General features: G+C 40.6%; 2 protein-coding genes across 3 annotated transcripts; both read left to right on the top strand.

The window, feature by feature from the left end:
- Positions 1-34932: 34932 nt before the first annotated feature.
- Positions 34933-96058, top strand: HIF1A (hypoxia inducible factor 1 subunit alpha). Its single transcript, XM_070418812.1, has 15 exons — positions 34933-35228; positions 69395-69585; positions 70234-70379; positions 70464-70548; positions 75168-75280; positions 75888-76090; positions 80281-80387; positions 81456-81603; positions 85699-85919; positions 86589-86875; positions 88138-88260; positions 88392-88816; positions 92975-93083; positions 94156-94282; positions 94774-96058. The coding sequence occupies exons 1-15, from the start codon at positions 35194-35196 to the stop codon at positions 94923-94925; spliced, it is 2472 nt and encodes an 823-aa protein (XP_070274913.1). The 5' UTR covers positions 34933-35193; the 3' UTR covers positions 94926-96058.
- Positions 96059-104513: 8455 nt separating this feature from the next.
- On the top strand, positions 104514-131213 carry SNAPC1 (small nuclear RNA activating complex polypeptide 1). Of its 2 annotated transcripts, none has more exons than XM_070418802.1 (10): positions 104514-104711; positions 107756-107915; positions 108078-108218; positions 108877-108981; positions 111445-111603; positions 113466-113534; positions 114508-114570; positions 116548-116686; positions 125337-125435; positions 128504-131213. In XM_070418802.1, the coding sequence occupies exons 1-10, from the start codon at positions 104584-104586 to the stop codon at positions 128554-128556; spliced, it is 1116 nt and encodes a 371-aa protein (XP_070274903.1). In that variant the 5' UTR covers positions 104514-104583; the 3' UTR covers positions 128557-131213. The 2 variants fall into 2 exon arrangements, with proteins under 2 accessions (XP_070274903.1, XP_070274895.1); XM_070418794.1 differs by having other exon boundaries at positions 125337-125441.
- The last annotated feature ends 12966 nt before the right edge of the window (positions 131214-144179 follow it).

The following is a 144179-nucleotide window of genomic DNA, read 5'->3' as shown; positions in this document are numbered from 1 at the left end:
GTTTTGCTTTGTTTTGTCTTTTTGTGGGAATAAAAGTATCTATTTTTCAATTTTATTACCAGGTCTTTGTAGAATAGATGATCATGTTAACAGTTCTCATATTGATTCTAAGAAACCCAGTTCAGCTGCCTAATAAATGAGTGTCCTAAGGAATAAATGCATTTTCTTCCCCATCTTTACCAGCCTCTCACAACCACTGCCTTGAAATTATGAATTTATGCTATTTTCTTCACAAAAGAATTATTGCAAGCCTCAAATATAATTACTGATTCCAGAGCATGAATTCTGAATCAATGTAATTCAATAGACTGGTACTGAGTTCCTTCTATGTTCTGGACACTCAGAATACTAAGATGAGTTTTAAATGCCTGGTCTTCAAGGAAAGGGACACATAAAAAAGGATTAGAGTATAGCACAGTAAGTAAAATGAGATTTATATTTTATAGGAAGTAAGGTCACTGCATACAAGAGAGAATGATCAAAACTTTTGTGGGCATACAAAGGCTTTCTAGAGTAAATGGCTTTTGAACTTGGCTTTAAAAGATGAATAGGAGTTAGGAGGTGGTGGCTAAGTGTGGAAGAGCATTACAAGCAAAGGGAAGCGTGTGTGCAAAGGCAAAGAGAGCAAGTTGTGTCCTAGGACCTGGAAGCCAGTTGGCACTCTGAAGCATAACACACTCGGGGGAGAAGTCTGAAGTGGGGGGTGGACACCAGGCGATGCCAGGCAGTCAGCAAAGTGTGATCAGCAGGGGTGCGTTCCAAGTAATCTACTGGCCTGCAGTAGTTTGAAAATCGTTTTCTTTTCTGCTTTTGTTTTCATCACTCAATTAGAGCATCTATCCCTATAAAAGTTTCACCTCACTCAGTTCCATTCTGATAGGAATTCTTGAGTGAGAGGGTAAGTAGCATTAACTCCATTGAGCATCATCTGTGTACCCCTGGGGAGTGTGTCACTCAAGTGAACACTGGAAAGGAAGTGCTGCTACAGGCTGCAAAGAGACATCAAAGGGTTGAGGCAGGAGTGTGAGATGGTTACATTTGCATTTAACAAGATCCCCCTGACAGCTCTGTGAAGAGTTGTTTGTGTTGGATGGTGGGAAGCATAATGCATTAGTTTCCTAGGGCTGCAGTAACAAATACCGCCAACTGGGTGGCTCAAAACAACAGAAATTTATTTTTTCCAAGTTCTGGAAGCCAGAAGTCCAAAATCAAGGTGTTAGGAAAAAGCATTCCTTACTCTTCCAGCCTCCCGTGGCTGTCAGCCATCCCTGTCTCCCTTTGGCTTATGGCCATAGCACTTCAGAGTCTGCCTCGGGCTTCAGTCACCCTCTCTTCTGTATGGTTTCCTCTTTTGTCTCCTGTAAGGACACTTGTCATTACATTTAGAGCCCACCTGGGGAATACAGGATGATCTGATCTCAAAATTCATCACTCAATTATGTCTGCAAGGACTTTTCCCAAATAAGGTAGCATTCATATGTTCCAGGGACTTGGGTGTAGACATCTTTTGGGGAGCCATCATTCAGCCCACTACACAAAAGAATCTTGTTTCTCAACCTGTGACAAGCAGACCAGCTGCATTAGGACTTCCTGGAATGCATTTTATCATTAAAATAAAATGATATGTTCTGCAAATATAATTGCAAGGGAGTATAATTGCACTGTCATTTGTACATTGCTGGACTAGAGATGTGAACCCAGTTGGGGGTGTCAGCAGCCATGGGGATGACTTTGTGATATGGGTGTGGGAACTAGACTTAAAGTGGTAAAGACCCAGTGGCGACTTAGAGTGGAGGTGAGGGGAATGAAGATGGGAATTCAGGGAGAAAATGTAGAATATCAGGAATCCCTACCTTGGATTTAGTCCTTACATGTGATTCAGAATTTCCCTTTTTGCTATCCTTAACAAATGAACATGCAGTTCCTGTTTAAGCAATTCACTTGCAGTGTATGATTTCATTTTTGTCTGTTTCCTTCACTAGCTTATAAACTAAAGGAAGGAAGAGGTCGTGTTTCTTGGGTTCACTCTTGTTTCCCCAGCACCTAATAGAGTGCCTGGTATATCGAAAGTGCTCAATATGTACTTTTGAATGAATAGATGAATAAATGAGCGACTCCAGGGACAAGAAGATGGGGCAACTAATTAAGAATTAGAATGGTCGAGAGTTATCAATAGTTATTACAGTGGTTACTCTTCCATTTGGGGCAGCTGTAACTCTAAATTCTTCTTTATGCAGTCACTTCTTTTGTTCCCTAGATTGAGTCTAAAAGTCTTCTTCTACATGAAAATTTCTTTCAAATACTCTGAAGAGAACTACTGGGTCCACTGAGTCTCCTCCTCCCTGGCTGAATATCTTCATTTCTTCAACCACATGGCCCGTTTTCAAAACCACAGTTCTAGGTGCTCTCCTCTCATTCACTCAAGTATTTCTGAGTGTCCACTGAGTGCTCTGCACCAGGACGGTGATTCAGTGGGGAACACAACAATCATACTCTCACCCTAGCTTGTCTGTGTCACTCTTAAGTTATTAAAGACTAGAGGCCCTGTGCAGGAATTCGTGCATGGGTGGGGTCAGCCAGCCCACCCCAGTCAGGGCCAATAGGGATGGACTGGCCAGAGGAAAGGGCCACAGGTGGTTAGCCGGCCAGCCCCGGCCCCTGGTCGAACTTCTGGTCAAGGGGACAATTTGCATATTAGCCTTTTATTATATAGGATAACAATCCCCAGAACTAAGAGGAGCAGATGCCCCTTCTATAGTATTGGATATAAGCTTTTCACAATATCTAAGTAAGAGTTTATTATTTCCTTTCACTCACTTGTTGGTGGTACTGGACACAGTGTTTGTACAACCATGGGCCATGAATTAAGTGTGACTTTTCTTTTGGGTACAAGAATGTCTTAGTCTGCTTGGGTTACTACAACAAAATACCATAGACTGGGTGACTTAAACAGAAATTTATTTCTCATCCCTTTGGAAGAAGTTTGAGATCAGGGTGCCAGCATGGCTGGCTTCTGGTGAGGGCCACCTTCTTGCTTTACAGATGGCCACCTTCTTGCTGTGTCCTCACATGGCAGAGACAGAGATCATCTCTCCCCTGTCTATTCTTATAATGGCACTAATCCCCTTCATGAGGGCTACACCCTCGTGGCCTAATTACCTCCCAAAAGCCCCACCTACAAATATCATCATATGGGAGATTAGGATGTCAATATTTGAATTTGGGGGGACCCAAACATTCAGTCCATAGCATTGAGCATACATTGAATTTGAAGTCTATTCAGCACGATCACCAACAGCCTTCCAACTCTAACAAAGAGAATAAGTGTAATCACAATAGTGCAATGAGCAGAAATGGACCTCAGCCATCCAGAGAGGCTGGCTATCCTTTCAGACATCTGTGAGAAACAGATGCTCTGTCAAGCCAGGGAGAGGAACAGGTTTCTTGGGGACTCGGGTTATATCTTGTGTTCAGTGAAGCACATCAGAATCCTTTACATAGTGGAGCCTATTTAGCTATTTTTTCTTATTTTTCTATAATTTTATGTGTTTGTTCCTATTTTTATAGTGATGAAATAATCCTGCAATAAACCAAAAAGAATTCAACCAAGCCAATGGGAATTTCCTTTCATTGCAAATGTATGTTTAACTGATTTGTTGACTAATAGAAGTTCCTAAGCTTCAGAAGTGATATTCTCCTTTAAGGGGACACAGATGTTTAACTTAAAACTTCATATTTATGACATTTCAATATTGGTATTCTCATTTTTTTACTAATTAAATTGTAAGAAAACAAAATCTGCTTGTCCTACAGCAATTTGGCTGCAGTTCAAAAACGTTTTCATTAAAATAAAATGATATGTTCTGCAAATATAATTGCAAGGGAATGAAATACACTTACCAAATAGTTGTCTGTGATACAGAAAAAGAAATAAATTATAGGAAAACAGTGCCAAGAAATGGACAGTAGAAAGAGGTTCTAAGGAATGTTCCCCACCTCTGTTAGAGTCATTTGGGGGTTCATTTTGTGTTTTTTTAAGTGAAAATTTAAAACCTCATGCCTCATTTTATGGTATGAAATGGCACATTTGTGTGACTCTCATTGCACTTAGAGAAGTTGATGTGAATAGATTAAAGGTTGTTTGCAGTTACAAGTCACTGAGTTTTTTCAACTATAGCCAATAGACTCAGAGTTACAGACACGACTAGCCAATGGTTAGAAAGCAGGCAAGAGAGATTTAGTGGAAGGTGGCTATGGTCATATTGGGTATACACAGGTAAAACTGGTCAAAACTTTTGGCCATTGTAATTCACCTAAGTCTTCAACTTCACATAAAAACATTTAGTCAATCAAATCACTTGGTTCTATAACTGTTTCAATTCCCCAAACACTATTGGATTGTCTGTTCTCTAGTGTGAAGACCAATGCCAGGTACATAGTAAGTGCTGCATATTTGTAGAATGATGAGGTAAGTGAATTAATGAGCAAAAATTCCACACCTTCTGCTTTCCTGATAAACATATATAGGTCAGTAAATACTTCTGAATTCTGATACCAATATTCAAGGTGCAAACATTTGATGCCCCCCAATGGAGAGCTATCCTTCACATTATCATTGTAAACAGAACCCTGGATGATTTGGTCAGAATTCTTCTCTGAAAAAGAACTAAGATATAATTAGCATTTAGCTGAAAAATTAATATCTTTATAAAGATGTCTACATATTTAAATTTTTCTGTTATGTCTGGAATTTTTATCTATAGATGGTTTCCAAACTAGATTGTGACCCTGATTAATTGGATAATTCAAGCATTTTTAACTGATGTAAATTATTGCAAGTGATTTGGAAGCCCGGTGATCCTTTTTGATAGTTCCAGTCATGTGCTACACATACATCTAGTCCAAGCCAAACAGATTGCAACAAAAATATGCTTGTGCATGCATGTGTGAATACACGTATATGCATATATGTGTGCATGTGTGTACATGTGTGAAAGCATTTGTGAATTTTTTATTTGCTTATTTTGATTACATAATATTAATCTCTGCATTTCAGTCCTTGATAATTTTTGCACATTCACCTTTTACATAATCAACTAAATAATCATAAGAAGTCAACTTGACCATATAGGGGAAACCCTAGTGTATCTATCTTGAAATAACATACTTATTAAATTTTTCCTAGTAACTGCCAGCATACTCAGTCACAACATTTGTACGATGCACTTGAAAATACAGAAGCAGCCTTGGCCCAGTGGCTCAGTTGATTGGAGCATCATCCCATACACTAAATGGTTTCAAGGTCAATTCCTGGTCAAGGCATATAACTTGGTTATGGGTTCGATCCCCAGTCGGGGCAAGTACAGAAGGCAATGAATCAATGTTTCTCTCTCACATTGATGTTTCTCTCTCTCTTTCCCTCCCTCTCTCTCTCTTTATCTTTCCTCCTCTTTCTAAAAATCAATAAAAACATATCCTTGGGTGCTATTTAAAAAATACAGGAGCAAAGAAATGATATCACAGGGACAAAAACTCTGCAGGTAAAAACTAGCATAAAACAGATAAGCATTCTCTGGCTGGAATACAGAGCTCTCAAACCTCTTAAAATAATTAAACCTTACTCTGAAAACACTACGTACCAGATGTGAACTGCCCAAACTTGTTTCTAAACAGATCCATGTGTGTCCATAGAGTTTAATGCACAATTCATGTTCATACAGTTTAATTCATGGATCATTAAACTACTTCAGTGCTTAGCCCATTCATTGATCTGAGCGCCTTTACCTTAAAATGAAATCTATTGATCTTACCCTTTCGTTTAAAGAAGATAAAAGACAATTTCTGCCAATGACTTCAATTCTACTATATAACTAAAAACAGATCCTTTGCCTACCACACCTATACACAAAAATTACCATAAGCTTTCCTAAATTGAATAGTTACATCAATTGCTTTGGTGTTATTGAGATCCACATATTGGCAAGGTAGCAGGAAAATAAATTGGGTGTTATCACCCAGCCTGTGTGGCTCAGTGGTTGAGAGTCACCTATGAACCAAGAGGTCACCAGTTCTATTCCCTGTCAGGTCACATGCCCAGCTTGCAGGCTCAGTCCCCAGTACGGCATGTGCAGGAGGCAGATGTTTCTCTCTCAGCAATGTTTCTATCTCTCTATCCCGGTCCCTTCTTCTCTCTCTAAAAATCAATAAAAAATCAATAAAAAGTATTTAAAGTTGGGTGTTATCTCCTCTGTAGTGGAAGAAGCATAGAAATAGAAACAAGCAGATTTGCATTCTAATCTCGGCTGAGCCTCCAAACAGCAGTGGGGCTTGGTGAAAGAAGGGCACTGCTCTAAGCACATGAAATCCTCACAACACACTGAGCAAGGTTTATATAGGTGCTATTAGTATCCCCCCTTTTTGTTTTCTTTTTTTGTTGTTCTTAATCCTCACCTGGGGATATTTTCCATTGATTTTTTAGAGAGAGTCGAAGAGAGGGGGTGAGACAGAGAGAAACATCGATGTGAGAGAGACACATTGATTAGTTGCCTCCCTCACATGCCTCTACTGGCACCAGCCAGGGATTGAGCCTGCAACTCTTTAATCCATGGGCTGATGCTCAATCCACTGAGCCAAACCAGCCAGACTAGGGCTGCATCCCCTTTTACAGGTAAAAGGATTAAGATACTTTCTCAGGGTTAGGGCATGGTTTAAGGACAGAGTCAGGATTCTCCCTTGAACAGACTGACTACTATACTGCTACTGTGATTGTGTAGGTTAAAGGACTTTAAGAAGTATAACGAATAATTATTCTGACACAGGAAAGAAGCTCAGTAACAATATTCATGTGCTGAAAATTGGAATGGGGATAGAAGAATGAGATAACTAATGGTGATGGCTGTCGATGGTTATAGGGGTGATTTTGAGTAGTGGCAAAAGTTATTAAATAGGGTAGCTATTTAAATATAGTCTTAGCATGTAATTCAGCGATTGCACTCCTAGGTACTACCCAACTGATTTGAGAATTTACGTCCACAAAAACCTACACATGAATGTTTATAGCAGCTCTTTTTATAATCACCAAAAATTGGAAGCTATCAAAATATCCTTCAATAGGTAAATGAATAAACTTTGGCACATCCACACATCTCATGGAATATTATTCAGAGGTAAAAATAAGTAATCTATCAAGTCACAAGAAGGCATGGCTGAATCTTAAATGCTTAGTGCTAAATGAAAGAAGGCAGTCTGAAAAAGCTATATATTGTTGGTTCCAATTATATGACATTTTGGAGAGACAGTTTAAAGATCAGTAATTTCCAGGGGTGGAAGAGTTAAATAGTTTAAGCACAGGCAATTTCTCCAGGTGGTGAAACTATTCTGTATGATACTGTAATTATGGATACGTGACACTATGCATGCGTCAAAACCCACAGAACTTTACAGCACAAAGAGTAAACCTTAATGTATGCAAACTTGAGATTGAGGGATTCCAGAATAGAATGCAGGAAGTAACAGATACAATCTAACTTTTTAAAAATATATATAAACAACTTCACTGGAGGAGGTAGGTGGAAAAGGTGCCGATCTAAGTGATTTTGGAAATAGGTGGAATCTATATGACTAAAGGCAAAAGAAAATGTTCATCTAACTGTATTATAGTTGAGTAAAGTTGTTTCCCATGAAGCTGAGTGCTGAATGCAACCTATAATCAAAAAATAAAATCATAAAAAATAATTTTAAAAAATGTTAAAGAGAGAATGGAGAAATTGGAAGTAGTGAACAAATACCATATGATATCACTTATATGCAGAATCTAAAGAACAAAGTAAATGAACAAAGTCAAAACAGACTTATATATACAGGGAACAAACTGACAAAGGCCAGAGTGAAGGGGGTATTGGGGAACATGGTGAAATAAGGCGATGGAATTAAGAAGTACCAAATGGTAGGTATAAAATAGCCATGGGGATGTAAGGTAAAGCATAGAGAATATAGTTAACAATATTGTATTAACAATCTATGGTGCCAGGTGGGCACTTGAATTATCAGAGGGGATACTTTGTAACCTATATGAATGTCTATCTACTGTGCTGTACATGTGAAACTAATACAAAATAGTGTTAAATCCATTCTCTCTTGAATCTGCTCTAGAAAGGCTTTTGCCCTAAACTCCATATAGCTGCTGTTATGAAGATCAATGATAACTTGTATATGGATAAATCTAATCATCAACTTATTTTACTTAACAGCAGCATTCCATACAGATAGATGGTCACTCTCATCATGGCTGATATTGCTCAGTGGTTAGAGTGTTGGCCTAACTACCAAAGGGTCACGAGTTTGATTCCCAGTCAAAAGCATGTACCTAGGTTGCAGGTTTGATCCTGGGCCCCTGTAGGGATGCGTGCAAGAGGCAACCAATCAATATGTCTCTCACATCAATGTTTCTCTTCCTCTCCCTCCCTCACTCACTCTTTTCCACTCTCCCTAAAAAATCAATGGAAAAAATATCCTCAGGTGAGGATTACAAAACCAAAACCAAAAAAGAAACATTCATTCTCTCCATACTCACTTATTCTCATTCTCTCTAGGTGAACTCATTAAGCCTTGTGGCTTTAAATACCATGTATATCCCTATGACTTCCAAATGTTTTTCTTTAACCCAAATCTCTCCTTGACACATCAGACTTATACATCCCACTGATCACTCAACATCTCTACTGGATGTCCAATAGACATCTCAAACAATATCTCTCAGACTGAACTACTAATATCCTCCAAACCTATTCCTCTCTCCCACATTCTTCTCCTTTTCACTAAGCTTCTAAGTTCTACTCCATCTTCCAGCCACATAGCCCAAAACCTTGACATGATCCTAGAGTCCTCTCTTTATCGTACACACTGCTGCACCTAATCCATGAACCAGAACTGTTGGCTCTACTTTCAAAATACAGCCAGGCTTTGCCCACTTCCCACCACCTCTACTGCTGCCTCAAACCACCACTGTCCCTTACCTCATTCTCTCTCAATAACCTCCTACCCTCACCTTTTAGCTCTGTCCTTACTACCCTATAGTATATTTCCTACAAAGAGTGATCCTGTTAAATAATAATTTAACACCATATGTTTTGTCTGCTCAAACCCTCCTCATGGTTTCCATAACACTGAGAATAAAAGGTAGATTCCAAACTACGATCTTTAAAACTCCATGTGATCTGACCTCACATTATCTCTCAAATCTCATCTTGCTCGACCCTCCCCTGGTGTACTCTGCTTCAACCACATTGGACTTTTTGTGGTTCCTTGGACTCCAGGTCTCCCCTGACTCCAAGCAATTGCACTTGCTGTTCCCTCTCTCTAAAATGCTTTCCCCCATACACAAGATTTGCACTCTCATTCCCTTCAGATCTTTACTCCAGTCATCTTTTTAAAAGAGGACGGTCTGATCGATGCTTCTCTGTCTCTGGGTCTGTTTTTGTTTATCAGTTTATGTTGTTCATTATATTCCACAAATGAGTGAGATCATGTGGGGATAAGGACACATATGTAATAACTTAATCAATAAAAAAATTTTAAAAAAATTTAAAAAAGAAAAAAGAAAGGAATTAGAAGGAAAAAAGAAAAAGAAAAAGAAAAGAGGACTTCTGTGGCCACCCTATTTAAATTTCCTACAAACCTCTTCTTAAGCCTTTTCTCTGGATCATTCTTTTCCTTGACATTTAACACTGTCGTGTGTTTGTTTGTTCATTTGTTGTTTGATTGTTTGATTGCTTGATTGCTTGTCTTTCTCCCCCACTGAATTGCAAGCTCTGTGAAGATGGGGATTTTTAGCCATTTTGCCCCCTTGTGCTCCAAGCCCAAGGCACAATTAGAATACAGTCAGCTCAACATCCATTTGCCTGTGACATTTCAACTATTACCAAACCGAATTCTCTCTTCTGGTATAACATTCCCTGAGAGACTTTGCTCCCACAGGAGAGATTTGTTTATTTTTACGATTCAACCAAATTTACCACTAGTTTGTCCAGGACTATGTGTACCTGTTTCACGATCCTGAGGAATTTGCTCCTGGGCCGTGAACATGGGAAGTTGAGCCAGAGTTTAGTTAATGTTATCCCACGCGTGTCTGCTTGCTCAGAGGATCTGCCTGCTTGTTCACTGCACGGCTCCAGACCCGGCTCCTCAGCGTCTCTTGTGACTGCAGCCTGACATGTCAAAGCCATGCGTATGCCATCTGTTCAGGTTACATAACTTGAGATCTGGAACAATTTTCAATGTAGGATTTGCTGCCCAAATAGAATCATTTTCAGAAAGGAGATTAAGGTTTCTTTCCTGGGAAAAGGAGAAACGACCAAAAAAGCTTTTATTTCACTGAGTATAAATAAACCTCGCTCCAATATACATAAATGAAGAAGACAAATTTGCTTCACTGGAATTTCCCTGCATTAAAAAGAAACATGAGGCTATAGTTCAATTTCATAAGTGCAAAACAAATTCTTAATTGGGGAAAATGGAGTTATTAATTTAACAGATCTTAACTTTGAAGCATTAGCCTGCTTTGTAATGTTCCACATAGAATTGGCCAGGGGTGGGTGAGTCTGAAGACTTGACAAGCTTATTGGCATCACAGGGCAGCCTTTCTTCCCGGGAGAGAAAGATAACTAATCACCACCAGCGCCACTGAAGCCCTGATTTGTTTTTCTAACATCACCTCATGTGACCCACGGTCACCTTTTATGACCAAAGAAACCCATTATGAAATGGCTGCCTGGAGTTAGGATTTAAATTGAGCTCTGTAGAATAGATTGTCACTCAATTTATTCACCAAAATGAAGCTTGATTTTGTGCTGGCTCCCTAGTTGAATGCTCTGTGGACTTAACGTTTAACATCCTTCCTTTTTCCACATGGAACTAGCACTATTGTTTTTTTCTGATTGCAAAACCAGAAATTGTGTCATCTCTGATTGATTTTTTACTGGGAATTCAATCAGCCATGAATAAAAATATAACAAAGGAAACGAAAGTCACTATAACTTGCATTATCTGGAGATTAAATGCCGAAGAGGTTTTGCACACTCTGGTACTCTTTGCATTTGCGTATTTCTTTTCTTATAAAATTAATCCTACTGTACATGACATATAATATTATTTAGCTAACAAGAGGAGAATAAATTACTTTTATTGCTTGGTTGGTGTACATTAAAGAGAACCCAGCCATTCAGGGAGGAACAGAGTCAGATAGGAAAGGAAGCAGGATAGATGGACTGCAATGGAAGTTAATGCAGAATGAATGAATGAATGAATGAATGAATGAATGAACAAACGAACGAGAGAATGGCAGGATCAATAGCTGGGTAATAAATGAGAAGCTATTTTAATGAGTGTAGTCAGTCAGGGAAAACCTCTCTGGAAAAGCAGAGTCGAGGCCAGTTAGAGAGGGAGCTGGTAAGGATGTAGGGAGAATCCACCGAGTGGGAGGAACAGCGTGTGAAGGGGCTGAGGCCAGCGTGAGGCCTGGGCGGAATAGCGGGGAGGCCGCGGGAACTGGTGTGGGTGCTCAGGAGACAGAGTGGCAGGAAAGTACATTGCAAAGGCAGGCTTCTCCCTTTCTGATTTTCTTGCAGTTCTTCCAATTGTCTCAAGAGAAAGCTCTCAGTTTGAAGCAAGTGTGTGCTTAACAGTCTTCTGATGTTCACTATTCTACCTTTTAACAAAAGGATGGCAGATTTGGGGATCACAGCCTTTGGAGGAGACAGTATTTAATTAAAATATAACATCATTGTTTGGTTTTCATTTTATTTTCACAGTTACTATCTATTATGACAAGTAATGCTGGTTTCCTGTTTATAGGAGGGATAAGGTTTTATTTTTAAATAAACATTTAACTTTTAAATTAAACCAACTTAAAGAAAAATATGACAGGCCCTGGCCGGGTAGCTCAGTTGGTTAGAGTGTCAGCCCGATATGCCAAGATTTCGGGTTCAGTCTCTGGTCAGAACACATATAAGAATCAACCAACGAATGCATCAATAAGTGGAACAACAAATCAATGTTTCTCTCTCTCTGATTATGTAAGTGGTAAAAAAATCACAAGTGGCAAACATTATGAAAGTGATTGGCAAGTGACTTATGGTTGGAGATTATGGTTCTAACTCATCCCACCTGCATCTGAACTTTCTAAAAATGGATCCAAATCCAGAAAAGCCCTATTTCTGCTTCTGAGATGATTACTATGTAGTGAACGTCAGTATAAATTAATCCACATGCATTAGTCAGTGATACTCCCACACTAAATAAAGAGCCTTAATTAATTCTCTTTGGAAGAAATATCAGGTACCATGGCTAGTGCAAAGGTCGGGCAGAAGGTCCTGTTCAGAACCAAATAGGTTAGGAAAGTGATTTTCCATTTACATTATCTAGATTTTGTTTATTGTATCCCCTAGTTGTTTCTGGATTTGTATGCTAGTTTGGTTTTAGATGTGAGACTAGTTTACAAAAGATCTTTCATAAATGAAGTACTTTCATACACAAAAAGGTACATTTTTGGAGCAATAGTTTGAAAGTGTATGTTCTACCTACCTTGCTGATACAGTTTGAATTTCTCAGCACCATGTATTTGAATTTTTTTCTAAAATTCTTCCTAGTGAGATTTAAGCAAGTAAATGGGAGTGGCTTTGTATTCTTGGCACTCTCTGGAAGGACAACGTAAAATGTGAATAAAGCTATTCCAAGTATGGGTCCAGGCAGATTACTTGCAAGTTAAATGGTGCAACACCATATACAACCAAGTGTAAATATTTTGCTTATTTTTCAGTAGCCCCCAGAAGAGGGAGGATGAAAAATGCTGTCCCTACTTTCAAGTGAGAGAAAGCCCCACTTGCCCTAAATTTTCAATCATTTAAGAACTATTGATATAATCTTAATAATCAGCAAAAATTAGCCACTCATTTAAACAATCAGTAGGATTTTTGAAATCTCTATGGTAAAATACATTAGGTGATGAACCCCACCAGACTCCCCCACAAAAAAAAAAAACACAAACAGAAAGAAAACCCTGGACTAGAAATCACAAGGCTCTAGGTTCTAGTGTCAGCTGTCAACTACCCCCAAGTCTGTTAACTTTAGAGAGTTCACTTCGTTTTTTCAACCCTGAAATAAGAGGAATAGATTAAATAGATTTCCTTTAGGATAAAAAAAAATCAATGCTTTTTATGACAACAAAAACAAATATTGCCCTCATCAGTTTGCCTCAGTGGGTAGAGCTTTGACCTGTGGACTGATTCCAGTCAAGGGCATATGCCCGGGTTGGGGGCGCAATCCCCAGTAGAGGGCGTGCAGGAGGCAGCCAATCAATGATTCTCATCATTGATGTTTCTCTCTCTTCTCTCTTTCTCCCTTTCTCTCTGAAGTCAATAAAACTATATTAAAACACACACACACACACACACACACACACACACACACACAATATTGCCAAAGTGAATAAATTGGCCCGAAATAAATAGGATTCTGGGTTAAAAGTGAAAAAGTTGTTCTTTGACTGACCAAGCAAACACATTATAGAAAACAACAAGCACAAACAGTCTGTTGGCGGCATGCTAAATTTCATCTGGACATTGAAAAGTGGTGGAAGGATTCAAGCATGCAGGAAGAAACTGCATGAGATAAGCACACAGCGTTGGGAGATAGCCATAGGTAGGCCTGCCCAACTTGTTGGGCCAGAGAAGGAACAAATTTGCTATATATTACATGACCTGTCTTTTTCCTTCTTAAAACACGCCTAGCACCTGGGTCATTTTGACAAGGATCAAATGTCAGGTCACTCCTCAACTGCAATCAACACTCAGCTGTTAGAAGGATGCAGTGAAAGCTCTCCTTCTGATCCAATGGAGACAGCACAGCCAGGCTATTAGAACCTTTAGGAAGCAGTTTTAGGGCCACACTTAGAGCATTTCAGAATAATGTGCATGTTCTTGTCTGCTTGTGTGTTGTGCGGTCTGCGACCAATGTCCAAATTAAAATATGGTGTTTGCTCCCGTTAAGTTTGTTCTGGCAAGTTTTTCTCTTTTCCACTCTTTTAGGTGGGACCTGTCATTGGCCAAATACTCTGAACCAGATATATTCAACTGAGAGAGAAAAAAAACAACAACCCACAAATAAAGCAAAATGGTAAAGGCCATGAGGAGCTTTAGCAGTATTTGTGGAAGACTAACATAATGCTAGCTGGTCTGTCCAGATGTCTGGGAATGGATTAAATTACTTTCTGAGGCTCATTTTAGATCAACAGTCCATTGAAAGCTTTAGTAATTGACACATTTAAAGGGAGAAAAGGCTGAATTTACTTATTTCTCAATACTATGTCTTTGTGCTAGGTGAGTACTTGTGGGTATATTTTAAATTAGATTCTGTGTAACAATTTTCAGAGCTATCATTTACTTAGAAGACAACTGGGTAATATCATGAACTGCCGTGGGTGGAGGTGAACTGTCATAACTTACAGGAAGTAATTTATCTTCCTGGCGAGTTATCGGGATATGATGACTAAACTTGTTAGTCAAATCATTTCCTAGCAACAACCTCAAAGGAAATGATGTTGAATTTGAAAGCAGCTACCATTTGAAAGCCTGCATGGGTTTTAACTCAACTTCTCAAAGACCACATTTTCGAAGTGGTCAGAAAGCAACATATACATATATAGAATTTCAGATATTACCTACCACCAGGGCAAGACTCTGAGGTCTAAACATGTCACAGGACAAGCTGCTGGGCAGTTCGTTTAAGGAAAATCAAGTGGGAGAGGGTAGGAAGGCAAAACATCTCTCAGCTACAGAGGAGAGTGAATTTGTGCAGAAGACTTTCCAAAACATTCACCAAGTTTTCAGGGGGGTGGTGGCGGGGCAGAGAGAAGAGACAGAAATATAAATGTAGAGTCCAGGGGATACCTAAAGCCCAAGGGAGCAGATATTCGAGATTTTAGAGCTGAATACAAAAATTCCAAGAAGCAAAAGGGGGTAAAATTTACCAAGTGGTAAAATCCTTCCCACATCCAAACCCACAAATGCAGATGAGTAATATCATGCACATTATAAATCTCCTACACAAACCCAACAAACACCTCATACTCCAGAATCGCTGTAGCAGTTGCAGATGTGTTTGTTTGTTTGCTTGTGTTTAACGAGGTCATAACATCTTTGAAACACAAAGCTGAGTCATAAAAAGTACAAATTGACCACATATGTTCATTTTCTCGAATCCTCTATCAGAATCGGCCAATTTTCAGACTTTTGACGTGAGTGAAGAAACTATGCATCATTCAGACACAAAATGTCCTTCCACCCTGCACTGTAGCAATTAAACAATATAACATGTTTTTTAAAAACATGCAAATATAAAACCAAAAAGTCAACAAGATGCGGTACCCCCGACATGGTGTTAAAGTATTTCATCAGCAGCCTCTGTGTTAGACTAGAATGAAGCAACAGCTTACATGTGTGTGTTGTATTTCATTTTCCTTTTCCCCCAGAAGAACTCAGAAGTACGTTTTTCACAGCAATTAAATTGGCATTGCACCCACTAAACAAACAGGATGTGTGAACAGTGCGTAAAAGATTTCAGAATGACAAGGCAAGCAAATCACACATATGGTGCTTACACTTTCAGAGGGAAAATGCTAGGTGAGTACTAAATTACGTAGTTACTATCCAAAATTGATGAGGTAGTAAATGTAGTTGATGAAGGTGGGGTGTGGAGCTTTTTTTTTCCACTTAAAATACTTTGGACTCACTTGTCCTTCATGGAACAGAGAAAAGCCACAAATACGAACAGAATAAAAGTCCTTTCCAAATGGAAGATACAAATCAGAATCTTTGTCTGAGGAGGTGTGCCTCAGCCCCCCTGTGCAGGTGGTTGGCACACACTCGGTTGACACAAGATAACATAATACAAAGAGATTGTGACGAGGATCCACAGTGGTCTATGCCACCCTCAGCCTGCACTACTCCTCAGATTGTGGCTCAGGAACACGGCTGATTTGAAGAAGGGGTTCAGCTAACTCAGTCTGATTTGTATCCCTGTTCTCCAAGGTCTTGTGGTTGGCCATGCTCTGTATACTCCTGGGGTGGGATGACATAAGTGACTAACCTTGCTGGGTCATGCTAAACTTGTTGGGCATGTAGCATTAGTGCTTTAATTAAAGTGTCCTTAGGAGCTTTTGGAAGCAACGACCCCACCCTTTCTTTTTTGCTCAGTGTATGTCAGTGACACAGGACAGAGGTCTACTGAGCCCATCTTGAGTAGATTTACTTTTCTAATAGAAGAAGAGAAATCTGACAAAGGACTAGGCACTTTCCTAATGTTTCTGTCCATGTAAAAGATCACACTGGGAGAGAGCAAAGGGCAAGGTTATTTGTGAACAGATTTCCCCATCCCAGCCCCTAGGTGTGGTAAAGTAGCAAAACTTTCTGAGTTTGATAAGATTTGGCCAATGCCAGGGTCTAATGAGGTCCAATCATTAAAAAGACATTGCACTTGTACTGACGTTTTGAGTTTGCAAAACACTTCCGCCTAAATAATTTCATCAGTGCCTCACATCTTCCTATGAGATGTCAGAATTGTTCTCTTTACATAAGTTAACTTTTTTAAAACTTTTAATGCACTGGAACATGTGTCTAAGTGATGTTCATTGTACAAGTGCTTGTCTTTGTTCCTTACAAGAGAATACAGTATAGGAAGTTTGCTAATAGAGGCCTTCTGTCAACCCCCACATGTACACACCCAAAATATACAGAAGAATGATTTTCAAGAGAAAGTGGCTGCTCACACCTAATTTTAATTTCTCTAAAACAGGAAGCACTATACCACAGTAGAGGGAAGGGGAAGCTAACTCCTTCTTCTTTTGTTTTCGCTGGTGCTGTGATGCTAAGCAATGATGCGAAAATATGTTCACCCCAATCAATCACCATAAGAGAAAATATAATTAACAGTATCAGAGACAAGAGTTTAAAAAAGCTATGTTTTTGAATGACAACGCTCAACACATGATATGCATACATGTGTGGGTGTGTGAATTAAGGAAGTAGAATGAGATTTCCTAATTATTATTTTTCTTTTGTTTCAGAGTTTTAAAAAGTTTACTCTGTATCTACCCTGATGACCAAAAAAGTCCCCCTCAGATTTAGTGCAATTTATCCCCCTTATCATTCATTCAATGATATATCAGCACTTGAATGTCCAAAACTATTTTATTTGGCAATCATCACAAATCCTCTCTCTCTCTCTTTTTAGCAGCCTTAATAATAATTTGATTCTATCTGTGTTCAAGAGTTTCAGTTGTATATCCCACATATGAGTGAAATCATATAGTTCCTAGCTTTTCTGACTGACTTATTTCCCTTAGCATAATGTTCTCAAGGTCCATGCCAATGGCACTATTTCATCCTTTCTAATGGCTGAGTAGTATCCCATTGAGAATATGTACCACATCTTCTTTATCCAGTCCTCTATCACAGGATACTTTGGCTGCTTCCATGTACCAGACCAATTTCAACATGGGGTGGGGAACAGGAGTGCTATGGGTGGGAGTGGAGTACCCCTTTCCCCTCTGAGTGCTGGGAGTGCAGTCCTTATGATATCTTGAGAGAAAGAATTTTCTGAGACTCGCATGGGAGGATGAATGATTTTTTTTTTTTTTTTTTTTTTTTTTTTTTTTTTTTTTGGCGTGGAATACATCCCTGGGTTTCCAAAGTCCCATTTCCCTTAATCCAGTCTTGGATGAAGTACAGTTCAGGCTTCGGTAGAGCTAGAAACAAAGCCAGTGTCCAGAGTTTCCATTCCATGTTTCAGTCGGGTCCAGTTCAGCATCAGGCTAGCATCAGCATTAGTCCATTGTGTGCGGGGTCCATATGGCCGCCGTGGGCCGTGTGGATGAATGCAGGGGAGCCAAGAGAGTGCACTCCCTGTAACAAGAGTCCCAAGGGCCGCCAAGAGGAACCAAGAGAGACCAAGAGAGGGAACTTTTTTTTTAGGGGAGTAAATACCTCAAATCTCCCCACACCTATTCTGAACAATGACCTCTATTCCCAGGTATCACTGACAGCAAGCACCTTTTCTAGTTCCCCCCAACTTTACTGGGCATGCCTATAATATTTGGCCTTCCCTTTGCTCCTTTCCTATTATTAATAACTTGGTTAACTACAACAGTATCAGGGGAATTCCCCCATACCAACAAAGAATGCTCAGACACCAGCGGTGTATCTGAGAATTTAACTCAATTCTGACACTATCTACCCAGAGATAGCATCCAAATCCACAGATTAAGGGTTCAGTCCTACAAAACTGACCCCGCCCCCCCACACACACACCAGATGCCAGGCTCAAGCCCAGGCTACCTGCGCTTCTGACTGACTGGCCACATTTTTGGAGGTTGCAACCATTCCTTCCAACTCAAAATGCCAGTTGCAAGTCCACATTGTCACCTGCACTTCTGACCAAGCAAAGCCTCCCACAACCCCCTCCTTGGTTTTGATTAATTTGCTGGAATGGCTCACAGAACTCAGAGAAATGTGTTACTTACTAGATCACTGCCTCATTGAAGAAGGATATAACTCAGGAACAGCCAGATGGAAGAACACACTGGGCAAGATATGGGGAACGGCTGTAGAGCTTTTTTGCCATTTCCAGGAACACCCCTCTCTCCACATCTCCACGTGTTCACCAACCTGGAAGCTCTCCAAACCCTGTCCTTTTATGGAGATTTCATTACATAGGCATGATTGCTGAAATCACTTGCCATTGGCGATTTATTCAATCTCCAGCCCCTCTGCCCTTTCCAGAAATGAAAGAGCAGGCCTGAACATTCCAACCCTCTATTCCAAGGTTGGCTCCCCTGGCAAACAATTCCCACTCTTAGGTGCCTTCCAAGTCACTTCATTAACATAGCAAAAGACACTTAGAAAAAACCAACACCCTCTCAACACTTAGGAAATTCCAAGAATTCTGGAAGCTATGAGCTAGGAATTATGGACAAAGACCAAATATATATATATAATCTGAGTGACCAAATATGTATTTCTTATCAATCATAATGTCACAATGTAAGTAGAAAGAAAAAATATTTCTGATGGGTTCTCAACCACCAGGAGACAGAGAACACACTGAAGCTGTCACTGGCCTCGTTCCTTCCCTCCCAGCGACAGATCTAGCAGCATGCAAGTATGCACAGCCCCTAGAGCCCAGCATGGACCTGCCCACTGGGGACAGAAGCAAAGATCTCTGGGACCTACCTGATTCTCCTATGGGCCAAAGTCAACACCTACGTTTCGTAATGCCCTGTTTGTAACATCCGGTTTACTCAGCTACAATTCAGCATTGGTAATGTGGAGCCCGCCTAAGGTTACTTCTGCAGATCATTTCCAGGGAAATTGATTGTGTTCCCAAGATTAAAGGATTCAGGGGAATGTTTAACCCACTTGAACAAACTTGCTATCTTCAGTGTACACAACTGCAATGATTTCTAATTATTCTTATCTGCTCGGTAGATGACTTAACACCTGGGGTACCTTATTGCTGCTCATTTATTTGTATCATGGCAATCCTGAGGGCAGTCAGACTGCATATGCTAACAAATATTCAGGGATTCCTATTTCTTTTTTTAAAATATATATTTTATTGATTTCAGAGGAAGGGAGAGGGAGAGATAGAAACATCAATGATAAGAGAGAATCATTGATTAGCTGCCTCCTGCACTCCCCACACAGGGGAGCCCGCAACCCGGGCATGTGCCCTGTCCAGGAAGTGAACCGAAACCTCCTGGTTCATAGGTCAATCAATACTCAACCATTGAGCCATGCGGGCCAGGCCAATTCCAATTCCTTAATTCAGATTATTATAAAAATGTTATTATAAAAATGCATTATTATAAAAATGTATCCACCAATTAATAGCACCTAAAAATAATGCAAAGGATTTGTGCCTTCTCTTCTTCATTCAATAAACAAACATTATTGAATCCCTATTCTGTGTCAGGTGTTGAGTTGGCCCTGGGAATATGGACAGAGATAAGATAGTCTTTCTGCATTTAAGGATCTTTCAGGCTGGTGCCAGACAGTCAAGTAAGGAGACAATTAGCCCCTAGGGAAGTAAGTGATATGATAGAAACTCATTATCTATGTGTTGATGACTCTTGGCCCATTCTCCTATCCACATGCTCATCTGCCTTCTGAGATATCTTCATTAGGATGTCCTTAGAAAAACAGAACCCACTGCGTATTTAAAACAGAGTTTAATGCTACACAGGTGAGAGAAAAGCTGAGAGGACCAACAGGAGACTCTGAGGGAACCCCGAGTCTGGCAATAACAGGGAGCCACTACCACCCCTAGGCTGGAGGGACAAAGGAAGGTGATTGTGTCACCCCAAAATGCTGGCCATGGAGCTACTAGAGGAGACTGAGACAAGCCTGTCAGCAGGGAGCTGGTGCCACAGAGCAGACACAGCTGCTGCAGGAGACACTGCTGAGGTAGAAAGGAAAGGGGAATCATATCCTGGCTTTTCCCTCCTCTCGTTTTCTAATCCCTTGCCAGTGCCTCCTTTTGCTCAAAACAAGCCAGAAGTCAGTTGACATGGGAGCCTGGGACTCATAGCCAGAAAGTCAGCTCCTGGTGAAACACAACAAACAGGGACTGATCTAGGAAAATGACATGTGGGCAAACAGGCCCAAGACCAACATATGTCCCAGACTCACTCAAAATGTCCAAAACTAAGCTCTTCATCTCTCTCGCAGCCCAACATTATCCCCAGAAACCTCTTCACCCTCCTCTGTTCCCTGCCGTAATGATTGCTGCCAACAATTGCCCCAACCAAAAACTTGAATATTATCTTTCATTGCTTTCTCATCCTCACTGTGACAATCACCATGTTGTTTGATCTCTGTCCCCTTAATCTCTCAAAACAGTTGTTCTCCATCCCAACCGCACATCCTTCATCAGGTCACCATCATCTCTGACATCAATTACCACACTAGCCTCCTCACTGATCTCCTACTGATAGACTTGCCTCTTGCTCTCCTTCCAATTTATTTTATAAAGTACAAATCTGATTATGACAACCTCTTGCTTAAAATCTTTCTTCTAGAACCTATGGTGGGTCCTCAGAATAAAATCTAAACTCTTTTTCATATGTGGTCCTTCTAATTTGACCCCTTGTTCTTCAGCCTCATTCATTCACTCGCTCATTCATTCATGCATTTATTCGTTTAGTGTATGTTCTTTGAGTGCCTGCTGTGTCAAGCACTGGGGCACGGACAGGGAAACTCCCTTCCCTGAACGAGCCAGGCTCTCACTAACTAGCACCCTGAACCACGTTTCCTCTCTCCTTCCTCTTCCCCAGCCACACCCTCCCTCCCTCTTCCCTTCCCCAAGCTTATTCCCATTCTTCCTTCATACCTTAGATGAATCTTTCTCCAAGAAGCTGTAACTCATTCTCTATGTCTGGACTTGTGTCCCTTCTAAGCATCCCTAGAGTGTCTTTCATTAGCTTCTTATACCTACTTCATCAAAAGTTCTTTTACAGATCTAAATCTTCAAATAGTGTGTAAATTCCTTTAAAGTGGGAGCTCTATTTCATTCACTGCTTTATTCTCGTTACCTAACACAGTGTTCAGTACACTGTAGGACTTCAAATCTTTATTAAATTATTCAATTAACTAATAAACACAAAATGCTGTAAGAAGGTCTTCTATCCGAAGCATCTTGCCTAGACCTGGGGGTGGTAGAATGGTAGGAAGGGACAATTGAGCAAGTATTATCTTGGGGAAGGTAGTATAGAAACTGTATTTTGCAGAACAACTTGGAAAAGTTGCTAGAAGTTAGGAGGACAAAAATTAGGTAAAAAAGAAAAAGCATGTCAGTGAGGAAAGTTAGCATGGTATGAATAGAGAGGCTTATTCCAGGAATTTAAGGTTGCTTCATAAAGCCTGATTCATAAAGTTTGAGAGGAAAGATAGTGAACTATGAGGCTAACTAGGTATAATCACCATGCTAGAGGGTTAAAAGCTTAAACTGAAATTACTGAAAGATGTTAAACAAGAAAATCATGTGATCACACTTGCATTTATAAAAGACACTCTGGCCATTGTGAGGTGAATAAGTTAAAGATGAGCAAGGCTGGTTGCAAGAAGCACAGTTGAGAAAAGAAATGATTAAGGCCAGAGCTTGGCAGGGTGAATAGATATAAAAGAATTGACTGAACTTGATGACTGACTTATAAGGTAAAGGGAAAAATAAAGAGTGAATCTAGAATTATGAGTTCAATTTCACTATGTTGGGTTTGAGATATCTCTTGGCCACCAAGGAGAAATCTCTGTTTGGATTGGATAGGTCTGATCTCAGAAATGGTTTAAACTGGGTATATGGGATAGGAGTGTCTATTGGAGTAAGAAAGGGATGGGCATGGGGATGTTCACTGAACAATTCTTCCCACTTTTCTCCAACTCAAAATTCTTTGTAATAAAATGTCAAGGGGGGAACGTAAGAAGAGGATGAAGAAAATAATGAAAAATAGAACAGAATGAAAAATAGAACAGAATAAAAAATAATAAAATAAAATAAAATAAAGAAGATGCCACTCAAGAGGAAGATGGGAAAACAACAAAAGGTAGTATTCTAGAAACCAAGGGAAGTTATCTGCTACTTCTTAGGAAGAAGCAATTAACAGTGTCAAATTCTGCAGAGCAGTAAAGTGAGATGAGAATGCTACATCATGTGAGCTAAGCAATTTAAAACCTAGGTAAAACGGTTCCTGGATTAGTGAGAATAGAAGGCAGTGGGAATAAACAGTGAGCAGGAAGTGAAAAGTGGAGACAATGAGTGTTGACTAATCTTTTAAGAAAATTTGGATATGAAGAGAAAGCACTATCAGGTGACAGCTGGAAGGGCTATTGAAAGAATCTCTTTTTTAGTTGGGAGGCATCTGAGCCTATTTGTACTCAGTGGGAAAGAATGAGAGTAGAGATTGCAGGTGAGAGAGGAGGTAAATGGCATTTCCAGGTTCCTGAAGAAAGGGCAGGTGATGAAGAGCAGAGATTAGCTGCTGGAAGCAGGAGAAAGATCTCTTCCTAGAGACAAAGAGGTAAGGATAGGAGTAGATATAGGTAAATTTAAGAGGATGTAACAAGTAGAGTGAATTCTTGTCCGTCTGCCTCTAGTTTCTCTGTGAAATGTTGACAAGGATGTTTGCCAACAGGGATGGGAGGAAACAACCCAAAGAGCAAGGTGATAGAATAGAACCATCTGCTTAATAGAGCTTCCATGTACCTGTGCGTGTTTACCAATTTAGAGAACTGTTGGGGAGAATGTAATCAATACTATACTAAACGATCCATACATGATTTAATCTTTTCTTAAGGTTTTCATTTGTACAAACATCAAGCATAATTGCAGTACAATCTGCTTAAAGAAGCGCTGGTTAAAATGAAATCCCTATGCCTCACAGTGCTCTGTAAACCAAAGCACTAGGGCACCATCAATTCTTATGGTTAATACATGCAAGGGGGGTTCAGTGTGCCTATGCAATGTGCTGGATACTTTAGTCTCAGGGCAGTATTTTTTATTATGTTTTCTTGAGAAGTATTTTTTAAAAATGCCTTAATAGCTTCCACTTAGCATAAAATTGCTCTAGGCTAAGAATCCATTTCATTGCAAGTTACCTCAGTATTCTCCCTCCTAAACAGCACAGAATGTATTTGAAGTCAGACTGGGTTTAGGTCAATCCTTCTATAAGTGCATTTTGTAAATGATGGATAATTATCAGGTGGAAAGTTGAAGAGCTCATTTTTAAAAGAATAAATACTAAACCAAAAACCTTAAATTTAAAAGTGTTTAATGATAAGACACTGTCTTAAGACTACTGTAAGTCTAGAGGGAATCTCCTCCCCCCTTTTTTAAAATGTGACTTAAACAAGGAGCACTTTTTTCTTAGCCATTAGAACAAAAGTCATTATTTTAAAAACAACATTCATGAAATAAGTACATGAAAGAACAGGTCCTTTCTGCCCTTTATCTCTACCACCTCACTGTATTTCCCCTTAAAAATCAATCAACTTTCTACTTAGTGATAAACACAGTCATGCCGCATAACAACTTTTTTTTATCAACAATGAATAGCATATATGACAATGACAGTGGTCCCATAAGATTACAATAGAGCTGAAAATTTCCTACTGCCTAGTGATGTCGTAGCTGTTGTATAATCACAGCCATCATAATGTTATAGCCGTCGAAACATCATAGCTGTCGCAACATTGTAGTGCAATGGATTACTCACAGCTATTAATGTAGAATAAGGACATAAAAAAAGAAATATTTTTGTACAGCTGTACAATGTGTTTGTGTTTTAAACTAAGTGTTATTATAAAAATGTCAAAAAGTTTTTAAAAATTAAGTTTATAAAGTAAAAATGTTTTAGTAGGCTAAGGTTAATTTATTATCGAAGGACGAAAATTTTTCTTATAAATCTAGTGTAGCCGAAGCATACAGTGTTTATAAAGTCCATGATAGTGTGCATTAACTTCCTACACCTTCACATTCACTCACTGACTCACCCAGAGCAACTTCCAGTCTTGCAAGCTTCATTCATGGAAATCACCCTATACTATTTTTAAATCTTTTATGTTGTGTTTGTATTGTACCTTTTCTATGTTTAGGTATGTTTAGATACACAAATACCACAAATACTGTACGGTCTTTAATACAATAACATGCTGTACAGGTTTCGAGCCTAAGAGTAATAGGTGATACCATATAGCCTAGATGTGTAGGCTGTATCACTGGCTTTGTGTAAGTGCACTCTATGATGTTCACACACTGATAAAATTGCACAACCGTAAATTTCTTAGAATGTATCCCCGCTGTTAAATGACATGTAACTGTATACCTTTCCACAAAGCTCTGCTACTGTTCTACCAATATTTGTTGTGCTTGTTCAGGTGAACTATACTAGTGTGTGTGTGTGTGTGTGTGTGTGTGTGTGTGCTAATAAACATTTACCATTTACTTTATCTGAAGTCAACATCAATAATAATCATGTTGCCGAAGCCGGTTTGGCTCAGTGGATAGAGCGTCGGCCTGCGGACTGAGGGGTCCCGGGTTCGATTCCGGTCAGGGGCATGTACCTGGGTTGCGGGCACGTCTCCAGTGGGAGATGTGCAGGAGGCAGCTGGTCGATGTTTCTCTCTCATCGATGTTTCTAACTCTCTGTCTCTCTCCCTTCCTCTCTGTAAAAATTCAATAAAATATATTTAAAAAAAAAAAAAAAAAAAATAATAATAATCATGTTATAAGCAAAGTTTGCTTAAGGAGATGTACATAGAAAGAAGAGAGGAAAGTAGAACAGGGTGGAGGAAGAAGCCAGGCCACAGTGTGTTTGCAATTGAGACTTCAACTAATCCAACAGTGAGCTCTAAAGCTGAGATGAACTTTCAGAGTTGACTTGAATGGGGCAATTGGGCTGTGCCTTTGTACACCCGCATCAGCCAGGGGGAGTGAGAGCAAGCTCGGCGGACACCCTGCATTACCACCGCACCTCAGTCCCTGTCACCCCTGCCCCCAGATAGCCAGGGGTTGCAGCCTCCTGCCCAGGCGTCTCAGGAGGTTGGTCACCGCCACCCACCCCCAGTTCCCTGTCCCAGCCCGGGCTGACCCAACTGGGCAATCAGGGCCTGCCAGCTGCTGGACACCATCTGTGGGGTCATCAGTTGGGGCCAGGCCCCCTGCCTGGCTCCCTCCGTGCCTGGCGGTAGCCCCCATCCCCCACTGCTGCTGTTCTCCATCTGCAGGGTGATCAGTGGGGTGATCAGGCCCCCGCTGGCACCTGCCTTGGCCTGGGGCTGCCCGCTCACCTGCTACACCATCCAGCTGTGGTCCCGCTCTCATCATGGCCCATGGGTCGTGCAGTGCCTCCACTGCTGCCTGCTGCCAGTGTGCACCATAACGCCCATCATGTTCCAGCCACCCCTGGTGGTCAGCGCATGTCATAGCTAGTGGTCAAACTCCTGGTGGAAGGGACAATTTGCATAGTAGGCTTTTATAATATAGGGCACTTTCCCAAGGTGGCTTTGCATATCAAATGGGGTGGTAGGTGTGAAAGTACTTTGAAAATATTAAACGTACTATTCAAATATGAAGGATTGTTATTTTTACAATGTTTTGTTAAAATGTTGGGTTTTGACTTTAATTGACCACCTACTAAGTTATGACATTCATTCTGTTTCTCAGTCTTATTCCTTTAAAGCAGTGGTTCTCAACCTTCCTAATGCTGCGACCCTTTAATACAGTTCCTCATGTTGTGGTGACCCCCAGCCATAAAATTATTTTCGTGGCTACTTCATAACTGTAATTTTGCTACTGTTATGAATTGTAATGTAAATATCTGATATGCAGGAGGTATTTTCATTGTTACAAATTGAACATAATTACAGCATAGTGATTCATCACAAAAACAATGTGTAATTATATATGTGTTTTCCGATGGTCTTAGATGACCCCTGTGAAGGGGTCGTTCGACCCCCAAAGGGGTCTCGACCCACAGGTTGAGAGCCGCTGCTTTAAAGGCTATGTGTGATAAATTATTTTAGAGTTTTTGTCATAAAATTTCAGAGCTAGAAGGGACTTTGGAGATTACATATTTCAAATCCCTTGTTTTTTCCAGATGAGGAAATTGAGTCCCAAAGAAGGGTAGGTTATCAAGACTGTGGAAGGTGTCACTGTAAAAGGTCAAGAACCCAAGATCTTGGTCGGTACATAGTACTCATTCCACCACATCATGGAAGAGTCCTCTCAAGGATTTACACCTTCCCTTTTAGAGGTTATTCAACAGGAACAGTGGCCCACCATGCTTTCACTGGGCCTCCAAGTAAGTTATGTGATATTTATTCACACTATTCCTTATTTCCAGAGCTTTTATACACTAGTGCTCATAGAACCCAGTTTTTAGGAGACCAACAAAATTGTATTTATTGAGTTGCTTGTCTGTGCTAGGCACTATTCAAAGCACTGAAGATATAGCATTTAACAAGGCAGCTGCATCACTGCCATAATAGAGGTTATATTCTACTGAATATTAGGCATAAAGGCAAAATATGTATTAAAAGGAAACTAACTTCTCATAGGGAATGCAGCTGGGTGGAGGGGAAGAGAAAGGAAGAGATTAACCAAAGAACTTATATTCATGGACATAGACAATAGGGTGGTGAAGGCCTGGGGCAGAGCAGGAACCTGGCGAAGGGGGACATGGAGGGAAATGGGGAGGGGACATCTGTAATACTCTCAATCATAAAGATAAATCAAAAAAATAAAAGAAAAGTTACCTGTTCTCTTGTAGGACACACAGCTAATGCTCTCCTTGGCAGTATAATTCTTTAGTTGGGAGGCTCTATTGGAACATTTCTTCTCTACATTAGACCCTTGTTCAAGTTTCAGACTTCTTTGAGGTGGTTTCCAAGTTCTTGGGCCATTTACCAATATGGAAGCCCACATGCAATATCGGAACTACCTTGTGTCTCATCTATCTGCCTTGTTGTCAGTAATACACATATCTTGCTAATACCCTGGGTTGCTTTCATTTTCTAAACATGAAGCACCTCTTGATTGAGCAGGAAGGAGCAAAGAGCCAGCTTTTAACATCTGTGTCTAGTCATTATATTGCCCCTCCACCTTTTGGAGCAGAGGGAATTCATTCAGCTATCCTATCCTCCTGAATTATTCTCCTTTACGCCAGCTGACAATTAGCTACTATACATATTCTTCTAGTTGAAGTAGTGAGAATGGTGTGTGTAAAGCTCTGAAAAATGAAGCTTGGATCCAGGAGCCAATGGGCCAGAGACAGAGCCAAGATGAACAACCAAAGGCTAGGCTGTTGACTATATAGGTAGTTGAAATGTAGCCTGGTGGGGATGATACCAAGGAAAAGGTCAGAAATCAGAAGGTGGTCAGCCTCCTTATGAGAGTGTCATTTCTAATGAACTTTTTTGAAGTATAATTTACATACAATAAAATAAACCCGTCTTATGTAAGTTCAATGTGTACTTTTTGAAATATGTATATACCTGTGTATCTACCACCACACCAAATCAAAGTGTTTTGGATTGGATGCCTGTTTTCACACCACATAATCTTCTCAGCTATTCCCTTCTGAAAGTCCTAGGATAGCCAAGCGCTGGGATTTGTCTTTGCTCCAATAGAAAGTATCAGTGAAGTGCGAGTAGCAATAAGACCTTGAGATAAACTCTTGTCCCTGAACCTAATTGCCACAGGTCTTACTAACAGGATCTGCAAAGGATAGAACATCCATGTAGCAAGGATCACAGATGTTCTGCTGCCTGTCCACAAGGGGAGCATAGAGGGAACAGTTCATAGATCCAGACGCTTACCTATCCACACGCAAAACTTTAAAAAATATATATATTTTTGTTGATTTCAGAAAGGATGGGAGAGGGAGAGAGAGAGAGAGAAAAATGTCAATGACAGAGAATCATTCATCGGTTGCCTCCTGCACGCCCCCTACTGGAGATCCAGTCTGCAACCTGGGTATGTGTCCTGACTGGGAATCAAACCATGACCTGGTTCATAGGTGACACTCAACCACTGAGCCACACTGGCCGGGCCACACACAAAAACTTTCAACAACTCACTGAATTGTCTTTCTTTTATCCCTCACAATCCCAGAAGAGTGGACAGGAAGTGGGGACTGAAGGTGAGGGTCAAGACTAGAAGGTGTTGGTTGAAGTAATGATAGACAATGTCTGTAATACCCAAGATTTACCCTAACCCTTGGCACCTGGTAGATGTTTAATATCACAAGCCCTGATAATGAGATAATGCAGTGAAGCTTTGGCTTGCTTGGCATTGCCATGTAATTTACACTCACACAGGAGAGTAGCTAACTTGTCTTTGCAAGTCCAGGTATAAATTAATCAACTTCTTGTGACTGCCTCTGGTTCTTCGTAGACAAGTTCTGACATACTGAACCAAAAGAGCCTTTATAAGTTTTCCAATAGAAGAGCCAAACAGCTAATGTTTTTGCATTACCCACAAAAAAATCAAAGGGAAAACATTACCCACCCAAAATTTGGAAATTGTGAGTTGCTAGTGGCTTGGTGCACATGGAAAGAAAACCAGGCTAGGATAAATGTTAAGCAATATAAGAGGCTTCGTTTCTTTCTGCTTTAATTTTTCTAACACAGTTTTTATTTAAAACAGTTATTTTAAAGTCCTTGAATTAAAAAAGGCACAACTTGTGGTGAATATTAACATCTAGGTTCTAGAGGAAGGTACCTTTTAAATACCAGAGTCCCTGGCACTTTTAATACTTTGGTAGAGTGTTTTTTTACTGATAGAAACCACAGTTGTTTTGGAGAGAATGACTGTATCACACAAACAGTTTATAGAAATAAGCACTTCCATCCTCAGATTTACTTTGAGATTCTCTCACCTACCCTCCATCATCCGGCTGCCTGTATTATTATATGAAAAAAAAGTTTTCCTTGTAGCAGAGAAACACAGCTGGATGGAGATGCACAGAAATTCTGGAAGAGCAAGAGCTTATCCTTTAGCAGCGTTTTGGCAGAATGTCAGCAGACTGTATGTAAAACTTGAAGATGTTTCTCTTCTACAGATATATGAACAACTCTGAATTTTGGCCCTAAATAAAGAATAATTACATAATATCAACTCATCTAGCCAGAGAAGTCTTAAACTCCTGCTATCAAATTCTTAGATTCATACTGTACTTTTCACTCTTCACTTTCACAAAAATCAGATGAAGCTAAGCTGGTTGAACTACATTTTGAAAGTGTTAGTTATTTACAACAAAGAGGTTTTGTGTCCTTGCAGCCAAAAAAAAGTTGTGTATGCTATGCAAAATTAGAATAGTTGTTCTAAAGGTAGTAAGGACATAGGAAAGAAAAATAAATTTTAACTGGTTAGAATAGTGAATACAGGTAGAAAGCAATACTCTCTATTTGTAATTCATTTAATGTTGGTAGCTTTCACAAATAGATAAGAAAATTAACATGGTAGGGGTTTCCCTAAGCAAACTATAATATAAAAGTTTGTCTTTCTAGCTGTTAAATGTCTCTCTGGTAAACTGCCTACAGAAACACAATTTTACATATAATCAAACTTAAAAGATCTTTGTTCATAAATATTAACATATTTTATTTTATAATTCTATGATTGTGCATTCTACTTCATAGTAAATCTGTTTATTATAAATATTAAAATATTAGACATATATGAACTGATAAGAGATCATCTCCAAACAATATTGTTGCATCAGATAAATTCAGCACCTAGACAAAGTAAAGTGTGTACTAGCCTATCATTTGTACAAAACAGAATACTTTCATGCCTTAAAAATCCCTTGTGCCTCACCTATGTATCTCTCCCTTCCTCCCACTAACCTTTGGCAACCACTGATCTTTTTACTGTCCCCACAGTTTTGCCTTTTCTAGAATGTCATATAGTTAGACGCATACAATACAAAGCCTTTAAAATTTTTTAAATTGATTTTACCTTCATTTATTCTTCTGTAGCACTTTTCCTTTTATTGTGTAGGTTCCAGATTTTATAGTATTCTATATTCCATATTTCACCTATAGTATTTTTCTTCTCTCTGAAAAACTCCTTTTAACATTTCACAAGCCAACAAATTTCGTCAATTTTAGTTTTTTTTCACTTTTGAAGAATAATTTTGCTGCTTGATACAGAATTCTAAGTTGGTTTGCTATTTTTTCTTCCAACACTTTAAATATTTCACTCTTTTTTGCTTGCCTGATCCCTGAAGAGGAGTTCAGTGTAATTCTTGTCTTTCTCCCTCTCTAGATAAGGTGTTTTCACCATCCCCCTTACCCCACACCCCAATCAAGCTTCTTTCAAGATTTTATTTTTGTCTCTTATTTTCTGCAGTTTTTTTTCTCTCTCTCTCTGTTTCTCTCTCTCTGTCTCTCTCTCTCTCTTTAATTTATCTTTATTGTTAAGTATTATATATCCCCACCACCACCACCACCACCCCACCCCCTAGGCCAGTCGTCGGCAAACTGCAGCTGGCGAGCCACATGCGGTTCTTTGGACCCTTGAGTGTGGCTCTTCCACAAAATACTGACTTCTGCGCACGGGCCACGAAGTTTCAATCGCACTGTACGTGCGCGCCCGCACGTGGTATTTTGTGGAAGAGCCACACTCAAGGGGCCAAAGAGCCGCATGTGGCTCACGAGCCACAGTTTGCCAACCACTGCTCTAGGCCTACTGCACTATTGTCTGTGTCCATGGGTTACACATATATGCATATAAGTTCTTTGATTAATCTCTTCCTGCCCCCCCACCCCCACCGCTTTCTCTCTGAGTCATGGAAATCTGTTCCATGCTTCTATGTCTCTGGATCTATTTTGTTCATCAGTTTATTTTCTTCATTATATTCCGCATATAAGTAAGATCATGTGATAATTGTCTTTCTCCAATTGGCTTATTTCACTTAGCATAATACCTTCCAGGTCCCTCCATGCTGTCTCAAAGGGTAAGAGATCCCTTTTTTATAGCTGCATAGTATTACATTGTGTACATGTATCACAGTTGTTTTTTATCCATTCGTCTACTGATGGGCACTTGAGCTGTTTCTAGATCTTACTATTATACATAATGAAGCTATGACCATAGAGGTATATATATTCTTTATGATTTGTTTTTTAGGATTCTTAGGATATATTCAGATGGCAGGTCCATTTTTAATTTTTTGAGGAAATTCCCTACTGTTTTCCATAGTGGTTGTACCAGTCTGCATTCCCACCAGCAGTGTACTAGGGTTCCTTTTCTCCACATTCTCACCAGCACTTTGTTGATTTATTGATGCTAGCCATTCTGGCAGGTTTGAGGTGGCACCTCATTGTTGTTTTAATTTGCATGTCTCTGATGATTAGTGATGTTGAGCATTTTTTCATATGTCTCTTAGCCATTAGTATGTACTCTTTGGAGAAGTGTCACATTGTGTCCTCTACCCATTTATCTCTTCACACTGTGATTTTTTTTTTTTAGTATGTCTTGTAATTTTTTTGTTGAAAGGCAAACATATTGTATCAGGTAAAAGAAACTTAGGACAATAGGCCTTTACTGTAAAGTTTTATGTGTATCTGGCTAGGAGTTAGGCTGTGTTTTCATTTGCTGTAGCTATGGTGTCTGAGGCTAAAATTTGCTCTGGGGTTCTTGTTTTTGTTTCTTTTGTTGTCGTTGGATGTCCCTATTGACTCTTTAAATAGGGTCTGAGGCTTGCAGTTCTTTTAGTTAGAATCCCCTGTTATTGCACAAAACCCCTACTATTGTGATATGGTAAGGTGTGGGAGGAGGGAAAGCATCCTATAATAGTCCTATGATTAGGTCTCAGTCTTCCAGTGAGCCAGAGTTGAGTATTCCCCTCCTCCCATGTTGGAGGCTAGAGAGGGCTGGAATTGGGTGAATCCTTCCCCAACATTGGCTAGGCTCTGGTAAAATAGTTTCCCTTGAGGGCAAGGGGAGGTTTTCTCAGATCTTCACAGTGAGAATCTGTTAGGGTTTCTGGAGGTAAAACTCAGAAAACCTGGGGGGCCCCTTGGAGTTTTTAACTCAAACTAGTCCACACAAAGTCTCCAGCAATTCCTCAATTACAGTTTAAACTTGCGGGGGTGGGGAAGATCTGGCCCAACAGACATATAAGGCCCAGGAAATCATTTGGTCTGGCTCTGCCAAGGTATTAGGGGTGAATTAATTAAATGTTTGACCAAATAACAAGCTAATTTTTTTTTTATTTTAACAAGCTAATTTTTAAGTTGATAATTTTGTATGGCCAGCATATCCTATATAATAAAGAGCTAATATGCTAATTAGACCAACAACGGAATAACCTTCTGGAATGACCTGCTGGGATGACCAGTAGGTGGGGGGCAGGGCCAGCGAGTCTGTGCCGCCAGGCCAGCCATGGCGGTCCCGGCACCCCCCTTCCACAGAGGTGGCGGGAGAGGCGGCAACACAGGCCCAGTCCCGGTCCCAGCACCGAGCCTTCCACAGAGGTGGCCACAGGGGAGCGGTCCTAATCTGCACTCGGACATCGCCCGAGGGTTCCCGGGCTGCCAGTGGGATGTCAGACTGCCAGCTTAGGCCCGATCCCCCAGGGAGTGAGCCTAAGCTGGCAGGTGGACATCCCCCAAGGGGTCCCAGACTGCAAGAGGGCACAGGGCGGGCTGAGGGATCCCCGAATGCACGAATTTTTGTGCACCAGGCCTCTAGTCCTACATAATGAAGCGGTAGTATGCAAATTGACCATCATGCCCTCACAAGATGGCTGCCTACAACCAGGCTGGCAGGGGGTTAGTGAGGGATGACCAAACGATTGAGCAAGCAGGCTGCGTGGGGCGAGCAGGCTCGCAGGGGGACTGTGAGGAGTGACCAGGCCAGCGGGGGGGCAGTTGGGGGTGACCAGGCCAGCAGGGGTGGCAGTTGGGGGCAACCAGGCCAGTAGGGGGGGCAGTTAGGGACGACCAGGCCAGCAGAGGGAGGTATTTGGGGGTGACCAGGCTAGCAGGGGGTGGCAGTTGGGAGGGACAAGTCAGCAGGGGGGTGCTATTGAGTCCGCAGGCTGATGCTCTACTCACTGAGCCAAACCGGCTAGGGCTACAATGCTTCTTTACTGAGCTCAAAATACATTCTTTTTTTCCGTTTAGAAGACTGACAGACTTGAAATGTGTGCTCCCAAAGTAAAAAAGTGATTAAGCCTTATTCAGTAATTTGCAAAGTCGTGTTAAGCAAACAGGCAATACTGGCCGCTAGCTTATTCAGTTAACTCTGGTTCAGAGGTCCCCTGCCAGGATTTGATGGGGGTGTGGAGAATCCTTCCTCTTCCCAGTCTACACAGTTAACTCAATTCCAGGTGGTAAGTCTCAAACTGTCTCCCCCACCCCTCCTTTTTTTCCCAATCCATCTAAGATTATCTTTTGGCTCGTTTTCAAGAAAGTAGAAATCTACCTAAAGCCATTTTTCCTACTCTGATATTCGGGTTTATGCTCTTTAAGTAAAGCCATTTATATCTATTTGTAAGTACTTACAATAATTTCAGATTTTAAGATTTCCTACCACCTTAACCTACTTCCTTTGAGAGGTTTGCAGCAAACGGAACTTGTTTTATATTTTTGTTTGCCATTTACTCGGTAATCAAACTTCATCACAAAAACTTAGTGGACAAGGAGAGTAGTTACCCGTGTGTTCTCTGGCAGAGTGTGTGGTCAGTGGCATGGCCCGAGGTGAGGTAACCTGACAAGCAAGACCTCACTGTAACACATCTGAACAAAGGGACCCAAGGGTTTGCTTCCACGAGTTGAAAATTCTGCTTTTTGAACTGGGACTCAGTAGAGCTTGGCGGCAAACCTACAGAGCACAGCCGCTGAGGAGAAAGGGAGCGGGAGACTTGTACCGAGAGCAGGAAATGTGCTGCAGACCTGAAACCCACAAACCGAAATCCCTTTTCAGCAGCGCCTCCCAAAGTCAGCCCCTGTCTTCCCCGGTTTTGAAAAAGCGCAGGTTCCCAGACCAGGCTGGCCGCAGCCCAGATCCTCTCTCTTTCCTCCGCAGCTGCACACAGACGAGCACGTGAGCGCTGCCCAGCTGTGCCTCAGCTGACCGGCTCCTGATTGGCTGAAACAGACGTGGGCGGGGGTGGGGCCTGGCCGCCTGCGTCGCTCGCCATTGGCTCTCAGGGAACCCGCCTCCCCCTCAGGTGAGGCGGGTTTGCGGGAGCGCGCGCCGGGCTCCGCGGGCGGCCGCGTCCCCGACTCTCTCCTGCCCGCCCCGCCCCCGCGCGCGCCTCCGCCCTTGCCCGCCCCCTGCCGCTGCCTCAGCGCCACAGAGCACAGAGCCGCCTCGTCCGAGGGGACGCGAGCATCGCCCTCGTCGTCGCTGCAGTCAGTCGCCCGGCCGGGCCTTGACAAGCTGCCGGAGGGGAGGCTCCTCTGAGCCCGTCCCGGAGTCCCGCGGCTGCCGCCGGTTCCTCCAGCGTCTGGTCTCACGAGGGGCTGCGCACCGCTGGACGCGCCTCTCCTTCTTTCCCGGCGCGCGGAGAGAGCGAGCTTAGGCCGGAGCGAGCCTGGGGGGCGCCGGCCGTGAAGGCATCGCGGCGACCGATTCGCCATGGAGAGCGCCGGCGGCGCGAACGACAAGAAAAAGTAAGCCCGTGCCCTCCGCCTGCCGCGTCCGCCGCCGGCGCCCCCGCCCGCCGCCGCCCGGGCTCGCGGGCCGGCCTCGGCGTTCAGGGGGCCGCCTTTTTGTTTCTGCCTTTCCTCTCCTCCCCTCCCCTCGCTCCCCCAACCTCGCGGGCCGGGCTCCCCCTCTGTCCACGTCGCCATCTTGGCGAGGGGGGCGGGAGCCGCACGAAAGTGCTTCCCGGGGTCGGGGGCTGGGCCCAGCTCGCCCGCCCTTGGCGCCCGCCGGGGCCTCGCGCCGCCCTCCTGGCCCGGCTCAAAGAGCCAGCCGGCCCCGGGCCCCTTTCGGGTGGACGGCCCCTCGCCGGGGACCCGGGGGAGGGAGCCGCAGCTGGGTCGCCGCCGTTTGTCCCCGAGCTTCCGCTCCTTCCCGCCCCCCGTCCTCTCTGTTTCCATTGAGGACTCGGCCCCGGGCGGACCCTGCTCGCGGGGCCCGGGTCCCCTCCGAGGGGCGCGCGGGGTCGGGCGCGCTCCGGCCCGGCTGCCCGCGGCGGCGGGGTCGCTGCCTTTGTGCCGGCGGGATCTGCCGCGGTGGCCCGGGGACGCCAACTTTCTCAGTTGGCACGTGCGGGTTTTGTTTTGTGTTCACCGCCTTGAAGAAGTTGCCCAGACTGAGGTTTGGAGTGACGGGGGTTTAGAGAAATGTCAACATTTTAAAGAACATCGGCGTTGGACACTCGGTCTTCTGTCTGTCGAGAGAGCCCAGACATTAGGAATGGATATGTGCAATTCTTGGAAGTGTTTTAGTGAGCATGTAGCGGCTGTCTGTATTTAGGCCAACATTTTTAATGAGATTGGGGGGAAAAAAAGGAATGTGACCAGAGCAAATGAAATGCATCACTAAAAGTGTTAGAACGGTCCCATTTTCCCGAATGAAGTAAAGGAAAATCTTCAAAAATATCCGAAGTAAATAATCATTCTGTTGGAACTTCGTGCAAGTTTTAACAAAACCTTGAAGTTTGAGTCTAGGTGGTGGTATGTTACAGGATTAAGAATTGTTAGGGGAACTGGTGGGATTAAGAGGGACACCCCCTACCCCCAGCGCGCACTCGAACACACACACAGGCACACACATACACACACACATACACATACACACGCCGTTTGATCCAATTTGTTATTTTAGCCTTTGAGGAAATCATTTTAAGGAATTGAAGGCTTATAGTAAGAGTTATGGTTAGTAGATTGGCTTTACTGTTCAGTCCTTCCACTCTTCAAGGAGAGATTAATTTCCCTAATCAGTATCAGCAGAAGATAAACTTGTTTATGTTCTTGCTATTTTGTAGGTCCCTTTGTGTTCCTTATTCAATAAGACCAAAATTCAAGATCAATTATTGACCAAATTCAAGATAAATTCTCATTTTGTATACACGAGAGAAAGCACTTATAAAATTTAAAAAGTGATTAAACAGGTCTAGACTTACTTCCAAGAGTTACCAAAAATAAATTGCAATTAATTTTGCAGAAGTGATCACAGTGCTTTTGATGAAATGATGCGGCTATTATATTGTAAACCTAAGGCAGATTACCTTTGTGTAGTGCCAATTTTCAGTCCGTTTTATATGCTGAATCATACTAAATACTGTGCATCAAGTTATGCACCAATCACTTCCTTTTCATAGGCAATATTGTACTTATTTGTCCTTTGTAATTCATCAGTTGAGAATTTTCTAAGTGGTTTTAACATAAGAGAATTAATTAGCTATTATGCATCACCCCAACTCTTAACTTAGTTCTTAGATTTTCCTCAGTCCCATCTATTATTTCAAACTTTTTCTCATTTGAAAATTTAGCAAATATTTGGATCAGATTGAATCATATTTCTTAATACAGAGGTTCTTAAAACTGAGAAATTGAGTTAAACACCTAATAAATGTTGGCTACTTAACAATTTTAGATGCTGTTTGTTAAAGATCTCATTTTTGTCCTTTTCTAACTAATAATTTTTAGACTTTTGAAAAGGTAACAGAGATTGAGGAGCAGGGGTTTTACTCCTTACAATTTTTCCATTTTAAATGAGCCTCCAGTATCTGGGTGAGGGAGACAAATTTGTCTTTTTAAAAGAAGGTCTAGGAAAATCATAGTTGAAGAATTAGAAGAAATCAAAACAGAGGATGGGTATGGTTATAATAGATATAATATACAGCCTTTGATGTTGCTTCCTTAGGGGTAGGGACTGGCTTTATTTAATAGCACATTGATATAGATTTTTAGATTTCAAAGCAATGTCAAAAGGCTCATCGTTAGGTTTCAGGTTTCAGACCAGACTCCTTCGAAGTTTTTCAAAACAGTTATTGGGTCATTAAAGTAAAATCTCTGAGAATGAACATTCCTTAACTTCCTCTTTAATTTAGGTCATTAAAAAATCAAGGACCTCTCTAGTTTATTAATAACTTTTTTCTTGTTTCAATTTTACTTTGATTTCCACTTGTTTGAAGACTTGTCTGATGGTTAAGAGCATAGAATCTTGAGCCAAACACCTCTGAGTTAGAATCCACCCTTTTCACTTGGTTAGCTTTGTGAGCTTGGGCAAATTACTAAATGCTTCTGAGTATATGTCCCCGTTTTGAGATGATGGCAATAATGGCTAAATTAGCAGTTATTGGGAAGATTGAATGAGATAATGCCCAGTGCCTAGTTTAGGAGTCTCGGTAACACTGAGTACTTGGAAAAAAAAAAAAAAAGCATTTAAACCAGAACCTTTACACTTCCATGCACTTAAAAGCTCTCGCAAGTTCTTCCAAATATCTGTTCTAGTTCCTCTTCTCATCACCTCATACGTCTTTTCTATGCCTCCTAAAATGAAAAGACAAACATTGGATTCACAGCTTTAAAAGGGGTTCTTTCTGGTTAAAACAGTACATTCCTAGGTTATGTTGGCATCTAGCATCAATTATTTTTTGAGCATCTGATTTGTCTATTCTAGTTTCCCTTCACAATTTATAACCCATTGTTTTCTCCCCAAATAGGTTACTTTTAATTTACTCTGGACTTTAGAAACTAGAGTCATGAACACATTCTAGTCACACCGATCTTTTCAACAAGGTATTGTGCAAGACAAGGCTGTGTTAGGACTGGCAGTTACTTAAAACACTTTTGATGCTACGGTTTAGATAATTTTATAAATAGTTAATTTTTGCTAAACATGAGTTGATAAAGTGCTTCCAGTAAAGTATATGAACCTTCACTTATGAATTTCCATAGGGTTAAGACCATTGGCTTCCATCTCAGGGCAAAGCTTCAAGCCTGTATTATTAGTCTAATTTTTGTGGCTCCATTTGTATGAAATCAATATTAGTGCACTCTTCCACATGTATGTGTTACTGATGTATGTTGTTTTAGACTGATAAAGTGTGGTGGTTCGTGTGTTCCACTGTAAAGCATTTTGTGCAGTTTGGAGAATGCCCAATCTTCCAATCTTTCTACATGCTGACTTCCATCATCTTTGCAGCTCATTGGTATTTAGACTCAAGGTTAAGATTTTTATGGTTACATTTTTGTTGTATATTAAGAATAGTGTGTAAGAAAGTGCAGGAGGATTACTTTCACTTATTTTTAAAAGAAATTGCAATAATGTGTTTGGTGGTGAAATTAAAAACTGTTATGCATACATGTTAGAGTTGGGTTTGCCTGGCCAGTGTGGCTCAGTGGTTGATCATCGACCTATGAACCAGGAGATCACGCTTTGATTCCCCAGTAAGGGCACATGCCCTGGTTGCTGGCTGGATCCCCACTGTGGTGTGTGCAGGAGGCAGCCAATCAATGACTCTCTCATTATTGGTTTCTATCTTTCTCTCATTCTCCCTTCCTCTCTGAAATCAATTTTAAAAAAAAGTTGGGTTAGATTACTGTGCTTGTTCATAGATGTGTCTTAAAATATAATTTTTAAAATTTTAGGTATTTCTTTTAAAAGATTAAAATCTTATCTAATTGTTAACATGCCTGTTTCTCAATTAGAAGAAATAATCTAATTTGAATGTGTTGTTGGATTCGTTTTCTATTAAGAAACTGATCTTAACTCATAAAAAGAACATTTTCTTTTTTGTTTGTTTCTTTTATTTATTTATTTTTTAGTGTTGGAACTAATTATTCAGTTGATGGATTTTACTCGGCCTTCTGCTACTTGTGGAAGTGCTGCGTATGTTTTCTGCTTAACTAGAGGATTAGAAAAAGAATTTGAAACTAAGATAAGCCAATCTTCTTGTTGCTCAGTATTTTTGGTAAAAGTATGATGAGACTTTTTAAGTTAACTATAGGTCTTGGAATTTTAAAAATAATTGTATCCTTTTGTGTCCTGGAGCATGAAGAATTAACTGTTTTTGTAAGTCCACTGAGTTTTATATAGAAATTTGTGGTTTTTGCACTAAAAAATAAATAAGGCCATATCAGTTTGCCAGACCTGACCTTTTTTAGAAAAACATAATATGTAAAATATAAATTTAATTGTGTGTGTGTGTTTTAAAAAGACCCATAAAATTTCCCATCTTAATCACTTCTTAGTGTACAATTCAATAGAGTTAAATATATTCACATTTAAATGTAACCAATCTCCAGAATTCTTTCATCTTGTAAAATTGAAATTCTATAACCACTGAACAACTACTATCAATTTTCCCCTCTTCATCGTCCCTGGCAGCCATCATTCAGCTTTTCTTTCCTATGGATTTGACTACTAAATACTGCCTATAAGTGGAATCATACAGTTGACTGGTTTATTTCATTAAATGTAATGTCCTCAAGGTTTATCTTTGTTGTAGCAAGTGTGAGAATTTCCTTCCTTTATAAGACTGAATAATATTCTGTTGTATACCACATTTTGTTAACCATTCATCTTTCCATGAACACTTCAGATGCTCCCACCTGTTGGTTATTGTGAATAGTGCTGCTGTGAACATGAGTTTATAAGCATCTCTTCAAGATCTTAATTTCAGCTGTGATTCTATTTCCAGAAGTGGGATTGCTGGATCATGTGGTAACTCTATTTTTTAATTTTGGAAGGAACCACCATACTGTTTTATTTCCAGTAGTGGCGGCACCATTTTATTTTTCCACCAACAGTGCACAAGGGTTTTGTCCACTTCCTCCTCAATACTTGTTATTGTTATTTTCTGAGAAGTTTTTTTTTTTTCATTGTAGCCATTTTAATGGATGTGTTGAAGTGATTGTATTTTTAAGGGTTTGTTTGTTGACCAACTTAAAGTTAACAACAGAGAACAGTTGCTAGTGGAAGCTTTATCAGAAGTAAGGTTAAGCACCTCTAAAATAGGAATTAAGTTTTCCTAGTGACTTAGAAAAATTTGGTTTGCCAGCGTTTTTTTGCTTTTGTTTTTTTTCTGGAAAAATGCTTACTGTTTAAAATATTCTATACCTATTCTATTGTCGGTAAGTCCCATTTAACTAACTAGTAACTTTGTTTTAAAAGATTTATACAATACTTGAAATGACTTGTTTTTATAAGAAAACGGTCCCCAGGATGTGATCTCAACTGTCATGTTAGAACCAGGCTAGTAAACATTTTGTTAATAAATACTGCTGGGTAACATATACTTGCTCTTGAAAGTAACTCAGTATCCTACTTTAAGGTATGTTAAAAGTTAGTGGCTGCTGGAGAGCATTATGTTAAGTGAAATAAGCCAGTCAGAAAAAGGTAAATATCACATGATCTCATTCATTTATGGAATATAATGAACAACATAAACTGATGAACAAAAACAGATCCAGAGACAGAGAAACATCGATCAGACTGTCAAATCTTCGAGGGAAGGTAGGGGAGGGTGAGGGTAAGGGGGGAGAGATCAACCAAAGGACTTGTATGCATGTGTATAAGCCTAACCAATGGACACAGACACTAGGGTGGTGAGGGCATGTGCTGGGGGGTGGGAGTGGCCGGGGAGAGGTCAATGGGGGGAAAAGGAGACATATGTAATATTATATGTACTACTTTAACAATAAAGAATCAAAAAGAAAATATATAGCTCTTATAATATGAATCTTATTTCTATGTTCTTTCCAATAAAACAAAATTATTGTTAACTGTCTATTCAGAAAGAAAAAAAAAGTGGCTGCCAATCTATATATCATAAAAAAAGGTTTGCTAAAAGAGGTATATGACTATGCAGAAAATCAGCTTGGTAAATGTGTGGAAAGTATCTTTACCCTTATTTTATCTTTAGCAAATATTTCTTAAGTCTACTGTAAACTTCCAGAAAGTTTGGACCCGTTTATACTCTAGCAGTATATGAGAATGCCATTTTCTTATACTTTATCATCATTAAAGTTTAGCAGTTTGATAAATTACTATTCTTTTTATTTCAAGTGATGAAACACAACTCAAACTAGTTTAAGGGGGAAATAAGGCAGTTGTTGGCTCACAATCTAGCTTTGGTTTAAGGGACAGTTAGATACTGAGTCTCAGGTGCTGTCCTCAGAGTAACATCCCTGACTTTCTCTTGAGTATTACTTGGTTTATATGCCTTTGCTCTGTTTGCATGTTGGCCTGGTTCTGTCACTAATAGACTATCTTATGATATGAAAGATGGCCATTAGCCTTCTGTGCCAGTATCCACAGTTTGTGATAGTAAAAATCAAAAGAAACTTTCATTTCTAGTATCCATGTGTCAGTTTTCTACATGAATGCCAGTTTGCCCTGTGTGGGCTATTAATTTTTGATCATGCTAATGGGGTTCCATGATTACATGAGTCAAATGTCTTATTGTAGATTATTTAACTTGATGTAGATTAATTGTCTCCTCATACCAGTGATGGTGAACCTATGACACACGTCAGAGGTGACACGCGAACTCATTTTTTTGGTTGATTTTTCTTTGTTAAATGGCATTTAAATATATAAAATAAATATCAAAAATATAAATCTTTGTTTTACTATGGTTGCAAATATCAAAAAATTTCTATATGTGACACGGCACCAGAGTTAAGTTAGGGTTTTTCAAAATGCTGACACGCCAAGCTCAAAAGGTTCGCCATCACTGCCTTATACAGTACTTTGAATCAGTACTGGCATTGTAATGAATGGGGTATAGGTTTTTGTTGCAAATCACTTGAATTCATATCCTATAGAGTTTTCTACCAAGAATAGTCATTCTGCAAATGTTCTGGCTTTGCCTTGTGGGAAGCTTAAGTCTCTTCTACCATGGATGATTAGGGTTTTCATTTTAGTTCCTTAAGAAAGAGGTAGTAATGAATGGCTAAAAGATTAGGCTCTAGAGATGGCTGCTTAGTTTGCCTTATACTAACTGTGATTTTTCACCAATTGCTTTTTCCTCTTTCTACATCTCACTTTCTTCATCTGTAAATTACAGTAAGAATAATTGCCTTATTATAAGCATTGTCATGAGGATAAAAGAGACATTAACCCATATGAAACAGTCAGAACATTTCTTGGCACAGAGTAAGGACTTAATTAATTAGGAGCTATTATCACATTAATATTATTGTAATTGTTTAGTTGTTTTCAGAAGAGTTTCACTTTCTTGAAATCTGTAGATACTGCTCAGTCAGACTCATTCAAGCCTTCTTTGGGACAATCTGACAAAGGCTGATGTGTAGTCCCTTTAGTTCAAACTATTGTGAACTTATAATAGTTGTAGAATAGTTAGTGCTGCTTTTCCTCTATGTTGATACTTTTTCCCATGAATATCTGGTTTTTGCAGATTAAATGAAGGGGTTATTTGTTTTCTGTTTGTTTTTGGTATGTACATGTTATCCTAAAATAATCATTTTTCCATATTGTAATAGTAAAGGAAGAAATATATTCTCAAGGGTGTTTAATTGGCTGTCAAAGGTTGGGAAATTAAGAAAGCCTACTTTTCTTGTGGTATCAATTCATTAAATGTCTTTTATTTAACATGTTGGCAGAAAAGAGTTGGAAATTGCCTGCCTTTGCAGAGAATGTAGCTAAAATGTTTAAAAGGGTTATATGTCAAACCAGTAGTCAAAGCATTCACTGTGAATGGAAGAAGGGGTATTTTTTGGATAATTTAAATAAGGTGATTTATTTCAATGGTTCAGATTTTTTTTTTCAACCCTTGACCACTACTCTAGCATCTAACCACTCTAATCTATAACAGATTGTTGTACATTCATTTATTCTGTGCATCTAACTTGCCAAGCAAACATTGAATTCTTGATGGCTCAAGCCACAGTTGAATATTCAGTTTTAAGTGTTAATTGATTCATCTATAACATGTACCTTTTTTTAAAACAATTTTTTTAGTACAAGGTGGTTTCAACTTAGAGGTTCTTACAAAATATTGACTTTAGGATTTAACTTTCATTACTTTAATATAAACCATCCCAGGAGCATCTTCTATAGTCGTGTTTACTAATTTGGCCAGTCTGCCTTAAGAATTTTCTTAAGACACTCAAAAAACACTCTCACAAGATAGTCTATCTAGCTTAAAATGTTAGAAAGTTTTTTATTCCAGTATTTCTCAATCCTAACTAATGTTTAGATGTCTTTCAGGGGAAAGTAATCTCTGTATTCTTCTGAGATGTGCCCAGTGACCTCAATCTAAGTGTACCACAAAAAATGTAACCCTGTTCATTTGGTACTAATTTGATCATAATTAAATGCAACCTTAAACGCAGAAGGCTTGTAGTAAGAATATAGACCTATATAGAGATAATTTAGATGATCCAGAATATGCTTTTTCTTCTTAGATGGCCAACTAAATAAGTTTTAAAATTCTGATAGAGTTTACCTTTAACACTGCTTTAACTCTGTTGAGCAAAGCCCTACCATGTCGTAACTCCCACTTACTAATCGCTGAGTTGCATAAATCGCTAAATCTGTCTTCCGTATAACATCCTTATAAAATATCTGAAGGTAGTTATCATGTCTCTTCTATACCTAAGTAAAAACAATTTACTTTAATTTTAAAATTTAATAATTATATATATGATTTGTGGAACAGCATAAGTTATATTACATACTAGAGGCCCGATGTACGAAGATTTGTGCAAGCATGGGCCTCCTTCCCCTGGCTGCCGGCACCGCCTTCGTTCTGACCAGAGCCGTCTTTCCGTCTTCCCACGCTACCCAGAGGCCAGGAGCAGCTGGGGCAGTGCTGAACGCCCCCTGCTGCTCAGCGTCTGCATATGCAAATTAGCCCACCATCTTTGTTGGGTTAATTTGCATACTCCTGATTGGTTAGTAGGCGTCATGAAGGTACGGTCAATTTGCATCTTTCTAGTTTATTAGTGTAGACTAGTGGCCCGGTGCATGAAATTCGTGCACATTGAAAGGGAATTAATTAGAGGATGTGAGCGTGAGGCAGTCCGCATTTCTGAAATTCAATGACATGAATTTTAGCTATGACTTTGCCAAATAAATGGAATTTACGGATATCGTTTAAAAGAGCATTCAGCTTAATATTAAAAACTCTGGCTACCAAGTCAGTTTATTTTCAACTTTTTGCCAGCATTGTAAATTGTTTGCAATATCTGCCCATTTGGGGTTGCATGTCATGGTTATGAATAAATCGGTCTTGCCATACTTTGTTACAATTGCCATAGCATCCTGATATCACTGCTGCATATTTCTGGGACTACCCTCAAAAGATGATGGAAGTATTATCATTTTATCAATCGGCACATTGTCATTTTCAGATCTAGATTTGTGATAATCCATCAAGCCACTGTATTTTTCAACGCTCAACTTAGATGGGTTTGCTTTGATGAAATTTATCCAGTTGGCCTCCATTTTTGAATACGAATCCACGATAAACTGTTGAGTTAATTTTCCTGCATTTAAAATAGGATTGAACGTATCCCGCACAGAGAGATGAAATTCATAGTACTGCATTTGTGTGACTCGTGTCCTTACATTTTGTCTAGTATTATTGTCGATTACACTGTTTTCTCTGAGTCTTAATGCAATATCTGTTCCCCAGCCTTTTTCACCATGTGGAAAAAGAATAGGATATGTCATTGCATCTAATGTAGAACACAGGATATTGGTTTGTTTCATTTTAGTGGCATTTGGATTATTGGGATCTGGTTTACAATGAATGAGCAAGTCCCTTTCAAAAGGAGGTTCTCCATCTTCGTTTCTGAATATGACAGCAACCTCGGTTACACAGGGAGAATTATATCTACCTGGGTCACTGTTACGATCGTATTTAATTGCCATTGTTACTTCTGTGGGAGCAATACCTTTTGCTGCTGCTTTAGATTGGGCTTCCTTTTCTACCTCATGTAGCATCTTGTACGATTTTGTTAATTCATTTATTTCATGCATGTGGTTGTTGATGTTGATCATGAGTCTTTCTGTGCAGCCCTGGTTTTCTGGCATTGCTAATCTTTTACTTGTAGCTTTGGCTGTATCCCAAATATAGAGTTGAGCAAACTTCCGAGAAACACCAACCGAAGGATGTAAAGTTCCAGTTTCCCTTTGAAGCAAAAGGAAAGTCTGTCCAAATGATATACATTTTCCAGATTACCCGGCATATTTAAAAAGATTAATGACAAATGAAGATTCTGACGGTAAAAATTTCATGGAAAATATTCGTTCCATAAATAGTTCATCATCAATAAATTTATCATCAATAAATAGGTGATAAATTTGTCCATGTATTCTAAAACAGTATGGACCATATCCTGATGGCGATGCAATATTTGCACCCATGGAAGCAAAAGCAAAAGAACTATTTATGGAACGAATATTTTCCATGAAATTTTTACTGTCAGAATCTTCATTTGTCATTAATCTTTTTAAATATGCCAGGTAATCTGGAAAATGTATATCATTTGGACAGACTTTCCCTTTGCTTCAACCTTGAGTTAGTTTCCCATCGGATGGTTTTTCATCAGAGAAATTTAGTGAAAGGCAAAATTCACACCTAACAGTCATTCCACCACAACCATGTTTGAGAATTGCATCCTCATGTACTCCATTTTCACTGAGAAGGCAGTTCCTACCAGTATTGGTAGTACTTGTTGATGACTGTTCTCTAGACATATTTTGTCTTCGCCACTGCCATCTTTCAACTTCAAAGGCACTTTGGTCTTTAGACATTTTCTGTCGATGATCCCCATGTTTTTCGGCATCAGAGCGATGTTTTTTCCAATAGCTGGTCTTCAGATACATTCTGTCACAGGCACTGCTTTCTTTCAAGATCAGATGCAGATTGCTCTTCAGACATTTTCTGTCGATAACGTTGGCATCTTTTGGCTGCAGAGCTACGTTGTATCAACAATTGTTCTTTAAACATAGTCCCACCTCTCTACTGTCATGGTCTGAGATGCAGGTGAATGAGAGTCCTGGCTGTCAGGCCGCTGAGAACTGTCTGACCAACGGCTGATTCTGGCTGATTCTATGGGGGTGGGACTTCCTCCTCCCTGCTGTCAGTTTCCACAGCTGTGATGAGGAAGCTGGGGTGACAGAGGGAGCCACGCCCTCCAAGCCGCCCTCTCTCTCTCGCTCTGCTCTATGTCCAGGGGTCTCCTGCTCTGCCAAGTCCTCCAAACCTCTCGCTCACCGCCCACTGTACCGCTCTCCTCTCCACCAGGAGCCTGCAGGTGTGGCTAGGCACGGCTAGCCTTGCCTCCCGGGGCGGCGATGGTCCCGGGAGCCCGTGGCTGCCATTGCCTCCCAGGGCGCTTGACACCCGAGTACGCAAATTAACCCGCCATCTTTGTTGGGTTAATTTGCATACTCACTCCTGATTGGTTGGTGGGGCATGGCTTGTGGGCATCATGGAGGGATAGTCAATTTGCATCTTTCTCTTTTATTAGCATAGACTAGAGGCCTGGTGCACAAATATTTGTGCACTCGGGGGGGGGGGTCCCCCATCCCGGCCTGTGCCCTCTCACAGTCTGGGACCCCTCGGGAGATAACAACCTGCTGGCTTAGGCCTGCTCCTGGGTGGCAGAGGGCAGGCCCAATCCCTAGGTGCAGCCCCTGGTCAGGCTCAGAGCAGGGCCGATTGGGGAGTTAGGGCGCCGCCCCGTCATGCACAGAGCAGGGCAGATCGGGAGGTTGCAATGCCACCCTCAGTCACGCTCAGGATAGACTGATTGGGGGTTGGGGCACTGTCCCCTGTTACACTCAAGGCAGGGTCAATGGGGAAGTTGCAGCACCACCCCCTGTCACGCACAGAGCAGGATTGATCAGGGGGTTGGGGCGCTGCCCCCTGTCACAGAGCAGGGCCAATCAGGGGGTTGGGGCGCTGCCCCCTGTCACTAACAGAGCAGGGTCCATCAGGGGGGTTGGGGCGCTGCCCCCTGTCACTCACAGAGCAGGGCCCATCAGGGGGTTGAGGAGCTCCTCGCTGTCACTCATAGAGTAGGGCCGATAGGGGAGCTGGGACACCGCACCCTGTCACACACAGAGCAGGGCCGATCAGGGGGTTGGTGCGCTGCACCCTGTCACACACAGAGCCGCAGGGCAATCGGGGGATTGGGGAGCTCCCCCCCTATCAGGCACAGAGCAGGGCTGATCAGGAGGTTTGGGCGCTGCCCCCTGTCACGCTGATCCCGGTGCCGGGACCCTCGCTGCTCCGTTGATCCCGGTGCCGGGAGTCATATTACCCTTTTACTGTATAGAATAGAGGCCTGGTGCACGGGTAGGGGCTGGCTGGTTTGCCCTGAAGGGTGTCCTGGATCAGGGTGGGGGTCCCCACTGGGGTGCCTGGCCAGGCTGGCTGAGGGGCTGAGGGCTGTTTTCCCGCTGGCAGTTGACTAAAAGCTCCCAACTGCTCCTTGTTTTCTTTTTTTTTTTTTTTTATTCTGGGCCAGCTTTAGCTCTGAGGCCTCGCTGCTGAAAACATGGATACAATGTTGCGGTCCGGGGCTGACTGAAAGCCCGTTTTGTTTAGCTTCTTATTTGCAACATAGTAATAGTTGCTTAGAGTTGCAGTTGAGAGGCCGGCAAGTGAGGCGGGGAACGTTGGAATCTGCAGTTCCTGGAGGAAGCAAACCTCCCTGCTCGCTTCAGTGCATGGCTGCCGGCCGCCATCTTGGCTGACAGTTAATTTGCATAAGGATATGCTGATTAGCCAATGGGAAGGGTAGCGGTCGTACGCCAATTACCATGTTTCTCTTTTATTAGTGTAGACTAGAGGCCCGGTGCACAAAAATTTGTGCACTCGGGGGGAAAGGGGGTTCCTCAGCCCATCCTGTGACCTCTCCCAGTCTGGGACCCCTCGAGAGATAATGACCTGCTGGCTTAGGCCTGCTCCCGGGTGGCAGAGGGCAGGCCCAATCCCTGGATGCAGCCCCTGGTTGGGAGTTGGGGCGCCGCCCCCTGACACGCACAGAGCAGGGCCCATCATGGGGGTTGGGGCTCCATACCCTGTCACACACAGAGCAGGGCCCAACAGGGGGTTGAGGAGCTCCCCCCTCTCACTCACAGAGTAGGGCCAATAGGGGAGTTGGGGCACCGCCCCCTGTCACACACAGAGCAGGGCGGATCAGAGGGTTGGGGCGCTGCCCCCTGTCATGCACAGAGCAGGGCCCATCAGGGGGGTTGGGGCTCCGTACCCTATCACCCACAGAGCAGGGACCATCAGGGGGTTGAGGAGCTCCCCTCTGTCACTCACAGAGTAGGGCCGATAGGGGAGTTGGGGCACCGCCCCCTGTCACACACACAGCAGGACAGATCAGGGGGTTGGGACGCCGCCCTCTATCACCCACAGAGCAGGGCCGATCAGGGGGTTGGGGCGCCGCCACTGTCACACTCAGGGCAGGGCCGATGGGGAGGTTATGGTTCTACCCTGTCACACACGGAGCAGGGCCCGTGGGGGGGTGGGAGTTGGGGCGCCGCACCCTGTCACACACAGAGTAGGGCCGATCAGGGGGTTTGGGCGCTGCCCCCCGTCACGGTGATCTGGTGCCAGGAGGCCTCGCGGCTCCGCTGATCCCGGTGCTGGGAGGCATATTACCCTTTTACTATATAGGATAGAGGCCTGGAGGCCAGCTGGTTTGCCCTGAAGGGTGTCCTGGATCAGGGTGGGGGTCCCCACAGGGGTGCCTGGCCAGCCTGGATGAGGGGATGATGGTTGTTTGCAGCTGGTCACACACCCTTCAGGGTGGGGGTCCCCACTGGGGTGCCTGGCCAGTCTGGGTGAGGGGCTGAGGGCTGCTTTCAGGCTGACGGTTGTTGATTGAAGCTCCCAACGGCTCCTTTTTTTTTATTTTAGTCTGGGCCAGCTTTAGCTCTGGCTCTAGGTCTGAGAGCAGGTATCTGGTTTGTTTCGGTTCTATAATCGAAACAATGTATAACTCCAGCTCTGAGATCCCGGCCTATATTTGTTAGAATGTTTCAAACTGCCAGCTCAGAGGCCAGGCAGCAGCAGGCGGGGAACGTTGGAGTCTGCAGTCACGGGAGCAAGCAAGCCTCATGTTCGCTTCCAGCTGCCTGGCTGCCGGCCGCCATCTTGGCTGACAGTTAATTTGCATAAGGATATGCTGATTAGCCAATGGGAAGGGTAGCGGTCGTACGCTAATTACCATGTTTCTCTTTTATTAGTGTAGATGGGGACTTCAGACTCAGGTGGACTCTGAGATCTGCCACTTACTAACCACATTACTTAACCCCTTTTTATAGACAAGTAAACAGGATCAGAGTTTTTTTGGGAAAATTTATTTGGTAGCCTTGGATAGGATGAGTTAGTATAGAAAACCAAGCCATTTGCTTTAGCACTTTTCCTTTGTCATTGTTTCCAGAATCTTTATCATGCTCAGGGTTTTAAACTAAATAGGAACAATCTTCTGGGTATGATTTCTATGTGTTTACCTTTATTCTGATATATGTGAATTTTTTTTTTGTTACATAAGTACATGATTATTATGATTTATATATTATCTGTTATATTTAAGTAATTAAAGACACATTCTTTTCAATATACAAATACACACATTAAGTTTAGTGTCACTGACTTCTTAAGTTCCAGTCTCACATCTGTTACTGTCAGAAACTATATAATAAGGGAAATGGAAAGAAAAACATTTACCAGCTGAGAGAGGAGGTAATGGAAAGGGAGAAGAGTGATAGAGTAGGTGATAAGGTTTTGGGAAAGCCATTAATACAGCTGTTATTCAAAAGTTACTTTTTAAAAATTCTTTCAAAGAATTGAGAAAACCATTCCACGTTACCACATTTTTCATTTGGTCATCTTTGAAGCCTGATCATGATCTAATATTTTTGAAGTCAAGATTTTATTAAGTACACACTTTATTACTGGCCTGTCCTTAAATTGTACCTTTAGCTTTTTATTCCCAGCAATTGTACCTTGCTCTATGTAGAATTGCCCAAGCCACTCCGCTCAGTGTTCTTCCTGACAAACATAATTGTCATATTACGCATATGTAGTTACAGCTAAAAATAAATTTTTCTTATTTTTTCAGAATTTGCTAGTTAACTTGTTAAATCTCTGCTATAAGATCTGCTAATGGTTCTCAAATTTGTGTTGCTTTTAAGTATCACCTGGGTGTTTAGTTAATAATGAGGAATCCCAGGTACCCACCTTCAGAGATTCTGATTTGGTAATTTTCAGATAGGACTCAGGAATCTGTAAATTTTACAAGCACCAATTGACGAAACATACACCTTGAACAGATAAGAGTGCTCCTCAGAATCACCTGTGAAACTGGTTTTAAACAGACATGCCAAACTGTCGAGTGTGTTTCCCTCCACGTCCCGCGTGGGTTAGGGTTCGGGATCTGAAAAGAGGAGCCGCACACAAATGAGAGAGAAAAGAGACAAGAGACAATTTGGAAATGTTGGGGAGCCAGGCGGGCAAGTCCAGAAGGACTTCCACTGATGCTCAGGCCGATCCAACCTTTTATTGATCTAGGGTAGCCAGCCTTAGGTAAGGAGACTTCAATGACACACAGATTAGCTAGCTCATCAGCAGACAATTTCCAGAAATAGGCAGAATATTTAATCAACAATAATCAACAAGGATTTACATAAGTATCTAAGGAATTAAGTGAACTAAGGTGGGGGTGATGCTTCAGCTACCATTATCTAGATTAACTGGGTGGTGCACAGCCCCGACCTTTGCTAGGGCTTCAAAGGTCACTAGTTTTTGGGGGTCTCTACTCTATGCTCAGCTAGTGAAGACAATAAGCGGTTTCCCACACCAAACCTACAATTTTAATTTCCAGGGTTGGGATCTAGCACATATATATCTCGGAGCTAAAAATTCTGTTGGTGATTGTGATATTTACCACAGGTCAACCATTTACTGATCTGATCTAAGTCCTTAATGTGTATAGTTACTGAGTTCTAAGTATGTAGCAATGTAAATATCTTAGAGGTTCACTCTGTTTACTGTATTTATAAAGCATTTAGGCAGATTTTTTAAGAGAAAGTTTTGTGGTTTTTTTAAAATTTATTTTTAAAGAGAAAATTTTAATAAACATTTTGAGTGTGGATGAACAATCTTTTTCTTTTCTTTTTCTTTCTTTCTTTTTTTATTTTTTATCCTCACCCGAAGATAGAGAAACATTGATAGGTTGTCTCCTGAACATGCGGGCGTAGTAATTTGTGTTTTAAGAATCCCTCCACGTGGTTGTGGTGCAAGCTAAATGTTGAGAACCTTCATCTTAGAGAAAAAGTTTCATATCCACATTTTTTGTTTTACTTATCTAATACTTTACATTGTAAGTGATCAGGGATTTTTTGAGAGACTCAGTACCAATTCTGAACCAGGAGAGAATTGATTAAAATCACTATTTAGGAATAATCTAAAATATGTGTGTGTGTGTGTGTGTGTGTTGTTAATCCTCACCCTATTTAAATAAGTAAAATAAGAATAAAGAAAAAAGAATCCTCACAGAGAAACCAAGATGGCGGCATAGGTTAGCGCCGGAGTTTGCTGCCTCGAACAATCACTTCAAAAATACAACTAAAAGACGGAACGGACATCATCCAGAACCACAGGAAGGCTGGCTGAATGGAAGTTCTACAACTAGGAGGAACCGAGAATCAGAGGAGGCGCAGTGCTGAAGTAAAATACTAAGGTGCGGAGTGCGCGGCGCGGGCTGGTGTGGCTGAGGGCGAGGTTGTCTGTTTCAATCCAGAGGGAGCCTCAGACTCTGAGCTCCAGATCCAGGCAAGTCTCTAGGGACCCAGACTCAAACGGGAGAAGCAGGACTGTCTGGCTACGGTCCCTCCGAGGTTTGCAGCTGTTGCTGGGACAGAGAGGCAGAGCCCCTGGGGATGACTGAGAGCAGCCATAACTGCTCCCTCCTCCACCCTGTTGATCCCGTGGGACCCACCCCGCCCAAGCCCTGCACAGAGGCATTTGTTGGATAGCCTCAGGCAAAGGCTAGATTAGCACCTCCCTAGAGGACACAAGTTCTTCCACTGCAAACACAGCTGATTCTCACAGCCAGTCGGCCTGGAGGTAAAATCCCTCTAGTATTAACTACAACAATCAAGGCTTAACTACAACAAGACTGCGCACAAAGACCACTAGGGGGTGTACCAAGAAAGCGTAAAAAATGCGGAGACAAAGAAACAGGACAAAACTATCAAGGGAGGATATTGAGTTCAGAACCACACTTTTGAGGTCTCTCAAGAGGCTTCTAGAGTCTGTCGATAAACTTGATGAGATGTACAGGAAATCTAATGAGACCCTCGATGGTGTGATAAAGGACCATCTAGAAAGTAAGCATACACTGACTGAAATAAAGAATATTATACAGACTCCCAACAGCAAACCAGAGGAGCGCAAGAATCAAGTCAAAGATTTGAAATGCGAAGAAGCGAGAAACACCCAACCGGAAAAGCAAAATGAAAAAAGAACCCAAAAATACGAAGATAGTGTAAGGAGCCTCTGGGACAGCTTCAAACGCACCAACATCAGAATTATAGGGGTACCAGAAGATGAGAGACAGCAAGATATTGAAAACCTATTTGAAGAAATAATGACAGAAAACTTCCCCCACCTGGTGAAAGAAATGGACTTCCAAGTCCAGGAAGCGCAGAGAACCCCAAACAAAAGGAATCCAAAGAGGACCACACCAAGACACATCATAATTAAAATGCCAAGAGGAAAAGACAAAGAGAGAATCTTAAAAGCAGCAAGAGAAAGAAACTCAGTTACTTACAAGGGAATACCCATACGACTGTCAGCTGATTTCTCAACAGAAACTTTGCAGGCCAGAAGGGAGTGGCAAGAAATATTCAAAGTGATGAATAGCAAGAACCTACAACCAAGATTACTTTATCCAGCAAAGCTATCATTCAGAATTGAAGGTCAGATAAAGAGCTTGACAGATAAGGAAAAGCTAAAGGAGTTCATCACCACCAAACCAGTATTATATGAAATGCTGAAAGGTATCCTTTAAGAAAAGGAAGAAAAAGAAAAAGGTAAAGATACAAACTATGAACAACAAATATGCATCTATCAACAAATGAATCTAAGAATCAAGTGAATAAATAACCTGATGTACAGAATGAACTGGTGATTATAATAGAATCAGGGACATAGAAAGGGACTGGACTGACTATTCTTGGGGGGAAAAGGGGTGTGGGAGATGCGGGAAGAGACTGGACAAAAATCGTGCACCTATGGATGAACGTAGTGGGTGGGGAGTGAGGGCGGAGGGCGGGGTGGGAGCTGGAAGGAGGGGAGTTATGGGGGGAAAAAAGAGGAACAAATGTAATAATCTGAACAATAAAGATTTCATTAAAAATAAATAAATAAAACAGTCAAAAAAAATAAAAGAATCCTCAGTAAAACAATATTAACAAAAAAAAGAATAAATATTTTTCCATTGATTTGTATTTATTTACTTACTGTTGATTTTTTGTCTCTGTATTTTTTAAAAATCTTTATTGTTGAAAGTATTACATAAGTCCTCCTTTCCCCCCCTCCCCCATTAACCTCTTCCAGCCCACTGCCATTCCCCTCCTCTCACCCCAGGCCCTCACCACCTCATTGTCTATGTCCACAGTTATGCATATATGCATACAAGTTCATTGGTTGATCTCTTCCCACTTACCCTCCTCTGCCTTCCCTCTGAGGTTCAATAGTCTGTTCATGCTTCTATGTCTCTGGGTCTATTTTAGATCATCAGTTTATTTGGTTCATTAGATTCCACATATGAGTGAGCTCATGTGATACTTACCTTTCTCTGACTGCCTTATTTCACTCAGCATAATATTCTCCAGGTCTATCCATGCTGTTGCAAATAGTATGAGTTCTTTTTTTTTTTTACTGCTGCGTAGTATTCCATTGTGTAAATGTACCATAGTTTTTTATCCACTCATCTGCTGATGGGCCCTTAGGCTGTTTCTAAATCTTAGCTATTGTAAATAGTTGCTGCTATGAACTTAAGGGTGCATATATTCTTTCTGATGACTGGTTTGGGTTTCTTGGGATATATTCCTAGAAGTGGGTTCACAGGGTCAAATGGGAGTTCCATTTTTAATTTTTTGAGGAAACTCCATACTGTATTCCACAGTGGCTGCACCAGTCTGCATTCCCACCAGTGGTGTACTAGGGTTCACTTTTCTCCACATTTTCACCAACACTTGTCCTGTGTTGATTTGTTGATGATAGCTATTCTGACAGGTATGAGGTGATATCTTGTTGATTTGATCTGCACTTCTCGGATGATAGTGACTTTGAGCATGTTTTCATATGTCTCTTGGCTTTCTGTATGTCCACTTTGGAGAAATGTCTATTTAGGTCCTTTACCCATTTTAAAATTGTTTTGTTTGTCTTCCTTTTGTTAAGTTGTAAGAGTTCCTTATATATTTTGGAGATTAACCCCTTATCGGATGTATAATTGGAAAATAAATATGTTCTCCCATGTAGTGGGCTCTCGTTATTTTGTTGATGGTTTCTTTTGCAGTGTAGAAGCTTTTTATTGTAATGTAGTCCCATTTGTTTATTTTCTCCTTAGTTTCCATTGTCCTAGGAGATGTATCAGTAAACTTATTGCTATGAGAGATGTTTGAGATTTTGGTGCCTATGGTTTCTTCTAGGACTTTTATGGTTTCACGCCTTACTTACATTTAAGTTTTTTATCCATTTTGAGTTTATTCTTGTGTTTCCATTGATTTTTTTAAAGAGAGTGGAAGGGAGAGAGGGAGTGAGGGAGAGAAACAGATAAATATCCATACGAACAAGAAAGAAGGGGGCGGGGGGGAGAGAAACATCGATTGGTTGCCTTCCACATGCGCCCCAACCTGGATCTGGGCCAGGGATAGAAACTGCAACAAAGGTACTGCCCTTGACCAGGGAAACCCAAAAGGCCTTTGGTGCAAGGGCCTATGCTCTAACCACTTGGCACACTGGCCAGAACCAAAAGCATTTTTTAAAAAATTGGTTTCAGAGAGGAAGGGGGAGAGAGAGAGAGAGATAGAAAACATCAATGATGAGAGAGAATTATTGACCAGCTGCCTCCTGCACGTTCGCTACTGGGGATCGAGCCCGCAACTCTGGCATGTGCCTTTGACTAGAATCGAACCCAGGACCCTTCAGTCTGCAGGCCAGTGCTCTATCCATTGAGCCAAAGTGGCTAGGGCAAGCATATTTTTTAAAAAATAAACAGAACACAAATATACATTAATATAAATAGTTATGTCTATTAGCTTATTAATGTAATTAATGTATAAATAGATGTGACAAAGATTTCATTTTCAGAATGTATCCTCTAATTTAAAGTAGTGATTCTTTTTCCCTATTTATCTTACTGCAACATTAGAATATCAAGTAATTAAGCATTTTTTGTGAGGTTATTGGAAGGTGAATAATCCATCTTTTCTCTAATTGTGGGTATTTAAGTGATATTTCCATGCTAGTAAGATAATGGCCACCTAAAGCAAGAAATTTAAGTTGCTTTCAAAAATAAAATAAGTGTATATATGTTCTGAATATTTTCCTTTAGAAACAAATCATATCACCTGTATTTTTGGAATTTCAAATTATGAAATGCTGAATTTTCAAAACCTGAAAGTTAGATTAGAATGAGAAGTTGAAAATATTAAATGATACTGCTTACTCATTCTTTACTTTCCTCTTCTTGGAAAATAAGTTTAAAAGTTAGTTTATACTAAAAGTCTGATTTTTCTAACAAATGCAGGTACATAGATGGTGTCAGTTTATTAGTGAATTTTAAAGTACAAAATCTGTAATTCTGTCATCTTGAAACTCTATTGCTAATATTTTGTAAACTTTGCTAACATATGTCATTGTATTTTTCTGGTTTTAACTGCATTTATAGATATGTCCATATGTATGTCTGTATACATATATACACATTTATTTCTCTATATATACATGCATTACACACCCCTATAGAGAAATGGATTCATGCTCAAATTTCATTGTATAACTTGCTCTTTTTACATAGTACTATATTGTAACATCTACTGTAAGCACAGATTAATTTTTGTAGATTTTTCCTTGTCTCCTAAAATTTTATTTTACTTGATTTTATAAAAAGATTATTGCTGTAACTAATGTTTTGTCAGTTAGGAATTGACCCTGGTAACTACTATTGAATAAAGTCAAGAACCATAAAGATAACTAGAATATATGTTCCATGAGGGTAGCAACTTGGTCTCTTTTGTTTATTGAACTATGCCCCATGCTGAGAACAGCGTTTAGCTCATAAGAGACAATTAAGAAATATTTATTGACTAAATGATATTTTCTAACATGATTATGCTAAAATTTCATTTTTAAGTTTATTGATAATGATTAGAACTCAAGACGTTTTCCTGGAGAAAATAATTATGAATTATAGTTAGATGTCCTGAAAATGTAATTTATATTTAATTTGAAGTGTCAGATTTTTGCTGTTGTTTTTTTTTTTTTTTTTCATTAAGTATGGATTTTTAAAAATTAAACATCTGTTTGAAGTGTTCTGGTTTTGTAGCAATTATCAGACGGAAAGTATAACAATAAATCTTATTAATAATAAGAATACTCCTAATAAATATAAAAATATAAAATACTTGTCTAAGAGTAACCAGGCTTGGAGAAAAAGCCACTAGGATTAGAAATCAACTTAAAGAAAACTTTCATCGTCTGAGCAGCAACCACAACCCAAGGAGCCCCTGCCACCCAGGGAGCAGCCACTGAACATCTCAACATCTACATATGTCAGCGAGATCAAACATGGGTAGGCAAAGAAACCCCCAAAGGAAAGAAAAGGAGGACTTGCCAGAAAAGCAGCTAAGTGAGACAGAGATATGCAACATGACGGAAAAAGAATTCAGAATAAGGTTCCTAGAGTACATGCACCAGATGTTCAAGAAGCAAGAAGAAACAGATGAAAAACTCAACTACTTATGCAAGAAGCTAGAAGAAACAGATGAAAAAATCAACAACTTAAGTAAGTCCCAAGAAGAAATGAAGAGTGACATAGCTTCAATAAAAAACTCCATTGAAAGTATCAACAGTAGACTGGGAGAAGCGGAGGACCGAATTAGTGAATTAGAAGACAAGGAAGCAAAACACACTCAAACTGTACGGCAAATGGAGAAAAAAATTAAAAGACAGGAGGAGAGCCTAAGGGAGCTTTGGGACAACATGAAATGAAACAACATACGAATAATAGGGGTGCCAGAACAACAGAAAGATGAACATGGATTAGAAAACCTATTCGAAGAAATAATATCAGAAAACTTCCCTGAGGTGGGGAAGAAAAAAGTCACACAAGCCCAGAGAGTCCCAAACAAGGTGAACCCGAAAAGACCCACACCAAGACACATCATAATTACCATGGCAAATGTTCAGGATAAAGAGAGAATCTTACAGGCTGCAAGAGAGAGACGGAAAGTAACATACAAGGGATCTCCCATTAGATTATCAAATGATTTCTCAACAGAAACACATCAGGCCAGAAAAGAATGGACGGAAATCTACAAAGTGATGCAAAGCAAAGGACTGAATCCAAGAATACTCTATCCAGCAAGGCTATCATTCAAAATTGAAGGGGAAATAAGAAGCTTCACAGACAAAAAAGGGCTAAGGGAGTTTATCACCACCAAGCCAGCCATGCAAGAAATGCTAAAGGGACTGGTGTAAAAAGAAGAAATATCAAGCTCAGAAAGAAAACAGCCACACACACACACAAAAAAAAAGAAATGGCTACAAACATGTACCTTTCAATAATAACTTTAAATGTAAATGGACTAAATGCTCCAACCAAAAGATATCGAGTGGCTGAATGGATAAAAAAACATGACCCATACATCTGCTGTCTACAAGAGACCCACCTCATTAGAAGGGACTCACACAGACTGAAAGTGAAGGGATGGAAAAATATCTTTCACGCAAATGGAAAGGAAAAGAAAGCTGGGGTAGCAATACTTATATCTGACAAAATACATCTCAAAGTGAAGGCCATAACCAGAGATAAGGAAGGCCACTTCATAATACTAAAGGGATCAATACAACAAGAAGATATAACCCTGGTAAACATATATGCACCCAATGCAGGAGCACCCACATACATAAGAAAACTTCTGGAAGATATCAGGGGAGAGATCGACAACAATACAATCATAGTAGAGGACTTTAATACACCACTGACATCACTGGATAAATCCGCTAGACAAAAACTCAGCAAAGAAACAGCAATCCTAAATGACTCACTAGATCAGATGGACTTAATTGACATCTTCAGAACACTTCACCCCACAGCTGCGGAATATACATTCCTCTCAGGTGCTCATGGGACATATTCAAAAATAGACCACATATTGGGTCACAAGCAAAGTCTCCACAAATTCAAGAAGATTGAAATCATAAAAAGCTTCTTCCAAGACCACGATGGCATAATGTTAGAAATAAACTACAATAAAAACAACCCAAAATACTCAAACACTTGGAAGCTGAATAGCATGTTATTAAATATTGATTGGGTTACCGATGACATCAAAGAAGAAATTAAAAACATCCTGGACACTAATGACAATGAAAACACAACAATCCAAAACCTCTGGGACACAATGAAAGCAGTCCTGAGAGGAAAGTTTATAGCTCTACAGGCCTATCTCAAAAAACAAGAAAAAATGGTAGTCAATCATCTAACTCTACAACTCAAAGAATTAGAAAGAGAGCAACAAGAAAACCCCAGAGTGAGCAGAAGGAAGGAGATAATAAAGATTAGAGCAGAAATCAATGACATAGAGACCAAAAAAACAATACAGAAAATCAATGAAACCAAGAGCTGGTTCTTTGAAAGGATAAACAAGATTGACAAACCCCTAGCCAGGCTCACCAAGAAGCAAAGAGAGAGGTCCCAAATAAACCAAATCAGAAATGATAGAGGCGAAATAACAACAGACCCCACAGAAATACAAATGATTGTTAAACAATACTACGGGCAACTCTACTCCAACAAACTAGACAACCTGGAGGAAATGGACAAATTCCTAGAAAAATACAACATTCCAAAACTCAATCAGGAAGAATCTAAAAACCTCAATAGGCCAATAACTATGGAAGAAATTGAAGCAGTCATCAGAAAGCTTCCAGCAAACAAAAGCCCAGGGCCAGACGGCTTCACAGGGGAGTTCTACCAAACATTCAAGGAAGAACTAAAACCTACCCTCCTCAGACTACTACAAAAAATTCAAGAGGAAGGAACGCTTCCAAGCTCATTCTATGAAGCCAGCATCACCCTAATACCAAAACCAGGTAAAGACATCACAATGAAAGAGAATTACAGGCCAATATCCCTCATGAACATAGATGCCAAAATCCTCAACAAAATCTTAGCAAATCGGATCCAGCAGTACATCAGAAGGATCATACACCATGACCAAGTAGGATTTATCCCAGAGATGCAAGGATGGTACAACATCCGTAAATCAATAAATGTGATACATCACATAAACAAATTGAAAGAAAAAAACCACATGGTCATATCAATTGATGCAGAAAAAGCATTCGACAAAATCCAACACCCATTTTTGATAAAAACTCTCAGAAAGGTGGGAATAGAAGGATCATACCTCAACATAATAAAAGCCATATATGACAGGCCCACAGCCAACATCATACTCAATGGACAAAAACTAACACCATTTCCCCTAAGAACAGGAACAAGACAGGGATGCCCACTCTCACCACTCCTGTTCAACATAGTCCTGGAAGTATTAGCCATTGCAATTCGGCAAGAAGAAGGAATAAAAGGCATCCAAATTGGAAAAGAGGAAGTAAAACTGTCCTTATTTGCAGATGACATGATATTATACATACAAAACCCTAGAGACTCCATCAAAAAGCTACTAGACTTAATACATGAATTTGGCAATGTAGCAGGATACAAAATTAACCCCAAGAAATCTGAGGCATTTCTATACACCAATAGTGAACTTTCAGAAAGGGAGATCAGAAAAACAATCCCATTTACCATCGCACCAAAAAAATTAAGATACCTAGGAATAAACTTAACTAAAGAGGTTAAAAACCTCTACTCAGAAAACTACAGGACGTTGAAAAAAGAGATAGAGGAAGACATAAACAGATGGAAGAACATACCATGTTCTTGGATTGGTAGAATCAACATCATTAAAATGTCCATACTACCCAAAGCAATCTATACATTCAACGCACTTCCCATTAAAATACCAATGGCCTTCTTCACAGATCTAGAAGGAACTCTCCAAAAATTCATCTGGAATAAAAAAAGACCCAGAATAGCTGCAACGATCCTGAGAAAGAACAAAGTAGGTGGGATCTCAATGCCAGATATCAAGCTGTATTACAAAGCCACTGTTCTCAAAACTGCCTGGTACTGGCACAAGAACAGGCATATAGATCAGTGGAATAGAATAGAGAGTCCAGAAATTAGCCCGAACCAATATGCTCAATTAATTTTTGACAAAGGAGGCATGAACATACAATGGAGCCAAGATAGTCTCTTCAATAAATGGTGTTGGGAAAATTGGACAGACATATGCAAGAAAATGAAACTAGACCACCAACTTACACCATACACAAGAATAAACTCAAAATGGATAAAGGACTTAAATGTACGACAGGAAACCATAAAAATTCTAGAAGAATACAAAGGCAACAAAATCTCAGACATATGCCAAAACAATTTCTTCACTGATACAGCTCCTAGGGCAGTTGAAACTAAAGAGAAACTGAACAAATGGGACTACATCAAAATAAAAAGCTTCTGCACAGCAAAAGAAACCATCAACAAAACAACAAGAAAACCCACCTCGTGGGAAAACATATTTGCCAACGTCATATCTGATAAGGGCTTAATCTCCAAAATTTATAGGGAACTCATACAACTTAACAAAAAGAAGATAAACAATCCAATCAAAAAATGGGCAAAGGATCTAAATAGACACCTTTCAAAAGAGGACATTCAGAAAGCCAAGAGACATATGAAAACATGCTCAAAGTCACTAATCATCCGAGAGATGCAAATCAAAACAACAATGAGGTACCATCTCACACCTGTCAGAATGGCCATCATCAACAAATCAACAAACGACAAGTGCTGGAGAGGATGTGGAGAAAAAGGAACACTTGTGCACTGCTGGTGGGAATGCAGACTGGTGCAGCCACTATGGAAGGCAGTATGGAGGTTCCTCAAAAAATTGGAAATGGAACTCCCATTTGACCCTGTGATCCCACTTCTAGGAATATATCCCAAGAAACCAGAAACACCAATCAGAAAGGATATATGCACCCAGATGTTCATAGCAGCACAATTCACCATAGCTAAGATCTGGAAACAGCCTAAGTGCCCATCAGTAGATGAATGGATTAGAAAACTTTGGTACATCTACACGATGGAATACTATGCTGCTGTTAAAAAGAAGGAACTCCTACCATTTGCAACATCATGGATGGAACTGGAGAGCATTATGCTAAGTGAAACAAGCCAGTCAATGAAGGAAAAATACCACATGATCTCACTCATTCATGGATAATAAAGACCATTACAAACTTTTGAACAATAATAGATACAGAGGCAGAGCTGCCTCAAACTGATTGTCAAACTGCAGTGGGAAGGCCAGAGAGAGTTGGGGGGCAGGAGGGAGGGGAGTAAGAGATCAACCGAAGGACTTGTATGCATGCATATAAGCATAACTAATGGACATAAGACACTAGGGGGTAAGGGAGGGTAGGGGTTTGTCAAGGGCGGGGGGGGAAAAAAGGACACTTATGTAATACCCTTTGTAATACTTTAAGCGAAAAAAAAAAAAAGATGCACACAAAAAAAAAAAAGAGAACATATCTAAAAAAAAAAAAAAGAAAAAAAAAAAGAAAACTTTCATGTCTTGATGAAAATTCCAACACTTTCCTGAAAAAGACTGTACAAAACAAAACGAGTCAACTTCTGTGTCTCTTGCTGGGCTAGAAAGACATTTATAAAAGTGATAAAGGTATTGATTGTAAAATGGTTAACAACATTAACTACCACTGATGTATTTTCCTGACCACATAAGCTTAGGACAAAACAATAAAAGACATTGTGGATCATAGTGATGAGGGAAATAATCTTTAAACCTCAAACCTCTTTTCAGCAAATTGGTATCCTACATTCTCAGCTCTCTTCTCCCTGTGTCTCTAAATCTCTTCTCTCGAAAGATCACTTACACTCCTTGGTGATATTTGTGCTGTTCACTTTATGCTGCTTGGTTGATTTTTTTCCCCCACTTACATCTATTTACCTGTATTTGCAAGTGCTTATCCAGATAATCACAGTAAATCCAAATAGTATGCCTTATTCATAGTTCTGGCATTATTATGCTGTTTAATTATGATTGTAATCTGTAGGATCACAGGAACACTGATAAAGCACAAATTCAGGGATCCCAAAAGGAATGTTCAAAGGACAATCAACCTTCCATGGGCTGAAGTCAAGGTCAAATAGCAGATTTGAGCCAGTACTAAAGTGAAGTAAAACTTACACACATCCCTACTAATAATACAAAGATAAATAAGTCTGTTTCCTGTCTTCAAGAGCTTTTAAGGATTGTTGAGGAAGATAAAATAACCAAAGTGGGTCAGATCTAGGAGAGAGGAGCAGTTTTAGAAGACAGAACAGAAACAAAGTGATGCTAGAGTTAAAAATGGAAAGTTTCTCACATAAACTTACCAGGTCACATATTCAAGAGTACTCCAGGCAGAGAGAGTGGGGTGAGTGAACCAGAAGGAATGAAATATTATGCTTTTGATTAACTGCAGTGTGTCTGAAGAATGTGGGAAATGATGAGGGTGAAGAGATGGGCAGGGAGCTAGATAAGGATGGGTTTTGTTGGAAATAATTATACTTTGCCCTGTGTACATCTGATAAAATTGTAAGGACATACATAATACCAGGTTTCTTATTTTGGAAGGATCATTGTGATAGTAATTTGAGGGAGAAATTAAAGTGAAGTAAGGGAAGGATGAGTTCAGTCAGTGGTTCCCAAATTCCACTGTGTATCTGCACCTTTGGAGTTTTTAAAAATCCAGATTTGTGGGCCCTGCTTCAGATCTACTGAATCAGAATTTACAAAGATAGAGCCCAGAAGTTTGAAATGTTGCTTTATGTCCCTTAAGTGATTATCATGCAACTAGACCTGCATTTGGGAATATAGCTATTTCAGTAGACTTAAGTGGGAGGCTGTTTAAGCCTCATCAGGGTTGTTTTGCTTATCAGTACTAGTATATTCCTAGTACCTAGCACAGTCCATGGTATTTGATAGATGCTCAATAAATATTTACCGAATGACTGTTTCTTGAGTGGAGGAGGTTATTCTGAGTTTCAGGAAGGCTCTTCCCCTCTTGTGTTTTGGTTCTCTAGAGTTATGATCATTAAATTAGCTAATACATAAAAGCACTCAACACAGTGCCTGGTGCATAGTAAGTGCTCAATAAATGTTAGAAGGGGAAAATTCTCTTCATCTTTTCTCTCATGGTACTTTGTGTGATTAGATATCTTGACAATTGCTTATGCTTAGCCAGATATCTTGAAGTGAGTATGTAGATTGCTTTTATTGTAGGGATCCACATATTGAGCAAATACAACACCAACATTAGTGAGCTAAGATGTTCAAATAGTTTCTCTGTACAAATTAAAAACAAAGTATAGTGGGAGTATATGAGGTAGTGTGCTCTGATCCTCTCCCCTTTGTGGTTGGCATTACCCGTTAAAAGTTGCCTTGCATTGAAGAAATGGCGGACAGTGAAGCAGAGAGCACTGCCATTGTAGATGCCTTTCAATTAGGATTTTGGATTATGAGCAGACTCCAGGAAAGCCTGGCCATGAGTCCCTCCAAATAGCTTAGGAGGGTCAAGTCCTAAATTTAAACCCAACCCCTGTACCTCTTTTTTATGTCTTTGGAGATAGGAAGAAAACACATTTTGAACTTTATAATAATGACTTAAGAATACTTACGTTGGTAATTAGAATAAGTTTTGAGAGGCAGCATAGACTATTGTTAGTAGCATAGTTTTTAGACCCAGACAGCTTGAATTTGATTATAGGCTCTACCATTTATTAACTCTGTAATCTATTTAACCAGGTTCCTATTTATAACATGGTTATGATAATAACAATTAAATAAGTTAATAGATGAAAAATACTTAAATACTACTGTGTAATATTATGCACCATGTAGAAATGTTTGAATTTAAAGGTGCAGGTCAAAATGCCAACTAAGGAACATGAATATTTTCTTTTGGCATGAGATTTTAAGAAGTACACGCAGTTAAAGCAATGAGATAACAATTTTCACCTATCAGCTTGGCAAAAATTAAAAAGATATAAAGGGTCCATAATATCTATTACTGCAGAGTGCTTGGGGAAATGGATACACACATTCATGGATTGGCAGAGACAAAAATGGGTATAGACCTTTTTGGAAAGGAATATTTAAATGCCACATCCTTTATCAGCAGTACTCAACCTGTGGGTCGCGAACAATGAAAATACATCCTGCATATCAGATATTTACATTACGATTCATAACAGTAGCAAAATTACAGTTATGAAGTAGCAACAAAAATAATTTTATGGTTGGGGGTCACCACAACATGAGGAACTGTATTAAAGGGTCAGGCATTAGGAAGGTTGAGAACCACTGCTTTAGATCATGGAATTTCACTTCACAGTGTCTATCCTGTAGAAATACTGGTGCAAGAAGTACAGAACACAACTTATAGCCCCATGGGCCAGGAAGAGTTTTAAAGTCAGCAAGTAAAAGAGTTGAGAGATTTTAAAAATTTTATATATTGACTTTATTAGAAACTAGAGGCCCAGTGCGCAAAATCGCGTGAGACCCCAGACCCCGCTGTGCTGCCACGGGACCTCACACTCTGCCGCACCTCATTTGGTCGTTACGGCCACAGGCCTTTTATAATATAGACTAGAGGCCCGGTGCACAAAAATTTGTGCACTCGGGGGGGAAGAGGGGGGTCCCTCAGCCTGGCCTGTGCCCTCTCACAGTCTGGGACCCCTCGGGAGATAACGACCTGCTGGCTTAGGCCTGCCCCCGGGTGGCAGAGGGCAGGCCCAATCCCTAGGTGCAGCCCCTGGTCACGCTCAGGGTAGGGCCGATTGGGAGTTGGGGCACCGCCCCCTGTCACACTCAAGGCAGGGTTGATGGGGAGGTTGCGGTGCCACCCACTGTCACGCACAGAGCAGGGCTCATCAGGGGGGTTCGGGCTCCGTACCCTGTCACGCACAGAGCAGGGCCCATCAGGGGGGTTGGGGCTCCGTACCCTGTCACGCACAGAGCAGGGCCCATCAGGGGGTTGAGGAGCTCCCCCCTGTTACTCACAGAGTAGGGCTGATAGGGGAGTTAGGGCACTGCCCCCGTCACACACAGAGCAGGGCGGATCAGGGGGTTGGGGCGCCGCCACTGTCACACACAGAGCAGGACCGATCAGGGGGTTGGGACGCCGCCCCCTGTCACACACAGAGCCGCAGGGCGATCAGGGGATTTGGGCGCTGCCCCCTGTCACGCTGATCCGGTGCCAGGAGGCCTCCCGGCTCCGCTGATCCCGGTGCTGGGAGGCATATTACCCTTTTACTATATAGGATAGAGGCCTGGGGGCCAGCTGGTTTGCCCTGAAAGGTGTCCTGGATCAGGGTGGGGGTCCCCACTGGGGTGCCTGGCCAGTCTGGGTGAGGGGCTGAGGGCTGCCTTCAGGCTGGCGATTGACCGAATCTCCCAACTGCTCCTTTTTTTCTTTTTTTTTTTTTTTTTTATTCTGGGCCAGCTTTAGCTCTGGCTCTAGCTCTGAGGCCTCCGCTGCTGGTTTGTTTGCGTTCTATAATCGAAACAATGTATAACTTCAGCTCTGAGATCCCGGCTGGCTATATTTGTTACAAAGTTTCAAACTGTCGGCTGAGAGTTGGAGTCTGCAGTCCCTGCAGCAAGCAAGCCTCATGTTCGCTTCCAGCTGCCTGGCTGCCGGCCGCCATCTTGGCTGACAGTTAATTTGCATAAGGATACGCTGATTAGCCAATGGGAAGGGTAGCGGTTGTACGCCAATTACCATGTTTCTCTTTTATTAGTGTAGATAACTGATCATCTGTTAACATTTTCAATGATTATGATCTAACTTTAGTTCTTAAAGTAACATGTTTACAATCAAGTACACTAACAGGCTTTTCTTGTGCAATTAGTAGGCAGCACAGATAGATGACTTAAAATATCTGCAATTATTTTGTGTTCTTGTTAATCTGAAGAATAATAGGCATTCTCTGTGATATGGCTATTGCTTTTTCATAAACTCTATACAAGAAGCTTAAGACAGTGGTTCAAAATTATCATCCTAAGTATATTTCCTCTACAAAATAATTTCAAGATATAATGTTAGTTTCTTGTCCAGTAATGTATGTTAAATAATAAAATTGTAAGTGTGTGGAAACTATAGTTCCACAAACATTGAGCTGTTTTTTTGGTTTGCTCAAACAATAGTTCTAGGACAGTCATGGAATTGGGTAAGTAAACTTTCAAAAGATAGAAATTTACTATATGTACTCTTAACTAATATCCAGTGTGACTACCAGTGTGTGAAATAGCACCTTATGCAGATACATAAGTAACAGAAATTTACTTGATCTGTACTTAATAAAATAAAAACAACATAGATGGGAATTGATAATTTCGAGTAATACAGTGAACTTATTTGCATGCTGAAAATCTGCCAGTTTCCTTCTGGTCTTCAAACCTAAACCTGTTGTGCAGTTTAAGTCGTAAGTAAACAAATAGTACAGGATTCATCTTTTCATTCATCACATGTCTAACAAATAATTCTTGGTCAGTGCTATAATTCTTTGGGGTGTGACCTGATCAAAGTCTTCCTGTGAGTAGACCATGAAGGGCAGTGCAGATCTGAAACTCATAAGAACTTTGGAAGCTTTAAGCTTAGAAATGTTTTAAGAGCTCCAATAGTCTCATATGAAGAACATCAGATAAATTTTATTAAATTTTTATTATAGGTCTCCTAATTATTTTATGTCTAGAGTGATTATATAATTGAGGACATACTGATTTTCATTACCTTCATCTAATTTAGGTTTGTCAACCCTTGAAGTATCATGTTACTTATTTCAATTAGGGTTATTTTCCAAAATTTGGCACATGTTCAGATTCTTATCCTTACAGTCTTCACTAGCTTAAAATATTGTCTTTTAAATGCTTTATTCAAGCTCACATTTCTAATGGCTTTGTCTTATAAATTTAGTTGCCATATCTCGAGCAATCATAATCTTCAAAGTTCTGAGTGTCACTATCTTATCACTGTTGCGACAATACAACCTGTTATTCACATGTTAACAACATAACTGGAGTGAGCATGTGCTAAGAACCCTGCCTATTTCTTGAGAATGTTGCTTCTATGATTGAACCTTGCAGCTCTGCAGATTATTTGGAGGAAGGAGATATTTGAGGTGAAGACAATTATGCACTTCATTCATAGAGCTAAAGAGGATTAAGTGAAATAATGTTGGTAAAGTCCTTAGCATACTGCTAAGTGGTCAATAAATGGTAATGGCTATTTTCAGCATTTAATAAGTAATTGACTCATCAGGATTAGGTTGAATGTCATAAGAAAGCAGCTGAGTGAGACAGAAGCAGCATTCTCCATTAAGAAGATAAAACATTGTGGAAGAGCAAAGATTTTGAAGTAAAAACAAACAAACACCTGGGTTCAAATCCCACCTGCTACATATTGGCTATTTTTAACCAGCTGCATCCCCATTTCATCATCTGACAATATTTAACCAATTTATAGGTTGTTATGAGAGAACTAAGCACCTTGTAGAGGGCATGTTTGGCACATTGTAGTTTTAAATAGATAGCTATTAAAGAAGCTAAGTACAGAACCCAGTTTAGCTTTGTTGCTATGCAGTTAAGCAGAGAAACAATTCTGCATGGTCTGATTTGAGAAAATGTTTTTTACTGACTTTATTCTTGGAAGAGTTCCCCAAAGATACCTTATTAACACCTTTGTTAATCTTTATTAATACATTCCTTTCTTAGTACTGTGCCACATCTTTGTTTTTTATAAACCCACATTTAGTTAGTACCTATTGTGCTAGTCATAGATAGGGGCTGTTAAGGGAGTAAGCAACCTGAAAACAGTAGTTTATTATAGCTGCTAATATAAATTCCTATAGCTTATAGTCACTACTGCTCATATGGTAAAAGGGAGGGTGGGAGAGTATTGGAGTCAAAAGAAAACTTGAGTCAAAAATGTATTTGTAGCTATTACTATTCTATCTGTTTAAAAACACCTGCTTTCAGGTTACTATGCACAACTTCCGTTTCTCTAGACTTAATCATGATTTCTCTATGTTGAGACTTTTTGAATGGCTATGAAGGTGCAGCCTTCATATACAGGCTATTTTTCACATTTGGGCTAAAACAAAAACATCCTCTTCAAATTGACCTGCCAGGGAGGAAACACCTGTTTCAGACAGGTTTAAAACTTCATGTTGGATTTCTTATTGGGAGTTCTTATGTCTGCAGTAATCCAAAAATTTCTATAGCTCTCTATTTAAAATGCATTCATGTAGTAGAAAAATCTCTATATAATTTCATTACATAGCACCTTCTAATCCTTCAGTGGTAAGCAGAATGTAAATTTAGTTTATTCAAGCAAAGGCAAACTAACATAAATTTTCTGTCTCTTTTCTCCCCCCTCCCATTCCTTTTTGTTATATAGGATAAGTTCTGAACGTCGAAAAGAAAAGTCTAGAGATGCAGCCAGATCTCGGCGAAGTAAAGAGTCTGAAGTTTTTTATGAGCTTGCTCATCAGTTGCCACTTCCCCATAACGTGAGTTCGCATCTTGATAAGGCTTCTGTTATGAGGCTTACCATCAGCTATCTGCGTGTGAGGAAACTTCTGGATGCTGGTGAGTTGTTTTACTAGGGCATACTAGGCCTAAAAATTAGAAATTAAAAGTAATTAGAAATTATATTTAGAGGATGGTCATACTCTCAATTCTTCCTTAATATGATTGCCTTTTTATTACATGCTTCTAAAGCTTCAGGCCTTTGCCCCTCTTTATTTCCTGCCCCACCTACCTACTTATCTCCTTCCCCTTTCCCCCTCACTGAAGGATACGTTTACTGATTTGAGAGAGAGAGAGAGTTCTATATGAAAGAGAAACATCAGGCACGTGCCCCAACCAAGAATTGAACCCTCAACCTTCTGGGGTATGGGACAACGCTCCAACAAACTGATCCTCCTGGCCAGGGCCCTACCTACCTATCTTTTATTAACCTGACCATTCTTTCTCTTTTCAGTGGTTTGCCTTGCCTTGCTGTATTACTTTAAGTAATCATTAAAAGTAGCTGGCAAATCTAATTTTAGTCTTCCTGTTCGCTGGCCTTGACTGTTCTGTGTTAAAAGGAGAGTGACGAGGGGGCGGAGATTTTAATATGCAGAAAAAATATAGGTTATGTGTCTTAAATAAATGGAGAAAACTTTATTGAAACGTCTAAGTATTCACTTAAGTATAACCTTTAAATTATTTTCCTTTTGTTTGTGCTCTTTTTAGGTGATTTGGATATTGAAGATGAAATGAAGGCGCAAATGAATTGCTTTTATTTGAAAGCCCTGGATGGTTTTGTTATGGTTCTCACAGATGATGGTGACATGATTTACATTTCTGATAATGTGAACAAATACATGGGGTTGACTCAGGTAAAATACCCTTATATTAAAAGTCCTTCTTTATATATTTATGATTTTATGATGTAGATCTAATTTTTTAAAATATGTTTACAGTTTGAACTAACTGGACACAGTGTGTTTGATTTTACTCATCCGTGTGACCATGAGGAAATGAGAGAAATGCTTACACACAGAAATGGTGAGAAGAAAAGTCTATTGTTTGATATAATGTGACAGGTGGTTTTACCTGATCAGATTGTGTTACTAATTTTTAGATTTTGTTATTGTACTAAGGCAAAACATCATTTCATGTTAATTAAATGTTACTCTATTCTTGGTTAAATCCATTCTATTTTTAAAGAATTTCATTAAAAATATGTAAAAAATGTTTTTAAAGCCCACCTAATTCTACAAATATATAGCTATAAGAATAGATAACATAAAATGGAAAAATAAATAAAGATCAGGACCAAGGAAGTTACAAATGAAAATACAACATTAAGACAAGACGTCAATACAAATGGCAGATTATAGGATTTTAGACAATTACTAAAGTTGAGGTCCCCGTTTGAATTTAAGCTTTCTAAAGGCTCAAGAAAAAGAAAAGAGATTTTAAAGAACATAATACTTGCTTATTTGACCTTTCATGATGTTCGCAGTAACTTGAGAATATGTAATTAATTATAAAGTGTTACATTATGGATGACCCCACATTATCAACAACAAAAAAGACCTAACACCTCTAACTCTTAAGAATAAATTGTTAAAAATAACCAAATGTTCCAAGATTTGGGGAAAGTACCTCCCCCCTCCCCCCCCCCGAAATTCAAAACATGAATTATTTATTTCTGGAATTTTCCATTTACTATTTTTGGACCCGAGGTTGACTGTGAGTAAATGAAACTGAAGAAAGCAAATGCCAGATAAGGAGGTGACTGCTGTACTCAGAGCACCCTCTGTCACTGCTCTACTACTTACTCTACAGCCTATCAGGAATCTGCACTTAAAAACTTAACAAGTAAAGAAAGTTTTTTCATACCCGTGCCCTCTTAAATAGAGTATCCTGATCATAATTTGTAAATTTTCATTGTAGCTTTCATGACTGAAAGTTATAATGAAAATTTGTCTTTATGCTCTGTGGTTGTTCTTTGCAGCTCTCTAATTTAAGTGTATGTTTGTTTGCTTTCTGTATTAAAAATTCTAGTACTTTTGAATAGTTTTTTAATGGTTTCTTTTTCATCTTATCTCATTTATAATAATAGGTTACCTCTATTCAGAGATTACACTGTGCCAGGACACTGTTCTCTGAATTTATGTGCTTTCTAACTCCTGTATTCCTCACAACAGTCCTGTGAAGATACTGTTATTATTTCTGTTTTACTTAGGAAATTGGGGCACAGAGTTATTGAGTAGTTTGCCCATTACTGGGTGGATAAATGGTAGAGCATGGCTTAAATTCGGGTGGACTGGCTCTAGAGTTCACACGTTAGAGCTCTTTTCATATTCACCAACTCTCACTACATTCTACTGCCATTTGCCACCTTGTCAGCAGGAGCCCTCTCCTGTCTTTAAATTTCATACTGTGTGTTTACTGTGAACTTGGAAAGCAAATGCTTACTTTTTAGAATTCTATAAAGGAGGAGTAAATGCTAAGCAAAGACCTATGTGGGTTGTCAATTAGTTTAGTATATGAATTCAGGGGATTAGGGTTTCTATTGGCTGCTCAGTGCTTCCATCACTAGACCATAAGTGGATGGATATTAGGAAGTCTTGTTTTGATTTGGTAATGTGTTATTCTAAATCAAATATAGTTTGCTTAATATAGTTTAAATATATGTTTTTAACCAAGCACATAAACATTTTTAAAAATCATTCCTGCCCAAACCAGTTTGGCTCAGTGGATAGGGCATCGGCCTGCGGACTGAAGAGTCCCGGGTTTGATTCCGGTCAAGGGCATGTACCTTGGTTGCAGGCACATCCCGGGGGGGGGGGGGGGGGGGTGGGGCATATGCAGGATGCAGCTGATCGATGTTTCTGACTCTCTATCCCTCTCACCTTCCTCTCTGTAAAAAAAATCAATAAAATATATATTTTTTTAAAAATCATTCCTAATGCAGTTAATTTTTTATTTGTTTTATTAAGAAACAAAAATGCAGATTTTCACTTTTAGAAAAGAAGGGCTGCTATAGTGCATCACATTTTAATGGTACACTAAGAGCTATTATTGGTGTATTTACACGATGTAGTCCAATCTTTTTTTATTATTATTGATTTTTGGGAGAGAGAGGAAGAGCGAGAAACCGATTTGTTGTTCCACTTATGTATGCATTCTTTGGTTGATTCTTGTATGTGCCCTGACCAGGGATGGAACCCGCAACCATGGCATATCGGGGCAGTTCTGTAGCCAACTGAGCTCCTGGCCAGGGCCAATCCTATTATTCTTTCATTTAAATGTTAAAAAGATTCTTTAGATTTCATAAGATATTATAAAATATGATTTATTTTTAGAAGGCTGAAAATTTATTTCTTTAGAAATGTTTCTTCCATTAGGAAAATACTAGTACTTTTCTACTACCTTGGTGTTTAAATTTATCTTCATGTCCTAATTCAACGGCTTTGGGTTTCAAAGGTCAATCCAATTTAAGCTTAGATTATAAAGGACTGAAAATACCCCAAAGAGTTTGCATGTGGATCACTGTTGCCACCATCAGCCTCCACACACATGCCCTTATACCAGTGATGGCGAACCTATGACACAAGTGTCACAGGTGACACGCGAACTCATTTTTTTGGTTGATTTTTCATTGTTAAATGGCATTTAAATATATAAAATAAATATCAAAAATATGTCTTTGTTTTACTATGGTTGCAAATATCAAAAAATTTCTATATGTGACACGGCACCAGAGTTAAGTTAGGGTTTTTCAAAATGCTGACACGCCGAGCTCAAAAGGTTCGCCATCACTGCCTTATACCATAACTAAGACCAGTATGGGGTGTGGCATCTCTTTAAAATCCATTCTCAAACACTTCTAAGGAGGGCAAATTAAATCCTTATTTAGGTAAATCCAAATAACTTGTGTTAGCACCAAGACTGCCCTAACTTGCCTAGTTCCATTATTATAAGTCTGAGCTATCACTCCTCTTCTTCTTCAAGAGTCTAACATTCTAGCTAACCCGGTCAAAATTTATCTTTACTTGTTTCTTTTCCACTTGACACTTTTTTTTCAATAGACTAGCCTTAAAAATCTTCAAATCTTAAAATTTCTCTGCTGCCTTACTTCTTATCAATTTTTAAGTTTTTATAGGTTCTACCTTTTTATTTATCTTTTGTCATCCTTCTTCTGCTACTGTTCAGTCCCTCATTACCATCATGTATTCTAATTCTTATACTTCCTATATGTTGCTGCTAGATTAATGTTATTTAAGTTCCTGATTGTGCTTCCCACCTCAGAATTTTTTTAGAAACTCCATGTTTTATATTTAAGGCTGAATTCATTGTAGCCCTCCAGAGCTACAGCTCTAACCTTCTCTTCTAATTTTGTCTCATTACTCTTTTCTTTATATTGTGGCCAAACTCAACTTTGTAGTACTGGTGCCCAAATGTGCTATTTTCCCCACCTATGTGCTTTTCCTTCTCTTCCTTCTATCTGGAATAATACCCTTCAACTCATCTCTACTTGTCAAAATACTAATGTCTCTTTCTAAGAAGAACTTCCTGATTTCCCCTGGACTAGAAGTTATCTTCTAAGCCAGCTGTGGGCAAACTACGGCCCTCGGATCTGGCCCGTTTGAAATGAATAAAACTAAAAAAAAAAGAAGACCGTACCCTTTTATGTAATGATGTTTACTTTGAATTTATATTAGTTCACACAAACACTCCATCCATGCTTTTGTTCCGGCCCTCTGGTCCAGTTTAAGAACCCATTGTGGCCCTTGAGTCAAAAAGTTTGCCCACCCCTGTAAGCTCTCTCTATACTTCTTAGAGCGTTCTTGTAAGTCTTGGGCACTTAACTCTGCATTGTATTGTCGTTAACTTCCCTGCATCTAAATGTTTAACTTCTTCAGGAAAAGCAGTGTGTCTTATTCATCTTTGTATTGCCTGCAATATCTAGTCCAGTTCCTGAATAATAAATACTAAATCAGACTGATGAATGAAGATAAGAAATCAAGTTGCTATTTGAGTGTTGTAATCTCATTTTTTTAGTTATATGAGGTTTGGAATATGAGTAAATAGACCTGAATTGATTTAATTCCAATTTGGCTTTGAAAAGTCATTTACTTTTTTCCCCCTAGTAACAAGATAGAAATAGTTTCCTGCCTGCTTCATAGAACGATTTAAGGAAAAATCAGATATATAAAAATGTTTATTTGCTATTGAAGAAATTTTCTATTTTAGAAGTTCTGTAAGTAATGGAGTACTTATTATAAATTGAACTAATAGATTTAGTAAAGGTTTGGAAGAGTTTGCTGAAGTTCCTTCTTTGGGGGTTTGCTTATGCACTGATAGCATAGTTTGCGGACAAATTCATACCACATTTATATTTCTTTGCAATTTGACCAATATTACTGGCTTGAATGTGAAATGATTACTGCTATTACTCAACTGTTGATTCCTACCAACTCGGAATCACTGCTGTTACAAATCCAGTACTGACTTGGAGTGTTAGGTTGCTGGATGTGTTGGAGTGGGCAAAGCGAGTGTGACTTTTTTTGTTCATGGTGGGATGTTTAATTGAACAGCTCCCAGGTGTGCTACTCTTACTGTAACAAATTTGCATATTTAAGTTTTTAAACTTTATTTCCTGCTTTCCTTAGGCCTTGTGAAAAAGGGTAAAGAGCAAAATACACAGCGAAGCTTTTTTCTCAGAATGAAGTGTACCCTAACTAGCCGGGGGAGAACTATGAACATAAAGTCTGCAACATGGAAGGTAAGTAAAAATGGTTTGTGAGTGGTGATGCACTTGATTTATAGAGAGTTTCATGCATCTTGACATTGCTAGTATTAAGTAGCTTTAGCACTGTGAGGGAAAACCTAGATTTGTTCCTTGGCATTTGCAGGTTTAACATCCAAACAGTGCATTGATTTGCCAGTTTGAGGCATAATGTGAATTGACACTGGCTTACTGAGCTAACTTAGTCAGTTGGCTTTGCCAACCATTCAGAGTTTGAATCTTTATAGAACTCAATTTTTAATTCATTGTTGTATCATTTGTTTTGCTCTGTGTTAAAGATGTCATTAAAGCAAGAAATAACCATCACACAGCTATGATGACCAGCTGAATGAAAAATCAGCACAGATTTGTTGTATGAAGGAGATTTTTAAAAAGAGTAATTAAACTGTGAGGCCTGAGGTAGTAGGCCAGGGGTGGTTGTAGGGAAAACATTTATTGATTTTCAGAAATATAGTTTATCTACTAATGACAGTAAATTTTTACCAGTGCTTACTTGCCATATCAGACTCAACTACTTATTGCTGTATTTTGTTTTTTTCTAGCATTGTATATTTTTAAAAAACTGCTTTTTCTTCATACACAGGTACTTCACTGCACAGGACATATTCATGTGTATGATACCAACGGTAACCAGTCTCAGTGTGGGTATAAGAAACCACCTATGACGTGCTTGGTGCTGATTTGTGAACCCATTCCTCATCCATCAAATATTGAAATTCCATTAGATAGCAAGACTTTTCTCAGTCGACACAGCCTGGATATGAAATTTTCTTATTGTGATGAAAGGTAAGTGAGATATAAAATATAACTTGAAAATTGTCATTAATTCACAACTTTTAAAAAACTATTTATTTTATAGTAAAGACTCCTACTAAGCTGAATACCATGATACATCCTAGAACTCAGTAATATTAACTTTGTAGATTAGTTCAGCCACATTGAATACTTTGTACTATGAATACGTTACCACATGCTTTTCAGAAATTATTAAGATGAGGTTTTTTTTTTTTCCTTTAGGGACTCATTAGTTTATAGAGAAAATAAATATATTTCAAAGATACACAATACATAATTTGAGGAAGGATCGATTACTTTTAGTTATGGACTAGAAAGAAAAGTGTTTGGTCATCTCCTCGCCCTGTGGATTTTTCCTGAGCAGCTTAATCCCTGCCTATGGTTTCTATTGCCATTTCCAAATTTATATTCTTAAATATTTCTATTTAATTACCAATTTAATTTTTTTTCTGGATAGATCCTCTACCATATTGTAAACTAAATCTTTCTATAACTGAACTGCACTACTAACTTCAAAAACTGGCTTTCTTCCTATAATACCTATCATGATTAAATATACCACTGTAGGCACATAACTCCAGCAAAAATTTGGAAGTCATCCTTTTTTTTTTTACCCTCTTTATACTTAACTAGAAGCCCGTTGCACCAAGATTTGTGCAATAGGCCTTCCTTCCCCTGGCTGCTGGCACCGGTTTTCCTCCGGCCAACCAAGGATATTTATGATCTGGCCTCTGCCCACTTCTCCAGATTAATCAGTAGGAGGGCGAACCCCTTCTGGTGTGTCTCCTACACCTATAGCCAGAGCACTCCCCATGTTTCTATATATCTCTGTCATAGCATTTATTCTACTGTTATGATTATTTGCCTGTTTGTCCTTTTTTTTATTTTTTCACTAAAAAGTTCTATGGCTAACGGCATAGATTCTGTAGCTAGACTATTAAGTCCTGACTTTGCTGCCGTTTTTGGAAATGATCTTGGACTCATTAGTTCAGTTTTTTCAACTTTAGTAATACCTATTTTATTGGTCATTGTGAAGATTATATGAGAAAGCCAGTTTTAAGCATTTAGCCATAATGTAGTTAAGAATGTCTCACCCCATTAGACAAGGAAATGTTAAGAGTGCTGGCTTTGGCCAAAACCGGTTTGGCTCAGTGGATAGAGCGTCGGCCTGCGGACTGAAAGGTCCCAGGTTCGATTCTGGTCAAGGGCATGTACCTGGGTTGCGGGCACATCCCCCGTGGGAGATGTGCAGGAGGCAGCTGATCGATGTTTCTCTCCCATCGATGTTTCTAACTATTTATCTCTCTCCCTTCCTCTCTGTAAAAAATCAATAAAATATATTTAAAAAAAAAAAAAAGAGTGCTGGCTTTGGTATCACTTAATCCTGGATTCAGTCCTGGCCTGCAGCTCTGGTACTTGCAGTGTAGCCTTGGTCTTAGAACTGAACTGTTCTAAATCTCATGTTTCTTAGCTAAAATGAGGGTCATACTTCAAAAGGCTGTTACTAGGATCAAAAGAGTTTGTTGAGTGCCTAGCACACATAATGAGTGCTTCACAAACTCTGGTGTCAACTTTTTAAGAAAAATGAAGATAGAGCTAAGAAGTATTTTATGGCATTTACTGGCAGTATTCATGTGAATGTATGATAAAACAGAAATGTCCTCCTTTTTTGAGGAATTATTTTTTTATTTTTTGAATTTAGTAACAAAGTGTAGGGGTAGGCTGGGAAAAAGGAAAGTGATGAAGCTAGAAAGAGAAAGGTTATTTCAGAAAGTTAACAAAATGATCATGACAGAGGAGTAAAGACAGCCAGTTTAGAATTCAGCGAAGTAAGGTTTTGAGTTTAACTAGTTATTTTTCTGCTTAGAGTTCTTTGTAAGAATTTCACATCTCTAACCCCTAAGAACAAAGATAAAAAATTGTAAAATCTAACACATCAAACTTCTCACATCTAAAATATCCCATAAATAGCTATTATTTACTATACAGATTTCCACTTACAATCATTCAACACATTAATTTGAGCACCTACTATGTGCATGACACTGTAACTGGCACTAAAGTAGAAATGAAGATTAACAGTTCTGCCCTCCAGACACTTACAGTGAATAAGTGGTACACTGCATAGTTGTTTTAGATCACAGGTTTTTTAGTCCACTAAAAATACTTTTATCAGATTTTCTGGATTACTCCTCTCCTTTTTGGTACAGAATATAAGGTTTGTAATTCTCTAAAGTTAACTTTTTACCTTTCTTCCTCCAATATGAAAAAAATTGGCCTTCTAGGGAAATATTTACTAGTATGTTTTGACATCTTGCATCCCTAGTGGTAGACATATCTCAACTCAGATTGAGAAGCACTGATTGACATCTGATTAAATCAGAGTTTATTAACATAATATGCAAGACCCTCATTAATCTGATTCTCCTACCTACTTTTCTGGCCTCATCTCTTTCTGCTTGACCCTCTAACCACACCAGTCTTTGTTCGCTATACAGTGCCAAGCATTTTCTCATCTCTGTCTTTGCTTGTGGTGTATCTTCTTCCTGAAGTGGTTTTGTTCTCTCTTTGACTCTCTTCTATACTCAACTCATAAATCTCCTATAGAAAGCATCCTTTATCCCACCATTCCTTCTTGTGGGTAAGGGTGGTGTCTCTGATTCCTATGCTTACCACATTATTAAGTAGTATGGTAAGTGTACTAGAAGATTAGCCACATGTTGAATTTTGTCTTTCCATTTCATACCTAGAACAGTGACAGGCATACAGACATATAAAGGTATAAATAATGAAAAAATTAATTTCATGGGAATATTATTTAAACATACTAGTTAGTATAAGCTACAGAAGACCAATTAAAATTATTTTTAAAGCATAATTTAAAGAAAGAAGGCTGTTGTGGGTTTTTTTAAAACAATGGTTTCCTTTGAAATGCTGCCACCTAGTGCAGACATGTTTAGGGAGGTCCCTTTGTAAAGAATTTTGGATTTTGGCTTGAGTTGGCTTAATTTTTGTTTTGTTTTGTTTTGTTTACAAATCACCTTTCTGTTTGTTTGTTTGTTTGTTTTGGAATAAATTACAACAGATCTTTCCTTAAAGTGTGAAAAAAAACAGTATTATTTTTACACATTTCTTAGGAGAAAAATATCTTCCCTATGTGCTTTCTGTAATTAAAATTGAGGTGTGATTTCATTTGGGGGGGGAGGGCGTGGTATTTTTGGACACACTAATATTGTTATGGAACCTCTGTTTACACCTCAGAAAGTCCCTTGAAATCTAAACTCTGAGAAATAAAAAAGCTTACCTCATGTTTTGCTTTCAGAAAAGAAGAGAACATTTCTCTTCTAAGAAGTGCTAAGAAGAGCTTTCTCTTTCCCATGAAAAGGGTTCCATTTCAGACTGTGGTTACAGAGAATAGTAAGATTTAGTCTCTGTCCTAAAGGAACTGCCAGAAAATCAGAAGGATTTTGTTCTAGTCAACTTTCAGTTTCATAGCATTGTTTCATCTGAAATGAATTCCTGTGATTTCATGTAATTAATTTCCAAAATGAAGTACAAGAGCGTCTTCTAAAACCAACATAATAGGTATTCCTTTATTCCCATTTAATGTAGATACGCTTTGGTTAATGATACTGAAATTTTGTAGTGGATATTGATCCCCCAAAATGAAGCCTTGCCTAGTGGACCTTTTTTATGAAGAATGTGATTTTGTGTACACACACACACACACACACACACACACATAGGAATCTGACTTTATGGCAAGATAGTGTTCTGGATTTAATCTATATATTTTAAATTAAGTGTTAGTAACTACCTTTATGACATTTGCCATTTAATTTTGCAGTACTTCATATCTATTTATTAATAACCTGTCTTGTTACCAAAAGTATATACAATACACTGTGATAAAGCTAGGTAACGTGTTTGAATGAAAGAGATTAAAGGGTTAGATAACAGGGTGAATCCAGAGAACTTAAAAGAAACAGATGGTGCCATATTTAGTAACTGCAGAGTTACTAAAGATGAGATGTAAATTTATTTTCAGCAAAGGAAAATGCTCTTTATTTTTTAAAATTCACTTGTTCATAAGATTAATGCATATTCATTACCATAAAGAAGGAAAGTTTTTCACTATCAGTTAATTTCTCTTTTTTCTTATTACATTTTTTATTTAACAGAATTACTGAATTGATGGGATATGAACCAGAAGAACTTTTGGGCCGCTCAATTTATGAATATTATCATGCTTTGGACTCTGATCATCTGACCAAAACTCATCATGATAGTAAGCACAATGGAGTAACTCATTGATATTCTCTTTTAACTCTTTTCAGTCTCTTTACTTTTTGGTCATACAGCCACGTACATTTAACTTTTTGGTTAATATTAACCAGTCTTTCTAGATATATCTTAACAAAACTCTTCCTAAAGGATCTTAACCATTAAATCTATGCTTTATATTTGTTCAAGCAATACTAGTTAAAGCAGAATCATTTGATATCGAAAACTTCCCAGGTGTTTTAAATACAAAGGCTCAAAAAATATATTGCAGGATATTGTAGCATCATTTTCAGAATTCATACAAAGCATTCAGAAAATAATTGTGCGATGAAGTGAATTGTTTAGCGAAGTGAAGGTGATTAACAGCATGTACTAGTGGTAATAAGTACCCTGGTCATAAGATACATTTTTCAAATTTACTCAAACATTATTTAAATATTCCACGATAAGTAAAACTTTGGAATTTTTCACTTGCCTGTTGAATCTGTACCTGAAAATGACTTCCCAGTATGATTGGGGATGCCTGAATGTCACTGAATGTGATTAGTCATGAACTACCAAATGGCCACCAATATTCATGATAATATCATCTTTACTATTTCTCTAGTACTTTCTCCCAAATCAGTAATTAAGATTGCTTAAAGTGCCAAAGACTTCAGCATATCAATTGAGGTTCAAATATGCTAGCATAGCTATTTGAAGCATCTTTGGTTATCTGGAAACTATAGCGGGAATTTAAGAAAATAAGAGCAATACTTCTTTCTTGAACGTTCTTGCTAGAGATTATTATTCATTCTCTAGTCAGTAAAGGAATTTTAGTCACTGTTGTCCCTCATTCCTGGCTTTGATTTTATTTAAAGTGACAGGAATTTATTTTGGGGGTTAGAAGAATAAAATTGGGTACCTTTTCAGCTATGCTGGGGCTTTTTCTCTTTCAATTTAAACAATTACAACTGATTCCATTAATGTAAACATCTCTCCTTTTCTAAAACAACAATCAACATTTAGCATCCATTTGATTGACAGTTCAGTTGTTTTTTTCTCTGCATGACTCTTTCCATTTTACTCCTAGTGTTTACTAAAGGACAAGTAACCACAGGACAGTACAGGATGCTTGCCAAAAGAGGTGGTTATGTCTGGGTTGAAACTCAAGCAACTGTCATATATAACACTAAGAACTCTCAACCACAGTGCATTGTCTGCGTAAATTTTGTTGTGAGGTAAGCTTGGAAAATAAATATTTTGGGAAAATAAGTAATAACTCTTTTGGATACTCTACTTTTAAAGGGAGAGAAGGTTTTCAACATTAACTGAATTTTATTTTCTCATTTCTACCTAGTTACGGTTTTCAGTACTGTAATCTGTGTTTCCAGGCCAGCTTTTCTACAGTGATTCCACTACTACCAATAGCTGTCTATCTCCATTCTTTTCACTCCTATTTTTTAAAAGACCTTAAAAAAATACCAAATCTATGGATTAGTTTGTTCTAGTCATACAGCTGTCAGCATGTATTATCTCACAACAGCTATGTTATTTTTATAGGAACAATACTGGCCTTGGAATAGTTAGGTTTGTGTCGTAGCTCTGTCATTTCTCCATAAACTTGGGAAAGTCTCATTTCTCTGAATTTCATTCATATTTGAGAGATAATAATACTTAATTCAAAAGGTTATATGAGAACTAAATTAAATTCTATGTGAGATTACTATAAAAGGCTGTATAATGTGATACGTGGTTCTTGAATATTCTTGAGTTGTTCCCTTAGCTGATGGGCTTGTGAATGTTATAGATATCATAAACGAATCTTTCATTTGATCAGTTTCAAATGCCCCCATTTAGTCCATCTTCCACATTACTACCACGCTGGTTTTTCTTGCATGTATATACCTGCTCATCTCATTTTCTTTAGAATTGTTTTAAAGATCCCTTGGTCACCTCCATGATAAAGCCTCACCTACTTGCAGAGCATCATTTCTTGTCATTACCTTCTATACACCCATGCTTTCATAATTGCAGCCCTCTTTCTAACATCTATGGCTAGGAAGACTTTGGTCATTTGTTTTTATTTTTGCCAATTCTGACACCATCCTTTAATATTTTAATATTAGTGCCAAAGAGTTTTGGTGACTTTCCCATTACATAAGAATCAATTACTTGGAATGCCCTTTTCCCCCCTCATCGCAGTCTACCTAACAAATACTATTTGAGTCCAAGTTTCAGCTTGTGGGCCCCTCTCTGAAGCAAGCCTTCTCCATTTTAGCAATCATTACTTTGTTTGCACATTTACTTTCACACTGGTCTATAAAACTTGAGGGAAAGGGTTGGGTGTTCTATAAACTTGAAGGAAAGGGTTGGCTCAAGCATGTCAAACTTGCGGGCCACGAGCCGCATGCGGCCCACAATGAATATTTTTGCGGCCCAGCCAATATAATGGTATGTAAGAAATGTTTCAATAAAAATGTTGTAACTTGCCGAAACCGGTTTGGCTCAGTGGATAGAGTGTCGGCCTGCGGACTGAAAGGTCCCAGGTTCGATTCCGGTCAAGGGCATGTACCTGGGTTGTGGGCACATCCCCAGTAGGAGATGTGCAGGAGGCAGCTGGTCGATGTTTCTCTCTCATCGATGTTTCTAACTCTCTATCTCTCTCCCTTCCTCTCTGTAAAAAATCAATAAAATATATTTTAAACAAAAAAGTAGTTAAAAAAAAAATGTTGTAACTTAATTTTTACAATATCCTGTTAAACATAACTAGAGGCCCGGTGCACAAAATTCACACATGGGTAGGGTCCCTAGTCCTGGCTGGTGATCAAGGCTGAATCAGGGCCTTCTGGCTGCCGGCTGGGGCCTTCCTTTATTCCGAGCTAACCCCTGGTGGTCAGCGCTCAGCATAGCGAGCAATCGAACTCCCCGTCTCCCAATCAAACTCCCGAGGGGACACTTTGCATATTAGCCTTTTATATATATATATACTAGAGGCCTGGTGCACAAAAATTTGTGCACTCGGGGGGGCGTCCCTCAGCCCAGCCTGTGCCCTCTCGCAGTCTGGGACCCCTCAGGGGATGACCACCTGCTGGCTTAGGCCCGCTCCCTGGGGGATTGGGCCTAAGATGGCAATCAGACATCCCTCTGGCAGCCTGGCAGCCCTCAGGGGATGTCCACTTGCCAGCAGGGAGCAGGCCTAAACTGCAATCGGACATCCTTAGCGCTGCTGAGGAGGCAGGAGAGGCTCCCACCACAACCGCTGTACTGGCAGCCATCAGCCTGGCTTGTGGCTGAGCAGAGCTCCTCCCATGTGAGAGCGCCCTGACCACCAGAGGGCAGCTCCTGCATTGAGTGTCTGCCCCCTGGTGGTCAGTGTGTGTCATAGTGACCAGTCATTCCCAGTCCTTCTGCTGTTAGGGTCAGTTTGCATATTACCCTTTTACTATATAGGATAGAGGCCTGGTGCTCGGGTGGGGGCCGGCTGGTTTGCCCTGAAGGGTGTCCTGGATCAGGGTGGGGGTCCCGCTTGGGTGCCTGGCCAGCCTGGATGAGGGGATGATGGCTGTTTGCAGCTGGTCACACCCCCTTCAGGGTGGGGGTCCCCACTGGGGTGCCTGGCCAGTCTGGGTGAGGGGCTAAGGGCCGTTTTCAGGCTGGCGGGTGACTGAAACTCCCAACCTCTCCTTTTTTTTCTTTTTTCTTTTTTTTTTTATTCTGGGATTTATTTACCTTCTATAGCTGTCACTGGAGCTGAGAGCCGGCTTTAGCTCTGAGGCTCGGCTCCAGCTCTGAGACCTCGGTTTGTTTGGCTTCTATAATTGAAACACTGTTGCAACTCCAGCTCTGAGGCCCCACTGGCTGAAAGCAGGTTTCTGGGGTTTGTTTAGCTTCTATAATTGCAACATTGTTTCTTAGACTGCAGCTCAGAGGCTGGCAGCGGCAGGCGGGGAAACTTCGCTTCCTCCATCACTGGAGCAAGCAAGCCTCCTGTTCGCTTCAGCTGCCTGGCTGCTGGCCGCCATCTTGGTTGGCAGTTACTTTGCATATCGCCCTGATTAGCCCATGGGAAGCGTGTCGGAGGTACGGTTAATTACCATGTTTGTCTATTATTAGATAGGGTGTGTGTGTGTGTGTGTGTGTGTGTGTGTTTTATTCGAGCAATACTAGTTAAAGCAGATTGCCACATCATTAGTCTTGTACTGACTTGTCTGGTATGCGCAACAGGAAATATTTTGCTTTCGGAGAACAATAGGTTTTTTGTTTGTTTGTTTGTTTGTTTGTTTTTTACAACGAGGAAAGGAGAGGGATAGAGAGTTAGAAACATCGATGAGAGAGAAACATCGACCAGCTGCCTCCTGCACACCCCCTACTGGGGATGTGCCCACAACCAAGGTACATGCCCTTGACCAGAATCGAACCTGGGACCTTTCAGTCCGCTGGCCAACGCTCTATCCACTGAGCCAAACAGGTTACGGCAAAATAGGTTTATTTGCGTTACACTTATTGATTTGTGCAGTTATTCAGTGTCTGGAAAGTTTATGTTCAAGAAAAAATAATTTTTATTAAAATGTTCTATTATTTTATGTTAACGATTATTCTTTTATTTCAGCCCTTTGTATTCAGCACGTCTCTATCAAAATAATCCTATGTTTCTATGAAAATTGAAGCTTTTGTTTTTTGCGGCCTGCATAAACTTAAACCTTGTTTATTTGGCCCGTGTTAGCCTTTGAGTTTGACATGCGTGGGTTGGATGTTTTATTTTTGTATCAGTTTATTTCACATAGTAAATACTATTTGTTGATGAAAGGAGCAATAACATTTATATTTAAACCAAATGAATATGGAGTTGTTTATTATCTCTTTTCAACTCTACCCCCACAGGTGATATCACGATATCATTTTCCTACCACTAAAGAAAATATGGCATCCCTCTTAGAAAGAAAGACCTGAGTCATTTACCTATATATCTTTATATTCTAGGACCATCCTTATTGCCAAAGAATTCTTCTGTGCCAATTTCATTATATGAGTCAACATAAAAATTAGGAAGGTCTATTTATGTCTTTTATGTACTTGACTGTTACATTTCTTTGTCACCACTACTCTTCCCAAAAGGATAGCTGAAGTTTCTTAATTGAAATTAGTCAAATATTTGAATTATCTTATACTGTGAATTTTAATAGGTCTTTATTTCATATTGGTATTTTCAACCCTAAATGAATGAGAGATTAGGTCACAAGATCTTAAAATGTTCAAGAGATAAGTGTCCCTTTTCCTCTACCCCCATTATGTCAACTGCTCATTTAAGAATTACTGATCTCTCTTTTTGACAGTGGTATTATTCAGCACGACTTGATCTTCTCCCTTCAACAAACAGAGTGTGTCCTCAAACCAGTTGAATCTTCAGATATGAAAATGACTCAGCTATTCACCAAAGTTGAATCAGAAGATACAAGTAGCCTCTTTGATAAACTTAAGAAAGAACCTGATGCTTTAACTTTGCTGGCCCCGGCAGCTGGAGACACAATCATATCTTTAGATTTTGGCAGCAATGGTGGGTCTTTAGTTAGTTTGTTAATTGCCTAAATTGTGTCTGCTGATGCAAGCCCATTTTAACTGAACTTGATGCTAACATATTTTGTTGGTAATCATTTGGACATCATGGTCTTATATATTTCATTTTTCATAGTCTTCTTAAAAGTATTTGCTTAAATATTTTGCCTCTGTAATTTCTCAGCATTCCTGTTTTTGTCACATTGTTAGAAATTGTGCTTCAAAGTGTCCTTAAGGTATTTCTTCTCCCCACTTTAATTTTTCTCAGCTACTCTTCTATTTCTACATTCTGTCATATTTTCTTCACGATTTAGCAAAATTATATTGCAATTGGTATAGTTGCATTAAAGGATAAATAAGCAGTCATACCAATATCAAACATTAAAAATGAAAATTGTAATTTCAAACTAGGGTAAATTTTAATGAAGAAATGGTTGGAATTACTGGTTTTTTTATGTCATGTAAATTAATAGGAGTTGTCAGTAGTGGGTTAGAAAGATAACTCAGACTTATGGTTATACCATAGTATCTGTAAACTTTCTGATTAAGAAAAATTGGCTAACATTTTTGTTGTTTGAGCGAACTAGACAAACCTTTGGTAAAAGGGGACATATTCTATATATGTTAAAATCTAGATATTCTTTAAATTGATTTTTTTTTTCCCCTACAGACACAGAAACTGATGACCAACAACTTGAGGAAGTTCCATTATATAATGATGTAATGCTCCCCTCATCTAATGAAAAATTACAGAGTATAAATTTGGCAATGTCTCCATTACCTGCCTCTGAAACTCCAGAGCCACTTCGAAGTAGTGCCGACCCTGCGCTCAATGAGGAAGTTGCATTAAAATTAGAACCAAATCCAGAGTCATTGGAACTTTCTTTTACCATGCCCCAGATTCAAGATCAGCCTGCTAGTCCTTCTGATGGAAGTACTAGACAAAGTTCGCCTGAGGTGGGTGTTGTGATGTAATAAAAAAAAGGATAAATTTCAGATTTTAATGTTCAGGAAAGAATGTATTTGTAGGTTTTATTCAAACTTTAATTTGAACCACATGTCATGGATTTTGTTATTGTGCATTTTAGCACTTGAAAATGACTGCAATAATTGTTAAGAGCTTGACTTGGACCTTAGTGGAACATGGGAAAGAACTGGCTTAACAGAAATCTAAAGGAAAAACTCTATATCAATAAGACAAAAATAAAAAACTTGAATTTAGACATCCACAGAGAAAAAACTGTGTGTGCCTATGATAGGTCTAAGCCCATACATATTAACCATTGAGTTGGAGAATTGTCCAGCAGCAAAAGGCTTAAAAGCAAAAGGACCCTAAGCTCTGCCCAGTTTAGTACAGTTTCCATTACTATTTTGAAATTTTCAGTAAGTATAACATGAAAATACCGAATCTAACATAGAGTAAATACGTAATAACTGTTTTTTATGCAAGTTCTCTCACAATAAAAGTTCTCTTTAAGGGCAAGGTTGGGCTAAGACTAAAGGTATCACATAGGGCTCTATTTCTAAATCTAGAGTGCTTCAACTTTAGAGCTTCCTGTATCTAAAAATATGCTCAAGAGTTGGGTAACAGATCTGAATATGATGACTTGATAAATGAGGCACAAATAAGTTTTAATAGGTGATAAATAATTTCATATTAAGTATTTATGGAATCAAAACTGGCAAGCTAAAAGTAGGAGATTTGACATCTCATAGCCTTCTGGAGAACACATCCTAATCTCTGGTTACACAGCACTGCAATACTGTGACAATTGATTTTATAACCCAGATGGCTACTAAATGACTAATGGATAGGTAGTGTATATAGTGTGGATATGCTGGACAAAGGGATGATTCATGTCCATGGCAGGACATAGTGGGACAGTGCAAAGTTTCATTACACTCAGAACAATGCAAAATTTAAAACTTACCAATTGCTTACTTTGGGGATTTCCCATTTAATGTTTTCAGACCTGAGTTGTCCACAGGTAACTGAGAAACTGCAGAAAGTGAAACCTCAGATAAGGGGAAGCTATTGTATTAGCAAAAATTGTTAAAAGTGTAAGCTCAAAAATTTAACTTTTCACTAGTTAGATGAAATTTGATAGAACAAATGGACTTTGTTGTGTATTGTCTGAGATCTGGTTGGAGAATTCTAACAACTAGCAAAACACAGAGGCTTATTCTGGGAAAGTGAATACATTTAATTCCTTTTACAGCCTACCAGTCCCAGTGAGTATTGTTTTGATGTTGATAGTGATATGGTCAATGAATTCAAGTTGGAATTGGTTGAGAAACTTTTTGCTGAAGACACGGAAGCAAAGAATCCATTTTCTACTCAGGTATATGAATTTGTTTATTATATTTTACATTAATCTTTATTAAATTTTTAGTCTAATGACTTTGAGTTTAACTTGTTTTTCTTTTGTACGATGCGGCCATTGTAAAAACTCATACATTTGTTGTTTTATAGGACACTGATTTAGACTTGGAGATGTTAGCTCCTTATATCCCAATGGATGATGACTTCCAGTTACGTTCCTTTGATCAGTTGTCACCATTGGAAAGCAGTTCTACAAGCCCTCAAAGTGCGAGCACAGTTACAGTATTCCAGCTGACTCAAATGGAAGAACCACCTGTTACCACCACCACTACCACTGCCACCACTGATGAATTAAAAACACTCACAAAAGATGGTATGGAAGACATTAAAATATTGATTGCATCTCCATCTCCTACCCATGTACCTAAAGAAACTTCTAGTACCACAACATCACCGTATAGTGATAATCGAAGTCGGACAGCCTCACCAAACAGAGCAGGAAAAGGAGTTATAGAACAGACAGAAAAATCTCATCCAAGAAGCCCTAACGTGTTATCTATCACTCTGAGTCAAAGGTATTTATTTATGTGTAACATTAAAGTTATAGTTCTTTTATTTTTTAGAAAATGTGTATGATGGTAAATTATTTCTAAATGTAGCAAACTTTCTGATGTAATATGCTTTAAAGTACATAAAATTGATATAAGAAATTTTGAACTTAGAACAAGCACTCTAGGAACTATTTCTAAATTAGCTTATGTGTTTATTTTCTCTAAAATAGTCATCACCTATCTAAATGTAGGGTCTTCTAATACCTCTAAAAATAAAATCTAGCTAGTAAGTTCTGTAAATGTACAAAAACTGGCTTGGTATGTGTTTTATGTATGTATGTATGTATGTATGTATGTATGTGTGTGTATATATATATTGATTTCAGAGAGGAAGGGAGAGGGAGAGAGAAATAGAAACATCAATGATGAGAGAGTATCATTGATCAGCTACCTCCTGCACGCCCCCTACTGGGGATCAAGCCCACATCCTGAGCATATGCCCTTGACCATAATTGAACCCAGGACCTTCCAGTCCATAGTCCAACACTCTATCCACTGAGCCAAACCAACTAGGGCTGGCTTGGTTTCTTATGGTTGGTTAAATCAGGCTAGTTTATTCTCACTGCTTCTGTTTTATGGAGCACTTATTTAGCTTACCTGAAAAAAAGTCCTTCCTACTTCAGGGTATTTCCAATTCCACAGTGAGCCTGAAGGTCTTCAGTCCTCAGTATTCAGTATAGATATTTATAAGACTTCTTTTTAAATTTTATGTATAGTTATGTTATAATTGCTTTTATTTTTTAAAAATGCATTTTCACTGATTTCAGAGATGAAGAGAGAGAGCGAGTGAGAAATATCGATGAGAATCATTGATTGGCTGCCTCCTGCACACCCACACTAGGGACTGAGCCTGCAACCGGGCATGTGCCCTGACCAGGAATCGAACCGTGATCTCCTAGTTCATAGGTCAACGCTCAACCACTAAGCCACACCAGCTGGGCATATTTTTCATTACTTATTTATAGAACATTATATTTTATAGGTTAAATAGGATTTTAAGAGCTACAGCAGGAATCTAAGCCTGATTTTATGACATTGCTTCTATGGAGTAAATTTAAGCAAATATCTGGACACCAAACACATTTTAAGTTATACTTTATGTATATAATTTGTAATGGGACTTAACATGTTTTAAATTTAAAGCTCTAATTACAGGAAATAAGTTTTAGCTAGTCAGTGGGGCAGTGTGTGTAGGAGAAAAATGATTCTTTTTCTACTGTGCCTAGACTGATCCAGATATCAGTAGCAATGGGAAAAGGCACTGCCATAGCCAGGGCTCATGGCATATTGCTTCTGCCTTGAATCAATGCTTTCTTTGATCTAGAATGCTGGGAGAGGCCTTTTCCTAGACATAAGAAAAGATCTTGGAGCTTTAGATATAAAAAGGAGCATTTTACATTACTTTATAAATTACTATGTTACCAACTGACTTTAAACTCCGAGTTCCACTAGGGCAGTGGTCGCCAACCTTGTGGGTCCACAGACCACTGGTTGGTGACCGCTGCTTTAGGGCAATGACAGTGTCTTTGTTGACATTTTAGTGGTATTAATACTTAATTCAGTCCCTGTTGTGTAGTAGCTATACAATGAATGGTTATTGTGTGGACAGATGAATGAATATCCTCTATAATAATAAAAGCATAATATGCTAATTATACTGGATAGCCAAAAGTCCTTCCGGACAAAGCCGTGGTGGCCGGCAGCAGCAGCAGCAGCAGCAGCAGGGTAATGGGGGCGGCACCTTCCCCTGATTGGCCTGGTTGTCTCCAGCAGAGGGAGGCTGGAGGCGGTGGCGGGGTGATGGGGGCAGCACCTTCCCCTGATCCACCCAGTCGCCTCCTGCAGAGGGAGGCCAGACTACGGCTTAGGCGGAGAGCAGGCCTAAGCCATCAGTAGGACATCCCCTGAGGGTTCCTGGATGTGAGAGGGGCAGGCCGGGCTGAGGGACTCTCACCCACCCCCCTCACCCCCCATGCATGAATTTTCATGCACCGGGCCTCTAGTAGTAATATAATGGTGATGACAATGACCTTTTTACAGTTGACTAGTAGCTACAGGAGACTATGAATATTCAGTTTTCTGAACAACTATATAGTTGTCAAAACCAAAGTCTTAGTATCAAATCATGTTACAATATTTTTTTACATTAGTTCCACTATAGTATGCACTAAATACCTTACGACATGAATTTTATGAACTATAGGGGCTTTTTCGTTACTATTTCTCTAGGTAGTTATTTGCAAAATCAAAGTGCTATACTAAGTCAGACAACTTTATAGTAAAGATTAAAGATAACCATTAAAAGTACTGCTACTGCCCTTGCCGGTGTGGCTCAGTTGGTTGGAGCATTGTTCCATACACCAAAAGGTGACGATGTTTTTCTCTCACATGGATATTTCCCGTTCTCTCTCCCTCCCCCTCCCTCCCTTCCTCTATCTAAAATCATTTTTTTAAAAAGTACTACTGAGGTGATGTTTACACTATACACTGAATTATACATCATAAAGATAATATAGTTATGTAAGAATTTTAAAACCTGCCTGTCTGTATATTGGACATTTTACAAAACTGCATGTAGGAAGGAGTTAGGCAGCGGTTCTCAACCTGTGGGTTGCGACCATTGGAAAACACATATAGCATATCAGATATTTACATTACGATTCATAACAGTAGCAAAATTACAGTTATGAAGTAGCAACGAAAGTAATTTTATGGTTGGGGGTCACCACAACATGAGGAACTGTATTAAAAGGTCGCGGCATTAGGAAGGTTGAGAACCACTGAGATAGAGTAATATACATTGAGTGGCCAGATTATTATGATGGGCCAGATTATTATGACCACCCCATCAGTACTTCATTGACACTTCCAAAAATACTGAATATTGAAAACTTCCTAAGAAAATACTCTCAAGGTTTTATCATTATTATTATTATTATTTGCATAACTAATTCATTTCATTGTATTGATGGGGTGGTCATAATAATCTGGCCAGTCATAATAATCTGGCCACTCAGTGTGTTACTTGCCCATATACATTCTCAACTATATGTGAAACAGAGCAAGGAGCCATTTATGATTAATGTATTAATGGGGGAGTTCTTGAGAAGACAAAGTAGCTATGATAAAATTGATGTATTTGACCCACCAAGTAGTTCTTCACTATTTAATATTAATTTTAGATGCAGGTTTGATAACATATCAATACTGGAGGCAAATTGACTTAGTAGGAAGATCACTGGGAGGGCATGGATCTAAAGAGATCTAGAATGTACTTCCATATCCACAACTAATTAGCAGTGGAACTCTGAGATATTTACCTAATGGGCCTCAGGTTTCTCATTTATAAAATGGGTATTATATATATATGTCACTATCTTTGGGATTGGAGTGAAATTAAAATGAACTAATGAACATGAAATGTTTTATGAACTGAAAATGCTATGCAAGTGTGAAATTAATTTTTTATCACAGTAGTCCTGAGATTATCTGAATTATATTAGATGGAATGAAAGGCCAATATTTAAGTTTTTGACTTATAAAGATATCAATCTAGTTCACTTCTATTAATAGAAAAATGCAGCCCTAGCCCGTTTGGCTCAGTGGATAGAGCATCCGCCTGTGGACTGAAGGGTCCCAGGTTCGATTCCGGTCAAGGGCATGTACCTTGGTTGCGGGCACATCCCCAGTGGGGGGCGTGCAGGAGGCAGCTGATCGATGTTTCTCTCTCATCGATGTTTCTGGCTCTCTGTCCCTCTCCCTTCCTCTCTGTAAAAAATCAATAAAATATATATTTTAAAAAAAAGAAAGAAAAATGCAAATTTTAGGATATTTTGTTCTGAAAATTGAGCTTCAGTGTTGAGCGTCTGCCCCCTGGTGGTCAATGTGCTCCCACAGCCAACCTCCCTCTGCTGGCCAACCTCCCATGGTCCCTTCCCCCAGCCAGCCGGCCCCTATTGACCCCAATCAGCCCCAATTGTCAGCCAGGCCAGGGGACCCCATCTGTGCACAAATTTGTGCACCGGGCCTCTAGTATAAATATATTTTGTTGAAAAAAGCTACTTGGATAGTTCTAAAAAATAATAAAACAACCACATTTTTATTTAAATTTTTTTCTTTCAGAACTACTGTTCCTGAGGAAGAACTAAATCCAAAGATACTAGCTTTGCAGAATGCTCAAAGAAAACGAAAAATAGAACATGATGGTTCACTTTTTCAAGCAGTAGGAATTGTAAGTGTAAGAGTATGTGTTTGCCTTTTCTAGTCTAGCTAATGTTCTCTTTATAAGTTACATCTATAGTAATAATAGAGGGATATGCAAATTGGTTGAGACACCCTCATGCAACGACCGAACGGCAGGCTGCGTGGGGCGACCAGGCCAGCGGCGGGGTTGGGGGGAGTTAGGGGCGACCAGGCCGGAGGGGGCGGTGGGCAGTTGAGGGTGACCAGGCCGGCAGGGGGGCAGTTAGGGGCTACCAGGCCGGCAGGGGGGGGCAGTTAGGGGTGATCAGGCTGGCAGGCAGAAGCAGTTAGGGATGATCAGGCTGGCAGCGGGGTCAGTTAGGGGTGATCAGGCAGGCAGGCAGGCAGGTAAGCGGTTAGGAGCCAACGGTCCTGGATTGTAAGAGGGATGTCCGATTGCCCCCCCTGGGATCGGGCCTAAACCGGCAGTCGGAATCCCCTGAGGGTCCCGGAATGGAGAGGGTGCAGGCTGGGCTGAGGGGACACCCCCACACACACCCCATGCACAAATTTCGTGCAGCGGGGCTCTAGTATATATATATAGATAATTCCTTGTTTCTTCTAAATACTAAAGTTGTATTTTTAGAATTAAACATTGGTCGTTTTTTTCACTTTATACACACTTTCTTAAAAACAAAGACAATGAATACATTCTCAGTGTAAAAATTTCAGATAATACAGATGTATTTTGAGTAAAATGTGATGTTCTCCCCTTATTCCACCCAACATCACCACCAGTCTTGTTCTCTTCCCTTTAAGTTAATTTCCCCTTCTTATTCCCAAAACACAATAGTTTTGTTAAGTCAATGTTCTTGTAACCCATACCGATATTTTAAGATTAACTGGAAAGAATTTATAGAGAAGTTGTTAGCCATAATGTGTGGCAAATAAATGTCTTGATCATTTAGTAGTGGTAAGAGAAAGAATTAAAAACAATTTGGGGCAGTATTTGATTTAAGAAGCCTGCCTTCTCCATGTTATTAAACTTTCATTGATATCAAAGTTTTTGATTTTTTTAAAAACTGAACGTAGTAAAATTGAAATAACTTTCCTCTTTTTAGGGAACATTATTACAGCAGCCAGATGATCGTGCAACTACCACATCACTTTCTTGGAAACGTGTAAAAGGATGCAAATCTAATGAACAGAATGGAATGGAGCAAAAGACTATTATTTTAATACCCTCTGGTTAGTTTATTCTTTTTGTCCTGAATATCAATAGGAGAATTATATGGCTTTTTATTTAAGAGCTTTGTTCTAAGTGAGAGTGGTTTTCATTCCTTAGCAAGATTAAAAACTAAGGTAGCATTTTACCTAATGTCTGTAACAGCTATTTCAAGATGGAACTTTATTTTTTTAGTAATTATCTTTGATATGTCTATGTATTATTAATATTGAATAGAAGCTAAACCTTGTAAATGTTTATGCCTTTTTCTAAATTGATTTAGCACTCCTTTGTCCTTCCTTGTATCTTGTGAACATTTCTGACATAGCACCAGTAACACTTGATTGCACTTACTTGTTTACATAGCGATGGTTTACAGTTTTACACCATAGACTAAAAACCCTTTCAGAAAGAGTTTATTTGCCTTATTTTCCCAATGCTTAGCGCATAGTGGGTGTTTAATAATAACCATTGACTAGATGAATGAATACTTAGATATCTCTTTGTTTTCCAGATTTAGCATGTAGACTCCTCGGGCAATCAATGGATGAGAGTGGATTACCACAGCTGACCAGTTACGATTGTGAAGTTAATGCTCCTATACAAGGCAGCAGAAACCTACTGCAGGGTGAAGAATTACTCAGAGCGCTGGATCAAGTTAACTGAGCTTTTTCATAATCTCATTCCTTTATTTTGGACACTGGTGGCTCATTACCTAAAGCAGTCTATTTATATTTTCTATATCTAATTTTAGAAGCCTGGCTACAATACTGCACAAACTCTGTTAGTTCAGTTTTGATCCCTTTACTTAATTTACATTCATGCCAGATCACAGACAGCACATTTTCACAGTTCTTTGGTATTTAAACCATTGCATTGCAGTAGCATCATTTTTAAAATGCACCTTTTTATTTATTTATTTTGGGCTAGGGACCTAGTTTGTCCCTTATCGAATTATTTTTAATAAGATGCCATTTAATCTTTTAAGAAGGCGGTAACCTTTCATCATGATCAGCTTGAAAAATTTTTACTCAGTTTTTCACATTTACATAAACAATAGTGATTTGCCAGCAGTACATGGTAGCCTCAATTGCACAATATATTTTCTTAAAAAATACCAGCAGTTACTCATGCAATATATACTGCATTTATAAAACTAGTTTTTAAGAACTTGTTTTTGGCCTATGAAATTGTTAAACCTGGAACATGACATTGTTAATCATATAATGATTCTTAAATGCTTGTATGGTTTATTATTAAATGGGTAAAGCCATTTACATGATATAGAAAGATACATATATCTGGAAGGTATGTGGCATTTATTTGGATAAAATTCTCAATTCAGAGAAATGAATTTGATGTTTGTATAGTCACTTTGCCAGCTCAATAAAAAAACAATACCCTATCTGTAGTTGTGGAAATTTATGCTAATATTGTGTAATTGATATTAAACCTAAATGTTCTGCCCACCCTATTGGTATAAAGATGTTTTGAGCAGATTGTGTACAAACAAAAACAAAATCATGCTTTGTTAGCAAAATTGCCTAGTATGTTAATTTGCTCAAAATTTGATGTTTGGTTTTATGCACTTTGTCGCGATTAACATCCTGTTTTCATATAGATTTCAATAATTGAGTGATTTTAGAGGTATTATTTTAGAAATATATAGTTGTCACAGTAAATATCTTGTTTTTCTATGTGCATTGTACAAAATTTTCATTCCTTTTGCTCTTTGTGGTTGGATCTAACACTAACTGTGTTGTTTTGTTACTTCAAATAAACATCTTCTGTGGACCAGGCCCTCCTTGATCAGCTTTTATGTTAATGTTTATTTCAATACCTCCAACTCCTAAAATTGCCAACAATTTAAGTATTTTATGAAGATTACATTTGCATGGATTGGTTATTTCAAGTAAAATCTATAATAATAAAAGCATAATATGCTAATTAGACCAGACGTCCTTCCAGACAACCTTCCAGATGAAGCCAGGACTGTGAGGGAAGCCCAGGTCCTGGGTGCCAGAGGGAAGCCAGTGCCGGCAGCCAGGGGAAGGAAGGCCTACTGTTACACGAATTTCATGCATCAGGCCTCTAGTAATTTTAATATGAAAGGGATGGGTGAAATGAATCCTAAACATTACAGTAACACTAGAGGCCTGGTGCACTCGGGGGAGAGGGGAAGTGTCTCTCAGCCCGACTTGCACCCTTTCCAATCTGGGAGCCCTCGGAATCTGGGACCTCTGGCTCCTAACCACTCACCTGCCTGCCTGCCCTAACCACTCTGCCTGCCTGCTTGCTCCCCCTAAGTGCCCTCCCCTGCTGGCCTGGTCTCCCCTATTAACTTTTTTTTTAATCTTAACCCCTTCATACACAATTGTATTTGACTTCCTTATTGGCTTCTCCCTGTCACAATTTTTCTCTCTGTGTAACACTTTTTCCTACTGACTCATCATTTATAAACTTTTCTTTCCTCATTTCCTACTTCTGTCCCATCATCCTTCCCATCTTTCTCCTACCCTCCTTCCCCACATTCCTTCTTTCCTTTGTCTTTACCCTCCCTACCCTTTTCCTTCCTTCCCACCTTAATTCTTTTCTTCACTTCCTCAGACCTGCTTTGGTCCCTAGCGCATTTCTTCCTTCTTCCCATTCTCCTTTTAAGTTATACTGGCTCCCCTTTAAAACTTTTCTTCCCTCCCTCTTCCACATCCACATCCTTCTCTACTTACTTCCACTGTTTTAATATCTATCTACCTGCCTAATTATTCAATATCATTTATCTTTTTTCTTTTCTGACTCCTTTTAAAATCTGCCCCCAGTACACAACTATAATTGATTTTCATTATAGCTCCTACAGTTCACTCACACATCCCCTTCTTTAACTGCTCTCTACTGACTCTATAAAGTTCTTCCCTCCCGCCTTCCCTTCTTAAGGCTTCCGTTGGGGGGAGGGAGGCGTTAACCCCCAGCCCAGGGCTCAGCCCTAGCCAGGTGTTCACCCCCCCCCCCCCCCCCCCGCCCCTTCCCCATTCTCCCCGTGGCTGTCCTGCTCCCATTCCCTGCCCGGGATGCCGGGCCCAGCAAGGGTGGCCGAGGCACGCAAGGCCCCGGTGCTGCTGCCCAAAAGCAGGAGCGCCTCCGCCCAGAAGGCCTCGGACCCGTCCTCCACTCCGTCCCGGACTCCTCCCCACCAACACCGCCACTGCCCTCCTCCCGTGTCTGGGTGGGGCTCTGATCCACACCGCCTGCACCCCGCCCCTCGCCGGGTGTACTTCGCTCTTCCATTCCTGCGCCTGTCCTATCCTATCCTACCCTGGGCCTTGGAGCTGCCTGAGCAGAGGACGGGGACGCAGCCTGTTGATCCTGTGGTGAAGTGATGCTGTAAGGGACAAATTTGCATATTCCTCTATTAACATTAAATAGTGTTGTAAGGGCTAGATTCCTCTGAAGATTTCTACCCCTTGGCCGGATAACTCAGTTGGTTAGAGCATCTTCCCAAAACGCCAAGAATGTGGGTTCAATCCCAGGTCAGCACACATATGAATCAATCAATGAATACATAAATAAGAGGAACAGCAAATGGATTTCTCTCCATTCCTCTCTCTCTAAAATCAATCAACTAAAAAAAAAATTTTTTTAAATAATAAAGATTTCTAATCTATCTCCTTTACAGATGAAGAAATTTAGACCTCAAATGATGATTTGTCTAAGCCAGCGATTCTCAACCTGTGGGTCGCGACCCCTTTGGGGGTCGAACGACCCTTTCACAGGGGTTGCCTAATCGGAAAACACATATATAATTACATATTGTTTTTGTGATTAATCACTATGCTTTAATTATGTTCAATTTGTAACAATGAAATTGGGGGTCACCACAACATGAGGAACTGTATTAAAGGGTCGCGGCATTAGGAAGGTTGAGAACCACTGGTCTAAGCCCTAAAGGTAATAAATGCCAGACTTAGGTCTTCTGACTCTAATATGAAACAGAACTAACCTTGCCTTTGTTTTAATGATACTGTATATTTAAATTTTAAAAAATAGCTTTGTGTTTCTTCCATATATATTTATGAAATTGCTATTATTTTTCTGACTATAAAAGTAATACATTCTCAATTTTTAAAAAAGCATAAAAAGATATTTAAAAGAAGCAGAAAAATCATTGTGAATCCCTGTATCGAGAAGTAACTGCAAATTACTTTTATGGACAAATTATATAGGTAATGCCAGATCTTAGATACTATAGCCTGAGGTTATAGGAACAAAATATTCCGAACAAAATAAACTAAGCCACATATCTTGGCGGGGGGGGGGGGGGGGGGGGGGGCTGTTTTTATCTTAAAAATGAAGAAAATGTGATTACAGTTACATGAAATTTTGGGAATTAAAGTTTACAATACTAAAACTCAATCCAATATTTTTGGGCACATGTATACTTCACTGTAAATATTATGATCCAAGTTCTTGTGTATTTAACTAATTACAGATTTACTAGAGGTGATATTTCAGAATAAAGTAGTTGTTTAATATTCCCAGGTCGAAATAAATTTTTTCTGATAGCAAATTATCTTGAGTTGAAAACTAGAAGTTGATGTATTGTTTTCAAATATTAGTAAATGGTCAGATTATGTAATGACCGGGTCTGAGAAAATGACTTGTGAGAGCAATGATTTAGAAGAGAAAGCCACTTTTAAAGGACAGTAGAGCTGGAAGAAACAAGTACCTCTGGGTCATCCCAAAAACAAACCTCATGGAGCGCTTGAGGCTGAAATAGCAGAAACAGCCCTCCCTTCCCAGCATTCATTGTTTTCTCTCTCTCTCTCTCTCCCTCTCTCACAATCACAGACTTTTAAGAAATATCTTTATCTATGAAGTATAACCCTACCCTAACAACTATAATTCTATAATAGCTCTTCTCCCCTTAATGTTCCTGTCCTCTCCCTATGCACCCCTACTTCCCCTTCTCTGGTCCTGCTGTGAGTGAATGACCATTGTATTATTTTCACACTTGAAGAAAGTATGGTAAAGAGTTTGGTATAGCCCTAGCCAGTTTGGTTCAATGGATAGAGCGCCGGCCTGTGGACTGAGTGGTCCCAGGTTCGATTCCGGCCAAGGGCACATGCCTGGGTTGCAGGCTTCATCCCCAGTGTGGGGCATGCAGGAGGCAGCCAGTCAATGATTCTCTCTCATCATTGATGTTTCTATCCCTCCCTCTCCCTTCCTCTCTGAAATCAATAAAAATATTTTTTTAAAAGATTTTAGTATACTTTGTTCACGTGTTCTAAAGCTTCATTATTAACCTTGGAACTGGAAATAGTTCCCCAGACAGCCTAGCACTGCTTGGTGAAATGACACAAAGATTAGGAATTAAAATGAAGCTAACATCTCATAAGTATTCTATGCTAGATGTTGTGCTAAGCATTTTGCATGTTATCACACAATCTTAAAAAAGAACCTATGAATTAGTACCTGCATCTCGTTCTGTAGATGAGGAAATAGTCTTGGAGAGGTGGCCTAAGGTTCAGAGCATTTGAGCCGGCCATCAGTAGTAGCTCCATAGCGGCTGGTGCTAACCACCTTGCAGTGCTACTCACTCCAGAACATACCCTTTTCCTCACTAACTTTACATAGCAAACAGGAAAAAACAATGGGTGTAGGGAACTGACGCTAGGTGTCTCTTGAAGGTAATGAAACCATACAGAACTTTGAGAGGATGTCCTAAGAGGAGTGGCAAGACAAATGGAAATGAACAAAAGCGGTATTTTGAAATGCTATTTAGCTGGCCTTTAGTTTGAACTACAGGTTCAAAAAATAGTCTGAATTATGTCTCCAGAATGTCTGGTAATGGAGACATTATCAGGTAAATGAGACGATGTATGAAAAGAACAGCAAACAAACCTGCTATAGGAATGTATGGTATAGTTCTCCCAGAATTGTTTGACTTCTTTTCTAATAAGTTTGTATAACCTCACAATTATTGCACATATTTTCCCTTTGTTGTTTGTTTCATTCAAATCTTGATTTCCCCTAAAACCTCTAAAACACAAAAAGGATAGACTTAAAGTTACTGGCTTCACAGAATCTAAAAAATTCTATAAGTTCAAATTTCCATTGTAGCAACATCAAAAACAAGTTGCAAAGAATATGGATTTTTTTTTTTTTTTTAACAATTGGGTTTGGTTAAATAAAACCTTTGCAAACATAGTGCTAGCTGGAACCAACAAAAATGTAAAGAAAAATTTTTACTAGGGTGTGTTTTTCTTTAAGTCTATCACATACCCCTTTGCTCATATTTCATCCCTTTAAATAGCGCTGAACCCGTCGTCCCCAAAGCATTTTACAGAGAATTAGTTCAATCTGTAGAATTGATACCAAATAGTCTACCTATAAGATAGACGCTGCACCTCACCACAAATTTGAATGCCTTCTGGAGCTTTGTTGTGTTCACACCTTTCAGAGGTTTGGGCATAATTTTTATTCTTACCTGTCATGGACGGTTTTACCCAAGACGCTGCTCAGACACCCGATCTCCTTGTATTATTTTATTTCCTTTATTCCCTTGTCTTGGCTCCATTCCTGGACGGAGAGGAAAGGCAGGTGCCTGAGAGCGGCAATGGTCAGACCCTCGGCTGGAAAATACCAAGGATGCGGAAGGGACCTGGCATCCCTTTAGTTCCCGGTGCCCCTGGTACTACTTAAGGATGCGAAACTCGAGCCGCAGGGCGAAACTTACCCGCGCCCCGCCCCGCCCCGCCCCGCCCAGCGCACTGCAGGCCCCGCCCCGGTACGTGCTGGGCTGCAGCACCGCAGCCGGCCCCCGCCCGCAGCTCCGCGCCCCCTGGGCTGGGAGCCGGCGCAGGTCCCCGCGCCTACTCCGGGCTGCTGCCTACGTGTGTGAGCGCATGTCGGGAGGCCGGCGGGCACAGGAGGGGTCAGCGCTGCCCTTGGTCTTAGGCGACTTGTCCAGCTCTGGTGCCTCGCTCTTCCCCAAACTTGGTTTTTGGATGGGTGGTCGGTCGGCGAGGAATAGGTGTTGCCATGGAACTGTCTCCGACATTGCCAGTCTCATGCTTTGGGGTGTGAAGCTGTGCTTTGTAGAATAGGAGAATACCCGAGGTCTTCTAACAGGTGGGACCTTGGTTACCTATATAACAGCTTGTTTTTTTAATGTCATCCACTAATTTGATCAAAAATAGAGGAGTTTGTTTGTTTAGATATATTCCCCCTGAAGGCACCCAAAGGCAGTTTATTTTAAATAAAGCACTTGGAGGTGTCTCAGATGAAGGAGATGGAAAGTTTAGCTGCCCCAGGTGTTTTTGTTTCCTTGATTTGCTTGTCATGTTTTTGTGTTGTTGTTTTTTTAATTTGTTGTGTGCCTGCACCTTATCGAGGCCAGATATTGAGAGTTCTTTGGGAGAAGATAATCTCGATGGACAGAAAGGAGGTGAGTTTATGGGTACAGAAAAGCTTGGGGCTGTAAATGTAACCGGCTGTAATTAGTGTTAGGATTGCGCAGTTTGTTGTAAAGTACAAAGGCAGGTATTGTTTAGAATAAATAACCTCACCTCTGCATAGTCACAGGTGACTACAATGGACATTTTATTGTAAATTATTTTCTTCAGGAAAATGTATTGTTTATGGGTTTTCAAATAGAATTTCCCAGAAAGTAATGGTCTATTTTTTAAAAAGTGGTCAAGGTGTTTTAAATATATATTTTACTAATAAAAACTAATCGGTAGCCTCAATCATGGCATGTTTGATTACAAAGGTGCCATATGAGGAGAGTGATAAACTCTTTTGGCTTTGTGAATACTTAATAAATCATTATCAAACGGTGAGTCTCCACAGAGAAGAACAAGCTGGGGGGTGGGGTGTGGGGATGGGGGTGAGGGGATTGTGCAGTGTTTAATCACAATGGGTAATGTCTTTTAAAACACTGAGAAAGCATATAGCCTAGCAAGTAAACTAGACTCTGTTAAGTCAAATCTATTTTTTAAAGATTTTGGAATAGTAAAACATCAAAGAAACATTATTTTAGGTAGAGATCCCTTTCCAAATATTACTGGATAACATTTGGTCTTTGAAATAGATTTCAATGTTTCTATACACAACTGCAGTGACAAACTCTTTCATAGGAGCACTAAACTAGTTGCCGGGTGAGCCATTATAAATTGTTGCCTCACTGCCTTATCTGCTGGTAGACTATTTAAAGCAAAAAACAAACAAACAAACAAAAAAACCACCTAATCGACGTGACCTGCTAACACTGCAAATCAGTGAGGAGCCAGCTCAGCCAATTTGTCTCTGGTCAAAGTCAACTGCCAATATTTGCTACCCCTGCAAACTTCAGCTTTCTTACTTCACTGCTTAGTTTTTACGTTCTCTGATCATTTATGTATCTTTTCTCCCCTACTACACTCATAGTTCCATCAGAGCACGCTTCCCATCTGATTCATCTTTGTTACAAAAGCCCCCTTCTCTGTTTGCAAGGACAGCTCACACATGACTGAGGTGGGAGAATTCATGTGACGTGGGGACCAGAAAAGAATTACTATCAGAGTTGCAGAATAGGGAATTCAGGACCATGTTAAACAAAAACCTTCACCGCCCCAAACTTTTGTGAAAGAGTTTATTGAGCCATATGCCAGCCATATGGCCAGGTCCTGGGACATACAGTCTAAACCAGCAGCAGCAGGGCCAGATGGAAAAGACACACACTGCCATTCTGGAGCTGATGGAACCCTTTTATACAATGAGTTTTGGGAAAAGAGATGTAAGTTGTTTTTGAAAGAATTGACATTGACTGTAGATAAAGGGGTAGGGTGAAGAAAAGATGAAGCAGAGGCAGTTCTAGGATAGGTGCCTAGTCCATAAGGAAGACATGTTTACTAATGTTTTTATTAGTTGTGGGCAAGAGTCCGAAAGTTCATAAAGAAGGACTCAGTGGTATCTGGTTGATTCAGAGTTTCAACAAACATTCTGGAATTTGAGTAGTTTTTCTTAGTTTTAGCACACGTATTAGCTGAGTGCTTCCGTTGTCTCCCACTCTCCAATCCACTGTAATTTAATTTAGGACATTGCAGAATTTATCTCTTGCCAACCATTTTCTAGCTCTCCCAATGAAATCCATTCAATGAACAATTACTGAGGGTTGAGTGAGTCCAAGATGTTTGATTTGCCCTGAATGTTTGTGTCCCCTCAACTTTATATGTTGAGACTTAACCTCCCACAGTTAGTATTAGGAGGGGGGGGGGACCTTTGGGAGGTGATTAAATCATGAGGATGGAGCCCTCATGAAGGGGATTCATACCCTTATAAAAGAGGCTCCAGAAATTTCCATTGCCCCTCTGGCCATGTGAGGATGCAATGAGAGAGAATCATTGATGGGCTGCCTCCTGCATGCCCCACACTGGGGATCGAGCCCACAACCTAGGCATGTGCCCTGACCGGAATGGAACCGTGACCTCTTGGTTCATGGGTCCACACGCAACCACTGAGCCACTTCAGCTGGGCCGTAGGCTTTTCTGTCGTATTACAATGCCTCTCCTAAAGAATAAGAACAGCATGCCCTGCAATCAGAGAAATGGTGAAAAGTACAAAATATTACTCCACATCTCACTCTAGGGATAAGCTAGGAGGTGGAGTGTACACAGAAAGCCAATTTAGCCACATAATCAATAAGTACATATACTGTAAAATAAATTTTTTCTGTTAAAGCACTGTACCGCAGGGGTGGGTGGGTGGTGGGGAGATATTTACAAAACAGTTTCTCAAGAGTGCTTGCAGAAGGCTGCTAGGGCTCCAAGGAGAGCGTCACACAGCTGCCTGTTGTGTGGTTATAGAGTCTATAAGGGCATGATGAGTCCAGTTCATTTTTCTAGTAAACTCTCTTTAGACCCTCTGGCCACCAGGGGGTGGGCTGAGGCTCTGAACTGTTCCCCTAGCTATAGAAGCTGACTTTTGTGCCTCTGCCACTTAAAGGGAGAGTGATAGTAGGGGTAAAGCCAGCTTTCATAAGCTAGCCTAATGCAGACCTAATTCCTTCTTGGGCTCACAAGACACTGGAGATGTACACATCTTCAAAGAAATGAAAAGGACTGATTTTAGTCCTTGTATTAGAGGAGAGTTGAACGCTACAATCCCGCGCACGCGCAGCAAGCATCGAGGACCGGAGCTCGATCTGGCTGGAGGTGGAGCTAAAGGAGCCGGATATGACGTCACGGAGCGCGTGCGGGTGTCACGTCGTCGGAGGCGGGGTGTCCGGGCTGGGTTTCCTGGGCGACCGCCGCCGGCTGGACCGCTGGCCGAGTGCGCGGGCTTTGCAGGCATGGGGGCCCCTCCAGGCCTGCAGGCCGACTGCGAGGAGCTGCTCAGCCGCTTCCAGGAGACGGACAGCGTGCGCTTCGAGGACTTCTCGGCGCTCTGGAGGAGCATGAAGTTTGGGACCATCTTCTGGTGGGTGTTTCTCCGCTCCCGCCTCTCTCTCTCCCCACGTCCGCTCCCACGCGGCGTAGGTAGTTGCAGCCCTCCTCCCTCCGCCTACCTCCCGCCTCCCGTCGCCGCACCTGGGAAGGGCTTGGAGCAGCGGCAGCCTCTGGAATCCACCTCCATTTCTCCCGGGTCTTTAGTGCGCCCGTGACACGATTTCCTTGGGCGATTTCATTGGCTTCGGTTGCATCCTTTTGCGGCCTCTTCCCGAATGTGTATTTCTGCCTGGCCGCCCTTTTCAACCGTCCTCTCATCTGCACCGCCCCAGCCTGACCTAGGTCCCCATCGCTTGCTCTTCTCCAGGCTGGTTCTTCTAGAACCCCCATATTTCAAAACAAAAGAAACACCCAAGCAAAGACAAAAAGCACGATTGAATTCATTTCACCTATAACAACCAGAGTTCTCTTTCTAAAGTGCACAGTGGATCATGTCACTCCCTTGCTTACAACCCTCCAGTGGTTTCTGTGGCCTTTGGAATGCAGCTCAGATTCCCTATTGTGGTTGGCTAGACCCTCTGTGATTGGCCTCTGCCCTTCTCTGCAGTTCACGGACCAATCCCCTCCAGGCACGCTCTCGCTGGTCCTCCACCAGCGGCGTTTGCTCAGCCTGGAGCTTTCCCCCCACGCCCTTTGGCCACTGTATTCCTCACTCAGGTTTAAGTTCAAATGGCAGTTCCTCAGGGAAGCTTCCTTCGCCCTTCTAGGCTAAGTAAGGGGCACTGCTCTTTTTTTCCTATAGCATTCTGCTTATTTTATCTCTCAACTTAAGTGCATTTTATTATAAGTGTGTAGTTTTAAAAGACATTGTTAGTGTTAAAGAGCACAGATTATGGAGCCCACCTGCCTGATGTGAATCAGAGTCCACCTACTGTGACTTTTGGTAAGTTACTGGCCTGAGCTCCCTTACCTGTAAAAGAGGGACAACGGTAATACCTCATAGAGTAGTTCTGAGGATTAAATGAGCTAATTAATATGTGTTAAGTGCACTCCAAGTGCTCAGTAAATGTTCATTATTGCTATTATTTTTAAACTAGAGGCCTGGTGCACAAATTTCGAGCACTAGAGGGGGGCAGTCCCTCAGCCTGGCCTGTGCCCTCTCGCAGTCTTGGACCCCTTGGAGGATGTCCAATTGCCGGCTTAGGCCCGCTTCCCATGGGGAGCGGGCCTAAGCCAGCAGTCGGACATCCCTCTCACAGCCGGGGACCCCTCTCTCCTTACCGCCCACCTGCTCGCTGCTCCTTACCACTTGGCTCACTGCTCCTTAGTGCTACCACAGAGGTGAGAGAAGCTCCCACCACCGCTGCTGCACTCGCCAGCCATGATCCTGGCTTCTGGCTGAGTGTTGCTCCCCCTGTGGGAGCGCACTGACCACCAGGGGGCAGCTCCGTTGAGCATCTGCCCCCTGGTGGTCAGTGTGCATCATAGTGACCGGTTGTTCTGGTCGTTCTGCCATAATGGTCACTTAGGTTTTTATTATATAGATTTTTCCCTCCATTACACAGAGCTCTGTGAGGACAATGACTGGATGCATCTGGTCATTAGCATAATGCATATAATATTGAAAAGGCTAAGTAATTGAGTGAATGAGTTCTTGTGATTAAAACTTTGCTGAATAAAATGTAAAAGTTATCTTTTCTCTCTGTTGATGTAAAATGATTACCTATGCAGTTTGTTCATTGCAGGGGATAGAGGGTGGAGAGCTGCTTGTTGTACAATTAATGATAGGAGAGAGACTATTTTTTAATAGCTACTACATGTAATGCATTTATAGCTTAACGTATTTAATCCATAGAACAACTCTGAGAAACTGGTATGATGGATGTTTTATAAATGAGGAAAATGAGGTTTAAGGAGGTTAAGTAATTCTCCCTGATCACACAGCTAGTAAGTAGGTGGTAAAGCAGATATGGAAACCTATATGTTTGCCTGTTCGCAAAACCCGTTATCTTTCACTGTAATCCTCTTGGGAAATGTGGTAGTTCAGGAACATTTTGCTGGGGTTACCTCATTTTTTAGCTAATGAGAAAAAACTAAAATGAGGGGAAAAATATAGACCACTTGAGGAGTAGGGGATTTTCTTTAGAAGTTGCTTTGGTTGCCTGTCCTTAAAATAGGTATTTTACATTCTTTTATTGTATTTATTATTTGAAGAGCCCAAGCTTTGGGAGTAAAGTGGAGTATACTTTCCTATCCTGCTCCTGTTCCTTCTTTACTTAAGTGAGCTTTGCCCTGAAGAATTGAAAGGAGGGGGTGGGATGTATTTATGGCCTCTAACTTTTTTTATCTAGGTGTCCCAAGGACAATTGAGGTTTAGTGTGAATCCCTGAGAGTATTGGGGAAAATATCCATTATATATTAAAATACATGTAGCTTGTGTGTTTTATTCTGTAACATAATCATGCTTATTTTGATACTAGAGGGTGGGGTCTGGCAGGCCTGCCCATTGGGGGCTGGGCCAGCAGGGGGGAGGGGCCGAGGGAGGGCTCCAGGGCATGTCCAGCTCATCTCTCTCAGTCCCCAGCAAGCTAACCTAATGGTTGGAGCGTCTGCCCCCTGGTGATCAGTGCACGTCATTGCAACTGATCGACCGGTCGACTCTCTGCCCCCTGGTGGCCAGTGCACATCATAGTGAGCAGTTGAGCAGCCTTAGCATATCATTAGCATAATATGCTTTGATTGGTTGAGTGGACAACCGGACACATAGCATATTAGGCTTTTTTATATAGGATATAAATTCTTAACCAGGAATAATATGCATCCCCCACCCCCTTTGCTCCTTAATTCAGCAAGTCAAATTGATGCTTTAGGAAGATGCATCATGTTTACCTAGTGTACCCCTATGCCTCAGTGGAGGAAATACAACCAAAGGTTAGGTCTTTGTGCTTGAATCAGGAAGGGATTAGATGTGGAACGCCCACCCAATTTCTAGCAGCTGCTAGAATATACCTCTTGTAATTTTTGTTCATTACTGATTTACTTAAAGTCATAACATATTTTCTCTTTGTTTTTTAGTGGCAAAATGAGAAATTTAGAAAAGAACACATTTACAAAAGAAGCTTTAGCTTTAGCTTGGCGATATTTTTTACCTCCATACGCCTTCCAGATCCGAGTTGGTGCTTTGTATCTGCTGTATGGATTATATAACACCCAACTGTGTCAACCAAAACAAAAGGTAATACTTGATGAGTTGTTTTCCACCAGCAGAAACACTGAACGGGTACAATATTTTATAACAAACTTGATGTATACAGAAATGCCAGTGTTTCAAAATATAAAACATTTGTGAAAGAAGATTTACATTTAGTAACGACTTTTTTGCTTCTCTTGTTTGCAGATTAGAGTTGCCCTGAGGGACTGGGATGAAATTTTAAAATTTCAACAAGATTTGATAAATTCGGAACATTTTGATGTAGCCTATATTTTTAGGAAGCTACGACTAGACAAAGCATTTCACTTTACAGCAATGCCCAAATTGGTATGTTACCTAAAATAAATTGTTTCTTCATAATGAGAAATTATAGTTCATTGTCCATAAAGTGCTTCAGTCTCCATAATGTGGAGAGATTATTATATAGTTTCCAGTACTTTTAGAAAGGCTTCCTAAAATAGGAGAAAATGCTTCCTGATTACTTTTTGTTGCAATCAAAATTCAGGCTCTGCTTTTAAATGCAGTGCATTTCTGAATGCCATCTGTTAGGCAGATTGTTAGGAGAAGACATTAAATTCAGTATCTGCATTTGTTCATTCTTTATTCAAACATCAGAGAGGATACGGCTGAAAGACGACCAAAGAATTTTAATGTCAGCTGGTGAAAAGTTGAAACTTCCACCAATAAAATATGATATCTCTTTGATCTTATGACAATTGAGAAACTACATTAGAAGAGCACTAGGTTCTAGTTCTGGCTCTGCCATCAGCTGGCAAATAATGGAACTTCTTTGAATATTGGAATCTGTAGGTACTTGGCATGGTATCTTAAGGATTATCTCAAACAGTCTTTAAAAATGGATTATTTAATATGTACCTAGTGCTGCTTTCGTTTCATCCATGTTTACTGATAGACAATTTTTGCTGCTGTCTTACTTATTTCCATATTTAAAAATATACTTTAAAAGACATTCTTTATCAAATAGCTGTCATTTAGAATGAAGAAAAAAGTTCAGCGAACTCCAGTTACGGAAGAATTTAAGGAACCAAATGATCGTGTAATGAAACTTATCACTTCTGATGTATTAGAGGTAAATTTCTTTTATTCTCTTGAAATTTAAAAATAAATCATTTTATTGTTAACTATATATTGAGGTTATACCTTTATCTACTGGATACTGAAAAATTTTTAATGACTTTAACCATAGAATGAGTATTTTCTCTAAAGTATCAGAAATAATGCACCCTAAATATATAAAAGTTTGTGGGATAAATCACAAAATACAGTAAGAAACAAAGATATAGAAGACTGGATTTCAACTCAAGATATTTAGATTCAGATACTGAAACTACATTTGTATTTGACTTTTTAGGTAGGTGATAAAACAGTAATTTAAAGTGAGTTTATTTTTTTTTAACAATGTGTATTTATTTTCTAAGTTCCTTTTTACAATGCTTATTTGAAAACCCACTATTGAACACTAGGAAGATTGAAGAGAACAGAGCTGGGATGATGCACAAAGGCCTATCTTTTAGGGTGATTGGAGAGGAGGGCCAGGCTATGGGATGCCTACTCCTAGAAGCTTCTAGGAATGGAGGAGTCTGAAGTCATCCTGACTTTATCTCACATCTTTGGCTTGTCACAGATCTGCTTTGAGAGCCTTTTCTCTCAATACCTCTATTAATTCTACTTGTTATGTCCTTGTCTAGCCTTTGACCCATACTCATTGATAATCCTTAAATTTAATACTTTTCTACTTGCAAATGCTTTTATGTCTCCATGTCAGCAGACCTGAATTCTGGTCGTGATTCTGCCACTCATTGGTTTTAGTTTTGTGGTTAAGGAGGCATAATAAAATGAAGAGGATAGGACATTGAATCAAACATCTGATTTTTAATTCGAACTCTGCTACTTAAATATGACCTTCAGCTAATTATTTTTTTTCTAAGTCTTTTTTGTTTTTCATTTATACAATTATAATAATGGCCATTATGTGCTGCGTTTTCAATATGTACCAGGAACTATGTTAAATGTTTATGTTATCTCCCTAATCATGATAGTAACCTTACAGAGGAGGTGGTATTTTCCTGATTTTAAAAACAAGGAAACTGAGGCTCAGAGAAGTTATGTAATTTTCAAAAAGTAAGGTGCAGCCTGGCTGGTGTGGCTCACTGGTTGAGTGTCTACCCATGAACTAAGGTCACCAGCTCGATTCCCAGTAAGGGCACATGCCCAGGTTGCTGGCTCCATCCCCAGTAGGGGATGTGCAGGGGACAGCTGATTGATGTTTCTCTCGCATAGATGTTTTTATTTCTCTATTCCTCTCACTTCTCTCTCTAAAAATCAGTAAAAATATATTTAAAAGTAAATAAAGTAAGGTGTAGACACTGGATTTGAATGTCCAAGTCTATAAGGCTCCAGAGCCCAAGCACTTTATTTTATGTCTTAACACTTTAATTTTGTATAGTGATTTACTGGTACATTACACAGAACACTCTCACTTTCATAAAATCAACTAATTTTACAGTGGGTTAGGTGGCATTGCTTAATTCTGTACAATTGTGGAACATGATTCTCAAATTGAGGGATTTGCTCAAGGTCACAGTCTAGCAAGTGACAGAACTCAGGCCAAAACCAGGTCCAGCTAACGGTCTTTCCCCTGTATTTCCCCTGCATGTGGTAAAATAATGGGAGTACAGCACATGGTAAACTGTACAAAGTTATGGGCTCCCCATGTCTGGACATTGTTCCCCTTTGAAAATCTTGCATACATGAGCACTCACCACCATGGAGCAGTTTCTGATTCCTTGAACAGATGTCTGTTATTCTGTCAAAATCTAGAAATGAATTGAGTAGCCCAACTTAGGGATGACTCAGATGTCACTAGTTCCCTGCTGAACTTTGAGCCAAGTCCCAATACCAGTTTTATTTGATTTCTTAAGTGTGCTGTCTTTCTCCTTACCCCATAGATCTGCCAATTTAGCTGAAGATTTCTGGGGGAGAAAGGTCTAATTAATGAACATTGCCTCAAATGGTGTCATAAATCCCCTCTATTTTTTTTTAACCCTAACTTTTAATACTGAAGCAATGATGAAGTTTTGGGTACAGGCACATAGGCTTTGAGACGTGTGAAAGCCAGCACGTCTCTGGGGATTAGGTGAATCATACAGGAACTTCCAGCTGAGCATAAAGAACTATGTGCATATCCTTAGTATGACAATATAAAATAAAAATGGGATTTTAGGTATTATCAGTAGTGATATTTAATGATATGTTATACTACAAATAATTTTTGTTATATCCAGGAATTCAATCATTTATTAACCATTAGTCTTTCCCCATGCAGTGTATGTTACTTAATGTTTGTTGAGTTGAATTGAATGAATCCATACCTTTGGAAAGCAGCCTCTTTATTAAATACTATTTTCAGTATACTGTGGTATGTTATTCCTTATCAACACAGTCACTTTGGAATGCCATTTTATTTTGTGTTGGTTTTGCCTGTAAGTTTCTCCTATAAAACTGAATAAAAGACTCATGTTTTCACCTTTAGGAAATGCTGAATGTTCATGATCTTTATCAGAACATGAAACATGTAATTTCAGCCGATAAGTCCAATCCAAACAAAACCCTCAGCTTGGTAAAGGATGATTTCTTTGATAATATTAAGACAATAATTTTGGAGCATCAGCAGTGGCACAAAGACAGGAAGGTATGTGACTGCTTTTTGATACCTCATCTTTGCAATTGCACTGAACACAGAAGGATGATAATGTTGAGAGGCAGCTAGCTGAGTGGCTGGCTGCATTCCTGTGGACCTAAGATTTGTCGGGCTTTACTTTTTTTTGGCCACTTATTAGCTATGTGATGTTCTTTAACCTTACAAACAGATTCTATATAGATGACATCTATAACCAAATAATAATAATTAATAACAATTATATAATGTATAATTAAGTAATATATGTAACTATATAATAATAGAGGAATGAGTCATCCTGGCGTACCACAGATTTATTGCAGTCTTTAAAATTCAGCATCTTCTGGAGGTTGTGCTCTGTGGGCCAAATCCTGCACACAGATGTGTTTTGTTTGGCACAGCATTGATCCTAACATGGTTTTAAAAATGTGAGTTAATTACTAACGTAAATATCTGTAGACTTCATGCGAAATTCCAGACACCCAGCTTCTCTTAAAAGTCAGAGCTCTGGCAGTCCTGGTCCCGCTTTGCTGTATGGCAGCAGAGAGCTAGACCTGAGTGTGGCTGCCCCATTGTGCGCTGCCAGCCTTGGTTTATTCATTTACAAGTTTCATCAACACATCTGCAATTTAATTTCCTGACCCAAATACTGAGGCTAGAGCTACTCATATTCCACATTAACCTTTTCAGCTGGAGAAACTTTTTTACTCTGGAAACCTAAAGGCCAGCCTTTGAAACCACTACTCCATCTTATTTTATTAAATGCTTCTAAAAAAAAAAAGTAAAAAGAAGCAATTTCTGATTACTTATTGTGAATGTGATAATGTGTTAATGTTTTCTCAAATGCTAGATAAGTTTTCAGAAAGATTTGTTGCTTCTTTGGCTTTCCATTATATAAAAGGAGCTGGCTCAAATTCACTTTAGAAAAAAAAATACAAGAAAAGTGATGAGGAGATGACAGTCTTGGGGAGAAGGAAATACTTTGCTTTCACATTTATTTTAATGAGGTAGAACATTTTAGAATGTTTGAATAGTACTCCCTTTTAACAAACTGTCTTTAATGATTACTAAGATATTACTAAGACCTCTGAAAATTTGGAGGAAAGGAGAATAAACCAATTGTCTTTTCCACATAAAATCCTCCTTCATTAGGATGATTAAGGCATTTTTTTAATGAATTTTAGAACTATTCTGAAACCTAACCATGATCTTAATTGTCAGGTGATGAACCATCCTATATAATAAAAGGCTAGTATGCAAATTGTCCCCTTGACTGGGAGTTTGACCAGGGTGTGGGGCCAGTCGGCCAACTGCCTGTGGCCCCTCCCCCCAGCTGGTGGCCCTGTCCCCGATCAGGGTGGGTCGGACCCCACCCATGCACGAATTCGTGCACCAGGCCTCTAGTCTATAATAATAAAAGTATAATATGCAAATTGACCACGCTATGACATGCACTGGCGCCAGGCCAGCCAAGGTGGGTGCGATTGGTCGGGGACCCCCGCCATCGCCCCACGATTGCTCGGCAGAGGGGCCCAGGCCACCGGCTGGTGGGGCGATCAATTGGGGGTGGGTGGGCTCTGTGATAACCCCAGAGGGGAGGCCCAGGCTACCTGGCCGGCAGTGCTGCGGTGGGTGGGGCCTCCCTCTGTGGGGTGATAGATCGTGGGGCTTCCAGACTGCGAGAGGGCATAGACCGGGCTGACATTAACACATCAAATTTCGTGCACTGGGCCTCTAGTACTTCAATAATGTGAAATGATCTTTCAGCTTTTCAATAATTAAGTAAATGATTCTCATTGTTCTGAAATGACTTGCAATTAATGTTTAGATCATTTGAATTGTTAATGTGTCTATATAAATTTTTGCTCTTTCAGAATCCATCCTTAAAATTGAAAGGTAAAGATGGAGAAGAAAAGATGGAAGGAAATTCACAAGAATCAGAGGTCAGAAAAATTCACAGTGATTGCTGATAGGGCAGTATTTGATTCGCTTTTTATATTATGTGTGGCTATGATTCTGTATACTAAACATCATGATTTTTGGTCAGTATTAATAAATATCTTAGAAAATTCTGAAACCTGGGTTCTGTGACAAGCTAGTCTATTTTTACTGGAAACCTTGTGTAAGACCACATCAGGTGTCGATTGGGAGTGAGGATGTTGACAGTTTTCAGCAGAGGAAGGGAAGGATGATGCTGGAGTGCCAAGGGCAGAATTAGGGTTTTGTATTATGTCTTTTCTTGCTTCCTGTCAGCCTTTCAGCTGGTGTGGAGCTCAAGCTACTCAGTATTGCTTCCTACTTCTAGAGCAGCGGTTCTCAACCTGTGGGTCGCCAACCTATGGGTCACGACCCCTTTGGGGGTCGAACAACCCTTTCACAGGGGTCGCCTAAAACCATTGGAAAACACATATATAATTACATATTGTTTTTGTGATTAGTCACTATGCTTTAATTATGTTCAATTTGTAACAATGAAAATACATCCTGCATATCAGACATTTACATTATGATTCATAACAGTAGCAAAATTACAGTTATGAAGTAGCCACGAAAATAATTTTATGGTTGGGGGTCACCACAACATGAGGAACTGTATTAAAGGGTTGCGGCATTAGGAAGGTTGAGAACCACTGCTCTAGAGGTTTCATCCATCTTAGTGTATGAGACAAGAGCTGTCTTTGGGCATAGGCCAATGAAGTGGAATGGCTTCATCACCAAGGCTTTTGTTTATATTATCTTCCTCAAATCCTGAAAGAAAACAATCAGTAGCCATAGCACCTGCTGTGAAAATGTGGTGTGTGTTTTTGTATCTTTACATTTTGGACTTTACCTCTGTCTAAAATCTTATTTCTGTGGGTATTCATAGTTTCACTTAATGTTTATGTTTTAACTTTTCCCCTTCCTTTGTATTTCCAGTCGTGTGAAAGGGCAGCATCATTAGCAAAAATAAAATCAAAGGCCTTTGCAGTTGTTGTTCAGGTAAGTTATTTCTTTATTAAGGTAATTTAGAAATTGACTTGATGCTTTTTTAATTACATTTTTATTTTTCATCTGAGTAATACATGTACATAGTTTTAAAAGGCTGATAATACTGTATAGTTTGTATAACCCAACAGTTTCCTGCTCCACCACTTCCCACCCCTGTATTCCTAATCTCAAGAGGCAACTGTCTTCAACTTCTTCTGTTTTATTTATTTATTTATTTATTTATTTTTATTATTATTATTTTTAAATATACCATTTTTTAAAATATATTTTTATTAGTTTCAGAGAGGAAAGAAGAGGGAGAAAGAGATAGAAATACCAATGATGAGAGAGAATCATTGGTTGGCTACCTCCTGCATGGTTCTTGCTGAGGGTCAAGCCTGCAACCCTGGCATGTGCCCTTGACCGGAAATGAACCCAGGACCCTTCAGTCCACAGGCATTCTGTCCACTGAACCAAACTGGTTGAGGCTATTTTTATTTTATTTTTTAACTTTTTCCCTTTTAATAACTTCTGGTATTTACCCGGAATTTTGATGCCATTGTTCTTTTTTTTTTTTTTTAATCCTCACCTGAGGATTTTTCCCATTGATTTTTAGAAAGAGTGGAAGGGAGGGAGAGAGACAGAGGAACATGGATGTGAGAGAAACACATCGATTGATTGCCTTCTGCACTCACCCTGACCAAGGCCAGGGATGAGCCTGCAACTGAGGTCTGTGCCCTTGACTGGAATCGAACCCAGGACCCTTCAGCCCATTGGCCGACACTCTATCCACTGAGTAAAACTGGCTAGGGCGATGCCGTTGTTCTTTATTGTCTTCCAGCTTTTGTTTTCTTGTTCTTGGAAGGTTTTAGGATTTTCTCTTTATCCCGGGAGATCTGAAAGTTCATGATAATGTAACTTGATGTAGGTAATTTTCCCTCATTGTCCTTGGCTCTCATGGGTGGGCATCCTTTGATCTAATAACCTTCAGTTCTGAGGAATTTTTTTGTCTTGTTTCTTTGATAGAGTTCTTTGCTGCATTTTTGCTTTTTCTTTTCTTGAACTTTTTTTTTCTGTTTTTAATCTGTTTTCAGAGAGATTTCTTAAACTTTGTTTTCTGAACATTACATTGAATTTCTCCTGACATTTTTTCACTACTGATTTTTGTCTTTGAATCTTTTTCTACTTGAAAGTATTCTTTATTTTTTTCTGGATGCATTATCTTATCTCTGTGGATATTAATTACGGTTTTTTGAAGTTTCCTCCTTTTCTCTTGGAGTTCCTATTTTGCTGGCTTTTTCAAATGTTTGAAGATTCTTGGATCATTTTTAAGAGTGGTCATGTGGAGATACAGCATTTTAATCTCAATATTTCTTTTTCTTGGATATAGTCATTTTTACCAGATAGCAGTCTTCCATTCCCTGTCTGGGGAAAGAAAGTGGTGAATAAACCCACCTGCCAGTGTTTGGGAAGCTGACCGAGAGAATTAATCTAGAGACTTACCATTCCTATGTAGGTTTCATTTAACCTCAGCTATACCAGTTTTCCCAAGCCTACAGCTTCCCTGGTTTAGACTCTCTAGAGAGCAAACATATTTCCCACAGAATGAGGTCAGTTGTTTAGTTTTGAGGCTGAGAAATGGTACTTCTGGGATGCCAGAGGGATGTCTGCCTGCCAGCTTAGGCCCGATCCCCCAGGGGATCGGGCCTAAGCTGGCAGGCAGACATCCCCCAAAAGCTCCCAGACTGGGTGCAGGCCGGGCTGAGGGACCCCCACTCCCGAGTGCACCAATTTTGTGCACCAGGCCTCTAGATGTAAAGATAAAGGAGTATTTACATGTGACAAGTATCAAGCAAGCCAGTGTAATGGTAAACTACTTATGACAAATATCGTTGTAAATCTTTCCTCGTCTTTGATTGTGTATTTTGTCTTTATCAGCTGTATTCATTTTGCAATTCATTATAGTTAATTGGATTTCTTACTCTTAAGGCTTCCAAGTCAAGGAGGCATCGCCAAGTCAGACTTGACTCTTCTGACTCTGATTCTGCCTCTGGTCAAGCAACCAGGGAAAAAAGAAACAAACAAACATTGAAATCCGCTGGAAGGAAGAAGTCTTCCAGAAAAAGAGGTAACTTTTTAAAGTGTTTTTGAGACTCTACAAGGGAGAATGGGTTTTATTTACAATCTCCCCTCACTGATTTTTTTGTTATTAAAAAGGATTAACTACTTGCTTGACTGAGAACCTTGTGAGATTTAACATTAAAAATAAATGAATTATCTTAGATTCTTAGAATCTTACTGCTGAAAGAGACCCTAGGAGAGTCATAAAATCCATTATTTCATAGATAATGAAATTTTGGTCCATATCTATACTAATAAAAGGGTAATATGCTAATTAGACCAGGTCGACCGGACATCTTCCAGACATCCAACTTCCTTCCAGAAAGTTAGGGGGCGACCAGGCCAGCAGGGGTGCAGTTAGGGGGCTGCCAGGCTGGCAGAGGGGCAGTTAGGGGCCAACCAGGCCAGCAGGGGGGCAGTTAGGGGGTGATCAGGCCGACAAGCAGAGGCAATTAGGGGCGATCAGGCAGGCAGGTAGAGTGGTTAGGGGCAATCAGGCAGGCGAGCGGTTAGAAGCCAGCGGTTAGGTCCCTGTGGGGTGGGGCCTAAATTGGCAGTCGGACATCCCCTGAGGGGTCCTGGATTGGAGAGGGTGTAGGCCGGGCTAAGGGACCCCCCCCCCCAACCCCCCACACACCTCCATGCACGAATTTCGTGCACTGGGCCTTTAGTAGATTAATAATATAACTTGCTTAAAGTGATATAGCTAGACAGTTATAGAATCAGTCTAGAACTTTCCAGATTATACTTTATTAGTAGTTCTTATGTGTGAAACCAATGTGTAAAATAAGGTCTGATAAGCAATAACATTCTGTAAACCATATTTCCCTCTGGCTGCACTAATTAAGCTGTACCTGGTTTTCTTTTGAAATAGTGTATCTATAAAATTACCTTTGGTATTTGGTTCTTAAAGAAATGACTATGTATTTTAATAGCTTAATTTTTAAAAATTATACAGATAACATGTATTCATCATACATAAAGTTGGAGTTTGATTAGCAGGCTCAGGGGAAAAAAGGAGCACTAGAAACATTAAATATTTAGTGACTTATATAAAACACATTCCTTACCTACTATTGGGAGTAGCATGGTAGGTAGGTGGGAACAAACTAAAAATAGGAACACTAAGTAAAAGGCTGTATTGGAGTAATGAGTATCTGACCAGGTGGTTGTAGGAATTAGATGAGTAGATTAACAGATAGGACAGCCAATGTATATCTATAGGTAACCAGATATAGAGGGTGATGGAGAGGGATTAGACAAGGATGCTTAATGCTTAAACAGCTGAGGGAATATTGGTGCCTTTAACAGAAATAAGAATCACAGGATGAAGTTTTTATTTTGGGGGTCGGGTGGATGGATAGATACCAATCTGCCTTTTCAAGCTCAATTCCTACAGTAGCTCTCTAGCACTTAAATAGGTGCTTAGTATATTGATTGGATTTACTAGGTTTGTTTTACTTAAGCTTTGGCTGTACTTGCTCACCATTCTTAGAATTTAACATGAACATTTCTGGGAGGGCATTAGTAAGAGTAATGATGATAAGATGATGAAGAGGATCTTATGTAACTTTATTTTTTTATTATATATATATATGTATATATATATATATACACACTATTTTATTGATTTTTTTACAGAGAGGAAGGGAGAAGGATAGAAAGTTAGAAACATCGATGAGAGAGAAACATCGATCAGCTGCCTCCTACACACTCCCTACTGGGGATGTGCCCACAACCAAGGTACATGCCCTTGACCAGAATCGAACCTGGGACCCTTAAGTCCGCAGGCTGACGCTCTATCCACTGAGCCAAACCGGTTAGGGCAATGTAACCTTACTATTTGCCCAACTTTTTTCACATGTCTAAGTCGCCTCGCTACTAAACAGAGCTGAGACTTGAATGAATGGCAGTCTGCCTGGATCCAAGCCTGAATCTTTAATGGCTATCCTTGCTGTCTCTCAGGTCATTGGAATGTGGATCTGGAGCTCAAATTAGACATGCACTTAAGTAAGTTGTATTCGAGCTGCATGTCTAGTAATCATTAGTTTTGAGATTGAGCAATACTCTATTACTTTTAATTACATCCCACACAGTTTGCTCTGAGCATAGTAAAACTATCTATCTGACATTGTTTGGGGAATTAGCTTTGTGGATAATTGAGATTAATGATTTAAGTGTCAAAATTTACTTTTTAAAAGTTTAATTATTCTGGTTGATATCTTTCTAAAACATATTTTTCGCTGTATGTTTCTTGTTTTCTGTAATGTGCATTTATCATTGTTATAATTAGAATAATACTAAAATTATTTTTTTATGTTCTCCTATTTTCTAAAATGTATCCTGAACATAATTTAATTTTCTCTATGACTCAGGGTTAGCATCATGAGCATATTATTTTACTGGGTTTTATCATACAATGATCTTATCAAGTGGGGCATTTTATCTTTAAACTCATGGCTTCATGCTGCAGTTCTGGGTCAGCTCTGTGTCCTATTCTTTAAATATAGTTTTTCTGTCATACTCATTGTGATGGGTGTCTTCTCTCTGTTCTCAGTGTGCAGGCTTGTAGCAATTTTTTTTGTTCTTTTGCTACTTCTTAATTGTAATGGTTTAAGAAACAGTCCATTCTTCTTAGTTTTCTATAAAATAAATGTAATTAGGTTCTGGATAAAGAACCTTAGTGAGGAACATACCTGTGACTGAAGTTTGTGTACTTCATTTTATTTTATTTTTTGGTTAATCTTCACCAGAGGATATTTTTCCTGTTGCTTTTCAGAGAGAGTGGAAGGGAGGGAGGGAGAGAGTGAGGAGAAAAGAGAGATAGAGAGAGAAACATGGTTGTGATATGTTTCTCCTGCTCCTGCCCCGTCCGAGTATGGGGATTGAATCTGCAGGAATATGCCCTTGACTGGAAATCAAACTTGTGGCCCTTTGGTGCAAGGGCCAGCACTCTAACCATTTAGAAACATTGTCAGGGCTCACGTGCTTTATTTAATATCAGAGGCTTGGTGCATGAATTTGTGCACAAGTGGGGTCCCTCAGCCTGGCCAGCGATTGGGGCTGATGTCGGGGGCGGGCGGGGTTGTGGGGGGGAAGGACTGCGGGAGGTTGGCCAGCTGGCTGGGGGGTGGGAGGGGGTGGGACCGTGGGAGGTTGGCCTGCTGGGGGTGGGGGGACCATGGGAGGTTGGCTGTGGGAATGAACTGACCACCAGGGGGCAGCTCCTGTGTTGAGCATCTGCCCCCAGGTGGTCAGTGCACATCATAGCAACCGGTCATTTGGTTGTTTAGGCTTTTATCTATATAGACTAGAGGCCTGATGCATGAAATTCATGAAAGAGTAGGCCTTCCTTCTCCCGGCTGCCAGCGCCAGCTTCCCTCTGGCACCTGGAACCTGGGCTTCTCTCCGGCCGCCATAAGGCCCCCGGGACCTGGGCTTCCCATACAGTCCTGGCTTCGTCTGGGAGGTCATTCAGAAGGACGTCCAGTCTAATTAGCATATTACACTTCTATTATTATGGATGTGGGCTTTGAGATAAATATCTTGAAGTTTTATGTGCTCACTTCTTGGTTCCTGACTGCATTATGGGAAGGTGTCTGTGTGTGTGTTTGTGTGTGTGTGTGTGAAGCATAGTGGTTTTTTTTAATGAACTTTTAGAGAATATTGCTTTTTTAAAAATTTATTTTATTTATTTTATCTTTTTTTAAAAAATTAAATCTTTATTGTTCAGATTATTACAGTTGTTCCTCTTTTTCCCCCCCATAACTCTCCTCCACCCACTTCCCACCCCACCCTCTGCCCTTACCCCTCCCACTGTCCTCATCCATAGGTGTACGATTTTTGTCCAGTCTCTTCCTGCACCCCCACACCCCTTTCCCCCCAAGAATTGTCAGTCCACTCCCTTTCCATGCCCCTGGTTCTATTATATTCACCAGTTTACTCTGTTCATCAGATTTTTTATTCACTTGATTTTTAGATTCACTTGTTGATAGATATGTATTTGCTGTTCTTAATTTTTGTCTTTACCTTTTTCTTCTTCCTCTTCTTAAAGAATACCTTTCAGCATTTCATATAATGCTGGTTTGGTGGTGATGAACTCCTTTACCTTTTTCTTATTTGTGAAGCTCTTTATCTGACCTTCAATTCTGAATGATAGCTTTGCTGGGTAAAGTAATCTTGGTTGTAGTTTCTTGCTATTCATCACTTTGAATATTTCTTGCCACTCCCTTCTGGCCTGCATAGTTTCTGTTGAGAAATCAGCTGACAGTCGTATGGGTACTCCCTTTTAGGTAACTGACTGTTTTTCTCTTGCTGCTTTTAAGATTCTCTCTTTGTCTTTTGCCCTTGGCATTTTAATTATGATGTGTCTTGGTGTGGTCCTCTTTGGATTCCTTTTGTTTGGGGTTCTCTGTGCATCCTGGACTTGTAAATCTATTTCTTTCACCAGGTAGGGGAAGTTTTCTGTCATTATTTCTTCAAATAGGTTTTCAGTATCTTGCTCTCTCTCTTCTTCTGGCACCCCTATAATTCGGATGTTGGTATGCTTGAAGTTGTTCCAGAGGCTCCTTACACTATCTTCATATTTTTGGATTCTTTTTTCTTTTTGCTTTTCCGGTTGGGTATTTTTTGCTTCTTCGTATTTCAAATCTTTGACTTGATTCTTGGGATCTTCTTGTCTGCTGTTGGATCTCTGTATATTATTCTTCATTTCAGTCAGTGTATGCTTAATTTCTAGTTGATCTTTTTTCATATCCTCCAGGGTCTCACTAAATTTATTGGCAGTTTCTAGAAAATTCTTGAAAAACCTTATAACCGTGGTTTTGAACTCTATATCCAGTAGTTTGCTTTCCTCCATTTCTGTCATTTGTGACCTGTTTCTTTGTCTCCACATTTTTTATGCTTCCCTGTGTTGGTAGAGTGGCTTTGTGTGCTAGGTGTCCTATAGGGCCCAGTGGCTAAGCCTCCCCAATTACCTGAGGTGGACACCCTTGGTGCACCCCTTTGTGGGCTTTGTGTACAGTCTTGTTGTAGTTAAGCCTTGATTGTTGTAGGTATCACTGGGAGGAATTGACCTCCAGGCCAATTGGCTGTGAGAATCAGCTGTGTCTACAGTGGGAGAACTTCTGTGCTGAAGACACCCTTCTGGGGCAAGACTTGCTTCAGTGTGGCTTTGGTGCTCACTGAGTCTGCCCCCTCAGTTTGTCCCTTATGGATCTGAGGAGTTGTAATCTGGATGGTCCCACTCTGACCACTGGGTACACTGGCTCTTGGATCTAAGGAGGTGCTAATTTGGCCTCTTCCTGAGGCTACCCAGCAGGAGCTATGAAGAGATCTGCAGATTCCCCTTCCTTGTTTGGCTTTGGAGGTGCCCAGATGAGGCCCAGCTGTGAAGCAATGCAAGCTGCTGTGGGGCCTTGGGCCTTCTCTTGGAAGTTCTGGGTCTGTCTGGCCCAGCTGCAGTTTGTTAGGTAACTTTGAGATTGCAAAGCGCCAGGGTGAGAATATTGCTTTTTATTTTTTAAACATTCATTTAGTGTAGAAGTACTAGATTTCTAAATTGCAGTCAGTTATCATGTGACTAGACAAAGGTTTGTTTTTCAGTTTTGAACTCAGAAATTCTTCCCTTGACATTGTTGGATAGATTCTGTTAGGTTGTAAATGTGGATTAAAAAAATCATTAATAATTGATATGGATGGACATGACTAAACGATTGTGAAGAACAATATTAATAATTCTAGGTAGAGCATACTAATTATAAGTTTGTGAACAATTGAAAAATTTATAGGTTCTAGGTGTAAAAAATGTGATTAGAAATGGAAACAGATTTTCTAAAAGATTATCATCTTAAAAATCATGTGAAAATTATAGTAGTTAATATGTAGGACTTGTAAGTAAGGGTAAAATTCTATTTTAATGACTCAGTAGAAATTGATATTAAGTTTGAATTGTGTTCAAAATGGAAACTTACTGCTACAGTTTACTCAACTCCGTCTTAGAGCAATCTCTTCATTCCATAAAATCTGTACCCCATTAAGATCTCATTATATGTTGTTCAGAGCAGAAGGCTTAAACTCATTTTCATTTAATGTCTTGCCTTCTGTGCTAACAGGTACTTATTAACATAGTAGAGGCCTGGTGCATGAAATTCGTGCACTCGGGGAGTGGGGTCCCTCAGCCCGGAGTTGTGAGAGGACACAGGCTAGGCCGAGGGACCCCACTGGTGCACAATCCGGGTCGGGGAGGGACACGGGAGGTTGGCCAGCTGGGGAGGGACCACGGGAGGGCTCCAGGGCATGTCTGACCCATCTCGCTTAGCCCCAATCAGCTGGACCCCAGCAGCAAGCTAACCTACTGGTCAGAGCGTCTGCCCCCTGGTGGTCAGTGCACGTCATAGCAACTGGTTGATCAGTTGACTGTCTGCCCCCTGGTGGTCAGTGCATGTCATAGTGAGTGGTTGAGCGGTATTAGCATATTATTAGCATACTAGGGGCCCAGTGCACGAATTCATGCACCTTGAAAGGAACTGTGGGCGGCGAGGTTGTGGTGGGCACAAGGGCGGGTCTTGGCCCATCCTCCCCGCCCCTGCCCGGCCCCTCCCACTGTGGCTCCCGATCCCCTGTCTGCTGGCAGCCCCGCTTTCGCTGCCGCTGCTAACCATGTGCTGACGGCGCTGGCCCCGCTCATACCCGTTGATGGTGTGGAGCAATTGGGGCCATCGCTGGCAGCAGGTGTGAGAGGCGGCTGCCGGTCCCAGTCAGCCCTCAGGAGTAGGGGGAGGTGGAGAAGCCCTCAGGGGCAATCGGGGCTGGCAGCCGCCACTCGCACCCGCTGATGGTGCCGAGCAATTGGGATTGGCGCCAGGCACTGGCAGCAGGTGCAAGCAGTAACTCCAGTGCTGGCAGCGGGTGTGAGTGGGGCCGGCACCGGCAGCAGATGCAAGCGCCCGGCAGGACCGTGGCACATGGGAGCAAAGAATTTTCAGTAACCACCAGAGGCTTGCCCCAATGACAGTGACTAGAGCCCCACCTTGGTCTGGCACCCCCACTCATCTGCTCTACCTGGTTTAGGCCGGTTTAGGCCAGATCAGGCTGGCAGGGGATCGGGCCTACACCGGCAGTCGGACATCCCTCTCACAATCTGGGACCGCTGGCTCCTAACTGCTCACCTGCCTGCCTGCCTGATCTCCCCCTAACCACTCCCCTGCCGGCCCAATTGACACCTAACTGCTCCCCTGCCAGCATGATGGCTCCCAACTGCCCTCCTCTGCCAACCTGATGGCCCCCAACTGCCCTCCCCTGCTGGCCTGATCGCCCCCAACTGCCCTCCCTTGCCTTAACCGCCTCCTCTGCGCAAGGTGGCGGAGACGCTGGGACTGGTCTCTTCCGTGCCACGCGGAGCCACGGGACCCCCAGGCCTCACCATGCAGAGTGGCCGCTGGGCCCCAACTCTGCTGTGTGTGCAGCCATCTTGTGACGATGTGAGAGCGTGACGACCATCTAGGCTATTATTAGTATAGATGCTTGTATGAAATATTTTATTATAAAATAGTTGAATCATATGTAATCATTTAACAAATACTTATTGAAGCTCTATATGCCAGGCACTTTTCTAAGTGCTGGAGTACATCAACTTAAACCAAAACCTATCCTCGTGAGGCTTACATCCTAATGGGAGAGGCAGACTGTAAAGAAACAAATAAATATACAGTATGTCAGGCAGTAGATGTGTTATGGAGAAGAATGAGGAAGCATCTATACTAATAAAAGGGTAATATGCTAATTAGACCAGACGTCTTCGGACATCATTCCGAATGTCCTTTCTGATGAAGCTGGGGCCCAGGTGAAGCCAGCTGGGGTCCCAGGTGCCTGCAGGCGGCCCGGGTGAAGCCAGCCGGGGTCCCGGGTTCTTGCTGGCGGCGGGAGGAGGGAAGCCCAGGTCCCGGGTGCCAGAGGGAAGCCGGTGCCGGCAGCAGGGGGAAAGAAGGCCTACTCTTGCACGAATTTTTGTGCATCGGGCCTCTAGTAAGGAATAAATAGTGATTCTTGGTAGGGGGTTGCTCTTGGGACATGGGTGTTATGTACTAAATGAGACCTGATCTGACAATGGTATCTGGTAAATTTGAATAGGTTATTTCTTCAGGCAACAGAAGGTTGATGTAGAAAACCTCCAATGTTTTGGAAAATGCAAAGTCAATGGCAAATTATAACTAGAGAAATATATCTTGTAGAGCATATGTGGTGATAAAAGGAAGTGTGTCTTCATTCAGAAACAAGGCTATTAACTTTAAAATTACATTTGTCATTAATTAATATAGTCAAAGTAACACATGTGGTTATCCCGATAGTAGCAGATAACATACTGTGCTGTGTGTGACAAGGATTAAATAAGATATCTGTATTTGGCTAATTTTGTTTCTTCCCCTTTTCTCCATTTTCTTTAATGGAAGAATTAGAGACTATTTCAAAGCATAAATACAAATGTATTAATACTTAAAGATATATTTTAACATGCATATTTCTGTTTACTGTTACAGTTTTAGCTTTTAGTTTAAACATCTATTTTTTATAATAGTGACATTATTTGTATAAATATTTTTTTTCTTAAATAATAACATTCTTTTTGATATAAAACCACTTTTTTTGTTTATTTCCAGATGACAAGCAGAATGTACATAAGGAAGATAGATGTTTGAGTCTGAGTATGCCTGTTATTACAGAGGAGGATGAGGAGAACGGAAGTCAGAGTGAAACAGGTACAGGTGAGGTTTTGTCAAACTGGAAAAGAAAGCTATGCTCAGAGCATTAAGGTTTAGAACCCTTAAAGATCATGATGGTTGGTTCTGTGTTCTTGCTTTTATCTTTGGCATATTGGAGAATTTTAGTATTAATCATACTGTTAATGTAGACACTTAAGAGTAGTAATTGGTAATCCATCAATGATAATGAATGTAATATGTATTAGGATAATGCCTAATGACTTTCTTTTTTTAAGTTTCTTTAGAAATTTTTGTTTTGAATTGATCTCAGAGAGGAATGGAGAGGGAAAGAGATAGAAACATCAATGATGAGAGAGAATCATTGATGAGCCTCCTGCATGCCCCACACTTGGGATTGAGCCTGCAACCTGGGCATATGCCCTGACTGGGAATTGAACTGTGACCTCCTGGTTCATAGGTCGACACTCAGCCACTGAGCCACACCAGCTGGGCAATGACTTTTTTCATTTGGGCTATGTATTTATTCAGCAAGCATTTATTGGGTGCCTCTTGTTTTTCAAGTACTTAGCTAAATTCTCATAGTATATAAAGATATATACTATAATAATTTAAGAACCATATTATTTTAATCACTGTGATTGTAGATCTGAGTGGATCTGAGTACAGTGACTGGCCCATAGTGGACCTAAATAAATATTTGTTGAATGATTTATATCAGTCTGTGTCCCCAAGGACCTTAAAGTTTAGTGTGGGAGGAAAATAAGCCAGTGCACAATGGTAAAGAGAAGCAAGGTGCTATAGAAATATATGGAAGACAGAATAGACAATTAAAAGGGATTATTTGTTCCCTCAGAAATCTGAGCATTTCTGTGGTTTGCTTATGTCAGCATAAAACAGTCCTTTACAATCTTGTGGCGAATTTCAGATCTTAGCTTCTCTCCAGTCTTGCTTGCAGGCTTTTACTGTGTGTAAACTATTAATCACACACATACCTTAGGCCAGCTGACAAGTCCTGTTTGAAAATCTATCAGCTTGTTTTTATTAAAAATTTGGTTTTCATTAATCATCTACACTAATTAAAGGGAAACATGGAAATTAACCATCGCTCCGCCACTCTGCTACACCCACCAGCCAGTCAGAGTGACTATGCAAATTAACCCAACAAAGATGGCAGTTAATTTGCATATGCAGGCACAGAGCGAAGACTGAAGACGACTGAAGATGGCGGTGGCCACAGAGCTGGAGCGAGCAGGAGGCTTGGGTTGCTCCTGGCGACGGAGGAAGCCAAGCTTCCCGCCAGCCCTGTACTCAAGGAGTGGCTGGGGGCAGGCCTCCAGCCTGCCCTGGGCTCTGCTCAAGGAGGGTCTGGGGTCCTGGGCTCCCCTCAAGGAGTGGCTGGGGGCCTGGGTCACTGGGGGCAACCCAGGCTTCCAGTCTGCCCTGGGCTCTGCTGAAGGAGCTAGAAAATAAAATAAAAGGAGGGGCTGGGAGCAGCCGCAGCAGAGAAGCCAAGCCTCGCTGCTGCGGCTGGACCAAAACCAGTCCTGGGTCCTGGGTGCCGGAGGAAAACCAGTGTCAACAGCCAGGGGAAGGAAGGCCTATTGCGTGAATCTTCGTGCAGCGGGCCACTAGTTATTACATATGCACATAATTTATTTTACAATTCAAATAATTGTATAGTACTCATAAGAAACCAGTCTTCTAACTCTGACTCCCATTTATTAATCCCCAGAGACAACACCTTTAACCCAATTACTAATTACCTTTGTGTCTCTAAATAACATGTTTATATTGCCATTTCTTCATATTTCAATTCTGTGGATTATCTATTGGCTTCCCACTGAGGAAGGCGAGGATTTAATTCTCTCATATTCTTCGCCTCTCACCCCAAAAACATGAACGCTTTCCAGCCCCACCCGCCCAATATAATTATTATTTTAGTTGTATTGGTATTCAACATTTACAAAACATTATTGGCAGGAGGGGCGTGGAATAGACTATGATTTTTTCTTAATCTATGCATTTATTATTTTCCCTAGAGAGTTAATAACTTTTTTGCCTGATTTTTTTTCATGTGCTTATCACTGATTTACCCCCAGACCACTCTTCAATTGTATAAATCTCCTCTTGATATACTCAAACACATTAGGCATTTTATCAGTTTTATCTTTTTTTAAAAGATTTTTAAATTGGTTTTTAGAGAGAGGGAGAGAGAGAAACATTGATGTGACAGCAAAACCTCCATCAACTGCCTCCTGCACACCCCCTACCAGGGATCGAGCCCACAACCAGGGTATGTGCCCTGGCCAGGAATCGAGCCATCAACCTTTCCATTCACGGGACAAATGCCCAATCAACTGAGCCACACAGGCCAGGGCAATTTCATCTTTTTAACGAAGTCTCTTCCAGACCTGTGACTTGCTCTATTCTGGATAGTTTGTTCATGGGGCCTGCTGCACTCTGTCCTGACTGCTGCTCTCTTCTAGCAGTTTCTTTCCTTTCTCTTAATTTTTCCTTTGTCCTTTCTTATTCCTTTTCCTGTTACTCCCCTTGTATTTTGCACTGGTGGGGAATATTTCTTTTCATTTTTTATGTTTTTTTATCTTCTGTTGTTTTGTTTTTAATTACCAGTAACTGTTAGGTTTACAGCTATTTCTAGATGGACACCTGTTTTCGTGTTGGATCTGGTGTCTGCTGTGGTAGCCACAAAGATGTATGGTACTAGTGTCCTGGGTTACATTTTCAGGTTTAAGTGAAGTGAAACTGAAATCCTTGGCTCTTCATCTCTCTTAGCACTGGCCTGGATACCTTTCAGATTGGCACACTGGATCCATGCTAATTATAGGGAGGGCATACCCATATGAAACATCTTCAGAGTAGCTTATTGTTAAGTAGGATTTAGGATGACTAGAGTCTGCATTAGTAAGTTTTCAACTACAATATCATTTTGAGGAAAAAAATCATGTATATGTCAGGTTTAAGATTTCTTGGAGTTTTGCTGTGATGGCATTCTTATTTAATACCAATTAAACATCTGTATAGTTTCAATGTATGTTATTATTATTTTTTTAGACCTGACAGACTTCTTAATTTTATATTTTTAGAGGTCACGCCACTCAAGAGGAAAAGAAAACCCAGAACAAAGAGGCTGGTGTAGTTCAATTTTGAGCTTTCCGACAGGAGAGTTACATTCTGTGTATAGAACAGGAAGACTGCCACTATTAAAGATGATCCTTCTGGGAAACTGTAGGTGATATCTTTGACATGGCAATACTTTAATATAGTTCCAGAACCAAAAGACACATACTGAGAGTAAGAACTTACTCAAATTTATTTTCGAAATGTTCTTTTATGAAATCTGTGTAAGGAGAGAAAATTTTGATTTATATTATAATAGTGTAATCCTGTTATTTGCAGATTTTTAATATTTCCTATAGCTTTTGTGTTATTACACTATGTTAGTACAGTTTTGGTAATATTATATTTAAAATCTTTTTTTTCTTGAATTATTAATGTTAATTGCATGTAAATGGCTAATTGTTTTGTATCTACACTCTGGTAATGGATTTATTTTGTATATTGTATGGTTAAGCGCACTAAAGTTTTTGCCTTATTTGCTTTAGTTTTTAATATATGAAACTTATGTGGTCAGTAACTTATGTGATTGATATCTTAGGAAGCTCAGTTTCTACTTCTGTGATCAATTAAATATTTTTTGGTGCTTGTTTTAAAGCTCTCTTTGGCCTAACATTTATGTATGTTTATATATGTATAGATATACGTATGTGTTTATATATCTGTTTATATATGTATAGATATATGTATGTGTGTGTGTGTCTCTCTCTATATATATGTATATATATACACATATATATACACACACATATATACATATATATATACACACACACATATAACATGATTAGTAAATATATTAAGTACATTTAAATATTGATTATTTCTGATGAAACCTTTAGAGTGGCAATGTAAATTTCAGAATTTGTCTGTGGTACAGAATAGTTGGTACTCAGAAAAAAATTCTATAGCTTCCTGAATGTGCCTCCCTGTTAATTTCTCATTTGAGACATTTAAATGGAGATTGCTTGAGCCATGTTAAGTTGCTGCCAGTGGCAGATCACTTCCACATCATGTGTGCTCAGCCTGTCTTACAGTTGATTGTATTCATGCATTTTTCCAGCTTTGTATATTCAGGAATTCTACAAGTGTGTAGTGAGTGACAGTGTGTGATATCTGTAATCTTTTAAAATCAAAATGCTAACACTAGCCCAAGTAAGACTTTGATTTATTAGAATCTATGTCATCATGCTAGCTACTAAACAGAATTGTTTCCCATGACTGATTTAAGATGTTTCCAGTAATAGATGGGGCAGTTTTCATAATGTGGACATTGGGCAGAGCTTCTGGGATTTAAATATTCTAGGGCGGGGGCACTTGGAGATATGGAGCCATTATTGGCCACTTATATACCAGGTTATTTGAATAAACTTGTCTGATCATTAAAGTTTACAAACCTTGTATAGCTAAGACAGTTAGTAGCCCTCTATTTTTTCATAACAATGCTAATAAAATACAAGGTATCATTTCACATGAAAAATGAAGAAAGTACCTCAGGATGCCTTCCCCACATTCACAAAGTTAGTAAGTGGTACATCTAGACACAAAAACAGACACTGGCCTATAGTTGTCATTTCACATAAGCCAATGGAAACGGAAATCCAGAGGAGTACTTTTGACTGCAAGCATTAAGCTATTTCAAAATGGCTTAAACAATAAGGAAAGTTTATTTTAAAGCCAGTTGAGTCTCAGTGCGAGTGGCCCTGGGTTATATGCTGAAGTACATCAGTTCCATTGTGGCTTCTAGGTCCTTCCAGGTTTGGATCCTTGAGGAAAGCTTTATGTCAATGCAGGAAACTGTTCACCAGCCAAGTTCCCAGACACTAGTCAAAGGCCAGCCTGGCAAGCAAGCCTTCCCAAGGGTGACAGTCTCAAGGCCTGCTCTAGTACCTCTTCGGCACAGGTGGGTTCATTTCATTTTTCACTATTTCAGACAATGCTGGGTTGACCTTTTTGTGCATATCTTGGCTCACGCACGCACACACACACACCTACACACACACACCTAATTTTGATAATTGTTGCCAAATTGAACTCCCAAAAGACTACCTATTTACATTCCTACTAACAGTATTTGCAAGGGACTCCACACCCTCCATTACACAGGTTATCTTTGTATTGTCAGTTGAATACATCCTGAATCTTAACAGAAAATGTAGAAAGGTAGATAAAAGTAATAAAATTGTATTAAGCAGATGTGAGTTATGTAGTTACATCTGACAATGTAATGCTTTAGCTGGTAACAAGTTTTTCATGAATATATTATGAAAATGCTGTGTGAATAATTTGAAACTTATTGAACAGGGTTAAAATAGAAAATATTTGTGTTTAACTGGGTTTTCAGAATCAAAATGTGTTAAAATACTAGTTACTTATTAAATTAAGCTGTTTACACTTTCAACTTAATTATAATAAAATAACTGCACCAAGTCATAAGTAAATGATTTTAATATTAAATATTTACTACATTAATGTTTTGTAAGGGAAGAACCATTGTAACAGTGTTAATAAGCAAGCTGTATTTTAAAATCATACCACTTGGCTTTCAGAAATTTTAATATATGAAAGTGTTGTTCAAAGTAGAGAATTGGAATTATAGTAGTGTTAACGTTATATGCCAGACTAACTTGGAGGATCTAAAAAACAAACTGAATAAAAGAAGTGGGACCATAAAGAAAATGGAGCTTGTATGGATGCTTATTGGGGGAATGCTTTTCACGTTGAAAATAAAGTATTGTAATTTATTTCTTCGGAAGTATGCAGTTCTGTATGAGCAATCCTTGTGTGTTGTCTTTGTTTCCTTTCTGGTACTGTTATGGGCTTATGTTGTATGCACACCTAAGCTCCCATCTGGGTTTCTAACCTCTTTCTCTTAATGCTTCAGAGGTTTCCTAACTGAGTGGGTGCATTCAGTGTGGCAAACACTCCCAATCTCTTTAACACCCAATTAAAGTGCTTCTTCCCTGAAACAAACACAGTTGTACCACCTGCAAGATATTGTCTACTGCCAAAGGAGGGATAATGAGCCAACATTTAGGCAAAGACTTTGTCTTCTACAGTGATTCCTAGGACAGTGATATCATAGGAAAAATGCATTGAAAATTCATTTATCTAAAATGGTTTGAATACTTGTATTTTTCTCATCTGGAAACTATAAATGAAAGTCAAAAATTTGTATCCTACTTCTGCCACTGATTCATTGTGTAACCTTAAAACATTAATTTCATTTTGTTTAAATCCTTTTCTCAGCTGTAAATTCAGAGCTGTATTACTGACTTGTCAAAAATATTAAGAACTGGGTACTGCTTTGAAAACGCTATGAATGCTAAACTTCAAAATAATTACCACTGGAAAGTGTAAGCTTTTTAAATGTACTGGGATGCTAAGGAAACCAGAGTGGTTATTAGTGTTTCATGCGATTTTCTTAAGTCAGAATAATTGAAAGCTTATGTGTTTACCAAGATCCTCAGATTGATGTGAGACAAACCTTTATGGCTCAGTTGACAATTTAAGGAGCACCTGGTTTTCTTTTTCCAAGTTGAATTAGATACGATATATATCCTCTTCCTAATAGCTGATTTTGGTTATGACAAAAAGATTCACAGATATATAAAGGGAAAATGTCTTTAACTGAGGTATCTTTAAAAGGGATCTTTATGAGCTGAAAATGATCTTTATAACTTTAGCTTTGACATAAAAAGCGTAGGAAAATATGCAGAGATATCAATGCCTTCCCAAATTTGCCCTTGATTCTTGAATTCAATTACAGTTTGAAGAATGCTTGTTTTTTAAATGGCATTGAGAGGACTCTGTGGGTGCTTAACTATTCACATTTTCATTTATCTTTGAACTACTATGTAGTAATTTTCATAACACATTTTAAAATTCCCGGTATTGAAGTAAATGCCAGTGCCTCAGGCTATATAACCCCTTTTTACATGTTTTTTATTCCTGAATCATTTGGTTTAATGTGCTGTATATTGCAGGTCTGGCTTTTTTAAAATTTTTTTTTAGATAAATTTGGACAGGCTCCTTGAGGTTGCAAGGAACAAAGGCATGTTACCTAAAATGCTGGAGGCTTTTAAGAATGTAGAGGACATGGCTGGCAGGTGTGGCTCAGGTTGGAGTGTTGTCCCATACACTGAAAGGTTGCGGGTTTGATCCTGGTGGGGCCCATGCAGGAGGGAACTGATTGATGTTCCACTCTCATGTTGATGTTTCTTTCCCTCTCTCTCTAAAATCAATAATAATAATTATAATATATAAAAACCCAGGGTTCATAACGACCGACCAAAGGCTCCACCGAACACTGGAAGTCAGTCCTGCAGTCAGTGCTGGGTTGCCATGGCGACCCAGCACTGACTGCCGCTGTTGCGGATGCAGCGACCCAGCACTGACTGCTGAGGGGGCTATGGATCAGGCCCAGAGAGAGGCCGGGAGAGAGAGACAGGGTCTGATCTGCAGCCTCCATGGCAGCTGTTGATCAGCTGTTGCCTCTCTCTTTCTCTCTGGGCTTCACCAGCAGCCGTGCCTCTTAATCTCTGGGCCTCTGCAGGGGCTGCTGATCAGGCCTAGAGATAGACCTGGAGACTGACTGGCATAGAAACCGACCAATCAGAACCAAATCTGGGTGAACTGTGAGGAGCCAATGGCTACCTAGGAGGCAGAGCTTTTGACGCTGACTGGCATAGAAACCAACCAATTAGAACCAAGTTGGCCGGCAAGGGAGGGGCAGTTGGGGGTGAGATCAGGCCGGCAGCAGAAGCCATTTGGGGGAGAGATCAAGCTGGCAGGGGAAGGCAGTTAGGGGCGATCAGACAGGCAGAGACAGTTAGGGGCAATCAGGCTGGCAGGGGAGAACAGTTAGGGGCAAGACCAGGCCGGCAGGGGAGGGCCATTGTGGGAGAGATCAGGCCAGCAGGGGAGGGCAGTTGGGGCCACCAGGCTGGCAGGGGAGGGCCATTGGGAGCGAGATCAGGCCGGCAGGGGAGGGCAGTTGGGGGCCACCAGGCTGGCAGGGCAGGGCCATTGGGAGCGAGATCAGGTCGGCAGGGGAGGGCCATTGGGGGTGAGATCAGGCCGGCAGGAGAGGGCAGTTGGTGCGAGATCAGGCCGGTAGGGGAGAGCAGTTGGGAGCAAGATCAGGCTGGCAGGGGAGGGCAGTTAGGGACGATTAGGCAGGCAGGCAGAGACAGGAGAGATCAGGCAGGCAGGCAGATGAGCGGTTAGGAGCCAGCAGTCCCAGATTGCAAGAGGGTGCAGGCTGGGCTGAGGGAACCCCCCCCCCCCCCCGTGCACAAATTTCATGCACCAGGCCACTAGTAATAATAATAAAAGAATTTAGAGAACAGTAAGCCCCTTATTTCATCGAAGCACAGCTTTTTGGAAAACTGAAAAAATAGGTCTTTGCCATGTAGTGCAGTCTGGATGGCCTGGTTGTAGCCTCGCCTTGAAATAGATGTCCATTGCTATATAGTCACAATATGCACACTCTTATTCTAGTGTTTTCCAGCTTCTCTCTGCACATTTCCTTTGCTACTTCTGTCTCTGAAAGAGGTCTGATTGGTTCTACTAGTTATAATCCAAAAGAGCCTCCTGATTTGGCACAGATTACTGTGTCGTTCTGGACTCACTGATGTCCACCCAGAAGATGATTGTCTTTAAGGCACAAGTTCCTGGTACAGTCAATTGTGGCCAGGATAGCAGTGTCACAGGCAAGAGGGCACAGCCAAGTATGTGGAAGGACCCACTCTGGCAACTTAGAAGAGGTTGTGAGCGGGACAGGCCTCTGGAATCTTATGGCTTTCTCTATCCAATCATGATTTGATTAAAATGATAATGATGCTATACATTATTGTCAGTATTGCAACTTGGTGAAAGAATCAAGTAGTGACAAAAGTGTTCATTGACAAACAGCAGCATTGCACAGTGGTTAAGAGAAATTGCTTGGAGGCCAGACTGCCTGGGTGGCACAGGGATGATAGCCTTCACTTAATATAATTCCATTTAAACCCCCTTCTATCTCTTGTGACAGTGTTATATATTTTACTTCTCTATGTTATAAATCTCATTATATATTTTCTTGTTTTAAATAAATAATAATAATATGAAACTTTCACAGTGCTCTTCTTTCCTCCATTCAAATCTGTGCTTGCATTGTGGAATAAATTTCCTTTTCTGAAGAATTTCTTTCAATATTAATTTCTTGTAGCTCAACTCTGTTGAAGACAAATTCTGTGAGCTTTTGTTTGTATGAAAATGTCTTTATTTCACTTACATGTTTGAAAGATATTTTTGCTGGCTTTAGAATTCTAAGTTGACAGCTTTTTTTCTTTTAGCACTTTAAAGATCGTTCCAATGTCTTCAGCCTTCATTGTTTCTGATGTGAAGTTTTAATTCTCACTGCTGTTCCCTTTTTTTCTGGCTGCTTTAAAAAATACTTTTTCTCTTTATTTTTGGTTTTCAGCGGTTTGACATGTGTCTATTGTGGTTTATTTTCTCAGTCTATCATGCGTGTTTTTCTGGTTGGTCTCACTCTTCTCTTTTTGGGACTTTATTTACATGTGTGTTTGATACAGTCCCACAAGTTATTGTGACTTTTTCCCACCATAATTTTTCTCTGTTCTTCAGACTGGATGATTCCTTTCAACTTGTTTTCAAGTTCACAAATCCTTTCTTCTCATGTATTTAACCCTTTTCGGTCCAATGTGGAGGCTGACTCTAGGAGCAGGTCCAATGTCGAGGCTGAGACACCGCAAACCAGTTCAACATTCATTCCCGTCAACTAATTTGGACCAGACTGTTTGAATTCCAAAAATAAAATTGGACCGCAAAGGGTTAATCTGCTGTTAATCTCATCCATAACTTTTAAATTTTAGATGTAGGATTTTTCAAATTTTGGATGTCTCCATAGTTCTTTTTTATGATTTTCATATCTCTGCTTAAATTCTCCATTTCTTTACCCATTGTATCCATCTTTTACTGCAGATTGTTTAATATACTTATCTAGTTATTTTGAAGTCTTTGCTAGTTCCAACATTTGGGTCATCAATGTATGTGTTTCAGTTGACTGATTTTTTTCCCTATAGACTATGGACCACATTTTCCTATCCTCCTCCCACACCCCCCATCTAGTAGTTATTGTCTGATGATTCATATTAGAGGTGCTGGACTCTTACCTCTCTCTGAAGCATGTTGAATGTTGTTCTAGGATAGTGGTTCTCAACCTGTGGGTCGCAACCCCTTTGGCTGTCGAACAACCATTTCACAGGGCTCGCCTAAGACCATCCTGCATATCAGATATTTACATTACGATTCATAACAGTAGCAACATTACAGTTATGAAGTAGCAACGAAAATAATTTTATGGTTGGGTCACAACATGAGGAACTGTATTTAAAGGGCCAGAAGGTTCAGAACCACTGTTCTGGGAGATGGTTATATTACTGACAGAACATCTTAAACTTCTAGAGAGGTTTGATTGTTGGCTTTGTTAGCTGAATCTGTTTTGTTTTTGTCCTCAGTTTTATGGCAAATACTTAGTCCTGGTATGTGGCCCTTCTCAAGTTTTCATGGAAAGCCTGAAGTGTTTGCCACATTGCTCTGTCCTGGCAGGGCTTGAAGTTTGAACTCAGGAGACGCCTGAGTGGGCGGCTGCTGAAATACCTGCTCAGCACTCTCTGCTCTGCAGCAGTTTACTGGTATTTGGCCCTGGAATCAGTGGAGTTCTTGTCCCGCTTGCGGCCTAAGATTGTAGGGATTTCACTCTCACATTTTGGGGTTTTTATTCTCCTCTCTGTAATTGCTGCTTTCAAGTATTTCCCATCTTGATTTCCAACTACCCTGAGAGCCCAGTCTCCAGTCTCTGATTCCTCAGTTTGTAAGACTCAGGCTTTCCTTGGACAGGGGTGCGCACGCAGGGCACAGTTGTATAGGCGTGGATCTCTCCTGCCAAGGGTTGCATCCCCGACAGGTTTTGCTGCAAAAATGAATGAGACCATAGCCCCCTATTTATCCAGAAGTTATTGAACCTTCACTGGGTTTGTGCCCTGAGTGTCTCCTAGGTTACCAAGATTCCACTTAGTATTCTTTGGGAACTTATTAAGTCGTTTAAGTCACCCAAGTGCTATATGATCATAATTTAGTGCCACAATACCCAATGGCTTGGAAGAAGTTGGAAAAGCTTTTTGGTTTATTACCACAATCCATGCCGTGTTTGAAGGTACTGAAGCATTTGAATTCAGAAGCTGAGGACAGATAGACTGAAAATCTAAGTCAAGTTTTACACAAAACAATCAAAAAGTCTTCTCTTGTCAGATAAAATGCTCAGTAGCTTGCCAGCTACGTGCATAAATCATAGTTAAAGTAAGTTTTCTATTTCATCCCCTCTAACAAAGAGACAAAGCAATGGCCATTTCAACCAAAAATAGTCTCCACAGTGACGCAGACCCACTGGGTGTGTGCATTCAGCCTTTCCCCCTTCCCTGCCCTCTGCTTGTTTTTAGCCTGAGTGTCGAGAAAGTCAACAGGATGTGGCCATAGGCCAAGGGTCAGAGAGCATATATGGTAATTTCCATGCAGTGTGTATCAGCGATAATGTCTTGTCTTACACTGGAAATAAACTCAAGTAATGTAGATGATGACATCTGAATCACAATTATGGCAAATAATAAGTCAGAAGAGCCTTGCAATAATCATAAATTACCTTACCTAAAACACTTTATTTATTTTAAAATGATTTAAAAAAATTTTATTTTTCAATTACAGTTGACATACAATATTGTTTTAGTTCCAGGTGTACAACATAGTGAGTAGGTATTTCTGTAACTTAAGAAGCGATCACCCCAAAAGTCTAGAACCCATCCGACACCATACATAGTTATTCCAATAGTATTGACTATATTTCCCATGCTATGCTTTATATTCCCATGACTATAAACTGGCAATTAGGAAAGGGGGTAGGGGATGGTTCCCATCTGCTGACCATCAATTTGTACCTTAGCTAAAACATTTTATAATCAATTAGAGGCCCGTTGCACAGATTCATGCACTGGTGGGGTCCCTCAGCCTGGCCTGTGCCCTCTCACAATCCGGGACCCCGAGGGATGTAGTGTGCGAAGCAGCAGGTGGCTGGGGAGGAGCCCGAGCCTGAACTGGGCACCACACCATTTCTGCTCATCCTGGCCCCACTGCGCCTGCCACCGCTGCCGCTTGGTAAGCTCGCTGAGCGGTGTTCCCGTTGTGGGAGTGCACTGACCACCAGGGGGCAGCTCCTGCATCGAGCGTCTGCCCCCTGGTGGTCAGTGCACGTCATAGCGACTGGCCAATCGGTCGACTGGTTGAATGGTTGACTGGTCACTTAGGCTTTTTTTTTTTTTTAATATATTTTATTGATTTTTTACAGAGAGGAAGGGAGAAAGAGAAAGATAGAGAGGTAGAAACATCGATGAGAGAGAAACATCAATTCAGCTGCCTCCTGCACACTCCCCACTGGGGATGTGCCCGCAACCAAGGTACATGCCCTTGACGGGAATCGAACCTAGGACCCTTCAGTCCGCAGGCCGACGCTCTATCCACTGAGCCAAACCGGTCAGGGCACTTAGGCTTTTATATATATATAGATTGCTAGTCCTGTCCTTTCTCCTGTGTACACTCCAAAGCTAACGTTCCCCAATTTGAACCTGTCTTCCTACTTACCATCCTTAGGGTCTATAGGCCCTGGACCTCTCTTTATCCCCCAGGCCCTCCTTACTCCTGCTGTGGCTTCATTTATCCCTCCAACTACCCCCACCCTCAGCCCTCCTGCTGGCTGTGGTGAGGATACAGTGACTTGGAACCCCTCCTTATTATGGCCTTCGTTCAAGTCCCAGCTCCTTCCATTACCTGCTTTCCCAGCAAGTAAACCTTTCCTGCTGTCCTAAGTCCTCAACCTTATCTCTGCTTCCTTCCTTGGCAACTAAGCATACATCCCACATTATAGATAACTCAGGGACCACGTAGCATGCCTAAGCTCCCTCAAGCTCCCTCTTCCAACCACAAAATCCTTTTGCATCATTACTTCCTTTGTCTCAACTTAAGTTTCTGAGATGAAAATGGGTCTTTCTCTCTAAGGTAAAATTCTGCCTATGCTGGCAATGCCAGCCACTCTTTCATCCAACGCCAATTCCTGCCTCTCTTAGTGGTTCTCAACCTTCCTAATGCCGCGACCCTTTAATACAGTTCCTCATGTTGTGGTGACCCCCAATTTCATTGTTACAAATTGAACATAATTAAAGCATAGTGATTAATCACAAAAACAATCTGTAATTATATATGTGTTTTCCAATGGTCTTAGGCGACCCCTGTGAAAGGGTCGTTCGACCCCCAAAGGGGTCGCGACCCACAGGTTGAGAACCGCTGCTTTAGAGCCTCTCCTCCAATGGCTCCTTCCCTTGGAACTACTGGCATGCTAGCTCGATACTGACATGTATTTTTTATTCCTGTTATGTAATTTCATTTACCCTATGGGTCTCCCTGACTCTAACTAGACCCTGGCATTTAAGAGAACCATAGGAACCCAAATCTTGGCTTTTAAATTTTAAAAGCTAAGGACCAGGTAAAAGATACAAAGATTTGCAAGAATACAGGATCTTTTAAGAGTCAGTTTTCTCACATATGTAATACCCTTTGTAATACTTTAAGCAATAAAAAAAAAAGTCAGTTTTCCAATTCCTTAAGATATAGATTTCCTGGGCCATGGAGAGAGGAAGGGTCATTAAGGAGAGAAATGAGGTGAGATTCTACTGGGGATATGAGAAGATAAAAGCAGGCATTGATAGTGAGGCCAACTCTCTTCCCTACCCCTTTCTTCCTTGCTGGCACAACCCACTACATGTCATAAAAGCTGAAAAGAACAGACACTGGCTTTCCCAGCCTTAATTGCAGCTAGAATTGATGGAGCAGGCTTCTGAGGGCTTTTACAAAGATTGTCTTCATTCATAAACAGAGAGAGAAGGAAGTATGTCCTCTCCCCGACTTTTGGAATGTTGTCATGTGAGGACATGAAGTTCTGTGCTGCAGCAATCTATTGTGATCATGAAGGGGACCTGCTGACAGATTGCAGATGGCAGAGTAGGAAGATGGAGAGAGGCTGAGTCTTCAGGATGTTGTTGAGATGCTAAACCCACCATGGGACGACCCACCTTTGTGTTCCTTGTTATATGAGATAATAAGCAGTTCTTGCTGCGTAGGCCACCCTTATGCAGTTACATGGAGTTGAAAACATCCCATACCCACTTTTCCCACTCCCTTTCTTAGAGAAAAGGCCCATTGCCAAGGGCTTGGGGGGTGGAGGTTGAACTAACAAGTTGGAGAAGTTGAGACCTAAGGGAACCTTTGTCTCACAATCATATTAAACATCTTGTTTGTTGGCAAAGTATACAGTTCCCCTTAGCCACCATGGTAAGGGAATGGCAAGAAAGGAATGGTTACGTGGACGGTTAGAAAGGCCAGAGATTTCATAGATTTCCAGAGAACGATGTGGGCAAATAGCCGTATTTCCCCAGGGGGAAGTCAAGGAGGAGAAGTCAGACGTGGAGAGGCTGTGAGTGTGGGCAAGAGACCAGAGCTGTGGACGCCACACTCACGGACTGATGACGGGAGGCCATCCACGTCTGAGGAGGTGTGATGAGCTCATACGTCCAGACATAGGAGGTCCACACAGTGTGGGCACAGTGCCCGGGGGCCAGAGACCTCTTCACGGCCCGGATGCCATCCAACCCGTTCCTCCAAAAGGAAAACTCGGAATTGCCTGACTAAAACCAAACTTCATAACAACAGGCAGAATGGGGACTGGGCCCCAAAGTTAATGTAGTTATTAGAAAAGTGCAGTTTTCTCCTCTTATGTACTTGAATATGCAGACAGAAATGTCTTTCCTGCTGAACAATGCTCTATCTTAAATAAACAAAATCCCAGTCTTCCCTCAATCCTGCTCTCCCCTAAAGCTCTCCATCCCCTTTCATTCCTCCCCTGCCAAACTTTTTGAGAGAATACTCTCTACTGGGGGCCTTCACCTCTTTACAACCTACTGACTCTAACTCAGGGGTGGGCAAACTTTTTGACTCGAGGGCCACAATGGGTTCTTAAACTGGACCGGAGGGCCGGAACAAAAGCATGGATGGAGTGTTTGTGTGAACTAATATAAATTCAAAGTAAACATCATTACATAAAAGCGTACGGTCTTTTTTTTTTTTTTTTTTAGTTTTATTCATTTCAAACTGGCCAGATCCGGCCCGCGGGCCGTAGTTTGCCCACGGCTGCTCTAACCCCTTCTCATCTGACACCTGGCGCCAGGCCCATCATCTGATGAGCCTGCTACCTAATGGGTCACTCAGAGTACATTGATTAAAATTATACTTTGACTTACAATTTTTCCTTTGTCTGACTTAGAAAAGTAGCTTCAATTAATGAGTAAAGAGCCTCACAAATGTCCTATTGCAGGGGTCCTCAAACTACGGCCCGTGGGCCACATGCAAATACAAATATTGTATTTGTTCTGTTTTGTTTTTTTACTTCAAAATAAGATATGTGCAGTGTGCATAGGAATTTGTTCATAGTTTTTTTTTAAACTATAGTCCGGCCCTCCAACAGTCTGAGGGACAGTGAACTGGCCCCCTGTTTAAAAAGTTTAAGGACCCCTGTCCTATTGACTTCAAATGAGTCCAATGCCAACTCACCCATCTTTCCCTTCAAACCAGCTTCATCTCCTGATTTCTGAGCTTCAAATAGTTCAAAGCACCAGGCTCATTTTTAATTCTTTCCCCCCCTCCTTTTCCCACCTAATCCATTTCAAATCTTTTGGCTTCGTGGCCTACCACAGAGCGCTGTTGTGAAAGATAGATGGGCCAGATCTCTGTGGTGGATAACTAGGGGGTGCTTTGAGAATCACCTGTGCTAAACACACAAATATTAAAAACAAACAATAACACACCGGTCCCCTCGGTCCCACTCCAGATGTCCTGACTGGATGTGAGCCCGCTCAGGATACCCCCGGCTCCCGTATCTGTGCTCTGTGACCTCATCACAAAGGATGCCTGTCTTGTTCTCTGGTTGCTTCCTGTGTCTGCCCAGCCAGATGGCAGCTGCCTCTGGTGACACCTACTCCAGTGTCTTCTCAGTGTCTAGCCCAGGGCTGGGTGCCCCTCATTGATTGGGGGAATGTGCTTCCCCAAGTGCACCAAACTGATTGTATCTGTAAGAAGTGACACACGTTTGAGCCATTTGATTCTTCACATAAGGACCTGGGTTCTCATGTACCACTCCCCGTGACATACCAAGAGCCCATCAGAAATTGGTTTCTGGACTTCAAGAAGATGTATTCAGCTTTCATAGACAGCTTCAGTGCAGAGCCCTCCTGAAACACAAATGGCCTGTGAGGCACAAAGTGGTCAGGCTCACTCCTCAGGCTGATCCACTGACTCTAGAGTCCTCTCCTAGTCAGCTGGCCGGGCTGTGGTTTGGCCCCTGATCCTGTGCCAATTAATTGCTCATCCCATTGGCATCCAATCAGTTAGTTGGCCATTCATTCATTTACTCATGCAGGCCTGCAGTCACATAGTCACCCACCCAGCACATATTAACTGAGAGCCTACTATGTGCCAGACGCTCTTTTCCCATTGGAGACAACATAGATGGTAGCACGAGGAGCACAGGACCTTGGGACCGACCAGGATGGTGTGTAGGGCAGGTTTCCCAAACAATTCACGTCAGCACCTGGCTCAGCATTGCCCTCCACACCCAACGGGGTTAAGCACTGATCCGTGCGTCCCAAGCCACAGGTAGGAAGCTCGAGGCAGGAATGAGCTGGAAACGGGCTGTAATGGGAAAGGGAGCCTGGAGAGGTGGCCCTGGCGTGGCCAGGAGAGCGTTTCCAAGTTGCTGCATTCATTGTCTTGGGGGTGGGGAGGAGAGGGGGGCGGATGCTGCGAAGCGGGGGCGGGGTGGGTCAGCTGCCCGGCGCCCACAGCTCCCTGAGCTCTGCCCGCAGGGCTGAGCTCCCAGGGCCCGGAGGGCCGGCGGTGGGAGGCAGCGGCGGGCGCGGGCGGCGCGGCGGGGGCGCGCGGCGGGAGGGGCTGTGAGCGGCGAGGCCCCCCGCGCGCGGGGCCTGGCGAGGAGCGCGCGCCTGGCGGGGCTCAGCGCAGGGTCCCCAGCCGCCGCGGCCGCCCCGCAGCCCCCAGCCAGACCATGGCGACTGACAGTAAGTGCGCTGGGCCGCGGAGGCCCCGGGTGGGAGGCCGCGGGGCCCTGGGGTGGGAAGTTCTCCTCTTTGGACACCTGTCCTGATGCCGGGCTCGCGGACCAGCGTCTGGGGTTCCCCTCACCCCTGGACGGGCCCTTGGTCCTCTGCCCATCACCCTTCGCTACCAGGCAGGACTTCAGAGGCGCAGGTGGTCCTGGCAGCCCACTCGGGAGGGATGTGGCAGAAGGGCGTGCGCCGCACGGAGGTGGAGGGGACGCTGCGATGCGGTGGGGCAGGTGGGGCAGAGGGGCAGAGAGGCAGAGGGGGCTGCCCGTGCTGTCGTTTGGGGGCAGTGCCCTCAGGCCCAGGGCCAGGCTTTGGGGATCCCTGCCACCCAGGCACCACTAGCCCTTGGTGCTGCGAGTTCAAGGTCCGCCTCGAGTTCTGGGTTGGATTTGCGGACTTGCCTTTGGGGATAAGGTACCTGGACTGCTGGCTGCCCGGTGGCCCCACTCGGGCCATGCTACTAGCGCAGCTGTGGGTCGGCCAGAGACCACGTCTGGTCACTGTGGGCAGTGAATGTGATTAGCGTGTTGACTTTCAGGTTCAAACTACTGAATGGAAATGTTGGAAGGCGCTGGGCTGGCCTGCTTTGGGCATCTTGGCACCACTGCTTTTATTGGCTCAGTGCTTTTTGGAAATCGAGTCACGTCTATGAAAGCCAGTTTATTTAGATGTATGGGAAGCTAGATATTATTATTATTATTATTTTATTATTATTTCTTTATTGATTAAGGTATTACATATGTATCCATATCCCCTAATTGCTCCCCATCCCCCCAATCCTGCCCTTACCCTCACCCCCTGTTGTTTGTGTCCATAGTGGAGCCTTAAAGGGAGATCAGAGTAAAACCACCATCCCACCTGCTGCATACCCACCATGTAGATAAGGAGCTGTGGTCAGAGCCCATAGTACACACCTGGCACATATTAGAGACTCACTGAGTGAATGAATGGTGTACTGGTTAGAGACACCCTTTGGTGGGCATTTTTGAGAGGTGAGAAGTGACAAAGATGGGGGTCAACATTTCTACAATAATTTATTGTTTTTATTTTAAACCATTTACTATCCCAGCCAAGAACACAGCTTTGGTGTAGTACAGAGAGCATGGGTTTTCGTGGCCAAACAAACTTGTATTTCAAACCTCTGAAATTCACTAGAAGTGGGACCATGGAAGGTCTCCTCAGTCTCTTTACCTCTGAAGTCAGGACAAAGCTAGCCTGTCTCTTGTACAGTGATGAGCACACAGCTGGCCTTCCCCCTCTCTCTTTGCCAACATTTTATATGTGTGGAGATACCGAACGCTCGCATCTTTTTTGTTTTTATTTTTTATTTATTTTTTTTTAAAAATATATTTTATTGATTTTT

This window comes from Myotis yumanensis, unplaced genomic scaffold (assembly GCF_028538775.1).
Source record: "Myotis yumanensis isolate MYYU_CA2020_CCGP unplaced genomic scaffold, mMyoYum1.0.hap1 SCAF_1, whole genome shotgun sequence".
NCBI lineage: Eukaryota > Metazoa > Chordata > Mammalia > Chiroptera > Vespertilionidae > Myotis > Myotis yumanensis.
The sequence above is the reverse complement of the archived record's forward strand: the minus strand, read 5'-3'. Positions and strand labels throughout refer to the sequence as shown.

What these genes read in the sequence shown, in the direction of transcription:
- HIF1A (XM_070418812.1), top strand. Translation starts at nt 35,194, where the DNA reads ATGGAGAGCGCCGGCGGCGCGAACGACAAGAAAAA. An exon ending in GAGGAAACTTCTGGATGCTG is followed by an intron (nt 69,586 to 70,233) that starts GTGAGTTGTTTT and finishes TGCTCTTTTTAG; the next exon opens with GTGATTTGGATATTGAAGAT. An exon ending in TTTTTCAAGCAGTAGGAATT is followed by an intron (nt 93,084 to 94,155) that starts GTAAGTGTAAGA and finishes TCCTCTTTTTAG; the next exon opens with GGAACATTATTACAGCAGCC.
- SNAPC1 (XM_070418794.1), top strand. Translation starts at nt 104,584, where the DNA reads ATGGGGGCCCCTCCAGGCCTGCAGGCCGACTGCGAGGAGCTGCTCAGC. An exon ending in AAGTTTGGGACCATCTTCTG is followed by an intron (nt 104,712 to 107,755) that starts GTGGGTGTTTCT and finishes TTTGTTTTTTAG; the next exon opens with TGGCAAAATGAGAAATTTAG. An exon ending in GAAGTCTTCCAGAAAAAGAG is followed by an intron (nt 116,687 to 125,336) that starts GTAACTTTTTAA and finishes GTTTATTTCCAG; the next exon opens with ATGACAAGCAGAATGTACAT.